Below are 144,179 nucleotides of genomic sequence, written 5' to 3' on the forward strand. Positions count from 1 at the left end.
TGATAGAACTACTAATAATTGCGTGTCAAGTAATGTGCAAGCATTATGAATGGTTATTTCATCAGTTATCATGAATTAGACTCGTCCTCGCGTTTCGGCGGGAATCACGTTATCATTGGGGATTAGTAGACCAGTGTGTGTTTGAATTGTGATACTTTCAAATTTCCAAATATATTTTAAATCAACTTATAGATATAAGAATTCGGTCGCTTTAAGGTAGTCTTATACTACCGTGGAAAACTTCATATCATTTTTGGGGCGCTTTAGAAAAGTTTTAGTTCATAAATTTCGTGACGGAAATGAAGCATGTGGTTACATCACTGCACTCAGGCTATGTTAGTTAAATCAATGATAAAGTAGTCCAGTCCATGGTAACATCGCTTTCTGCATATTCAGGCTGGCTATTTAATCTGTGTAAGTGCTATTTCTTGATTCATGTGAGGTCGACCAGCGGTCAGATTACATCCGAGATATATTTGTTTCCCATTTATTTATACACTAGGTCAGGTTTCTCTTTGGTAATGTTTTCATATATTTGACATCTGGGACAGGTTTCAAGAATCCTACTTCGGACACAATTAAAACTTAGGCGTTAGGTGTTTCACGAAGATTATTTGAAGTAGATTCATTTTTAAGTGTTTTGCTATTCCTAGAATCTGAGCCAAAGAAAACTTAGGTAGATCTTTCATAAAATTGAATTATAGACACATTTTTCAAATGACACAAGCTGCATTTTATGAACTTTATGTGTGTTAAAAGTTCATACTTAGGAGAGAACTTAAGATGAAAGTTATGAACTTTTATACGTATTATATAAATAGAATTAATTTATGGATATTTCATTGTGATGCTATTTGCTTATTTGTTGTTGTTTTTGTTGTTGTTGTTGTTGTTGTTGTTTTTCAATTTCTTTATCGTAAATGTTCAGTATGTTTCATTATTTTCTTGAGATGAAATGTGATGTCTGAAGTAATTTATTAAACTATAGTTTGTACATTGAAGCCTCTACTCTAAAACTGTCCACATGCAATTAGGGATGCATATTATCCCCAATATCATTTAAATTATTCATTAATGATCTTGATGTATGTCTAAAATCATTAAATATAGGTATTCAGTTAGACGAGGATAAAGTTTGTATTTTACTCTATGCAGATGATATTGTTCTTTTTGCTGATAGTGTAGAGAATTTACAAAATTTAATATTGTTATATAACCTGAATGACTGGTGTGAAAGATTCGAACGATATGTTTATAAATATTAGAAAACACAATATTGTTAATTTCTGTTCGGAGGTTGTTCCTAGATCTGATTCTGATTTATTTGTAGAGATAATGTTACAGTTATAAGTATATTGGGTTAATACGCGATGAACATTTTGACTTCAATGTTACATTTAAGATGTTGATTCAGAGTGCTAGTCGTGCATTAGGCTTTCTCATTGCTAAAATCAAACTACCTGGCGGAGTTCCGTATAATATGTTAACCAAGCTGTATGATTCATTTCGCTGGCCTGTCATTGGCTACCGGGTAGTGGTATGGGGACATAATTGTTGCAGTCCATAACAGAGCTATGAGGTTCTTTCTTGGAGTGGGTCAATAAACCCCTAGATGATATGGGATGGGTTCCGGAAAACTATATGCTAATGGAAGAGGGTGACTAACTACAGAGCCCGGTTTTCCACTGCTAACTCGTCACGAATGAATAAGCGTATAGCACTCTGGGCCAACACTGGTTATACTTTATTAGAAAACATCTAAATCATTATGGGTTCGCACAGTATTCTGATTTACTGCACCAATGTCCAAATATAACATTTTCAAGCATACTGTGGAAGCTATGTCTATAAGTTATGTAACAATGGAGTGGGATGTTAATTTTAATGCTGTCCAATGAACTCCGGTAGAGGAAGAAATAAACTTCGAACATACTGTACAATTAAAAAAGAGTTTCGTGTCGAGAAGTAATGTACTATGATATTACCAAATTCTCACAGATCAGCACTGTGTAAATTAAGATGCGAAATTGCCCCGCTCCGAATTGAGTTAGGGAGATATTAAAATTTATCTATAGAAAGAACGATCTGTCCGTTTTGTTATGTCAACAACAACATCAATGTAATTGGAAATGAGAGACATATTTTACTTGAACGTAGTATGTACAATGATATCAAAGATACCCTTTTAGTAAGGCCATAGCTTCTGACCAAATTTTATTGACAAGAGTAATGCTGACAAAAAGAAAAAAAAACCTTTTGACTTCTGATATTTTAACTAGTAAGAGTATAAGCCAAAACCTGCTTTACAATATCATAAAGAAGACTGTTTTATCTGTGTAAATAAGTATATCTGTTACCTTTTACTGTTACTGAAAAACAATTGCTATTTGAATCAGCCTCGACAACCTCAGCCCTTGTGGGGTTAATACATGATTTTCTAATTACGATCATTCATTTTTCAGTTGAGTATTCTAGTCACTTTCTAAAGTTATATCTGGTTAGACTTATTAACAGTTGTTGCTCAGTATTATATGTGAATATGTACATAGCAGTGTGATATATGTGCGAAGTATATCATTGTGAAAGTAATCCGTATGTCAGTTTGCATCACATAATTTAAGTGATACTGTGTACTGTAGTGGTGTTGTGATGTTGTTAGAATATAGACATAAAGTAAGGTGACATTTTCAGATTAATAAAGTTTTCCTTACGTTTATATGGGTATGTTGATAAGATGATTTAATACTTGATAAAGACAAGACAATCACTTTAATATAGATTACACTGGGTGGTCTATGATTAACATTTGTTGGAATTCTTACCAAAGACACGATTTACTAGTAGATTTTGCCTTCGCTGTAAATTACAGTTATTTGTCATCCAGTCTTTCATGTAGGTGCATACATATTCTTCTTTGTATTATGTTTAATTATTTAAATTGTTAATGCGATGTAACTGACTGAATAAAATATCGTAGTCACTCGTTCACTCAAATAAAGTATTTATTCACATATCACGTATACTGTGAGGCAACACTCCCTCACCAGATCCACTCATTCAGACATCACAACCCCCTCCACCCCCCACCCCCACCCACACACCCTATTCACACATCTACCTGCACTTCACCCACTTTTCAATAACCTACTAATTTTTTGTCAACTGTTTTTGTTGTATGTCTTGTTATTTTTACCTTAATATTTTTAAATTGAATGGCCATTTACTTGTGCTTTTAATCCTTTACTGTATATCTGTATATATTTTTTAAGTGGTAGAGACTGAAAAAAGGTCAGGCTAGTAAAATGATGAAACTTTTGCTTTTGTGTAGTAACAGTTAGAACCAATCGAACTATTAAGAATGTCAGTAAAACAATGTGAAATAGGCACTGCCTAAATCCGGGATTGATCTGCGTTCAACTAACCTCAATTAAATTTGAAAAAGCATGTTTATGGACAATGTAACTTTAAGTGATTTTCTTCTAGAAAATGTATCATATTTATGCAAGATGCTAATTACACACAATGCCAATTCGTAATTCACCCTCCTGATTGGCCCGAAACCATTTCCGCGGAAATAAGAAAAAAACACTGAGTACTTGAGATACTGATTTTCTGATACACTGTATTAAACCGGCGCACCATGAGAAATATTTTGAATGGAGGGCATCAAGTGCGTTTGTATTTGAAATTTGCATATTTATTATCTTTAAGGTAATGTCAAGAAGTTATATCCTGTAGTATTTCTGCAGAGTTTGATCTGTCATAGATTTGATGTCAGAATTAGTCCTCATCGTTGTCAGATCGTCTGTCTATAATAAATGTAACTACATGGCCCCTTAAATAGCAATATGTTCGCTATATACTATGTCTATGACACTCTAAAAAAGAATAACTGGTGTTTGTCACTCTACTCACTTGTTTTCATTCAAAAGATGCGATTCACCTTCCAACAACATCCAGCTAGCTGTCACAGACGTAAAAGGTATATAAAATAAAATTCTTTCCATTTGATATGGCAAAACCTAAACCCACAGGTCATTGCTTTGTTTACTATGTACGAAAAGTTGCGGTTCGTTAAATTGTGTAGACGCTTACTGACAGAAGGAAATAGCATCTTAAAATATATGATTATTCCAAACAATCATGAGCTAAACGTTCACTGCTCGTACATGAAGGATACAATTATTTACTTGATAGTATAGTTTTATTTGGCATCTTGCATATTACCCTGGATGGATAGATAAAAATATCAGGTATTATTCCGAATGTGTATCCCTTTTAAACATGCAGTCTCAGACATATATCAAAATAAATACCATAGCCGCCCTTGTAACCCACTTCAGACTTTTACTTCTCATCCTAAATATTTCGGAATTCTCACTAGCAGTAAGAGCGGACGTACTGTTCCAGTGGTAACACTTTCTGATTACGAAACCATGGGTCATGAGTGTAATGGCCCGCTCCTCAAACTAAAAAATGCTGACACTGGGATAGGCGTCCCAGGTATGGCAGCTTTAAACCTGGCACACTGAAGAACCAGGGAAGTTTCTATAATAAGAGCATCTTCTATATACTGCACTATTTTCCGGCTAACATTACTAATAGTCTTCACGAGGAGTCGCCCATATGAGTTACCAGCAACGACGATAAATAAGCTTACAAACAAACAAAAAGCCTATAGCAGGAGAGCGTCAACCTCGAATTCAGGAGGTCATAGAATCGCTCCCAAAAAGACAAAGCCAGTAGCTCCCCTGCTTGGTGCTGAAATTTAAAGGGAGACTTAAGTATCTTCTGTTATACACCTTAATGGGGATAGACACTATCAAGAAGAACGTATCGAGAATGATTGAAGTCATAGAACATTTTTCACAATTGGACCACAATGTATTAGAATAAAGCCAACTGCGCACACATTTTTTGCAGACAAAAATCTTTGTATTCAGCTGCTTTCAGTTGTATGTTTACAGGGTGTTGTATTTTGTCAAAGCATAAAGAATAATTGGAATTATAACAAGCAAATACAGTGAATTTATATCCCTCACCGAATATGTTGTTTTTATGAATGGAGGGCGGGGGCGAGGGGTGCTATATTTTGAAAGCTACTTACTTTCCAGATATACACACGTTATGTATAATAGGACTGTGCCATTGTTTGTTGGTGCCTTGTTTACCAAACAAAGGGGAAAACAGTTACTCTGCCCTACAGAGACCTATATTTGTATTACGTTTCATGAAGAGTCACCAATGGGTAATTTTGTTTTTAGGGAATTTATTAGTTTTGAAACGATTCAAAGGCAATAAGTATGCGTTAATTGAAAGCGCTCCTGATGAAAGATGTGTATGCGACACTGCCCTATAGTGATCTATAGTTGTGCTAAATTTCATGAAGACCCACCAATGGACTACTTTGTTATGTGGGAGTTTATTGATTGTAAAACAATTAAAGGACAATAACTCTGTTTATTGAAGTGTTCCTTGCAATATATGCACGCGTTTTACCGCCTTATAGCGATTTAAAGTTTTGTTAAGTTTCATGAAGATCCGTATAAAGGTTTCTTGGATACATTCAAAAATCCTTATGTTTTACAAAAGCAAGGGAAAAACTCTGCTTTAACTAGGTCAAGGGGGGATAATATTAAAGTGAGCAAAGGTCATGTTCTATTTAAAAATTGTGCCAGGTTTGGTGATTCTAGCTAAATTTTTTAATTATAAGCATTTTCAGGTTTCTGCTTTCTCTGGGTCCAGCGGAATAATACTAAATGTGAGCAAAGACCGTGTGCTAATTAATGTCAGGTTTTTACTCATAAAAGGGTCTACAACATTAATATATGAATATAGTGTATTTGTGTGCATGCGCGCCTGTGTTAGTACCAGGCCTATAACGATACAGAATGACTATTTGTGTGATGAAACTAAACAAAAAAATACAGATTGGTTTTATCATTCTTTATTGACTGCATTTTTATGTAACAACAGTATCGCATTTTTTAAAAGTAATAGACATAAAAATGATACGCACTTGTAAATCTAACGTAAATTCATAAATATAGCTATGTCGAAAATGAAGGTGATTCTTGATGTGTAATAATCATGAATATTCCTAAAACGTTTCTGTTACCGTAACTACCTAACATACGAATTATGTCTGGAAATAAAAGACAAATGAAATAAAAGCCATGATATGTAGATATTACTCAAACTATTAAATTTCAGTTAAAACAGGAAGAAAAATATCGCGCATGCGCTGTTAGGTACTAGTATTAGCAATCACCGCGTATTTTACTTTGCGATAAACGGCACTATTTTGATCTTCGTTGCGGGAAAAGCTAATGTTTGCACCGAGGATTTTTTGTAAAACTTGGTCGCCAAGTTTAAGCGTGTATTCTGTTCAGGGTTCTCAATGAATTTGTAAGAAAGTCCTAATGGGTTATTAGATGTGCAACACCCCTCACACGGACATTATTAAGCCGAATTCTAGTATAAAGTAAACTTAAATCGACTCCATGATCCCAAAGTATGCCGGCTAGATCGCATTCGTAAAATCTTCTACAAAAGTTAAGCAAGACCCAATATTCGCACCTCACGTAAAATAACTGCATTGTCAGAAATGAGAGCTGCTCTCATGAACTTCAAATGATACATTTGAGCCGCGACATGAAAAAACCAACATAGTGCATTTGCGACCAGCATGGATCCAGACCTGCCTGCGCATCCTCATGGTGCGGCTCATATCAAACTTAACAATTTGTTTGCTTTTAACCAGACAGTCAAAAAATAACAAGACGCTCTGAAATTTCAACTGACCTGTTTTAAATGAAGGACCCTCTACCGAATACTAGACTGGTTGTTTGTTCATACTAGACTGGTTGTTTGTTCATACTAGACTGGTTGTTTGTTCAGACTAGACGACTTGCATATATCTTGTATCAAATGTGCCACGTATTTGATAAATTAAAACTGTAAGAAACCATTTGAAAAGATTAAAAATTTAAAAGAACGACAACTCTTTTTACATACTGCTGTTTACTTCTGAATACAAAAATATTAAAACTAGCCATTACCTGATTACTCGACGGATAGTTTTTAGAATAATTTTTGTACTGTATGCTTATCTTGTACCTGTGAAAACAAACGAAAGCTAATAGATACTATTCTTATTATTTTTGTGTGTTACAAACATCAGGTAATTCAATTTTCCAACTAATCAAATAACGCTAGTTGTCACTGGTATAGTCTGGCGATATCGCGAGAAGCAGCAGCTCAGGTGCTAGATATATGAGATGAGTCTATTTGTAATATAACGCTTTGTGACAGCTTGTTAAGATCTGACACTTCCGAAAAGTAATGCGTTTTGATGATCCTTGTTTTCTGTTTTAAATAACTTTGGACTCGGATCTCCAAGGACATCCCACAATCATTTTAGATATGAGATCGAGATAAGTGCATGATAGCTTAAATAACCAAAGGAATCAGTTTCAACCATACACGTGTCTACATGCTATGAGAACAATATAGTTTAAACTATTTACTCATTTAGGAGTCAACATTAATTTTAACACTTTTAAGATTTTCTTTTATATAAACAAAGAAGGATTTTACCGTGTACTGTCTTGTCGATTAAAATACGTTTCGCAAAATGACTTACTTTTGGCTATTCCGCCTAAAAAAGGATTCCAGATTAATATCCCTTCCTGGTGTAATTCGAACGTGTTAGAATGGAAATAGATTTTAGTTTTGCGTGTTTTGTTGGTAAATAAAACAAGTTTGTTTTTCGTTCGGATGGATGCGTCGTAATTAATCAATAAGGCCTTCGGCCTTTGTGATTAGATTACAACGCATCTGAACTCAAAACCGTGTTTTATTTGCCAACAAAGCAAGCAAAACTAAAATCTATTTCCCAAATGAGATTATTCTACATCAACTTCACAGGTCAAACATTGATGGATGTATCACGGACAAACAATACTTTGACATTATACAGCTTTTTACACACTCAGAACAAATCTGTCATTAAAAGCGCCAGCGCTTTTTATAAATAAATACATAATTACAAATCATTTTATTAATATCAAGCGGGTGCACCTTCAACATTGACATGAAATAGCATTTTTTGTCTCGTAAAAGGAATTCAAAGTAGTAACCTTTCTTGCCTAGTAACTTAAAGCTTGCTTGTGACGTGTGCTTGATTATGCAAAATATCAAAGAAACATAACCATTTTCGGTATATATCACGATCTTGATTGAAAATAGTTCCTATTTGATTATTTTTTATTTTCTTATTTTTTCATTTATTTCATTTTTACCGATTTATAGCATGTACTGAATCACGCAACTAATCATTATATATTAATCAGTGCCTAAGCATTCCATTAAAAAAAGTCAAATATTGTGTATATTCAATTGCTTCAATGTAATTCTAAGTACAACATGTACAATTGATCATAAAGACGAAACAGATATGATGAGCCAAATTAACGTATTTCATTTAAAAAGTTATTTTAGTTAAATGTAAAAATCCAGATCTAGTTCATTAGCAGTTAAATGCAATATGTACATATTGGCAACACACACTGCTCAAAATGATTAAAGTTTGAAAATTTAGACAAATGCATTTTTGAAACATTTGTAAATGTAAACATACTGTTCTTCACACCAGACTTGGATTTATAACAAGAAACACCACAATCCTCTGAAAAAAGAGTATATTATCAATGGTGTTACACATTTACTTTGAGCGAGGTAGTGTTGTGTACTTTTGTATGACTCCTGATATAAATCGCAAGCTATAGTCAAAACATGGCGACAAATAATATGAAAATGCATTATAGATGTCATGTTATAAGATACTTATTGAATAGCTGGCTGATCAGTAGTTAACCCTTACCCTGCTAAATTTCTAAAATAGACTGGCCCATCATTCAATTTTAGAAGCATCACTTATCATTTAAAGGCGTATTCACTGAAAATTTACTGACTGAATAGCGAACAGTTCACTGAAAATTTACTGACTGAATAGCGAACAGTGCAGACCATCTTGGTCTGCACTGGTCGCAAAGGCAAAATCATTTGCCGCCAGCAGGCTAAAGGTTAAAGCTAATTGCTTTTCGTCCCTCGGCAAGCCATTCAAGAAGCGCATAACACTGTCCTGTTTGTGAAGTTTTTTTCAGTAGTCTAATTACTTTTGGCAAATAAATTTACTACTGTATTTGAAGAAACGGTAAGGATATCAATGTGTGAGCTAATAATAAAACACTATTATAATTATGTGTGAGCTAATAATAAAACACTATTATGATTTGATGTACTTTTTTCTGTTACTGTATTTATGGATGATACTCTAATTGTTATTCACGTACTGAATGGCTTGTCGGTTAATAGTGGAAATTATTGCCCGAGATCTAAGAATTTCGTTTCCTGACACCAGAAAAAAACTTTAGTAAAATTTAAAGTTGAACTATATAGGCATTAAGCTAACAATAACCCCCCTCCCCAATCTATGGATATTTCTACGCTATGATTTTCTTAAAGTACATAATTTGAGCTATCATTCCAGAAATTCTGCCGTCTGATAGTAGGGTTCTTTTTACGTTACAGCCTACTTTATACGTTACCAGTAACATTTTTTTAGAAAATATTGACTGGCACTACAGTTAGCCATAAATAGTTTACTAGCTACACAATATGTCAATATATGAAGACAGAATATACATATTTATATTTTGTAGGTAAAAGTGTAACTTATAGGAGGTATGTGCTTTAAGTTATCATATGTACGTTGCCAAACATCGTAACTAAAATAGAAAATAAAACTAAATGTGAATTTATATTTCTTTTGAGGTGTCCATGTTATAAATAGAAGTTGTGGTTATAACAGATAAGAGTTTGACATACATCAGGAGTAAAATGTTTCTACTTATTACGAGAGAGTAAGCTGTAATGTATAGTCAAGAAGATAAAAATAATATATTTTTGACTATTAGAGTTTCAAATTCATGATATTTTAAAAAAAAGTCAATAATTGGGATATGATAAAATATTTAGATCAAACAGATATGTAACATGTACAAATTTCATGAATATGTATCATATATATTATATATGATAAAATAAATAAATATATAACAAAATATAAATCTATTTAACGAAATTTACTAATTAAATCAAATATATAATAATAATTTTCTTCAAACTGAATTTACAATCAAGATTAACAAATAAATCCTTTTCATGTAAAATGAAACAAATTTCATTGAGAGGAAAATAAAAAGAAATAAAATGAAATAAATAAATAAATAAATAAATAAATAAATAACAAAGATATGAAAGATTTTCAGAGAGTGTGCACCTTTGAATGATAATGATACAGTCCAGCATATCTTTCAAATGTCTGTGGATGCCAGTAATGAAGGTGGCAATAAATATACTACAGTCACTGTGACATGTGACTTGGCTGTAGCTAAGAAGGCATATTCATTGGTTTGGCAGTCTAACGATGAACTTACAGTAACGTATAGTAATGTAGGTTACAATGTCAGTTCTGTTCTACATGCATTTTTATATCAAACGTGTTCGAACTTGATGAGATACTGGCATTATCTAAGTCTAAACATCATTATAAGGATTACATAAACAATCTATTGACTGAGAAATGAAAAGATTATATCGTGAATTTTAGTAACGTATATAATAATGGTACCACACTTGTTCTTAAAACTGTTGAACGTTAAGTTCTTAAATACATGTATCTGAAAATACTATATTTTAGACATGACTGATATTTTCTGACAATTAAACCTATTGAAATAACTGATACGAGTATTTTTATAAAACAAATGACAGGTAACGTAGAGTACATGCTGTAATTCATTATAGAACCCACTTGCCAGATGGTAGAATTAAGAAATATGCTCTACAGACAAGGGCCTTAAAAATAATGGGGTCTACAAAAATCCCTAGAGGGGTGGGGGAGGGTTTTACCTTCCAGCTCGAGGCCTGATGGAACTGTGTTATGAAATTCATTAGCCTTTAGTGGATATATTGCCGTATAATATTTTATGGAAAATACTGATGCAAAGTCTGAAAAGTATATAAAGCGCATTAAAAATAAGTTTTCTAAAAAATAAATTTAAATGGAATGGTGTGCACTGCATGAACTTTGCAAACTGAATTGGGTTGGAGTATCTAATCATAATGAAGGAACTTGATGGTACACAGTTCTTTTAAGCCGTGAAAAATACTCCTGTCTGGTTACAATCAACCATTTTTTCCATTAAGTAATCTCTGCATTCGATTTCAGCATTCGTCGGTTATACATGATAACTATGTGCTCGTTTGAGCAACTGTAACAACCGAAGGATGCCGAAACAGCATTGTGAAAATACATAACATCACGGACATGAGTGATTATCATAATCGGTCCTTACCTTTAAGAGCAAGTTTCTTATTAATGATTACTTTTACTCCGACGTACATGCGAAGTTTTGGAATGTAGTCGAATATCAAACATAGCAATATATGCGAATTTAAGGTAGTGGGCTCGTAGAAATTCGGCAAAGTTCGTTTGATTACGTATTCTCCGAATGCTATTTCGGCATATTCCGGCTGGTACGGAAAGTAATGTGTTTGTCTGAGCTACATTAATAGCCGAAGAATACCGAAGTAGGGTGCAGAAACTACGTCATCGCACGGAAATTGCCGAACGTCATTACAGATCCATTACCTCTAACCAAGAACCGAATAAGCTGAAACTTTACGCGAAGTAGGTTTTAATTAATGCATCTGTTTTGTGAAGGTATTTTGCTTTTTGGATACGAAAATGAGCAGTTTATATGTTTCCGCCAGCAGATAATTAGTAACATAATCAGTTACACTACGAATCAAACAAAATACAACGTTTCAAAATAATTCTCAAGATGGACTCTCTTCACATTTCTTCAGATAAAGCACATTGTCGTCTATATGTGTCTGGTATTGACCAGATATCTGCCTGCAATCAATCACCCCTCTATTCATGCTAAATTTTATCTATGAGTAAAGTTCAGATTGTGTTAGTTTTGCAGAAGCTAAAGTTGAGCCATTTTATTTATCGAATAAGCTGTTAAACATAATTTCTATAAGAGGCCCTGGAAACAGTCAAATTTTCCAATTTGTGCAATTCTTTAATCCGAGTTCAATGGCGCAACTACTTTATCAAACACTATTTTATGCATTTTGACAAATTTCACCACTTTCGATTACTTAAGACAGTATACACAATTCTCTGTTCAGTTCACTTCGATTACCCTATACACTTCTCTGTATAAAAATCCCATTCCAACACAAGTTAAATGCAAACGCACCGCATTCCCACCATTTATTTTTTATAGAACTTCAGTGGAAAAAAATATACCTTATAACATACTTTTGCATCTTTTGACAAAATGCCCAGTACCTATTGAAAATAGGTTGTTTAGCCATAATTTTTCATTCAATTTGATTTGATACTGCACCAGATTGTAATGTATATCCAATACACTAGCAAAACATTGACGTTCTTATATGCGTGTGTAATTTCAATCACTTCTTCGAAGTACAGGCCTGGTTATACTTCCTTTAGAATAATTAAAAGTATATTCAATGCTTTTACCAAGCCTTCCTCAACATCTTCCATGCATAAGCGCTCCTATTTCTCCTGAACGATTAACAGTATGTATTGCTTTCGAATAAATCTGTCACAGTAGAATGGGAATATGTTTGTATGCTATGTATGATCATGCAAAAACCCGCTTTACATTTCAGCAATATTCCAAAACATTCAAAGCTTATGAGCTCAACTTCTCTTCCAACACAATCATCTTCTTTTGTCATTAATTAGGCCTCACAATTGCTGTGCCCAGTTCGGTTCTAAATTCCGTCATTACGCATGCGTGCGGACTTCTCACGTGTCTAAATAAGATGTGTTGGATACAGCATCAGCATCTTTGGGAAGTGTTTTCTCAACTCGCGTAATTCGTTGTTTCAGTTTCTGTTGAGTTGAATTAAAATCAGCCAAAAGCCTTGCAAATCTTGTCTGCAATGTATCTAAACTGTTTTCAATCCGTTCGAGCTTTTGCTCCGTCGTTTCCTCTTGCTGTTCCATTTTTTCCATGAGATCCTCGTCAAGCAGGTTATCTTTTCTAAGAATTTTCTTACCCTTGTCTATTAGAATTTTCTTTGCCTCAGGGTATTGATTCAAAACCTCCCAAAGATCGTCTTTCGAAAGACAGAATAGGTCTGAGTAACCAACACTTCTAATATTTGCTGTGCGCCTGTTGCCGTTCTTATTGCCCGCAATATTCAAAATACTTATTTCACCAAACACACTCCCTTCACTCAGAGTAGCAAACGTAGTTTTTCCATCGTCAGAAACAACACCAAGTTGTCCGCGTTTCACAATATACATTTCCTTGCCAATATCACCCTTACGGCATATGTAATCCATTGGACTAAACACCTGCAACTTTAATTTCAGCACCAATTCTACTAGTAAGCCCGGCTCACAGTCTTGAAATAAGGCCACTCTTTTCAACGTTTCTAAATGAACATGTATTGCTATCTCCGCTTTGAGTTTATCCGGTAAAGCGGACAATACCTCCTCTTCATTCAACGATTGTTTATTAATCCACAAATAATCAAACCACTTTATAACTCTCTGTTCTAGTTCCTTGGAAACTTTTCTGAAGTCCATATATTGTTTTACACCATCCATTTTCTGCTGGAACTCGGCCCTAGTAGCGTTCATATTGGTTATCATTGAACCAACATTACCGACAATGGTAGCAAATATGAGCACTCCAATGAGAAAATCTACAACAACAAAGAGGTATTCAATGTCTCTTTCTGGTTTCGGTGTTTCACCAATGGTTGTCAAGGTCAACGTTGACCAGTAGAAGCTGTATATATACTTCCTGGTCAAAGGTCTATTTTCTGGCAGCGAAGAATTTGGATAAACCCATTTGTCGGTTCCGAAACCTATTGCGTGTGATATTGCAAAGTAAACACATGCGTTCCAGTGAATAATAATTAATATATACAGCACAAGGTTCATTATTCTAAACAAATTTGTAAAGCTTGTTCGTGTTGCCGTCCGGTCAAAAAATTCGAATAATCTTCCAAATTTGAAAATTCGATTAAATCGAAGTTCTGGTATATTAAATCCAGTAACGATATATAAGATGTCTGTTGGAAGTATACTGATAATATCCATTTTAAAATTTGTGCTCTTAATGTAGTTCTTTCTCAATTTCTGTGGATTTGTCACAAGCAGGCCCTCTTCTAAATAGCCTGAAATAGATAAAAGATAATTTTCTCTTCAAATTACATAATCATACTGTCTCTATTTTATTTCATACATATATTTTGTCCGATGTTTCTCATTACAGATCTGATGCAGCCATTCTGCGCATGCCCGGAAATGATTATCAATTGGAGCGCACGGTAAAAATACGGAAATTTTTGCATGTCCGCACGCATTTAATGTATAATATGTATAATATACTGACTAAAGGTTAGGATTAGTATCACCATGGTTACAAAATATATACATTTAAGGTACTTTTCATTCAAATTGCTTGAATCCGGTATATACCGGAGTCTGTAATATATCACAGGTGCACCAGATCTGTTTTTAGTCACAGCCTATTTTGTCAGGCCAGTCTGTAATCACGTCTTCCAAGTCGTTCCAGGCAGACGGGAAATACCATACGTATTTCTCGAGTGATTACTCAAACTGAGTTTCAATATGAAATGTTTAATGTTTTATATGTATCTGTCAACATGAGAGATTTTTAATGTTTGAGGTAACTGCATCCTATGCTGGTTGATATAACTGAGCTTTTGTGCTACAAGTACACTAAAGCGCAACTTTTATTTTGTATCTATTTTTTAACAATAGTCAGTGGTATATGGAATTGTAGTTTTCCGAGGCAGGCTATCAACGCTAAGTAATCTGTTTTTCTAGACAATAAAGCGACAAAAACACACATGACGCCAATATAAGCCATTAGCGCTTCTGCTGTTTCTGTAAACACATCAATTTAGGCGGCGGCAGTGCAGCCAGCATCAATCTTTGGCTAGGAAGAGGAAACAGGTCTTCCTTAATTTGGACTGGAAGTCAATAAATTCTATCAATCAACTCGACATGTTTCACAACAGAATATCTTTTTACGTCCTTCTACTCATCTGTATGTGCGCGAGCATCTGTACGTGCGCACGCAATTGTCTTAGATCGTACTATTGAGTATGACGTATCTTTAAATACGAAACATTACGACATTAAAATATATGTTATACTTACATTGAAATATTTTCAAAGGGTAACAAAAAGGCGTAACAGAAGCTAACTGTCACATTTGAACAAGTATTAAATCAATATCGTTATGTATCAGAACTGTAACATTCTTATTTTTAAAAAAACAGTTAAATGAAATGAATATGTGCGCTGGTATATCATTATATTGAAATCTATAAATCAAATCGACTGGTAATACTGTTTGCTGTTTCAAGTATTAAAACTTAATTGTTTACTAACCCGTTTTATGTATCAATTTTCTTTCATGTACAAATTATTTTTCGCATAATATTATCATACCCTTTGACTAGCAGGGCATATTTTAAATGACTCCACGCGAAACGCGTCATTGTATGCGTATATATTAAAAAAAATTAGAAATAAAAGGCACTTGCTTTTGGGGTTTACATGGCAGTTTTAGACGGAATTCCGCCTCGGACAGCATGGAAATTGAAGTAAGTATTGAAAGGAATGACAAAGACAATTTTAGTTAAGCCGGCTAAGCGACCAGTATGAATCCTGATAAGCTTGCGCATTCGGGCACTCTGATCTGGAACCATACTATTCGCTTATCAGCTGCATAGAAGTGCTGAAATTGATGTACCAACAGTATGGATGTGGGGATTAACGAACCGTATGGATGTGGTGATAAACGAACAGTATGGATGTGGGGATAAACAAACAGTCTGGATGTGGGGATAAACGAACAGTCTGGATGTGGGGATAAAAAAACAGTCTGGATGTGGGGATAAACGAACCTTATGGATGTGGGGATAAACGAACAGTCTGGATGTGGGGATAAACGAACCATATGGATGTGGGGATAAACGAACAGTCTGAATGTGGCGATAAATGAACCGTATGGATTCGGGGATAAACAAACAGTCTGGATGTGGGGATAAACGAACCGTATGGATGTGGGGATAAAAAGAACAGTCTGAATGTGGCGATAAACGAACAGTCTGGATGTGGGGATAAACGAACCGTATGGATGTGGTGATAAACAAACAGTATGGATGTGGCGATAAACGAACCGTATGGATGTGGGGATAAACGAACAGTCTGGATGTGGGGATAAACAAACCGTATGGATGTGGGGATAAACAAACAGTCTGAATGTGGCGATACACGAACCGTATGAATGTGGCGATAAACGAACCGTATGGATGTGGGGATAAACGAACAGTCTGAATGTGGCGATAAACGAACCGTATGGATGTGGGGATAAAAAGAACAGTCTGGATGTGGGGATAAACGAACCGTATGGATGTAGGGATAAACGAACAGTCTGGATGTGGCGATAAAGGAACCGTATGGATGTGGCGATAAACGAACCGTATGGATGTGGCGATAAACGAACAGTCTGGATGTGGCGATAAACGAACCGTATGGATGTGGGGATAAAAAGAACCGTATGGATGTAGGGATAAACGAACAGTCTGGATGTGGCGATAAACGAACAGTCTGGATGTGGCGATAAACGAACAGTCTGGATGTGGCGATAAACGAACCGTATGGATGTGGGGATAAACAAACTGTATGGATGTGGCAATAAAAAGAACAGTCTGGATGTGGGGATAAACGAACCGTATGGATGTGGGGATAAAAAGAACAGTCTGGATGTAGGGATAAACGAACAGTCTGGATGTGGGGATAAACGAACCGTATGGATATGGGGATAAACAAACAGTCTGAATGTGGCGATAAACGAACCGCATGGATATAGGGATAAACAAACAGTCTGAACAGTCTGGATGTGGGGATAAACGAACAGTCTGAATGTGGCGATAAACGAACCGTATGGATGTGGGGATAAACGAACCGTATGGATGTGGGGATAAACGAACAGTCTGAATGTGGCGATAAATTAACCATATGGATGTGGGGATAAAAAGAACAGTCTGGATGTGGGGATAAACGAACCGTATGGATGTGGGGATAAACGAACAGTCTGGATGTGGCGATAAACGAACCATATGGATGTGGCGATAAACGAACCGTATGGATGTGGGGATAAACGAACAGTCTGGATGTGGCGATAAACGAACCGTATGGATGTGGGGATAAACGAACAGTCTGGATGTGGGGATAAACGAACCGTATGGATGTGGCGATAAACGAACCGTATGGATGTGGCGATAAACGAACAGTCTGGATGTGGCGATAAACGAACTGTATGGATGTGGGGCTAAACAAACAGTATGGATGTGGGGATAAACGAACTGTATGGATGTGGGGATAAACGAACAGTATGGATGTGGGGATAAAAAGAACAGTCTGGATGTGGGGATAAACGAACAGTCTGGATGTGGGGATAAACGAACCGTATGGATATGGTGATAAACAAACAGTCTGAATGTGGCGATAAACGAACCGTATGGATGTGGGGATAAACGAACAGTCTGGATGTGGGGATAAACGAACCGTATGGATGTGGGGATAAAAAGAACAGTCTGGATATGGGGATAAACAAACCGTATGGAAGTGGGGATAAAAAGAACAGTCTGGATGTGGGGATAAACAAACAGTCTGTATGTGGGGATAAACGAACCGTATGGATATGGGGATAAAAAAACAGTCTGGATGTGGCGATAAACGAACCGTATGGATATGGGGATAAACAAACAGTATGGATGTGGGGATAAACGAACAGTCTGGATGTCGGGATAAACGAACAGTCTGGATGTGGGGATAAAAGAACAACATGAACGCACTAATCTGGATCATTGCTGATCACAAAACCTTAACGTCGGTTTTCGAACTTCGGTAACATTTTGTTCCAAGTAAATTTAATTGAAACTTCCAATTGTAACCAGCGGTACACCATAATGTTCTGGAAATTTAACTTTATTCGCAAACTGACTTACTTTTATAACTCAGGTCACATTATACAAATTTCTATATACCCCAGAGTTTAAACAATCCTTCAGTCAAAGAGAATATCTATAGCTTCTTAGAATGTTTTGTATTACTGCGTCGAAGTAATTAAACACAAATTTTAAATTTGCCTAAAATCTTTTTAGTGTTATGTAACAGAGACTCTGCGAAATGTTTTCTAAAAATAAATAATGACTTCGGAAAGCATCATGAAATGTATTTATATCTCCACAATCACATTACTTGTTTTAATAAAAGTCTCGGAGCATGTCTAATTCATTGTCCACTTAGATTTCTGGAAAGCACTATTTCTATGCTGCTCTTCTTTTTCTCTTAGAAAATCTTATTTAGGCAAACAATTCAAAACTTTAAATTCCCAGATACAAGTAGTATTATTTTCATATACTTTTATCAGATAATGGTTTTGTGCCGATGAGTAGTATAGGCATTGGTTTGGGGGTAAACAAACGGGCGCCATCTTGGATGACCTAGTTACTATAATTAGTAACTCATTTGCATATAAGAATTCATAATAAGTGCGCGTGTGTGGCGGCCATTTTGAATTCTAATGACGTATTTATGAAAATGCTTAGGAATGTCTTGTATACTTATCTAGGGCGTGTTCGCGCACATTGAGGGTCGGCCCTACACGGGGAGATAACACGAAAACGAAAGCTATACCCGTGCGTAAAAAAAAAAAAAGAATCCTCGTATAAAAAAAAACATTCGAAAGAAAATGTATAATAATGTCTACAACTTGACCAATCATTAAAATCTATATGAGAATAACTATTTATAAAATGAAATTATAAGACAAAATATTACCTACTCAACGGATGTAAACTCGTCGATATCCCACGCTAAAATGAACCAACACTTTTAGAATACGGATTAATACCTTCGTTTCTAAACATAAAATAGCCAGTCAGAAGGCAGGAAAAACGAACCAATAAAACATCTCCAATAAAGTCGTTTTGGCCGATGAAAACCTCGAAATTTTAACCAATCGACGCTCAATATTATTGACGAATGACTTTTCGAATTCAGAACGCGCTCGAGTCAGATAAATCATTCTTACTTTAGAATTCATACCACAATGAAATCACTCCCTTTTTACATAAGCCTTGCTTTGGAAACGAGGCCCTTCGAAACGTGTATATTAGAACACGCTTTAGTTAGTCAAAGCTTACAGTATGGAAAACTCTCGCCAGTCAAATGTCATCATCAAACGACAAAAAGCAATCATCATATGCACGAATATACTTATCGTTATATTCTCCTTGCCTTTCGCTTTAGCCTTTGCGACAACGAATTCAGCTACATACGTAGATTATGAAATTAAAGTGAATTAAAACCAGACTGCCTGCCACTATATGAAACAGTTCGAGATACAACAAAACGTTTAAATTACTGTCTGCAACAGAGATAGTGAAATCCTGGCGCATATTGAGACGTTTCATAGATCACACTTCAAGTATCATCGGAATACAACTTTACCTTAAGCAGCGGAAATCGATCATACAACGTCTTCCTAAAATCGACGCAGTCATAATTGAAGCACAAAACATTCAGAATATTGACATAAACACTAGAAATACTATAAAAATAACAACAATCACTGCACTTCCTCCACCATCACTTCCTCCACCTCCACCACCACCACCACCACCACATCCACCACCACCACCACCACCACCACACCACCACCACCACTACCACCATCTCCATCACCACCACCACCTCCACCTCCACCACCACCATCACCACCCACCTCCACCTCCACCTCCACCTCCACCACCACCACCACCACCACCACCACCAGTACCACACAACATTCTCCTCCACCAGCACTACCACTTCGACCACCACCACCACTTCCATCACTTCTACCACCACCACACCACCACCGCCTCCACCTCCACCACCACCACCACTACCACCACCACCTCCTCCACCACCACAACCATCACCACCACCACACCACCACTACCACTTCCTCCACCACCACCACCACCACCACACAACCACCATCAGTACCACACCAACACCACTACCACTTACACCACCACTACCACTTCCACCACTTCTACCACCTCCACCACCACCACCACACCACCTAAACCACCACCACCTCCACCACCACCACACAACCACCACCACCTTCACCACCACCACACCACCACCACCATTCCACCACCACCACACCTCAACCACCACCACCACCACCTTCACCACCACAACTAGTACCACACCAGTACCATTACTGACAATAATTCTGACAGCAAAATATGTCTTAAAAGCGTAAGAATGACATTTAAAATTTGTAAGAACACAAAGCAGTGTCTTGTTGTATGAAAAATATTTTTACATCTGCTTCACAAATGAATAAGTGTCCTCTATGTCACCAGTCATTCTCTAGGCGCGACGCCATGCTGAGACATCAACGTAATAAGCATTGGAGTGATGACCACACTGGGAATTATTCACCATCATTACAAATACTGAGCACTTCAAGAGAGATGACATTTCAACATCCATTTTCTATGGTGGTTTCAGGACCTAGTGGTAGCGGAAAAACTGAATGGACAAGAAAACTGTTATCATCAAGTCTTGTAAGACCTCAGCCTCAGCGTATCATATGGTGTTTTGGACAATGGCAACCATTGTATGATGAACTTCGGCGCGAAGTTCCCGGGATCGAATTTGTACACGGTATTCCAGACTACCTAAACGATTCCCAATATATAAATATCAATCAAAGGAACCTGCTGGTCTTTGACGACTTGATGACTGAAGCTAAATGCGATCAAAGAATTGCTGATCTCTTTACCAAGGGCAGTCACCACAGGAACATATCTGTCGTATATCTCACCCAAAATTTGTTCCCTCAAGGTAAAGCTTGTAGAGATATCGCTTTGAATACGCAGTATCTGGTGCTGTTTAATAATCCTATCGACAGACAACAAATTGCTACATTGGCGAGAAGAATTTACCCTTCGTCTAGTAACATCTTTATGAAACGGTTTGAACGAGCGACATCAAGACCGCACGGTTATTTGGTAATAGACTTAAAATCGAGCACCCCAGAACAACACCGTTTACGCGATAACATTTTCGAGGCGAACAATCCAGAAAAGAGAAAACGAACGGATGATGAATATAAACAAGAAGACTATTTCAATGGAGAAGGATACTTATCGGACAAAAATGATGACAAGGATGAAGATGAGGAGGAGGGTTATGATGACCATGATGATGATAGTGATGATGAAACAGAAAATAGAAATAATGTCACAAGCTTTGTAAAGAAACGAGCTTTGATCAAGGGACCTCCCGGTAAACGTAGAAAAGTTGAGATTATAGAAGAGCGATCACGCCGTGAGATATGGCATAAGCGTTTTCAGGATCCTCTCAGACAATCTATTAAAGAACAATTCAGAGCTAAAGTTAACAACTATACGGAACAAGGGCTCTCTTTTGAAGAAGCTTACCGTCACACCGCTAATGACGTGCTGCCAGAACTAAGAAAGAGACTGAGACAAAATTATGCCCGATTTCTAATCGACTTTTATGAGCTACAAAACGACCCTACTCAGCAGCAGATTCTACAGTCGGCTAAGAAACTAAGAAGTCAGCACGACATGACTGTCAAAGAATCTATTCGACAAGCCATTGCCCTTAGAAAAGACCTTTTTGTTGAGTTGTGGCCCGATCATGAAAGCAAAGAAGAATATTCAACGGAGGATAATAAAGAAGCTGATGACGATCAAGAATCGGATGATGATGAATGAACGTTGTAAGAAGGATTGGCGTGCTTTAACTTTCACCGTGTCAAAATGGGTTCCATAGAAGTGTACGATTATAAACAAGAAAAATGGGTCCCGGATAAACCGGACCCTGAAAAATGGATACAACATTTCAAAGACCTGAGGGACGGATACGTACGGCCTGATCATATGGGCCGTTACTTTGTAGGAAGCGGTGCATATCGAAGACAAATGGCCGAATTAAAAGAGGAACGAGAAAGAGAAGCACAAGAACAAAAAGCGGACGATCTCCCCGTAGTAAAACTTGTGACACCCGTAGCCCAAGCGGTTGATATTGCTAGGTCGGAAATAAGACAGTCACGAAAGCATAGTGATCTGAAGCGACATAGGGATAAAATGGACACACATTTGAGTCGTGATTTAGACAGCCCAAGACGTAAGAAATATCGCGAAAGCATGACCCAAGATACTATAGATTGGAACACCTATACGTTTTAAAATGAATAACTACGAACTCGAGGAAATGTTAAAAGAGTACCCTGTGACAATATGCGCCGCGGACCAACTTCAAATACGTAGAGGACAATACGTCATTTCGAATACAGACACGAGCCAAGGATCAGGAAAACATTGGGTGGTCTTTTATTTTCCAAAAAGAGGGCCCGACGAATTTTTCGATTCACTAGGTAATAGACCGGAGCACTACAAAGTTCATTTTGAGCAAGCGTTACAGAAGCGTTATTGGATGAATTTTAGTCAAATACAGGATACGGATTCAAACATATGCGGGCTGTATTGCGTATATTACATTATGAACCGATGTTCCGGACGAAAAATGAAGGACATATTAAAACCGTTTGATGCGTATCGCAAGAAGTCGAATGATGAATTTGTTGTGTCTTATTTTAGTTGATACATGTAGTCTGTATATGTGTTACAAGCTTTTGCAATAAAAGATTGAAAGAACAATATGTTTTTGTTATTCATAACCTATACATTCGAATTTGAGTTGACGGAAAAGATTAAGCGTCAGTAGGTGTACACAAATAAAACGACATATTCGTTTATTGTATTTTATTTCGTTTCACAAATCGATATTATGCTTTTTAATAAGCGCCTCTCGCAATTCTAAATGAAGAACTGCATCAATGATATCTACAGTAAAATAAAATCATGTTTATTATTCTTTTCTCGGACTGGAAACCAATCGTATTGAAATTCTTAGCCACCCCATCGTATCACATCGTTAACATAAAGCGCTATTTCCTCGTTCTCAGGAATATAAGTCATCCAGTCACTGACCGCCCCAATATTGAAATTCATCTGATGAAAACGTCGATCAAAGTGTCTTTTAAAGATATGCTATTTTGCTTTAACCACTGTTTAATGCATAGGTTTGGAAAAGTTTGGTTCGTTATTTTACTAAGAGCCATTCTATACGGCTCATAGTCCAACATGTAACATAACGGTATATACGGTCTTTCTACACAGCCAGAAAATAGTTTTCTACAGAGATCCGATGGTAACACATCCATCATTTACACTATTTAAAACTGCCTCTTTAGCTTGTCTTTCATACAAATTTCGTGTAATTGATCAATACAATTCAGCAACAAGTTCAACGCTTTAAAATGCTCTTTTCTACCAATTTCTGTTTGCATGATGATCACAGAGCATAGTTAGTACATCTATGTAGATATTTCCGGGTCCTTCGGGTTCCGTACTGATGTTACAGGGGCAATAGGAATTTGGTTGCAAGCTATGTTCGCACCACTTGAGTTCTATTTTCGGATGATATTTGCTCATGTATTGTCGGAGCATATATACCCATGTAGAGTAATTCATATCGAACTCTATTCTCGTTTTTGTTATGTCCTTGTACTGAACATACAGATATCCCTTCGCTTCCAGAAAGTCGCGTAAAGCAAACTCTATGTCTACCAAATAATGTCCGTCAGGCAAATTAATCTCCATGTCCGTATACGGATCACCAGTGTGGATGATGGAGAAGTCTACATTCAAATTCGTCCTGTTTCTTATATAGCTTGTCAATAATTCTACCCAAATGTCTTCCGAAAACCCAAAATGTACTTTACTGTAATGCGCTTCGTAAAGCCATACTTTGTGATGTACTGGACACACTTCCTTTAGGTCCGCAGCGAAGGAATTCATCATGTTCTCGAATACTCCCGAGCTATTTTCCATGATTTGACTTCTGAATAATTTTGTCTGATGAAAGCGCTATTATATACTCGCCACAAAGCCTCGATTTCAAAAGGAGGCTTGTATTTTTAGTAAGAACGTCATTTATCTCAGTTCTGACCGGTCAGTTAAAATAGTAATACTGGATTAAACCGGTAAAAACCAGACAAGAGGCACTTATTTTCAATGATTCTCATTTAAAGGATAAATATTAAACTTTCCCTCAGTATTGTAAAACAAAGTCGATCCGCGCTATCGCTTGTCAAAATTCTGCTTCCTGATTGGTTGTAGGTAGCGAAGTGTTATATACTGGGGTTCTACAGGTAAATATCATTCGATTCGAGGATCTCAGGTAGAGCGCACATCACGGTTTATGCTGTATGAACGATTAAATTAGGTATTTCTATTTCATTTTTCGTATCGGGTTTATTAAAGTCATTTTGCTATAATCAATTCTATACTTATGTATAAAGCGTTAACGCGTTGTTTAAAATCAATAAATATGTAGCGCGGAGTAGACGCAAAGCGATACGTGTCTCAACCTGTCAGGTGTATTGGGAAAACGTTACCGCTTGTCAAAATACTGCATTCCGATTGCCTGATGGTAGTGATGTGTTATATACTGGAGTTCTACAGGTAAATATCATTCGATTAGAGGATCTAGTAAAGCGCACATCACGGTTTATGCTGTATGAACGATTAAATTAGGTATTTCTATTTCATTTTTCGTATCGGGTTTATTAAAGACATTTTGCTATAATCATTTCTATAATTATGTATGAAGCGTTAACGGCGCTGTTTAAAATCGATATATGTGTAGCGCGGAGTAGACGCAAAGCGATACGGGTCTTAACCTGTCAGGTGTATTGGAAAAACGCTACCGCTTGTCAAAATACTGCATTCCGATTGGCTGTTGGTAGTGAAACGATATTTCTATTCAACCATCTAAAGATTTGATTCATTAGGCGAATTTATCCGGACAGGTAAGTTGTATGAACGATTAAATTAGGTATTTCTGTTTCATTTTTCGTATCGGGTTTATTAAAGACATTTTGCTATAATCATTTCTATAATTATGTATAAAGCGTTAACAGCGCTGTTTAAAATCGATATATGTGTAGCGTGGAGTAGACGTAAAGCGATACGTGTCTCAACCTGTATTGGAACAAGAGGGCCAAGATGGCCCTAGGTCGCTCACCTAAGAAACACTCCATAACAGTGTAAAACATGTTTGACCTAGTGATTTCAAGGAAACAAATATTCTGACCAATTTTCATTAAGATTGGACCAAAAAATTGGTCTCTTGCGATAAAACAAGCATTTTCTTAGATATGACCTAGTTTTTGACCCTAGATGACCCATGTTCAAACTCAACCTAGATTTTATCAAGGCAATCATTCTGACCAAAATTCATGAAGATCAACTGAAAAATACAGCCTCTATCACATACAGAAGTTTTTTCTTTGATTTGACCAAGTGACCTAGTTTTTGACCTCAGATGACCCATATTCAAATTCGACCTAGATTTCATTAAGGCAATCAACCTGACCAAATTTCATAAAAATCTATTGAAAAAAAAACAGTCTCTATCGCATACACAAGATTTTTCTTTAATTTGACCTAGTGACCTAGTTTTTGACTCAGATAACCCATATTCAAAATCGACCTAGATTTCATCAAGACAATCATTCTGACCAAATTTCATACAGATCAATTGAAAAATACATCCTCTATTGCATACACAATGTTTTTCTTCGATTTGACCTAGTGACCTAGTTTTTGACCCGAGATGACCCATTTTCGAACACGGCCTAGATTTTATCAAGGTAATCATTCTGGCTAAATTTCATGAAGATCAGTTGAAAAATACAGCCTCTACTGCATACACAAGGTTTTTCTTTGATTTGACCTAGTGACCTAGTTTTTGACCCCAGATGACCTATTTTCGAAATTGGTCTAAATTTCATCAAGGTAATCATTCTGACCAAAATTCATGAAGATCAATTGAAAAATACAGCCTCTATCGCATACACAAGGTTTTTACGTGATATGACCTAGTGACCTAGTTTTTGACCCAGATGACCCATTTTCGAACTCGGCCTAGATTTCATCAAGGTAATCATTCAGACCAAAATTCATGAAGATCAACTGAAAAATACCGCCTCTATCGCATACACAAGGTTTTTCTTTTATTTGACCTAGTGACCTAGTTTTTGACCCGAGATGACCCATTTTCGAACTCGGCCTAGATTTCATCAAGGCAATCATTCTGACCAAAATTCATGAAGATCAATTGAAAAATACAGCCTCTATCTTATACACAAGGTTTTTCTTTGATTTGACCTAGTGACCTAGTTTTTGATTCGAGATGACCCATTTTCGAACTCGGCCTAGATTTCATCAAGGTTATCATTCTGACCAATATTCATGAAGAAGAATTGAAAAATACAGCCTCTATCGCATACACAAGGTTTTTCTTTGATTTGACCTAGTGACCTAGTTTTTGACCCGAGATGATCCATTTTCGAACTCGGCCTAGATTTCATCAAGGTTATCATTCTGACCAATATTCATGAAGATTAATTGAAAAATACCGCCTCTATCGCATACACAAGGTTTTTCTTTGATTTGACATAGTGACCTAGTTTTTGACCCGAGATGACCCATTTTTAAACTCGGCCTAGATTTCATCAAGGTTATCATTCTGACCAATATTCATGAAGATTAAATGAAAAATACAGCCTCTATCGCATACACAAGGTTTTTCTTTGATTTGACCTAGTGACCTAGTTTTTGACCCGAGATGACCCATTTTCGAACTCGGCCTAGATTTCATCAAGGTTATCATTCTGACCAATATTCATGAAGATTAATTGAAAAATACAGCCTCTATCGCATACACAAGCTAAATGTTGACAGACGACGGACGACAGACGACAGACGACGGACGACGGACGCCGGACACCGAGCGATCAGAAAAACTCACCTGAGCATTGCTCAGGTGAGCTAAAAACGTTACCGCTTGTCAAAATAATGCATTCCGATCGGCTATTGGTAGTGAAACGATATTTCTATTCAACCATTGATTCATTAGGCGAATTTATCCGGACTGGTAAGTTGTGAATAATTTAGTTAATTATTTCTATTGTATTTCGTATCGGGTTTATTAAAGAAATTGTAATCGTTATATTAATGCGCTCATAAATCGCGCTATGTAAAATCATCGTATTTGTACGTTATAGTACGGATTTAAGCCTGTCAAAATAGTTTATTCTCTGATCAGTATTCAGACTTACCGTTGTCATTTGCAGAAGAGAACGCCTGTATCCCCGCAAAATTCGTCTGCGCCGGTGAAAGTGTTAACGGTAAAGTTTTCCATGTCACCCGTATGAATTCCAATGGATGACGGCTGTGCACTCTCTTATATACGATTCGCTTTCTGAATTCGCGATGTCATTCGTTAATAATATTGAGCGTCGATTGGTTAAAATTTCGACGTTTTCATTGGTCAAAACGACTTAATTGGAGATGTTTTATTGGTTCGTTTCCCTGCCTTCTGATTGGCTATTTTATGTTTAGAAACGACGGTATTAATCTGTATTCTAAAAGTGTTGGTTCATTTTAGCGTGGGATATCGACGGGTTTACATCCGTTGAGTGCGTAATAGTTTGTCTTTTAATTTCATTTTATAAATAGGTATTCTCGTATAGTTTTAATGACTGGTCAGCAGTACGTAATTATATTATACATTTTCTTTCGAATGATTTTTATACTAGAGGTTCTTTATAACGCATGCGTATAGCTTTGTTTTCGTGTTATCTCCGGGCCTAACTAAACTAAAAGGAACCAGCGTGTGAGCCATCTGGTCTAGTCGCGTAATGGCTGTCAAGTATTTGAATACTAATTTTTCGCTTAACAGAGGTCTAAATTGAGGCTAATTTTTGTTTAGATTTCACTGTGGATGTATTGTTGACATTTTGGTAGGAAACATGGGAGAGCAGGTTGTATTCGGTGAAGTCAAGCTCAATTTTAGTATGAGTAGTACTTCCGGGTCGCAGAAGTGTGATTTTGATGTCAGTTTACAGTAATGTGACCAGAGAAATCTCTCTTAGAAGATACATGACCCCTACTTTTCTCTTCATTTTATATCAGTTTTATCATAACTCTTTAAAATGAGGAAAGGATTTGTTCTCTGAAATGGGTCTAGCTATGTTTGCTAGCTCTTTGAAAAAAAGTCAGTTTTATACAGAATATATAGGGAAAACTATTTAGGCTATTGTGACCTGTAGGGCTGACCCTCGATGTGCGCGAACACGCCCTAGATAAGTATACAAGACATTCCTAAGCATTTTCATAAATACGTCATTAGAATTCAAAATGGCCGCCGCACACGCGCACTTATTATGAATTCTTATATGCAAATGAGTTACTAATTATAGTAACTAGGTCATCCAAGATGGCGCCCGTTTGTTTACCCCCAAACCAATGCCTATACTACTCCAATGTTTTGTAAAAAAAAATTCCCATGGCTTTTATGTTAGCAGAATAAAATAGCAAACGTGGAACAACAATAAATTTCAGTATAAAATCTCCAAATCCCCAATAAAAAAATTAACATGGCTTTTACGTTAGCAGAATAAAATAGTAAAAGTGAAACAACAATAAATTTCAGTATAAAACCCCAAACTTTGCATTTCTCTTTTAGAAATTTTGAGACCATCTCTTATCTAATGTCGTAACTTTTCCCCTCAGACTGTGCTTTTCAAACGTTTCGTTGGATTCACAATTTAGGAAACACCCTTAAGATTTGTCACAAATGAAATCGTCATAGGAGACTAGATTTACGCCATGTGTCAAAATGTCTTCCATAAAAACTGTCTCAAAATACATTCTGAATATTGTCAGGGTAGAAAGAATAATTCTTTTTGATTATTGTCGGAAAGCACGACAAAATGATGATGATCACAATAAAAAATAGATAATAATAGAACATCGATATGTCGGTTCTACATGTGCTTGGCACACTTAACTAATTTTACAGTGTCCGCCTAACATTTTGGGGCCATATCCTTTAATTATTATACAAAAAGGAAAATTAATTCGTACAAATAAAGAAAACTTAATTTAACTTCTAGGTAAGAGTACTTCACAAATGAACATGAAAATTAATTTACACTAGTGTAATTTATTTTTTTAGATTAATTTTGTGATATGATGATCACTCTTGAAAGTCACAATGAACTTTTGTTGAGATACAGTTTCCGATGCAGTTTTTTCCCCTATCATTAGCGCTTATAAATTGAAAGAGTCTACCAATCATACATAAAAAACGAACATTGTCCATAAAATATAACTGATTTAAATAAACATTAAATTTTAAGTTAAATTTTAAGTTAAGCTGTAAAACGAAGCGGTAAAGGAGTTTGCAGTACACAGAATAGAACAGAACAGAAATTTGATTTTAGACTTGAGCATTATGCTCCTCGTCCATAAAACATTATACAATCAAATACAAGGTCAACAATAAATGTTCCATATTAAATAATATTTAAGCATATGAAATAGGGTAAAGAAGGTATAAGTAAGATATATATATGTATATATTTACTGACTACGTACATGTAACAACTTTTTGATACATCGTATGGAACTATTATTTATCTCTGTAAAATTTACGATCAATATAAAAATCTTCTAAAAAAGAAGCAAAATGTTATCATTATTTATGTATTTCAGGAAACATAAGTATTTTATCAAAACTCTTTTCTTCTATTGTTATGATTATTAAAAAGAGATTGTACAAACCTGTTCTTGAAGACACAAACATGTCCATGATATACATTATATCACTAAGGTAATCCAAGGTAAGCCACAACGGGAGGTAACTATCTTGAAGTTCACCAAATACACTGCGCGAGATAATAAACAACACATTGTACATGACTGCGCATGACACAAAAAATAACCATCGGTAATAGAATGTGTCTGACGGGTCAACGACAAAACCCTTCCAGTATCTGAAAAAGAAAAATACAGAAATTAATTTAACCCTTACCCTGCTAAATTTCTGAAATTGATCTGGTCAGTCATTCCATTTGGGCAATACCATTTAATATTCGAAAGGGTGTTAAGCAAAAGTTACTAAAATAATGGGTAACCAAATGATTTATTGACTAGGAAAACAGACATGCACGGGTTTCACTTTCATTCTGGACAAAAAGAAATCGATTCAGTTCTATAAAAAGACACCGTCTTTGCATTGCGATTTTTAGAGAACTAATCATGCGTCGGACAATCATGCGTTTGCATACTATGATTTAGTTTTAGCTAGATTGTGATTTGACCACTAGACTAGTAATAAGAAGTTTTATAAAGCATTTTTCAAATAATTTGCTCACACTTACACATTATATGACCTACGGCAGTGGAAGACGCACGTGCTTTAAACACTGTCAAGGTGCTACTTATTTCTTGCTAATGTTTTTTACGTTAGTTAGAACATGACATTGTGTTGGGTATTTATACGCTTTATCTTGACTGTACCCTTACCCTGCTATATTTATAAAATGGACTGGTCTGTAATTCAATTTTGGACAGAACCACTTATTATTCAAAGGAGTGTTTACTGAAAATGTACTGACTGAACAGCGAACAGTGCAGACCATGATCTTGGTCTGCACTGGTCGGAAAGGCAAAATCACTCGCCGCCAGCAGACTAAGGGTTAAAAAGCGGTCTGTTTACATATTTTGATATTTTAAAAAAAAAAACAAATGACCGCGAAGCACTAGAATTCTAATAAAAGTGCGTTCGCGTTCGATTTGCATGTATTTCTCCTTGACGTGTCTTATCATTGTCAAATATTCTGAAGAAACATTACATTTCCATATAGATGGTGTGTTTATTAGATCCGTCGAAACATTAACGAAAACAATTTACTGTTAACTATGCTTATTTCCATTACTTTCCAAATAAACTGTTCCACAGAATATTTTGTCGTAAATTGTGCGCTGTGTTCATTTATTTTGACAAGTCTTAAGGGAGTAATTGTGGCATCAGATATTACTCTTCGCTTTTACATTTCTGTTTGTAAGAAGGAAAACGTTAACAAATATCTTTCATTTTGCAACGCATTGAACAAATATAGGAGTCATTGACTTTTATTAGATTGTGCTGTAATTTTGTTGCTAAAGTACACGCAACAATATGATCTAATTCACACTTTTATTTTTTGTCTGAAATACATTAAGCTTTAAGACAAGAAACAGGCTAGAATAAATTAAATAACGTCTATTAAATATTGTGTCATAGATCCACTAGAACTGTGTCGATGATAATTGATACTACAAATGCTGTTCCAATTAATTTAAGGCTAAGTAAAGGGGCGGGGCTTAATCTGCAATGCAAATTAGTGCACTGACTAACATAATTAGCCGCTCTCATTATTGGTAACTTGATACAGCGACTCTTTATAAAAAGGAGGCGGAATGTGTTTTAGAAACTTGTATTCAAGACAAGCAGCGTTTTCAGAAATTGTACATTTACTCTCATATAATGCAAAAAGGTGAATTTCCAGTTAACCCGAATATACAATTCACACAAAAAAAGTTCTTTAAGTTTATATATCTCTTAGTGTGCGGACTCCTATGGAAGCCCTGGAGGGACAATTGATTTCCGTACTTCCCACTTCTAACTTTTGCACTTCCAACTTCTTGACTTCCTACTTCTAACTTCTGCACTTCTGACTTCTAACTTCCACACTTCTGACTTCCAACTTCCTGACTTTCGACTTCTGATTTCCAACTTCCACACTTCTTACTTCCGAATTCTTGACTTCTTACTTTTTTCTTCTTACTTCTGCACTTCTGACTTCTAACTTCCGCACTTCTGACTTCCAACTTCCTGACTTCTTACTTCCGACTTCCCACTTCCACACTTCTTACTTCCTACTTCCAAAGGGGGAAAGTTGGAAGTCAGAAGTGCGAAAGTTGGAAGTCGGAAGTCAGGAAGTTAGAAGTCAGAAGTGTGGAAGTTAGAAGAGGGAAGTAAGAAGTCAAGAAGTCGGAAGTAAGAAGTGTGGAAGTTGGAAATCAGAAGTCGAAAGTCCGGAAGTTGGAAGTCAGAAGTGCAGAAGTTAGAAGAGGGAAGTAAGAAGTCAAAAAGTTGGAAGTAAGAAGTGTGGAAGTTGGAAATCAGAAGTCGAAAGTCACGCAGTTGGAAGTTAGAAGTGCGGAAGTTAGAAGTAAGAAGTCAAGAAGTCGGAAGTAAGAAGTGTGGAAGTTGGAAATCAGAAGTCGAAAGTCAGGATGTTAGAAGTCAGAAGTGCGGGTGTTAGAAGGGGGAAGTAAGAAGTGTGGAAGTTGGAAATCGGAAGTCGAAAGTCAGGAAGTTGGAAGTTAGAAGTTCGGAAGTTAGAAGTCAGAAGTGCGGAAGTTAGAAGAAGGAAGTAAGAAGTCAAGAAGTCGGAAGAAAGAAGTGTGGAAGTTGGAAATCAGAAGTCGAAAGTCAGGAAGTTGGAAGTCAGAAGTGTGGAAGTTAGAAGTCAGAAGTGCGGAAGTTAGAAGTAGGAAGTAGGAAGCCAAGAAGTTGGTAGTGAGAAGTGCAAAAGTTAGAAGTCAGAAGTGGGAAGTGGGAAGTACGGAAATCAATTGTCCCTCCAGGGCTTCCATAGACTCCCCCACCCCAGCAAATTTGAGTTGTAAGATACAAAAGAGAGAGGAAAAATGACAGTTCTCTGTATCTCCATTGAATAAATCAGTAGTTCTTCTCTTAACGTTGTCTGTATTAGATACTTATAATAGCACGATTCATCATTTATATACAATTTGAGTCTGAAATTCCTAGAAATACATTGAACAAGAATGTGGGATATCGACTTATATAAGATAAAAAAAAGTCCCTGTGCTTTATTTAAGCTAAGACAACATATATTCGCAGCATGGTTGCTTAGATCTTCCGATAATTTGTATTGACATCTTATTTGAATAGAAAAGATATTAGATTGCGTAATATCTTGCCAGACTGTATTAATGAGATTTTTTCTATTTCTTATTTAAATTGTGCCAAGTTGGCAGAGACGCCATAAATCAAGTATTGACTATGCAATCTGGATTATACCGACTAGGCTAAAATAATTGAAATTATGTATAATCTATAAATAAGAAAGTCATAAGTGCCGTCCGTTTAACTTAATGATTTGTATAGATACCATTTTATAAGTATTCTTACTTAATGTCTGATATTTTTCTCGTTCGTCTTTCAGGGGTATGTGATCTGGATTCATTAGCTCCACCCATAGCGACCCGCTCCAGGAACGAATCTGGGCGTTGCGGAAGGGGACGGGTTCCCCGAAGGCGACCGGAAGCCCATGCTTTGATAACCTGAAAAAAAAAGCAATCTTGTTGTTAAATTATTTTTGTATGAAGTAAATTAATGAATGTATGGAGTAAACTAATTACAGTATTGAGTATACTATGTACTGGATTCTAAACTAAGTATTGCATGGAGTAGAAACGGATGAGAGATGTTTGTCTGTAACACACTAGCACTTTGCATTTTTGACTTATTCTGCGGACAAACACCAGTTACACATTTAAGTGTTCCCTGGATTATGTATTGCAGAATACTATGTAGCAAAGTGTATTTTGTATTTAACAGAAACTTGAATTATAAAATTCAAAAATAAAATAATATGAATGTTGTCCTTTCATTTGTGTACCTTTGTGTTCAGCCAAAAAAAGGACAGTTTGTCTGATGATAAAGAAGTATTATTTGAGAGGGATTGTTTACATTTTTCTGCCAAAATTTTGATGAAATATATCACGGCTTTCAGTCAGAGAAATAACACTCAAACGTATGCGCCATGGTCCATTTATCAATATTGTTCTTTGTCTGTGAAAGAGTACATTAAGACAGGGACTCTGCTGTAGTCTATTTGGCGTGTAGACAGTGAACACAGTGCTAACAGAACATATCAAAGAGGGTGATATATACGCAATATTTCACAGCACAGGTTTGTTTCGCTAGCTGCTATAAAGCAACAGGACTGTCTTTAGATATGTAGACATCTGATGAACTGCAAGTAACGCAAGTCTTGGATAAGATAAATATCTGCTATATTGTCAACACAATTATATATAAACATCATCTTCAATATTTTTTCTGCTTAATATAGACAAACTAGTTTCGCACTTGAAGAGGTAGAAGGTACTGTTCTGTAAATTTCTTGAAAGAATTTGTCACCCTCAAAATGAAACTGGGAGATGTACTGCAATTTTCATTTACTTGAGTGAAAAGAATCTAAATCAAGTATGAATGCGCAAAAGTGTAAAATGTGACATGTAAGATATTTTGATTACTGTCTGTTTGCTATTCTGAAGTCCAAGAGTTTTGTATGACACAGTTCTGTATTATGTATTATCTGTAAAACAATCTCTTAATTTTCACATTTCCAGTTAAAATGAATGAATAAATCTCTCATTTAAATTACCTTAATCGTTACCAGTTATGGCCTGAAACATAAAGTTTGAAGTATAAACAGTTGGTAGGGACAAAAATCTTAGAATACTGCCTTGCCACAAATAGGCCAGAATCTGCTTTTTGAGGAAGTGGACCCGTAGTAATAATCGGCCAAATTCGTATTCTCCGTAAGTGATTTCGGCATTCTCCGGAAATTACAGGAAAGTCACGAGCGCGTTCAGCTACACTTCCGAATTTTATATCATAAGAAAATTGCCATTACTTGTCCATTAAATTTAGCTCTTAAAACTCGCAACATATTCCTACGCAGCTGTAGGGAACAACAATAAAGATGCTATGATATGAAATAATGATTCTGTTTGTACTCGAAAAGATTGCAATGTTTATATGAAAATAATATATAGGCGTAGGTCGTTCCCCTATATCATGTTAGAACGTATGCAAGACTTACAGGAAAATCAAACCACATCTACAACAGTGGATTTCAAAACCCAAAAAATAAGAAAAAACAAAACGTCATTATATGTAATTCCAAATATAGTTCCCTTCAAATTTACGTAATTAAGGCAGTAAACAGCAAAACAAAGACGACAGGTTTATTTCCGTGATTCCAAAGAAAATTTATTTATGATTTATATTTAGTTCACATAGTTTCTTAGAATGACGTAAAAGTAGTATTGAGTTTCTCGAAGAGCTTTATCGGATATATTTTTAAAGACAAGTTTCCTTTTTAGGCTCAAATACCAAAGACAATTTGATCGTTTCTGTCTGAATACACTTGAGTAGTAAAAAAAGGTTAAAAAGTGCATTTTCTTGATAGACTTATAATACAATAATAGCACTGTGATTACGTACTGTAATCAATAGGGTTTTGTTTTAGGTTTTACGGCGCACCGACGTAATATGGGTTATATGGCGCCAAACAAGACTGAAAATCTTACATCGATGAAAAAATATGAGGTATGAAATCAAAACTTTTATGCCTGCGTCAAGCGCAGAGAAACAGCAAAGCCAAGTGGTCAAACTCTGTAAGTCTTCTTTTACGATCATGAATCAAGGGTAAGACATATATCATATAATTATGTTATATGTAGAATATTGTATAAGGTAATCGTATAGAGGATATTTGTTTGCTTCAGTGTAAAACTAGAATATTTTTCACAAAGTGAACACCAGATGCAATATTTTCATGAGTAGCGTAGCCACGAGTGAAAATTAAGTTATGGTGCTCATGTGCGAAAGATACTTTGATCTTACATGTTAAAAAGCAATACTTTTCTGTCATATGTTGACTAAATAAAGGTCAATTTTACAGTATCTGTTCAGTGAGAAATATCAGAAATACTAGCTATACGATAATATTCTAATCGCAATAAAGTGTTTACATGGTTTAGAATGCCTGTCTTGAGAAGATTTTTATTTATAATACCTTGTTTAAACACATATCTAATTTCTCACAAAACATTATTACAAAAGAATCACCCGCGGTCACATTTCCAGTACCATGCACACATGAATCAGACAAGAATTAACTTTGCTAAAATATAAAAGACGTCGAAGTCAGACAACTCATAAAATGACTCTAAAGAATCGTTCCGCGGTATATAATGTGACAACATGTCTCAATAATTCTCCCTTTTAGGCTTTATAACTGATACATTCTAGCACTGTAGACAGTGGTAAACTTAAGTCACAAACACATTAACTTGATGTAAGTCTTAAGGCACTAAGATACGTAGACGTTTGTCATATATCTTGACAACGGTTTGTAATCAACATCTGGCGTGTCTAAACGACAAGGTCAATTGCTAAACAAAAGTATTATTGTTCACTTTTACTGAAATTCTTAATAGAAATTAAAGCAGTTTAGCATTGATAAAATTAATACGGTTGCTTTTTAAGACACAAATTACATGTTTTTACCCTTACTTCTATATACTGACTGACAGAACTTTCATAACTTAATAAACCACGTCGAATTATTGAACCCTTTATACATGTAGCCCTATACCCATAAGAAAGGGAGGAATTTTAAATAAAAATTTTCGGCGCCGCCGTTTGTTTTCACTGAATACTTGTATGCAAATTAAGGTAGTTCTGCACGTTTGATATACCGGAAGTGATGGCGTAACGTCATTTATCCCGAAAACGTAGAATAATGCCTGGATTCGACGTACGGAAACGAAAATCAGTTTATGAATTAAGGACAACCAGTGAATAAATGTATTAAAATGGCACTGTTTCTATCTTTCTAAAGTTAAAATAAGATATTAAAACATCTTACACGTTAAATAATTCAAAATAATGTCTTAAAATAGACGGTTCACTTTAATGATAGACAAATATCTCAAAAATTAACTCATGGACCTATACATTTTATTTAACGATATTATAGGCCATGCGTTTATTTACGACTGTGAGAAGTTTCATTAAAATCTACATTGTAGAAAAAATTCTATTCGCGAAAAGTTATGAAAGTTGCGTTTTTCCCATAGACTCCCATTATGAAAAATTGCGTGAGGTCGAATTTTTTCAAATCAGTCTAGCAAAAAATCATGCACACGACCCTATCTTTTTTATTTGCTGAATTTTCTTAGTACATTCCGCAGTTTTGAAAAATCAGAGTTTAATCAAATTCTACATTGTAGAAAAATTTTTGATCCTAACGTGCAGAACTACCTTAAGCATGTCTCCTTGGACCAATGAAAACTCGCCTTATCGTCTATAATGGAAAGAACGTGCGGGAAAGCCAGTAAAAATCACAGGTCATGTTATGTCTGTGCCGATTAGTCGAAACGTGGGATTCCCCGGGATTACAGGTTCATATTTTCACATGTAAAATATTGTTTGGTTCAGATGCAAGCTATTTCTTCTTTTTCTAAGTTCTGAATTAACACAGTTACAACTGATACAGGAGATTAAAGGTGGGTGTTGCTCATTTACTGTTAGAATTCTGCCTTAACTGATCCGCGAAAATAATGTTTGAATTGTATCTAAATACATATATTGACGAATCGATAAAACGAGGCAGAGAAGCAAAAACACAAAATTACTTGGCCTAGGTCAAAACACGGAAACCTCGTGACCTTTCATAAAATGACACAACAATAAATCTTTATTAAAGTCGTTAACAATTTGAGGCCCGTCTGCTACAATAACATTAAAGCGCACCAGAGTATTGTGTTGTGATTATTCAACTGCATAGAAAATCAAGGTTTATTGTAAAGACAAAACTGAAAAAGTGGGCCTCAAATAACCCGGGTTAATTCCTAATCAATCTGACTAAAGTACATCTCCTATTACGCTACGCTTAGGATCTGAACACGAGCTATTGATAGCCTCGTTCTGACGACCCTTCCGCTGGCCAATCAAAAGCTAACTTACAACATTCTGCAAGCTTAAAAAAGCCTTGGTTTTTGATATCTACAATTCTTATGTCGTAAGATGTCAGATAGCCGGTTAGCTCAGGCGGTAGACACTTGCTGTGTAATCGAGGGGTCCCGGGTTCGAGCCCTGGACTGACTGCAGATTTTTCTTACTCTTTGACATTCGAACAAGTCGTCTGATTGGTTCAAATAAAAATAGCAATATTGGAAATCCAAAATATACAGAAGACGAATGTGTATGGGTCATTCTCAGATCTTCGTTTAGCAGATCAAGTACTTTAGTCAGATTGAATTCCTAACAGTAAATATCACAGTTTTAAGCACACCTGCACAGGGCGGGAAAGAAACGCATGTATACCACTGTGTTTCTTTTTTAATATACCAAAACTAATGTCTTTAATGTAAATGCGCCGTTTATCTCTTTGAAAATTACCACATTTATTAACATGATGTATACATTCAGTGTTCCGCTTCCTCGTCGAAAAACTAAATCAAATCTTTAATCAATTATAAATTCGTTAATTGGCAGTCAGAAATAATTAAAAAAAATACTTCCAAAACTAAACTATGATGCTATGATTGAACCAATGTGAAAATCCCTCTATTTGTACATAATGAAGCTTGAATAATTTATTCCCATTGAATGCAAGTATCTTTTGATGTAACGCATAAATATCTCTGTTCGCGGGTCATTGCCTTCTGATGATACAGAAAATGATAAGTGATAATTTAATATATATTACAACAGACGAGACCACTGTAGGGTATTCTTTGAAAATTTGTTAATGTTAATAAGACGTTTTTTACAAAAGCGCAAATTGAATTGAGTACAGCATAGCCGCTGTTTTGAGAGACCATAGCATTTATGGCATCGTCAGCTTTTACTTAGTAATTGATTGGCCTTTTAATGAAATTAAAATTTGCAGTAATGGAGCGTAGCGAAGTAAAAGCAATACCATTATTCTTTAGAAGGTAAATAAGTGATTTGAAACCTATTTATAGTTTGAATATTTTTTTAAAAAGTAAAACTGTAATACGCTATGAGAAACCCCTCTATTTATCAACTAAATTATCTGCTTATTGATTCGCAAAAAGGCACCTTCTGGCATAAACACAGTGAAGTGAGAGAAAAAAAATGCTGACTGAATGTGTAGACTAGTTAAACTTAAAATTATATGTCATTATACGACAGATGTTTATTGGTAAAAGTACATAATGATTTGTATCCACAAATACACCTTGAACTCAATTCAGAATCTGATTTATAGTCTATACAAAGATATTTTTCAGTAACCTTAAAATTCAACGTTACACCGTTTCTATCATAATTTTGAAAATACATACAGTGCTATGAAATGTATATGTACATATTTCTCATATAAGTATAAAATCAAGGTTTGCTTATGCCAAAAAAAAAATTGGCGAAAAAACTGGAAGTCTCTAAATGAATTAAATAAGTATTAATTTATCAAAAAGAATTGTTCTCGCATACCGGAAGTTAATCATGGCTCTTTAGTCGAGCTCGTCCCCGGATTTTGACGAAGCTCTGATGGATGGGAATGGCAATATTTTACAACTTATTCATTGCCGAGTAAATCAAAATACGTTTTTATATTAAGGGTATGGGAAACCTTCAGCTTTTGACCATTTTTTTTAAACGAATATAAACACAGCTGTCGACCAGCAAAAAGACATGACAATACATTCTGTGAAAGAAGCATGACCTGTTGTAAAAATATTTTTATTGTCCCAGGCTGTGCTCTCCACTAAAATCATCAATGTATGATCGAAATATAGTAAAATGTCAATTTTCTCCAAAAAAAAAAAGGTGATTTCAGCAATATTCAGTGACATTGTTGGAACAAAATAATAAATCTTTTTTTAAAAAGCTAAATTTATTATAAAGATAAGCTTTCTGGAAGCAAACAACATATTTTTTTTTTCAATTATCACCAATTTGAATTTTTCTCAAATTGTTTAGGCCATATAAGGTTTAAGTGAACCATATCCTATACTCACGCACTAACGCGAACGTATAAAACCTTTTTTTTCTATGAAATATTGTAAAAGATATCTCTAAATCAAATTCATCTTGTTTATATATACCCAAACACTCTGAATTTGAACATTGCATCAAGTAAATCTGGAAGCGGTCTGACTTTAATAGCGCACTGTGAGACTAAATGACTATAATTCGCAAAATTTAAGGGATTATCGTCTGCAGGATTTTCTAAAGAGAATTGTTTTTGTCAGAGAAACATATTTTAATGACATTGGACTTTGCTTTGTTTTTTTTTTTTGTTGTTATGACAACAGACAATCTGATCTGGTACGAGGGTAGAATCACAATCCTCGCTATTCAATTATGACTAAATTCATACAGCGGTTTGGCTTGACGCAAAACAGCCGTCTTCCTCTTGCCTGTATTTAGAATTTGCACACGAAGCTAGAGTTGTTCTAGTTTTTTCACATAATTTTGGTTTGAAGACATGCTGTTTCACTTTTTTCTGTGTTTGGAATAACAACACACTATTTAATACTGCCATTTTTATCGACATGAATTGATATCTTATCACCATGTTATACACTAAACAGTCTAAAAATAAAGTGAGTCTAGCTTGTTATTTAGTTTATACTAATTTATTTTAACTCGACTGTGACGAAAACTTCAAGCTTATTTGAACCACTCTCGAGTCCGCTTCCTTGAAAAAAAAACAGTACTGGTGTCATATGAGAAGGCGTGGTCGTGACCACAGTGGGACTTAAACCAAAGACTCCCGGGTTGCGTGGCAGATACCGTAACCACTAGACGTTCTTCTAAAGCAAAACGAAGAGGAAAACCTACGTGCAGAGATAGTATCCTCTCTAAATCAACCCAAACAACTATATATGTATGGATGAATAGGCCACGTACAGTCACTTGAAACACATGGAAAAAATGTAACAGAAATAGACAAGACCAAAACAATCATACATCAATGGAATACGGCAGAACGCCGCCTTGAAACACATTAACTAGAGAATTTATACACTGTCAGGTTAACTGTACGCAATCCTATCATCCTTAATTCCAAACATGTCTAAGAATTAGGGGAAATTTTCAATAACATTTATAACCGCCACTCACACAATGATATCGAAATATATGATCTGCTTTTTATGAAAAATTTTCAATTTAAAAACGCAACATGCATACACTCAATGACTTTTTAAAATACAGATCAACAAGGAAACACAGTTAAGAGCCAGACGACAAAACTGACCAGAAGACACATATCAAAGCACCTCAACTTCATTTTATATTCTGGAAATGTCAAACTTGTGGTATTACACAGCTTTCCAGAGCGCAATTCAGTAACATGTTGAACTCATTATCAAACAATATTCTGGGTGCTTTGTGAATAAACTTATGGTGTATATGATGAAATTAAGTTTAAAGAGTGCTCTTCCTGGCGGCGTTAAGTGTATATTTATGGCTCGCCTGTCATTGTATGATCGAATGTAGCTTTGGTGCGAAAAAGATAAATGGCAATTTCGCAAGATTCTCACTAGAAATGCGGACAACTCAAAGTCTATCTTCAGAACAATTTAGTGTTAAAGCAGAACAAAAGTAATTGCAACAAAATGTGTACAACGCACAGATCTTTAATCGAAACATTTATACTTCGTGAATGAAACAAGAACTTATCCATTTCCTTTTTATTTCGCAGTCTAATATCTTATTGAAATATACATGGCTTTTTGTGTAAAATGACACTTTCATATTTGTGACATTAATATACAGGCCTAAGTGTTATCATTTGAAATTAGAAAGATTGATTGTCTGTGAAACTGCACATAGTGATTAGCAGAAACATTTAGGTGTAATTTGTAAAATTGGTAAATTCTGTAAATAAAATTAAATAAAATAACATTTTAATCAATCTTTCTTTCTTTAAGCATCATCAGAATGCTAAATGCTAAAATATTAATCGGAACTATTACTGTTTATATTCGATAGAACACCGTAAAAATCTTCATTTAAATTGAATATATGACATACATGTATTTTATGTATTTTAAAAATGAAACAAGTTATATTCTATGAAATAAAAGTGTTTTAAATAAAGTACATAATAAAGAGAAAACTTCGGATGAAATTTGTGAACTTTTGTGAAATAGGTCCCAGATTTCAAATCAGTGACAACAACAAAATTTGGCTTTGCTCGACTTTTGTGTCAAACAATGGGCTTGGGTTTTTTTTGGTTTTTTGTTTGTTTGTTTTTTTGTTCTTTTTTTTTGTATATTTAAATTGTAATTTTATCATGTTACTTTGACTTAGATATCACTTGCTTTTGTGATATTTCAAAGTAAACAAAAATATAATTAACCTACATGTACATATAGAAATGACATGCGTTATGATTTCGTAACTATCAGTTAATTCACCAATGAATGTGAACTAATAGACCATAATTAGAATATACTATCTAAGTCGATAATGGTTGCAAAACGAAGATAGAATGTTACAGTACTATATGACAATTTTCGATTAAAATACACTTATCAATAAGTAAAATAAAAATGTAAACTAACAGTACACGTTCAGGATAACAAAAGAAAAGAGTAAAGGTAAACTATTATTTCTAATGTGAATGCATTGGGCAGTTTTGACACATATAAATAAATGTAAAGGGACAGGCCTCCCAATTTATTCCAAGCTAGTCAGAGTTTTCATCTTAAGTACATTCATTTCTAAGTAACAGTATTTCAACAATAATTGAAGCAGTGAGTTTTGAATTGTTTTCTATTTATAAGAAATTTCTTGTGATCTGTAAAACACGCATAGAATATTTTTACGAAGTAATTCGAGACATAATGTAAAATAGCTTTAAACTGGCCTCCGTTATGCATGTACATGGACGGAAGTAACCGGCCCACAAAGGAAGAATAAATAATGTCATTGACTTTGTGTCACATGCGCCCCCCCCCCCCCCCCCCCCTTCTGTCAAGGTATCTTTCTATGTCTAAAACATGTTTTGCAGGACCCCTGTGTTCTTCCGCCACTATTTAATCCTGGAAAGCAGTCATATATCGTCATAGACCTGACTAGTTTCCTAATCAGACAACAACATAACTACTGCTGGTTTACAATGCTTGATATCTAATAGAATTTGGTTGACGTGTGGTGTGACTTTAAAGCGTCTTGCAGAAGAAGTGGTATGCAATATATCAAATGATTTAGTGATGGAATCACAAAGTCTGGGTTACTGTCCTCCCGGATCAGGAGCCTAAATTAATGGATTGAATGCATTTGGAAAGTTTTAAGTTAATTTGAAATTTCGGAAGTTGTGTCTGCCTGCCAACAACAAACGCGTCTCTTTAGCACTGATGCAGAAATGATCATGAAATATTACCGCGACAGAGCTATATTCATGTAACATGTAGTCACAATAATAAATTGAAAATCCATAGTAACTTTGTTGTCATTTCTTTAGATTTCGCGTTTGTTTAGTTATAGGTTTTCGCGAAATGTTACCACTTTCTATCCAGCAACGTCATCTGCAGTATTGTAACATTGAAACAATAACCAATGAGTAATGCATATATGATTTTTGCATTTAAACAAATTACAAGAATGTTTGCGAATCCAATGTCTTATTGTATTAAAGGGAATTCCTACAGTTTTTTATGCGCATCTTTCTGCGCAGCCGACACTTTCTATGGAAAACTGAACTGAAGTCAACATTTGTTGAAACATGTTACAGACAATCTTAAATATGAGGAATTTTGAATGAAATAACATTTTTGATAAGTTATATCAGTAATCAGATGTTGATACTGGTTTATGTTGTATTGACAAGTATCATGCCTGACAGGTATCTTGCTATTTTTGTGGTTGTGTTTTCACATCGCATTTTAGTACAAAGAGAGTGTTGTTCATATAATGTAAGATATTTGACTTAGTACTGATAAGACAATATCACCTTTCAGATTATTTAGTATTCAATTATAGAAAGAATTAAGAATTTTTTAAACTTTTTTTTAACTTTTAGCAGACATACATGTAATCAGTTTGGCCAGGTTCGCGCCATTTTCGTCCAAACAGGTGTTGTATTCTAGCGGTCTTAACATAAAATTTAGCCTGGTGACCCATACATTTTTAGCCATTTTTATGCTCACAATACAATTATCTATATACAAGAAGAAAAGTTAAAAATTCTATGAAAGAGTTTTTTCAAAATTTAAAAAAAATATTCTTCACTATGGGTATTTTTCATTGAAAAAAGTTCAAAAAGTAAATATGAAACAATATTTTTTTTCATTTGTACCCATTATTGTAAGGATAGAGTATTGTAAATATGACTATGATATCAAATAAGTATATAATAAAATCTGTAACAAGAAAAAACCGTATTGTGCTGCCTGGATGTATATTTTGGTTGGTATTTATAAAAAAACAGAAAATTATGAAAATGTTGAAAAATCGCTGGCAGTTTAAGCAACAGTGGGTGTGTTCAAAACATTTTTTCACCAAAACAAGCCTGTTTTTATTTGTTCATTGTTTTCAGCACAAATTTTCCTATCATATATGTGAATTTAAAAAAAATTCTATGAAAGGAAAGAAACTATAGGAATTCTCTTTAACTGATGTAAATGAAATATTGTTGATATTATTACGCCATGAAGTAAGTTTACTAGTACCGTAGAAGTACATAATTATTGTAACATTTCTTTAGAAATCAGCATGTGTTCAAATTTCGCGAGTGAATTTTGGTAAAATCAATTATATGATCCTAAATTAAGTGGAAAATGGGAAAGGTTATCTAACGTAAATTGTGAAATAAAATCAAAGATTTGAAGTAGTTCGCAAGGACAAACTGCTATACAATTAAGCAGAAAGTATTACGTCAAGACACACTCAAACAATCAGTTGGAGATAAATAAAAGCTTTAATGTCTATGCTTAACATCTTCGCTAATGTAGCTCGCAAGTTATAGGCCGACCTAAACCTTAATTTAAAAGGTTGGTAAGTGATCAGTAGGGAATCACGTCCATTTAGGTCATATTCAGTTATGCGGCATCAATGTAAAAGGAATGAACTCCCGTGGTTATTTCCCCCTCAATTTCTGTGTTATACAAAAATGTCACGATGTAATAAAACAGTTGATGAGTATAATACAGGATTGAAAATAATTAGACAATAAGTTTTACAAAGTCCTTTATTAATGGAATGCCTTCTTTGATATATATAGAGATGCTCTAATAAATTAAATTACTTCTTTTCAAGGATTCATTTGTAGTTGCAAAATTAAGATTTAAATAATTTTGTTCTTTATTTTTTTCCACAGTTTCTTCGTATAAAGAAATCTATTTCAGCAAACAACGATCGGAAAATGCTTTGAAAAGAATTATGCTTTCCAGATTTTAAGGTTTCAAAACTTTAATAACATTTATGCACAACTTCGGAATATATATTTTAGTTGTAATATCTAAAAATTGTCAAATCTGAATATCAAAATTAATATAAATGTATGTTCCTGACGATTGGCTTTAAACGTATGAAGTCATGCTTCAAAGGGATGATCCCCTGGAAAGAATTCTATAGAATTTGATACATAAATTATTATGCTTACTTTAACAAAATCTTTCGTCTTAAGACATCTTAAGAAAGTAAACACATTAATATATTGTAAATAGATCAATGGCAAACATGTACGGTCATAAAACCAAATGGTGCATTTGCATGCGTACAATCGCCTTTTGTATGGTAACGAAGCGGCAAAAGTTAAGTCGCCATTACCATAAAATTGCCACAAGACATTCATGTCTTATGATGTAAGGAGACATTAATAGCTATTAACCATTATACGGTTTCTTTTAGAGGCGTTAATGTTTCTTGAGTACAGTAACACTACCTGAAATGGCTTCAATAGATTCGGGCTAAAACGTTACATGTCGCCTACATAGAATATCTGCGCAGCTTTTAAGTTATCATGCTAAATATACATATAGCTAACTCAACTACTCCTCTGTTTACAAAACTGAAACTATTTGTTGTACAGAGGTCATTGCTCCGTGGAAGTTTTACCTAAGGAGTTTATCTATTGGGAAGGAAACTATTTACCTTTATGGCCGCTAGTATTCACTCTTCAAAAGTGTCTTATACGTTGGTTAGAATGTATTTGTAAAACATTTAGAAACGTTAATCTACCTTTTTATCTACTGAGCACATGCATGTGTAGGAAGTAAAACAAAAAAGAAACACCAACCTGTACTGTTTTAACAATCCGTCCTACTGCAGTATTATCATTATCATCTTTAGCTTCTTGTTCAATACGAATTATTTCTGAGCAAGCATCATCGTCTGTCTTTACAGAGAGCGGCGGACTTATTCCTCCATTTTCGACTACATCGTCGTCAGCGGCTTTACTCTGTACTGCCGTTATACCGTCTTCCCTGGCGCGACTTGTTGAAGCAGCCATTACACAGTTCTCAGGAAATCATCTGGGAAAAGATAGATAGAAAATGATATGAAACAGTTCCTCTCATTACAACATTTTGTTCTCAATGCACACGCATTCATTAACACTAACCCATCTGTGTGGTCACTCTACAAAGTATTTGTTAATAAAATGTGTCATGCCACACATAGCAACAGCCATTTCACAATCGTTTCAGAATCACCATGAACACTTTTTACTTCATGTGAAATAAACACTTTTCTATTCTATATTGCCATAAGTATTTAGAATCGACCGACATTAACATTAGTATATCCTTTTTTCTCAGTATATGATCTTCTATTTTAATCCCTGTGTAATTCTTCAAAGAATGGTTAAGAGAACAAGCAGTTAACTCCTGTGAAAGGGTAACGTAAATAAAGAGCTTTCCAATATATAATTTCCACACTATTTAATACACTATGAACAATATGTTCCTATGCTTGTTGCGACATTTTGTAGTTTAGCACATTTGTTTTCGATATAAAATACTCCATTGTCTGATATCAGTGTTTTATCATAATTCCACATATTTTTACGTCTCTTTCTAAAATGACGCATACTTAGATAGTTTCACAACTTGTCGAGGTATTGTTCAGAGTCGCACAAAGTGTCGGAAATCTATATTGGCTGTTGCACAACATTGTTGTTTTTGCAACGTGGGTCAATACTCTCTGTTGTGTTATATTAAAGGAAAAATCTGGACAAAAAGGAAAATGACGTTTAATATCTACCTTAAACGGAAAACTGACAAGTATTTCAGGTAGAACGATTTGTTATAAATAGTTGAGTATTCACTGTCAACTAATTATTTTTAATGAAATATGTTGTGATGAATAGACATCAAAACATATGATGTAGTTCTGATAGAAAAGTAAATTTTTGCTCGGACGTGTTACGTTTGTCTGAACAGAGGACAAACTTTAAGATAAAATGATTATGTTATAAAAAAAAGTCAGTTTTTGCCCGGACGTTATATTTGTCTGAATAGTGGACAAACTTTAAGATAAAATGATTACGTTACATGTACCCGTACTTTGTTCTTATATTATAACCAGTAAAGCTCGTAAGTTTTATAGTCTGCCTTTTTAAAGTGTAAAAAAAATATCTTTCAACAAAATTATAAAGAAGTAACACTCCTAGTATATATAGTTTCTTAAAAAGCACTGATCCTCAACTTTAAAGAGAAATATCTTTTAGTAAACTGAAACTGATTTGTAGGTCATTATCATCGTACATGTATACTGGTATCCCTATTACATAGAAATATATCTCTCTATAAAAAGAACACAACCAACTCTCAGACCTGTCCCTGAATGAATCTGCAAAACGGCTTGCCATAGTGCTGTACATACATATTGGGTTGATAAATGTGTGAAAAAAGTGTAAATACACGTACACATCAGCTTGTTGGTATGGCTTGTCATGACGGTATACATTATTATTATTATTATACCAGATTTATATAGAGCCCTTTTCATGATCAATTTCACGTTCAAAGGCGGTTTACATAGTTCAAATGCAGCCACACAGGGCGCACAATTCATCCTCTACCAGTACAGACACAGAGCGATCTGACCAGAGGGAAAGAGTGAGACAAAGCCCCCATGACAGAGAGATTAGAAATCAGGTACAGGCTTGTCCGACTTACTTAGCCTAGCTCGTTGCGAATAGACAGCCTGGTTCTTTAACGTGCCCAGTGTATAGCACTGATACACGCAAGGGTTGCCTGTGTTCCTGACCAGTACACCTCTAGTTGGGTGGGAAACACTGAAAAGCGTTACTAAAAATTCCCGAGTAGCTGCCGGGGATCGAACCCCCGACCTCAGGATTGGAAGGCCAGTGTGCAAACCACTGAGCTATCCGTCCACCCGTACATACATGCTATGCTATTAAATGTGTGATTTCTGAAATATATATAATATTTTTAAAGCGAAAAAAATGTATTTAGTTTTGTCAAGTACAGTGACGGTCTAGACTTTGAATGGTAAGTTTAATTGAAAGTAATAGATCTTGGTGAAGAATAATGGATAAAAATGTAAAAATAAAATCTATTTTATGTATCAGTATAAATAGAAAGTATCAGTATAAATAGAAAGTAACCGAAACTGCTCGCCCGGTTAACTCAAAGGGGAGAGCGCAGATCTAAGGATCGCAGAGTCGCAAGTTCGATTCCCGAGGCGAGGGACATTGTGTCTGAAATCATTCGTTGTTTAAAACTGATTCATATTTCATTACTTAAGAAGAATAGGAATGTACTGGTTTAAATTCTAGGAACACTGGTTCATTTAACTGTCCACCGTTACATAAATGAAATACTGCTGAAAAAAGCGCTTATAAGAAATTACAATTAAGAACATACTATTAGATTAATTTATCTGAATCAAACAGCTCAGTCAGTTATATAACTTTATAGACTTTTGTTTTGAAGTTGTTTATTTTTCTTTACAAATTGAAAGAAGCGTTATTTGTTGAGGTCAAAAATGATTTTTTATCCCTAAATTTTAATTCCATTAAAACGATATAGTAAGTTATTGTAATAAGTGGTTAGTTTCAATATCACTTATAAAAATAACTTACTCATTACTCATTTGTAATCCATTTGTTCCTATGCTAATGAGTATCATATACTATCTCAAAAATGACGTACATTCAACAAAATGTTTTACGTTTGCTTATCTGCCATTTTTTTTGTAACGAAATGCTTGCCAGATATTCAAGCACAAATCATATCAAATTTCATAATCTCTGAAAGTTCAATTTAACTCATGTGTGTGGTATAATCTCTTTCAGTATATTTAACATTCGTGTGATCAAAGAAGTTCCTAATATTTTGGTCATTAATTTTCAATTTAATACTCGTGAACATACTTGTAGATTAATTTTAAATCAAACCACGCCTGTACTAAAACATGGAAAGACTTTCATAAACTTATTTCATAATTCACTAAGAGTCTTAATTTGTCCATTACAAGTGCGAACACAAAATTTGTGAATAGTGGGCATCCGCGGCAAAGTGGTCAAGGCAAATAACTTCGAATCATTTGCCCCTAACCTTTTTGTGTTCGAACTCGGGTCGTTAATTGAAAGAGTCATCCAGTTGGCTTGCTGAAGGTCTGTGGTTTTACCACGATTTCAGGCCGTTTAATGAATAATGTCAGGAGGGGCGCCTGAGGTCTTCCTCCATCGGTGAAACTAGAAAATTGGCATGTCGCCTAAACAAGTGTCGGCTGACTTTACGCCCAATAAAATGAATGAATCTAAATAAATTTATTTACCACATCCATACACAAGTTGTTGAATGGTTTTGTTTTGATGAAGTGTGCATTTTTTTGAACGTGGCAAACCCTTTTGGATTATTGCCTCTGTTTTTATTTTTATGATTATTTTGAATTAGATAATACCAGGAAAAATAGCATTCAATCCTTGAGATCTTTTATGGCATTATATTTCCTATAGCGTCAGAGCTGTCAATGATCTTTCAAAGCGAGCAATATTGCCTTTTATAAAGATGTCATTTCTTTAACGGTCTTGCGGATATCTTCTCCGTAGAATATTGACGTCATCATTCCATACAATGTTTAATCTTTTGATTAATCTAATCATATCAAATGTTTCTCGGATGTTGTGTGTCGTTCTAAAGAATCTTAAATCTGTTTTAGCATCGTAACACGAAAATAAGAAGTAATATTTGCACCTTTTAACACTTACCCTGCTAACTTTATATAATGAACTTGTCCATCTTCCAATTTGGACAGTACCATTATCTGTTAAAAGGGGTGCTTACCAAAAAAGATACTGACTGAATGGCGAACAATGCAGACCATGATCAGACTGCACGAATGTCTACTCTGGTCGCAAAGGCAGAATCACTTGCCGCCAGCAGGCTAAAGGTTAATGTTATTTTTTACTAATGAAGCCTTTGTTCTGTAGAAGGTTAAATTGGAATACTGATTCTCGTAACAATGCTTTAGACGGGCATGGGATCTCTCTTTACCAGATTATGATTAATTTAAAAGTTTTTATCATACACGTCCCCACCATCACCCCAACGCACCCCCTACCATTTCTAGTAAGAATGATGGAATGTCGTCCATATCTTTCTACGCTATTGCTGCTTACTCAATCAAAAGGTTAATTGACACGTTAGATCTGTTTCATTCTACATATGGCGTATCTATTTCCTTCTTAAAATATCATTCATCATATGTCTTCAGAATATTAACCCCTGAAATCAAAGCTTGGAGACGCCACAGAGAAGATTTCCAGTAAAATATTAATTTCATTAGGGCTGACATTTAGTGCTTTTCTTTCATGTACTGTATTTTCAATTGAATTATTATGGTACATTAAATGTAAATTGCCTTTAAATTCTGTCTTTTGATATTTTCTTGCTTTTTTTCTAATTGTGTTACAAATTCATTTTACAAAGAGGTGGTCGGTTTCAAAGGCAACATTCGTGACATTTTCTTATTCGTTTTAAGGACTTTTAATAATAAAAGAATAACATAAAACAGTGATATGGCCACTCATTTCTAGTTAATATTATTTTTCTGTGGATAATGATATATACTGCTCACTTGACAAAATGGTTATGTAATATAAGAACAATCGTTTAGTTCCTACTCATTTAAGTGAAAGAATAGGTTATCAAAGCAATGTATTATTAAAATTTAGGCTGAAAAAAAAACCCATATACCTTTAAATGGCATACAAATAAAAGAACAGAAATCAATTAATCTGGCATAATACAGTAACAAAAATTAGGCCACCTTCAATACGTCAACATCACTTTCACATGCTGATACTATATATGTTTCATTCTTGTTTAAATATATATAAAACATTACGGAAATGTTAAAAGCCTAGACAAATATAAAATAATTCATGAAAAAAATGCAAACACATAAACAAAAGAGACAATCACCTTGCGGGCTATTTAATATGAGGGGATGAGCCCACACAGACGCTCGATTAAACCATGTCATGATTTATCATTGACAACTATGGAGACTCATTTATAAGTATTTTCACAGCAAACATTGTCTGGGGCAAAATCGATGCATATTCACTCGATGGAAAAATAATGTCAATAAGTGCCATAGCAAAATTCCCTGTAGAGAATTAAAGCAACTGTTTTACATATAAAGTGAACATTTTCAGAATCCTCTCATACTGACAATTTTAAACGACATGTATGTAGAACATAGATGAAATAATTACACCAAAGAGGTATAGTTTAAGCCAATTACTGACAATACTTATGTAACTGACAATATTGTCAGTCATACAACACTATTGACAACGAGAGCTATATTTAGTCTTAACCTTCAATTCGATTCGATTTGATTTGATTTAGGTTTTACGGCGCACCAACACAGTATAGGTTTAATGGCGCCAAACAGGAATACAAATTATTATTTCACAGCTCATTTACATCGAAATAAAAATATGCGGTATGGAATCAAAACTTTAATACCTTCTTAAATCACTGAGATACAACAAAACAAATTAACCAGACCTTATTAGACACTACTTACGATCATGCAAGCCTTATATGGTAAGACAGCGGTTCCAATTGTTTTCATACACGGATCGTCCCAGAACAACATGGGGCTAATCTTTTATTCGAAAGTACTTGTATATCAATAAGTATATTGGCATTGCTTTGTTCTGATAGCAACGCATGGATCAATGTGGCATTTTGCCTTTAAAATTCTTGCTATAAAATACATAGCAGTCTTTCACATAACTTTGCACGTGAAGGAGATACGTGCGTGAATATATCTAGAGATTTAATACATTTCATAGAAGTTAAGTCATATTCCAAAAATAGCGATGACAATACATATTTTGTTTTAAGAAAATAAAAACAAGCTGATTTAAAATGGGCTGTTAAGAGGCTAGCCATATTAACCCTTAGCATGATGGACCTTTGCGTCCAGTGAAGATCATAATCTGCACCGTCCGCTATTTAGTCAGTATTCATTTGGTAAGCACCCCTTTTCACAGTTAATGGTACTGTCCAAGTTTAAAAGAAATGGACAAGTTTATTAAAGAAATTTAGCAGGGTAAGAGTTAAGAATAGTACTAAATAGTATTACTGACAGCATAAAGTTACCTTTGTGTTATTTTCAGGGAATTCCCTTGAGGCTAAGCTTTATTCTCTCATGAAATAAAATTTATAAAAAGATCCTTTTGAAGCATAGAATGCAACCAAGAAGAATAATAGCAGACTCGGTTTGAATGAGTCTGTTCATGAGAGGTAATGAAATGTGCAACACCTCTCACGCCCCCGAGCACCGTCTTAAGCGAAACACTATTACACACGCATTGAATGGACTCCATGATCAAAATGGACCAGACAATATAACAACACTGAATCCAAGTACGGAGATACTTTTACAGCCGCCACATGGCACTTAAAGATTACTGATGTGATAGTGTATAAACCTTTGGAAGAACAGAGTGCAACCACGAAGAATAATAGCAGACTCAGTTTGAATGAGTCTGTTCATGAGAGGTAATGAAATGTGCAACAGCTGTCACGCCCACTTGTACCGGCCTAAGAGGAACTCTATTAAACACCCATTGAATGGACTCCATGATCCAAAAGGACCAGACAATATAACAACACTGAATCCAACTACATGTGCGGTCTTCAATTCCGTATTTACTATAACACAATAATAAATATAGGCAGCTTAATTTAATTTATTTTTCTGTATGACCTTACACCAATAAAACCTGGGATAGTTTTAAATAGGGTTAAAGCTTACAGACATTCTCTCCACTTTATTGAATTTATTTACTTTTTAGGACTTTTGATACAGGATATAAATAGAAAAATCCCCAAAAGACGTCCAATTTTCTTCGTCATTTCTTAGATATCAAATATTAAGAACTGGGTACACTGACCAGTCATCTGACAAAGAGTCAACTTTAAATCATTTTAGTTGCTTTACCTAAGGACACCGTAGTGAAAACGTATAAATACAGATGTCGCTACCTTTCAATGCGGATAATATTGTTACTATTGAAACCACTGGGTTTATGGATTGTTGATCATAGATATAGAAGTTTCCTTATTCGTTGGCTGTAAGACTTAACTATGAGATAAAGAGCTCGAGGACAACACGGAGTAAATCATACGGGAATAGCCATGTTCAAAGAACGCTACCTGCTTATAACGAAACACTATATCAGTACGTGTATAAATGTTCAATTAAGTACCATTTACACAAAAGAATACATATACAAAACAAAACAAACGAATAAAAGAGTACAGCAGAACCATGCCTTGGAACTTGTCAGTGGTGAAACACCACTGAGGAGTTTGAACGATGGAGTATTCTATATATAATTCTAAAACGCATTTAGATGAAAAACATAAATACCACAATGCTTGTTCGAACGAACTCGCATATAACGGCTTTTTTCTGTCTATTAGTAACTAAATGAGTTTATTTAACAAGAGGACCATGATGGTCCTGAATCGCTCACCTGTCCCCACATGACCCAGTTTTGAACTGAGTATGACGTCGTTCTTTCTATTATTTGACATAATGACCTAGTTTTTGAGCTCATGTGACCCAGTTTTGAATTTGACCTAGATATCATCAAGATAAAAATTCTGACCAATTTTCATGAAAATCCATTGAAAAATATGGCCTCTAGAGAGGTCACAAGGTTTTTCTATTATTTAACCAAATGACCTAGTTCTTGAAGGCACGTGACCCAGTTCTGAACTTGACCTAGATATCATTAAGATGAACATTCTCACCAATTTTCATGAAGATCCATTGAAAAATATGGCCTCTAGAGAAGTCACAAGGTTTTTCTATTTTTATACCTACTGACCTAGTTTTTGACCGCACGTGACCCACTTTCTAACTTTGTCTAGATACCATCAAGATGAACATTCAGACCAATTTTCATGAAGATCCATTGAAAAATATGGCCTCTAGAGAGGTCAAAATGTTTTTCTATTTTTAGACCTACTGACCTAGTTTTTGACCGCAGTTGACCCAGTTTCAAACTTGACTTAGATATCATCAAGATAAACATTCAGACCAACTTTCACAGATCCCATGAAAAATATGGCCTCTAGAGAGGTCACAAGGTTCTTTTATTACCTGACCTACTGACCTAGTTTTTGACGGCACGTAACCTAGTTTCAAACTTTACCTAGATATCATCAAGATGAACATTCTGACCAATTTTCATGAAGATCCATTGAAAAGTATGGCCTCTAGAGAGGTCACAAGGTTTTTCTATTTTTAGACCTAGTGTCCTAGTTTTTGACCGCAGTTGACCCAGTTTCAAACTTGACCTAGATATCATCAAGATAAACATTCTGACCAATTTTCATATAGATCCCAGAAAAATATGGCCTCTAGAGAGGTCACAAGGTTTTTTTTATTATTTAACCTACTGACCTAGTTTTTAAGGCACGTAACCCAGTTTCAAACTTGACCTAGATATCATCAAGATGAACATTCTGACCAATTTTCATGAAGATCTATTGAAAAGTATGGCCTCTAGAGAGGTCACAAAGTTTTTCTATTTTTAGACCTACTGTCCTAGTTTTTGACCGCAGTTGACCCAGTTTCAAACTTGACCTAGATATCATCAAGATAAACATTCTGACCAATTTTCATATAGATCCCAGAAAAATATGGCCTCTAGAGAGGTCACAAGGTTTTTTTTTATTATTTAACCTACTGACCTAGTTTTTAAGGCACGTAACCCAGTTTCTAACTTGACCTAGATATCATCAAGATGAACATTCTGACCAATTTTCATGAAGATCCATTGAAAAGTATGGCCTCTAGAGAGGTCACAATGTTTTTCTTTTTTTAGACCTACTGACCTAGTTTTTGACCGCAGTTGACCCAGTTTTGAACTTGACCTAGGAATCATCAAGATAAACATTATGACCAACTTTCATGAAGATCCCATAAAATGTGACCTCTAGAGTGGTCACAAGCAAAGGTTTACGGACGCATGGACGGACGGACGCTGCGCGATCACAAAAGCTCACATTGTCACTTTGTGACAGGTGAGCTAAAAATATCGCTCCTTTACAAGTTCAGTGTACGTGTAACATATTATTTCAGTAAGAAAAGTTATTTAGAACCATTCTTTTTGAGCGTATGTTTGGCAACAGCATTTCCACATTTTAGTTCATACCAAATTCGATCGTGTCCTATAAATTGCTTAGAGTGGATCAGCATTGGTCACATATTTATCAGAAATTACATTAAGTTTAGAGAAAATTACTCGATTTTGTAGATATTATGACGGACATAACCAACTTTTATCCACAAAACTGTTAATTACGTATACATTTACTATCAATTCAACAATATTTTGCTATATTGTCTGCATAAGTATTGTGACGGATCGTTAATCTTATCATTGTTAACTATGGTGATATGACATAAGGCACTGCCTCAGTCGGGAATCGATCAGACTTCAGCTCATCCCATACGATTGAAAAGAACTGTCTATTGACAGCACTGAAGGACACATTTTTTAAATAGGTAGTAAATATTTCATTCGGTAAAACACATGTTACCGTAGAGGGATCCGATTCACTAACAATTTAAAGAAAAACAACACTGCCCATATTTGTACTGATGTGCAAGACGTTGCGGTTCGGACAAGTTTTATTAGGCACAAGGAAAACGCGTATTCTTCCAAAAAATTCGAAGTCAGACGTTCTGTGCACGTGCCGGAAGGACTCATATTTTTAATTCGATAGTATATATCTCATTCGGAATATCGCATATTACCGTAAAGGGATCGATCCCGATGTTCATCGCGAAGCAGCGACGAAAATCGGTAGGATCGATTCCCTATAAATATAATGAATTTTACTAAATTCGTAAAAGTGGTTAGTGTCTATTTCGATTCCGAAGTGTATAAAGTGTACCATTAATCGTCAAGTTTAACAATACTGCAAAGGCTCTAAAATAAATTCTGATGATAGGCACGTACACATATTATGCTGAAGCTGTGTTATGACATTCATTTCCTTTTCTATCTCTGATAAAATCTTGAATTGTCAGACTTGTCAAAGATTAAGAGGATTCGCTTAAACTAATCAATGATTCTTGTACACAGATTTCTCTGACACTTAAGTGTATTACTTAAAATCGTGACAAATGGGAGAACACTTGTGCTTCCTGGATTTTCTTCACTTTTAGCGCTCTGATATCAATTCTCCTATCTTATCTGTCCAGTCAGCTCTTTAGATAAAATAGCTCCGTCCAGAACTTAGAATGTCATCATAGAAAAATGATTTTCTGAACGCAGTACCAAAAACAAGCTAACTGGAATGGATGTACAAAGAGAAAAGATCTTGACAACATAAAGAAAATGAAAACGTATACAAATGTTTTGCTTTAAGGAATCTATTTCCGTACAAATGCATCTAGATTCGGATGAACAATTGCCCGACACTATCAGAATAATAACAATTGCTAGATATACAAGGCCACTCATTCGTCAGTTTTGTGACAGTTTTATCGCAAGGTGGACAATGTTTGCACTGAAAAACTTCTTTCTCCTTTGTTTGTCCTTGACTTGTGTCATAAAGGCATTCTTTATATAAAAAAAGAAATTCAATTTCATGGAATTACTCTGATTTGAGTATCAGATCCCGCATGCATGCATTCATTTTATATTACAGTATAAGTTGTATTTTAAAAACCGACCTGCGGGAAGGGGAAAAAGTGACCATTTAACACGATTTTTGACAACTTCATTTGAAGAATTTCGAAGGGGTGTATGTTTTCATTTACTATAAACCGTATAAACGTTAACCGTTTATGCAAATAGCTTAGTTCTAAGCATGGTGCTTGCTCATCAAAACAGTCGCTTGAATCATACTAGGAAACTTCCTGTACAAATAAAATCATCAGTGTCAATAAATAATCAAACGAACAGGAATACTCTTAAAATATCACAATGACGGTAGCTCTACTCTAACAGTGCGTGAACATTGCCTTTTTGTATCATCATTACACAATGTTCCAAATTCATTTTAAGACACAATTGTAATTTAGAAAAAAAATGTTTCTCAGATGCTAATGTACGTGAACTTTTAGAGAACGAGTAATTGTAATACAATCATAGCATGAAATCCCAAATGGGGCTTATCTAATCAAAATAATGTGACATCAGGAGTCGCTGCCAGTCTTGCATCGTTTAAGAAATCTAATGTTATTAAAAATGATTTCTCAATGCTGTTGATCCTTCTGGGAATTCTGTAATCAGTTGCGGTACCCCATCATGCACTAACATGAGAAATGTTAACATAAGAACAGCAGTCAAGTAAAAAAAAACAACATCAAGGACAGGTCAGAAAAATATTTCGTTCATAGTGATATGTGGAAGACAAACTACTTCAGTAACGTGTAATATTAAAAGAGTCTCACTAGATCTCTAATAAAACATAAGTATCCCAGACTTCAAATCTAGTCTGCTATAATTCTACCTGGAAGCGTTCTATTCCACTCAGTAAGGAGCGTTCTATTCGTCTTAGAAGCGTTTTATTCTTTCTTAAGATTTTGTTAGGATTGGATTAACCTTCTCGACAAATGACGTCCGCTATAGATGAACTATTATAATTTAGTTTTATCGCGTCACGATAAATGAGCCGCGCCATGAGATAACCAACATAGTGCATTTGCGACCAGCATGGATCCAGACCAGCCTGCGCATTCACGCAGTTTGGTCAGGATCCATGCTGTTCGCTTCCAAAGCCTATTGCAATTTGAGTAACCGTTAACGAACAGCATGAATCATGACCAGACTGCGTGGATGCACAGGCGCTGGTCGCAAAAGCACTACTAGTATTTTGGTTTTCTCATGGTGCGGATAACACAGTGACTGTACGTTTATACGTCAAATAAATGTACCATTTTTGTAAGTATTGTATACAAAGGTATTCAATTTACATCATTTTCGTCTGCATGACCATTTTCATTATTATGACACTGACGTTTATCTATTGTCATCAAACCATTTATAGAGTTTTCGCTATATTGGTCATATGGAGTCATAGAGTCCATATCATATTTTCATATAACAGAGTATTTCTAAAACAGTCGTTAAGGGGTAATCGGTGTTGCACTTTTCATCACCTCTCTTAAATAGACACGAACTAGGCATGTTCTGTGCTTCAAAAGTATTTTCTTTAATTTCATGGATTTAAATCCACGCTCTTATATCCTTGTTAATCGTCATATCTAACGAATGAAGAAAAAAAACATATTACATTTTCGAATTGTACAAAACCTAGAAAAAAAAAACATTTTGACCAAGGCATTGAATATATATTTTATAATTTTGAGCGATGAATGGCCAGGCGCAAAAGATGTTCAGTCAAACCAGGACTCGAGCCCGGGAGCTCGGCATTCCCGTCCGATTCTATAATAGGCTTTAACGAATGACAATATTTTTTAGTTTCCTTGTACTTCATAGGGCAACTTCATTTCTTTTCAGTGGTATTATTTATTACCCTGTACTAGTTTACTAACCACAAAAGCTACAAAAGCGAGTCCCCTAGAAAAAAAGCACTATTGGAAATTCCGAGAGCTGCTGTTATGTAAGACGTGGCGTGTTATTTACTGTATGTTTGTTTTTTCTTTATTGGCTTTGTTCTGTCTCTTAGGCCAAAAATACAGTCTGTATTTTGATATATTGTAGCGAAAGACATTAGTTGTTATTGGCTAGACATAGATAACTCAGACACTTACTGTTTAGTCCCCCAGGGGTTTGTAAATGATTCAAGCTCTCCAAAACAGTGACACTGGAATTATTGTATTGTGAAACAATCTCTAGAAAAAGTAGACAATGTATATATTACATCAGAAGTAGTATGTTCACGCAAGCATGCCATTAGATGAATCGAAATTACTCATTACATTTTATTTCTTCTATCACCGTCATGTGAAAGATGAACACATTTTGTTTAAACTAAATCCGTGAAACCGGTTTTTTACAGTCCCTCAACTGGACATTCTGGCTTTGTTAAGTTCAAAGCGATGCTTACATTTCCGCTTATATAATTTTCTTTCCTTTATACGTATTTAAAACAAATTTAAATACTTAGATTACTAACACATAAACTTTTAACGTGCAATTCCATTCTTGAATTCCCACTTTGCGCTCTTATTCTTGTCACCTTTTGTACTCCCAAATGATATTTTCGCAATTGAACATTCCAAGATGGTATACCACAGTATTTCTTTATGTGTAAGCTTGCTGTGCTTTTTACTGCTGTATGGTTTAGGAATGCGGGAACTACGTGCTTTGAATGCGCTATTACTTATAGTTTTCTCTTAAGACGGGCAAGTAAATGAAATGTTAATGCTCCGAAAGATTTAGAGATTGTCAGAAGGACACAAAAGGGACCAAAACAGAAAATGAAAGCACATTGTAATAACATATGGGAATATGAAATCAGTATATAATCAAGGAAACGTGTAAGGTCAAAATAGAACTAGAGATGCTTTTGAGAAAAGCGCATGTCTCCCACATCTGCCTAATCATCTCAATAGTAAGTCAGTCTTTATATACTGTTTACTTAATCCGCATGTGCATGCGCTTTCTTGACACCAAAAGGACGCCTATACTACTACTTTTAAAAGTAGTATAGGCGCCGGTTTGGAGGCAAAACTGCGCAAGAAATCTGAGTGTTTTTTGGTAATTCAAGGGCCATAATTCCGAAGTGCCTAGGCCGATTTGGCTAATTATCGAACTTGGCTGAGCACTTATTAGCAGACACATTTTGTTGAAGTTTGGTGAAGATCGGATGAGAAATGTTCGACTCAGAGTGCGGACAAGCTTTGTGACAGACAGACAGACACACAGACAGACACACAGACACACACACACACAGACTGGAGTAAATCAATATGTCTCCCACACCACTGTGTGGTGGGAGACATAATTCTTAATGTAATGCATTTAAATGTCTTTTCCATACTACCAATAATTTCTATTGAACTGCAAACAATCGTAATCGTAATGTATACGCCTACAAATACAATGGAGATTTACATCATTTTTATGTTGTCTAATGGATTCTGTTTCGAATTTCAAATTTACTAGATTCGCTTCTGGTTTCGTCAAAGACACAAAATGCAATTCCAGTGAGACAGTAATTCATTTTTCTGACATTTACGATGGAATGTACTCTCGTTTTAATACAACACTGTTGCAGTTAAATCTGCCCTCGCCTACACAATTGTATCTTGTGTTTCGCATCAGAACTAAAACTAATATAAAACTCTCTCAAAATGCAAATGCCTTGAAACAGGTTTTAAAAACAGTTACTGTATATTAACATAAAACGTTATACAGTAACTGTTTTTAAAACCTGTAAAACAATGGTAAGATGTTCAAGATTAAAATTAACACAAATAGCTTGGTAGCACGATATCTATTCTGTGGTACAAGCAGCTATCGCCTGACGGCGTTTTGGCCGGGTTTTCTGAATTAGGTTATAATGAGTTAATGTTCTAATAAAGGCATACAACAAATAAGCCCCAAATTAATAAGTACAATGAAGGAAAAAGGAAAAAAAAGAAATAAACAGGTAGAAAATGAAATTAAAGAAATAAACTGGTGTAAAAAAATAAAGGTAAGAAAAACACCATACTCAATGTTTATATCCCTGTGACATTGACCTCGAAATCAACAGGAGTCATGTACACATCAAGACCAACATACCTATGAAGTTTCAATGTCCTAGGTGAAATACTTGTCAGATATTGAGCGGAAACCATTTTCAATGTTCAGGTCTCTGTGACCTTGACCTTTGACCCAGTGACCCAAAATCTATAAGGGTCATGTACACATCAAGACCAACATACCTATGAAGTTTCAAGGTCCTAGGTGAAATCCTTGTCTAGATATTGAGCAGTTCCATTCACCCGCCCATCCATCCATTCGCCCGGACAGACCTAATATACAAGCCGGATTTTTCTTCGAAAACCCGGCCAATAACACAATTTTTAGGTAAAAGTGAAATTCAATTTTATGAAAAATAACAAATCAAGTAAATTTTTATGTAAGGGAGCCAAAATTGTCAAATAAAGAAGTTACTAACAGATGTTAAGTTACATATTTCCATTCGCCAGAAGGGTCTTGCCGTTAAGGTATCTCTTTTTCGGTTTATGTCACATATTGAGCAATCTGATCAAGCGTTGGCTACTGATTTTTGTAAACAAATCAAATTCATAAAATATAAGGATTATCTTTCAGCAGAACCTGGAAGTCATATTTGTTTTTGTTATTTGGATTTAGCAACATTTTCCAGCAGTATTTCAGTTATGTAAAGGCAGGCAGTTAGCATGACAAGTGTTCCTTAATTCTGTAGGTACAGACCTGTTCTCCGCAAGTACCTGCCAACCTCCTCACATGAATTCAAGGTGGAGGAAAAACTATTTTAGACACTATGTCATTCATCAATCTTTATAATGAACATACGCCTAGCCTCGGGCAAGAACTCGCGTCCCCTCGACCCTTAGGTCTGTGTTCTCTCTGTTAAGCTTAGTGGGCAGCCTACTAACGTCATATGTCTATAAAAGCTATCATCGTTTGAAAATTCGAATGTAATAAAATGATTTCTGATGTTGCTTAGTGCTTTGAAGAACCAGTTATCAATTATGATATCATAACATAAACCCCAGGAGCAGGATTAATCGAGGAACGATCCAGTCAAAATACGTGAGTGAATGAATGATTATGATATATGATGTAAAGACCAGACAACAAAACTGTAGCATCTTAGTGATTGTTTCATAGCAACGTTCTGAATGACAAATGGTAATGCTGCACTTTTAGATTTGTCATCCAACTCAGTTTATTAATCAAAATCCAAAGGAATAAAACTGGAAGAATATATTATACGCTTTAGCTTATACTTAACTTTGCAGCGAACCAATTACATGACATAATGAAACGTTTTGGCAATTTCATATTCAGTTTAAAAAAAAAAACTTAAGCGAAAAGACTCAATGTTTACTAAATATAATTATTTTAACAATACTACTACTAATTATAATAATGATGATGATCATAATGATAACATTAATTAACAAGTTATCGTTACTACGTCAATATAAAATTAAACTCTTGTTGTAATAAAAATAGCATAAAGGCAATATAGTGCTTAATTTAATAATAATAGTAATAATAAAAACATTACAAAGACTTCAATATGTGGATATTTTGGGTATCTTGTACTATAAAGGGCAAATCCATTTCATTCTTCCATCATTTGTTATTCTTAAGTGTTAGCAGATTAACTCATGCCCTGCTAAATTTATATAATGAACTTGTCTATCTTTCAATTTGGACAGTTACCATAAAAAGGGTGCTTACCAAAAAGAGACTGACTGAATAGCAAACAGTGCAGACCATGATCAGAATCACGTGAGGGTTAACACAAAAACCTAGAATACCGCGTCTCCTTGGAAATAAACGTAGTCACACTTCAAAGGCCTTTTCGTTGATATGTTAAAACAAAATATTCTAATTATGTTGTATTGGATTGTTTCACCTCCGTTAGCCATTTTACGGTCTTTAATAAGTGCCAGTGGACGACAGTGAGTTTTGCCTATTTAAAGGCCGTCGAGTAGCTTGTTATTTTTTCACTGTTTTGTTTTATTTGTTAATTGCATGTCGTTTTTAAATCTTAATATCTATGTTTAAACGTGGTTAATTTTCTGTTTATTTTACAACTAACTAAATAGAAACAAATTAATCTAATTAAAGGGACTAACCTACACATTTAAGGCGATAAATAATTTCTCTCAAAAATCCCTAAGAAGTGAGTACTCTGAAAATAACCAGTGGAACAAACTTATTGACATGGAATTTTTGCAATAACCAATGACATGGGATTTTTGCAATAACCAAGAATATTGCACAGATGGTAGCAATGCTTTTGAAATAATGCAGAAAATTTACTTGAGTAGCTTGCATTATACATGTATATTTGTTTTATTACTTTAAATGGCAAGCAATCTTTGTCCTTCAGAGCTTAACTCAGTATTAACATTAGAACGACGTCAATGTTGGACATAATTTCTTATAATATGCTTTCGTAACTAGAATTCTTTTCCTGAATTAACTAGATGAATCTCGAGGATTTACACATTGAATAGAATTTATTCAAGAAAGCAGATAAAAATCAGTATATGAAATGGAAACTTCATCAGAGGAAAACAAAAAAGTGTATTTCAAAGTATCATCAGGAAATATAGTTTTATTTACTTTTTTGTATTTTGTATTTTTGTTTAGTTAAAGTCAAACCGACGTAATGTAGATATGCCAATTTTTCACAATTTTTACTGGACTTGGAAACCCCCAAGTTTCATCCAGGCTGAAATTTAGACAGGGGCTCAATAGGTAAGAGCCAGATGGTTCTAAGTCAGCGACCTTAACCAGTTGTGCAAAGAGGCCTCTGTTTTCGTTCATGTCAAAATAATGATAAATGTTATGCGTTTTTCATGAATAAGCTTGTCATGATATGAGCCATGCCATGAGAAAACCAACATATTTGGTTTGCGACCAGCATGGATCCAGACCAGCCTGCGCATCGCGCCGTCTGGTCAGGATCCATGCTGTTCGCTTTTAAAGCCTATTGGAATTAGAGAAACTGTTAGCGAACAGCATGGATCCTGACCAGACTGCGCGGATGCGCAGGCTGGTCTGGATCCATGCTGGTCGCACACCCACTATGTTGGTTTTCTCATGGCGTGGCTCATATGATAGAAAGCAAACAAAAGACATTGGCCACTTCTATAAAAGCTGTTTACCTCTACTACATACTTATGTCCTTGACTAATGCTGAAATTAGAGCTTCAGCTAAAAACACTGGTCTGAATATACATGGCGGCTTAAAAAGTACGAAGTTCTTTTTCCATGATATTGTTCCAGACTGTTTTGAAATAATGCTGTTATAAAATGCAATGTTTAAACTTTTGGATGGAATGTCAATGCATATTAATCATAATATTAGTTATAATAGTAATAATGATAAAGATAATATTATTCAATAAGAAAAACATATTTAGCTGTAAGTCAGTCAAGCGTATGTTCTACGAAACACAAGGATTATTATTATTTGTTTATAAAAAAATATTGTTATTGAATCAAGATAAAATTAAATGCATGCAGTAACAAAACAGAGCCTAAAAGAACAGAGACAAATGTGAACATCACAAAGACTATAATCTGTACGTCACTTCAATTTTAACACACGTAAATGGGAATAGATACATCGATAAAAACACACATTGGTTGGAACGATTGGTATTACACTGCATTTATAATCAATAATGTTTTTGGGGGACTTTTGGTCATATTATATAGGGTAAATCCATTTTATTTTTTGCAACATTTGTTATTCCTAAGTGATAGCAAATTAACCTTAAATACAGAACCTCCTAGCAGAAGTTAATCACATTTCCGAGAGTTGTTTTACCGATATGTTAAAAGCAAAATATTCTACTCATTATGTTTTATTGGATTGTTTTGCCTCAGTATGTTATCTTACGGTCTTTGATAATTGCCAAAGAAAGACAGTGAGTTGTATTGTTTAGACACAGGATCGGAGTATTGCATTTACTTCCCAAAGTCATGCAATGTTTTGAAGACGTTGTAACCTTTGTGTATAGAATATTGATGTGTTTTGTTAAATGCGTCAGGGGAAGGAAATCCATGTACGTTGTATTAATATATGTAGATGAATACAAATGCCAGTTTTAACTGATAAGAAAAATACCAATTAATTAAGAAAAATGTATTGATAACATCAAGCTGCTTGTTGTTTTTTCCTGTATATTCAACACATTTGTAATTAACAAATATATAGTTTTTCAAGAAATCATTTAAATGTCTCCGCTGAAATGTGATTAGTTCCTGTTTAATGTACTGTCAGCAGTTGAAAATATTTTCAAAAAGCGAAACACAAATAATCTGGTTGAGAAGCGCCAATATTGAACTACTGTGATGGGCAATATTCATCTGTCCTTGCCAAGGATTAAGAGGGTTTGTTCAGCCTAATCGATGATCTCAGTGATATCTGTATACAAACAGACACGATAAAATTTCCCTGAAGTTGCACACGTTGTCATTCCATTGTTGTTAACTAATGGTAAGAGTATTATCCGAGCATTTCCGCACGGTAACTACTTGTCTTGCATTAAGAGATTTGATATCGTGTTACTAATAAAATATAAATAACAATCAATCTTTGTCATTCAGTCCTATTAACTCAGTATTGACATAAGAACGACGTCAATAGCGGACATAATTCTTTAAAATGTGCTTTTGTAAGTAGAATTCGTTTGTTATGGTTACACACCGAATAGAAGTTATTCAAGAAACGGGAATTGAACACGCGCGTTTAGAATAAAATGAATTGACATATTCAGTATAGGAAATGGAATTTTCTACAGAGGAAAACAAAAGGTGCATTTCAAAGTTATTATTAATCAGGAAATATAATCTTATTTGTTTATTTTTTTTGTTGTTGTTTTTTAAGGCACAATGACGAACTGTAGGTATCTCACATTTCCGCCAATTTCACTGCACTAGGAGACCCCCAATTTTCATCCATGCACCCCAGATATGTACAATGGCTGAGGGGATAGAGACCGCTGTTTTATTTATTGAAGAATACGTTCATGTCAGAATAATCTAGATAAAAATAAATGCGTGTTTCATCAATAATCTATTCATGATATGGTTGAAAACAAACCAAAAGACATTTGGCCAATTTTATTAAAGTTGTTTACCTATACAACATAATTTTGTTCTTGACTAAAGCCAGACTTACAGATAGACCTAAAACACTGCTCTGAATATACATTGCGGCTTAAAAAGTACAAATGTCTTTTGCCAAGATTTGTTCCCAAATGTTTTGAAATATTGTCGTTACAAAATGCATGATTAATCTTTTGCATGGAGCGTTAAATTATAATAACTAGGCGAGGAAAACGTATTTAGCTGTAAGTCAGTCTAACGCATGTTCAAATAAACCTTGTGTTGTTTATGCAAAATTATTGTTATTACGTGAACATGAAATTCAATCCATGCAGTAACAAAAATAGCAAAAGGAAAACATCACCAAATTGAATAAAAATAAGAACATGACACAGACTATAATCATGACGTCACTTCAATTTTAATCCACGTAAATGGTAATAAATGTATAGATAAATGAACGAAAAACACACACACAAGGTTGAACGACTAGTATTACACAGCATTGTTTCTCTGAGTAATTTATAATTATTAATGCTTTTTGGGGATACAGAGTGTTATGCATCATTTGTTGCAGATTAACTAAAATGAATTATAATAGAGAGTCCCCCTAGAAAATAGTAATCACATTTCCGAGCGCCGTTTCATCAATATGTTAAAGCAAAATATTCTATTCTTTATGTTTTATTGGATTGTTTGGCCTCCATTAGCCAACTTGCAGTGTTTGATGACTGCCACTGAAAGACGGTGAGTTCTCGTGTACACATTGGATGAATGTCTAGCAGTTCATTCCCGAAGACGTGCAGTGTTTCAAGACGTTTATACATTTGTGTACAGAAAATTAATGTTTTGTGCCACTTGTATTCAGGAACTGAAATCCTTGTACATTGTAATAATAAGTGAATACAAATGCAAGCTTTATCTTATAAGAAAAATACCATATTAAGGTTAATATATGACTACCAACAATCATTGTTCAATTTTGTAATTAACAGTGTTTTGGTTTTTTTTATTTCAAAAAATTGTTTTTTTTACAGCTTAATCCTGATATTACTTTCCAACACCAAAGCACAAAACAAATTAATCTGCTCGAGACGGGCAAATATTGAACTGAAATGATGGGCAATGATCTTCTATCCTGTCTGATTGTCAGAGACTTGTCAAGGATTAGAAGGTTTCGTTCAGCCTAATCAATGATCTCAGTGATATCTGTATACAAACAGACCCGACAAAATTTCCCTGAAGTTGCACACGTTGTCATTCCATTGTTGTTAACTAATGGTAAGAGTATTATCTGAGCATTTCCACACGGATAACACTTGTTCTTCCTTGAGTGGCATGCATTAAGATATTTGATATGGTTTCACTAATTTAACTGGCCATCAGTCTTTGTTCTTCAGTCCTATTAACTCAGCATTGACATAAGAACGAGGACATAATTCCTTGTAATGTGCTTCTGGATGCGGAATTCTTATCGAGAATGGTTATTAGACGGATCTAGCGGTATAGATTAGATAGAAATTATTCGGGAAGTGGGGACTGAGCAACTACGGTTAAAATCAAAAGAATTAATACCACTTTTATATGAAGTGGAATTTCCAAAAAAGGAAAACAAAAGGTGTTTTCCAAATTAATCGAGAAATATAGCCATGTTATAATTTTTATATTTGTTTGTATTTTTTATTTTTCTTTAGTATCTGTGGTAAATTTTCAAAACTTACTGGATTAAGAAACCCACAAGTTCCAATCCTGGCATTAAATGAGACACGAGTTGGCCGCTGTATTTGTTTGTTTGTTTTTTTTTTTTTTTGTTTTTTTTTTTGAAGTATACGGTCATATGAAAATATTCAACATAACAGATGGCAGTGAAAGCAGAGAACAAGTAAAAACATCCACCACTTCAATAAAAGTTGTTTTCAGTTAATCCATATTTTGCTTGTGACTAAAGCGAGAACGAACTGGCCTAAATGTTTATGGCAACTTAAAAATACAGAGTTTTTAGCTCGACTATTCATAGAATAGTAGAGCTATTGGACTCACCCATGCGTCGGCGTCCGCGTCCGCGTCGGCGTCCGCGTCCCGATTTGGTTAAGTTTTTGTATGTAAGCTGGTATCTCAGCAACCACTTGTGGGAATGGATTGAAACTTCACACACTTATTCACTGTGATAAACTGACCTACATTGCACAGGTTCCATAACTCTGTTTTGCTTTTTTACAAAATTATGCCCCTTTTTTGACTTAGAAATTTTTGGTTAAGGTTTTGTATGTAAGCTGGTATCTCAGTAACCACTTGTGGGAATGGATTGAAACTTCACACACTTATTTACTGTGATAAACTGACTTACATGGCACAGGTTTCATAACTCTATTTTGCTTTTTTACAAAATTATGCCCCTTTTTCGACTTAGAATTTTTTGGTTAAGGTTTTGTATGTAAGCTGGTATCTCAGTACTCACTAATGGGAATGGATTGAAACTTCACACACTTGTTCACTGTCATGATCTAACATGCACAAAGCAGGTCCCATAACTTTATTTTGCTTTTTTACAAAATTATGCCCCTTTTTCAACATAGAAATTTTTGGTTAAGTTTTTGTATGTAATCTGGTATCTCAGTACTCACTAATGGGAATGGATTGAAACTTCACACACTTGTTCACTGTCATGATCTAACATGCACAAAGCAGGTCCCATAACTTTATTTTGCTTTTTTACAAAATTATGCCCCTTTTTCAACATAGAAATTTTTGGTTAAGTTTTTGTATGTAATCTGGTATCTCAGTACTCACTAATGGGAAAGGATTGAAACTTCACACACTAGTTCACTGTCATGATATGACATGCAGTGCAAAGGGTCAATAACTCAACTTCGCATTTTACAAAATTATGCCCCTTTTCAACTTAGGAGTTTTGGGTTAAATTCTTATATGTAAGCTGGTATCTCAGTACCCACTAATGGGAATGGATTGAAACTTCATACACTTGTCCACTGTCATGAGCTGATAAGCACTATGCAGGTTCCATAACCCAATTTTACTTTTTTACTAAATTATGCCCCTTTTTCGACTTCCGTCTTCATTCAAGCGACAAGGCTGTTGAATAGTCGAGCGTTGCTGTCCTCCGACAGCTCTTGTTTTGTCATGATATTGTTCCAGACAAATTTGTAATAATATTCTGATAAAATGTGTAGTTAAACCTTTGCATGGAGCGAACATTTAAGATGCAAGACAAACATACATAAAAATGATAAGAATGTACAGCTCTTGTGAGAAACATTCTGAGAAACTCAGAACGCTCTCATGACAAATGGGATCAAATGCTAATCCAGTTTGCCTAACAACATTATTTCCGTATTTGTTTTCCGTTATTGGCCTGATACTTGTCGAATATCTTTAGCTTGTACCACAAACGTCAAATGTAAGTCATTAGCAAATCGATGAAATAGAAAACAAGTGGAAAACCACAGCTTGCCAAACACGACATAGATAAAAATGGTTCAAGCTCGGTTTGGTTGAGCCTGCTCATGGGCGGTAGTGGAAATACAAGCTATCGTTCACTCTCTCTAGTCTCGGGTTTGGCATAAATCAACATTTACACATGTTACAAGTACCAAAATAATCAAGAAACACTCACATATGTGTTCATGCGGCGGTGCACACGGAAGCTTCGATGATGCATATATATTAGTGTAATTCCAAGAAAAGCTATTGTCTCCAGTTGAAATAATGGAAAACGAGAAAACAATTGGCAGAACAAAAACAAACTGCTGGAATTTATAAAGTTGATCTGAGGTTATGGAGCCATTATATTTCAGAAAAATCCAACAGATAAACTTAAAAAGCAGGCACGATATCCAATGGGTGGTTAAACAATACATAAAGGCTGGAATACTTGAACCAACCATGCCACAATGTTCAAGCTGAAAAATTAAACGGTACGCTAACATAACATAAATGCCGTACTGATCGAAATATTACAGTTCTGACTAAAGGTACAGGGAGACATTTTACGGCTAGCCGTGTTCAAGGTAATAGACGAGACCGGCTGAGTTGATATATAATTTCTATGAATTATTTTTGCATTCATTTGTTGTTGTTTTTTAATTAGTCCCAAAGCCCAAATAATATTTTGCGTGAAATATTGTCAGTATATTCATTATGAAATATACTAAGCGTATTACGTATTTATGTAACGTTATCTTTCAGTATTTAATTCATTAGAAAATCGTGAGTGACGATAATAGTGACAATTTTATAGCTTATTATTATAATAGTACAAATATTAACATATTAACAATAAAGACAACGACGACGACAATGATACTGATGTTGATGATGGTTTTGGTGAAATTTATTGTAACTGAATTCAGTCATTATAGAAACAGCTTAACTTCCCCGAACTTATTCTCCTTTATTCAATTACATGACTATGATTGTCTTATTGTTCATGTATTGATGTAGGGTTTCTTTATGTGGTGACTGTTTACGTTAAATTTGGAAATTTCTCTTTGATCTTGTTTTGTTTTAAGCCAATAATTATTGCATGTCTTTAGAAATCTGCGACGTATTTTGTGATGGAAGAAGACGGAGATCCTCTTTAAGTGCTGCAAGATAGTTAAAAGCAGTAAAGTTTCATTTACTGTGTCCTTTGTGACACTTTTTATGTGATCTATTTTCTCTTTTTTTTCTCTGAAGTAGTGCTCAAAACATTCTCTCAGACAATTTGCATACGAATGACGTAACTTGGAAAAAATGGAGCTATTCTAAAAGACAAAGAAATAAAACAGTCGATTCATACGGCAAATATAGCCGTTTTCAAGTTTCTTGTCAGGGCCATTGCGTGATGTTTAAATAGTTCAAAGCACTTTGCTCTCATTAAGCAATTATATTTCCCTACTGGAACCAAATATTTATGTGATTTACCGAGAACATTTTTGCTGATGTTCGGATTAAGCAAAACAGCCAGTTTAAACTGACAAAGAAATCGATCAGAAACTTCCATTAAAACAAGTTAATGCCAGTGAAGTCGTAGTTTCAGTCACAAAACGATCATAGAGGAATTGCACTGAACTAACAAGTATCATAAAGTAGCACTAAATACTTTATTTAATTGTCAGTAAGAAATATACTTCCAAGATCAGAAATGTCATAAAAATGTAACCATAAACGTAAACAATTTTTCCTAGTAGAAAAGTCACACATTAGTGCAAAAATTTGAGAACTTTTATATTCGTGTACAGCAAAGATAAAATTTCTGTGGCTGTGTTTGTGGTGCTCTGTGCTTCCGAGAAATTTACCCTTACCTTTTATCTTTCATTGCGAATAAAACAAATGTGATCATGTATCATCGATTTTATTCCTACAAGACTTAATTGCAGACTTTATTTTTTGAACAATTCGTTTCACTGAGAACTTTAGTTTGACAAAATGGTATAGTCACTTGATTCGAGTTGATAATAAAGTGCCAACTGATTTGCACACGCCCGTGTATCAGTATGTACAGATAGAGGTTAATCAAGCGCTTGTTCTATTTTGTCCCTCCTGTATAGTTTTAAATGCTGTACAAAGTTACATTAATTGATCTACATATTTTGGTTAAAATTTGTATTATTTTATATTGATATAGCAGACAGGGGTACAAGTTATACTGAGAATAAAAACACTGAATGAAATCCTACTTGCTTGAATAAAATACAAATGTTTGAAATGAAACCAGTTGATGTAAGGGATAAGCCACATTACGAATATTCATGAGGAAATCGAACCGCTAAGATTACTGAATTTGCAAATATTTGCAACTCAAGTTGCTCTCTTTTAGCTCCATGAATTGTATTTATGTTCACAAATCTGGTATTAGATGTGACGGATTTGTAGAAAAAAACTATTGGTAGCTATAAATTTTGAAATGAATGTTTGAGACTTTCAAGGAACCAGCTTCCAAATCGTCAGTAATTTCAAAACATAAATGGTAGCTGCAGTGTTTGTAATAGTTTATGACCGGTATTTTTTAGAAATTATATTTTATTGATACGTCCTGGGTAACGCATCGAGAACCTATCCCCCCCCCCCCCCCCCCCTCCCCGTATTTTGTATTGTTTGTAAAATAGATAAGAATTATGGACTAATTAAATCTTTCCAAAAATTTATGCGACAGTATTGCATGGTGCAGCATGTCCCTAATTTTTGATTCATTGTACAATTTTGGACCATGGAAAATGTTTTAATCAAAATTAACATTTGATGAATTCTACTGAATAAGTTGATAAAATTGTTACCTGCATGCGCATGTTTTAGTGTTTTATTGCAACCAAAAACAAAATGAATCCAAAGTCATCAAAATGTGTTAAGGAAGTACTAAACAACAAATTTGCTCTACATAGAAACAAAGTACTTACAACTATCAAAAATGTTCAGACAAGTTGTTTTGCGGCATTACATAAAAAACTGATGAATTCTTCGATTTTCATTTTACCTTCAAGTGAAAACTATTTGTCCTAACAACAATATTAAGAAATTTGAATATATAGACAAGAGATACAAATATTCCAAGCTAATCTGGAATACTATGCATATTTTACCTTGATGGGTTTTTTATTTCGAGATGATTACGTTGGCAAACATCCTTTGGTGTATTGAAAAAGGACACGGCATTCATCTGAGCAGAATCAGGATTTTATTGCCTGAACAAAATTGTCACGATAATTTTGCTAAATTTATTAGTTTTTGTACCTCGTAAACAGTCATGTTGTCAACACTTTGTCAAAAATGAAGAGCTTTATGAGAACAAATCAATAAACACTCTGCGCAAATAGCCAGATATAATTCCTCCTTTAACCAGAGATCTAGCCAGCTTTCAAACACACTGGATTCTATATTGACATTACAACTGCAAGACAAGCAAATACAATAGTTCCATTTATTTATTTATTTATTTCGTTGGGTTTAACGTCGCACAGACACAATTATATATTATATGGTGACTTTCCAGCTTTGATGGTGAAGGAAATCCCCAGGTGCACCCCCCCCCCCCCCCCCCCCCCACACCGTGCATTATTTCATCACGAGCGGGCACCTTGGTAGAACCAGCGACCTTCCGTAAGCCAGCTGAATGGTTTCCTCACATGAAGAATTCAACGCACCGAGTGAGGCTCGAACCCACATCAATCAGGGGCAAGTGATTTGAAGTCAGCGACCTTAACCACTAGGCCACGGATGCCCTCATAGCTCCGTTTATATGAATGTACCTTAACCCATAACAAATCATTTAAAAATATAATGAACATTTATAACGTGTTAGAAAAAAACTCAAGTGTAACTTTTATTATGTCTCTTCTGCTAAAACAAGTGAATAAATAATATTGTTAGAAGTTTTGATACACAAAGCAATTCATCATGTTCTATGAATGTTTTATGTAAATTGACGGATATTATGCTTCCTTTGATTTTGTTTGACGAAAGCCAGAAAGGCAATTTAAATGATAGAATGTTCATTTTTCTGGCATTTTCGGATATAAATTACTCTTCTTACACAATGGCTTGTCTCTTCTGGTAAGTTTTAGTTGAATGTATTGAACGTGAGCGATTTTGTATTTCAGATTATTTTTTTTTTGTCTTTGGTTTAACATTTTAGCTTATTTCATTCATACATAATGGTTTCAAATATTGTGTTACAAAGGAATTCTTTATGGAATATATTCAAAGAATGTTTCAAAGTTTTGTCGTTCGGGCGTGGCTAGATTTTAAAATGCGTTAAGTAATGCAACTGCAGAAGCAACTTGAAACAAAAAACAATCAAATTGATCACAGAAATGGTGTTTTTTTTTGTATAATTATCATAATCGTAACGTTCATAGTAATGACAACAACAATAATAAATTATTAATCATAATAAAAATATAATAATGCAAGATTACAATTATAGTAACGATACACTGTACCAATAAATAATAATAAATTAAAAATGATAATGATAATAGTAATAAATTAATATAAACAAATAATGATAATAGTTAAAACATTAAATGCAGTGTATTTGCGTTCGAAAAAAAAACACCCAGTTATTGAAAAATGAAAAGTTATATCTTCGATATTTATTTTACAAATTTATTAACATTTAACAACAATCCTATGTCACGCGTGTTTGTAATTTGTTTTCCCTTTTATTTCTTTTAAAGAGAACGTTTATTTTAGTCTTCGAAAATATGCACGAACGACTGACGTATTTGAAGAAAACGTCACTTTTCCTAGACAGATACAAACACACAAGAAGACTTGGTAAATATGCTATAGTGTATCATCGCGGCAAGTGTTGGTATAGACTTCGTGTTAAAGTATTTAAGACTCATTGTGTAAAATTAGAAAACAAAAACGAAAAAAAAATACTATTACACTGAATCAATGGAAACACAAACACACATGTCTGAACTTATAAACAGTTAAGTTAGGTTAGATTACTAATAGGTTAAGAATAATACACTGACACTTTGCTACTGCTACCTTTAACCAATATCTGTTACTTTAATGAGGCATTTAATTGTGAATACAGCTTCAAATATACATATATTTTTCACATTTAGCCAACTTAATTACATTTGATGAGGATTGTCTACATTTAATATGTGAAAGATGTGCACAGTAAAACTTTTGTGATATTGGTTTTTAATAAATCAATTTTAAATGACCTTTTCAAGCAATAAAGTTTATCCAGGTATCTTATTAAGACTACTATTAAGTTGAGAAAGCAGGCAAAGAAATTGCAAAACCTCTAATGGATTTCAGTCAGTTTTTGGTTAACTTGAAATCAAAGGAGAAAATGCTATTTAACTGCTCCAGAAAACGCATTACGTGTAATTAAAAGATGGATGAAAACTCATAGTTTCTGCTAAGGTCTTTATCTTTTGCGGGTTAATGACTATTAAGGTTGAATTAAATCTTTCGACATATTTAAATGGTTTTATGCACGTAGTAATACATCTTGTCAACGACAAAATAACTTAGACAGACATCTATAATTTTGAATATACATGAAGCAATATTAATCCAACTAAATTTTTTTGTGTTGAGTTACAATGTATATCTTAATCCCAACTAAGAAGGAATATATTATACTGTATACAAGGACTGAATGGCCTGCCGATCATTAACAATAAAAAAAAATGTCCGAAGGTTTTTTTTACATGACATCAGAAATACTTTTTCATCTTCTTCATGTTTTGACTTTAAACCCGCAAAGTTTTTTAATTAAAGACCGGCAAACAGCACTATGGACCGGAGATTTATATAAGTTTTTATTTTATTTTTTTTTTTTTGTTATTTTGATTATAAAACTAGAAAATGCTTTTGTAAAAAAGCGCATGTCTCCCCCAAAGCAAAGTCCTATAGGCAAGAAGTCAATAGGGGTCAGGAGCGAAAGTCAAAGAGACACTGAATGTTGGCTGCAATAGGGATCATCTACTTGGCATGTCCAGTCATCCCCCTAAATTTCAACACTAATGGCCTAGTGGTTCTCAAGTCACTGTTCAGGCTCCTGTGACCCTGACCTTTGATCAAGTGACCTCAAAATCAATAGGGGTCATTTACTCTGCATGTCCAATCATCCTGTTAAGTTTCAACATTGTAGGTCAAGTGGTTCTCAAGTTATTTCCAAAAAATGATTTTACATGAGCAAGCCACTGTGACCTTGACCTTTAATAGCCTGACCCCAAAATCAATAGGGGTCATCTACTCTGCATGTTCAATCATCCTATGAAGTTTCAACATTCTGGGTCAAGTGGTTCTCAAGTTATTGATCGGAACTGGTTATCAATGTTCAGGCCCCTGTGACCTTGACCTTTAACGGAGTGACCCCAAAAACAATAAGGGTCATTTACTCTGCATGAACAATCATCCTATGAAGTTTCAACATTCTGGGTCGAGAGGTTCTCAAGTTATTGATTGGAAATGGTTTTCCATGTTCAGGCCCCTGTGGCCTTGACCTTTCACAGAGTGACCCTAAAATCGTTAGGGTTCATCTACTCTGCATGACCAATCAGCCTACGAAGTTTCATCATTCTGGGTCAAATGGTTCTCAAGTTACTGACCGGAAATGGTTTTCAATGTGCGGGCCCCTGTGACCTTGACCTTTCACAGAGTGACCCCAAAATCGTTAGGGGTCATCTACCCTTTATGACCAATCATCCTATTAAGTTTCATCATTCTGGGTCAAGTGGTTCTCAAGTTACTGACCGGAAATGGTTTTCAATGTTCGGGCCTCTGTGACCTTGACCTTTAATGGAGTGACCCCAAAATCGATAGGGTTCATCTACTTTGCATGTACAATCATCCTATGAAGTTTCAACATTCTGGGTCAAGTGGTTCTCTAGTTATTGATCAGAAATGGTTTTCAATGTTCAGGCCCCTGTGACCTTGACCTTTGACGGAGTGATCCCATAATCAATAAAGATCATCTACTCTTTATGACCAATTATCCTATCAAGTTTCAACATTCTGGGTCAGGTGGTTCTCTAGTTATTGATTAGAAATGGTTTTCAATGTTTAGGCCCCTGTGACCTTGACCTTTGACGAAGTGACCCCAAAATCAATAGGGGTCATCTACTCTTCATGACCAATCATCCTATGAAGTTTCAACATTCTGGGTCAAGTGGTTCTCTAGTTATTGATCGGAAATGGTTTTCAATGTTCAGGCCCATGTGACCTTGACCTTTGACAGAGTGACCCCAAAATCAATAGGGGTCATCTACTCTTCATGACCAATCATCCTATGAAGTTTCATCATTCTGGGTCAAATGGTTCTCAAGTTACTGACCGGAAATGGTTTTCAATGTGCGGGCCCCTGTGACCTTGACCTTTCACAGAGTGACCCCAAAATCGTTAGTGGTCATCTACCCTTTATGACCAATCATCCTATTAAGTTTCAACATTCTGGGTCAAGTGGTTCTCAAGTTACTGACCGGAAATGGTTTTCAATGTTCGGGCCTCTGTGACCTTGACCTTTAATGGAGTGACCCCAAAATCGATAGGGGTCATCTACTTTGCATGTACAATCATCCTATGAAGTTTCAACATTCTGGGTCAAGTGGTTCTCTAGTTATTGATCAGAAATGGTTTTCAATGTTCAGGCCCCTGTGACCTTGACCTTTGACGGAGTGATCCTATAATCAATAAAGATCATCTACTCTTTATGACCAATTATCCTATCAAGTTTCAACATTCTGGGTCAGGTGGTTCTCTAGTTATTGATTAGAAATGGTTTTCAATGTTTAGGCCCCTGTGACCTTGACCTTTGACGAAGTGACCCCAAAATCAATAGGGGTCATCTACTCTTCATGACCAATCATCCTATGAAGTTTCAACATTCTGGGTCAAGTGGTTCTCTAGTTATTGATCGGAAATGGTTTTCAATGTTCAGGCCCATGTGACCTTGACCTTTGACAGAGTGACCCCAAAATCAATAGGGGTCATCTACTCTTCATGACCAATCATCCTATGAAGTTTCAACGTTCTGGGTCAAGTGGTTCTCTAGTTATTGATCGGAAATGGTTTTCAATGTTCAGGCCCCTGTGACCTTGACCTTTGATGGAGTGACCCCAAAAACAATAGAGGTCGTCTACTCTAGCAGCCCTACAACCCTATGAAGTTTGAAGGTTCTAGGTCAAATGGTTCTCCAGTTATTGCTCGGAAATGAAGTGTGACGTACGTACGTACGGACGGACGGACGGACGGACAGGGCAAAAACAATATGTCTCCTGGGGGAGACATAATAATATTTGAATGTGTAAGGCCAATCTGCATTTAAAAATTCCATTGGCATTACAAATTGGTGTCCTGTGAATTTTATCTGAATTTGAAATTTACGCTTAAAATATCAAGATTAGGAACAAATTTATTTTAAAATACTAGACGATAAAACAGGCCGATGATACTTGTATACAAACTCAGTTTCATTCCACGAAAGACGCGCGTTTCTCAAAAATCCGTAATTCTATTTTAATCATATCTATATGAAATCTGATTCTCAATTGTATTTGGTAGCTCTCTTAAAGAAATCTGATACTGTTTTTTTCTAGTCTGAACAAGCCATCTGCACATCACTTGAGATCCATTAGCTTAATATCGCTATGACAACGACACGAGCAGCAAATAAATTTTCAAGATATACAGTTACATCACTGACCATATCATCACCACTGACATGTTGCTAGGTAACCAAAATAGAAAACACTAAAAAAAGATGAAACTGAAAAGTTTACATACTGAGTAGGCGGGGTTGGACAGAGATCAAAGGAAATTCATATAACCTACTTTACATTAAAGTTGGAAACAAAATTCACTTATAGACAAGAATTATTCATAAAGCCAAACTCATGCAACAGTGTCGTAGATTATGTAGAGAAATAACAGTATTAACACATAAAATGTTTCCGTAAAAATATTACCATTGAAACTTCAAATACATGAAACTGAATCAAGTTACATAACAAAATGTCACTGCATGTTCTTCTGGTAAATTTTTCAAGAAAATTTCTATATAACTATTTTCTGTAATCAGATTTGTCTGGCTTATTCGGTATAACAAAATCGGTAATATCATGTGATCTATATTTTATTTAAATATAGGGCAAGTAATCTAAAAAAATCGTTTCTTCTGAGTTACTTTTAGTTTCTGCATTTCAATACGCTTGCTGCATTAAACTAATAAATAGTTTCCTCATTTTACGTTAAAACTTTAATGGTTTCTGTTAACCATAACTCAAACGTACCTTTTAGTTCGAATTCTTACGTTCTATAACATTTATCAGCAATATTTTAATATTTCTTTGGCATGATTTGGATTATTTTATAAATATACTTTACGCCTTCATCTTGCTGGATAATGGTGACGATGATGATGATGATAATAATGGTAATAATTGTGCCATATTACATAGCTCCACACTTCCATCAACGTTTCTTTAAAACATGTAGTTACATCAACTGTTACGAAAGTTAGTAAATCAATTTCTCTTGAAATGTCTGCACGACAGTTTGCAACAATTAAGCTATCGAGTGAAGTGTCCTACATAACAGCAAAATTTTAGAGGGGTTTGTTATTTTTCTCTTTCAAGCAGCACAGTTTGAGATGAATTTGCATGTGCGTTACGTCATTGGAGGAAACAGTAATATTCCAAAAGATAAAATCACAGATGGACAGATAAGGCTTTCAATTTCAAAAGTATTACCACACCTAAACTAATGAGTATATCCGAATAGAGACCCCTGGCTTTAAAGACCATATATTTTTTTTATTTCCGATATATACATTTCCTTTGGTCTTTTTTATTTATTTAACGCTCAATTAACTCTTTTTTTTCGAAATACAACTCTGTAAAAGATTGTGAATTCCGATACAGCAATAAGTTCTTTTTTGTTTTGTTGGGTGAAACGTTGCACCAACACAATCATAGGTCATTTCTAGCTTTTACGGTGAAGGAAGACCCCGGGTGCCCCTTCCTGCATTATTTCATCACGAGCGGGCACCTGGGTAGAGCCACCGACCTTCCGTAAGCCAGCTGGATATCTTCCTCACAATGAAGAATTCAACACCCCGAAGACCTTAACCACTCAACCACGGAGGCGCCGAACATACATTATCAGTGTATGATTAACATATTCCACACGACAATATCCAGAAATATCTGTATTTTTCATTTGAGTAAATCACGTAAATGTTTACGATACATGTACTTATATTTCCTGCATTCACCAATTTCGCGCGTTCCCGAACCCCAAAAATGCGCAAATATTAGAATTCCGCAAATGAATATGCTCCTACAGTAAACTGAATATTATTGAAATTTGGGCGAAATTTACCATGTCACAGCATGTAACATAAATAATAGGAAATAAATATAATGTAAACACGAATCTGAGTATGATGTGACTACGGTATTATTAATTTAATAACACACGGATTTTCAAAACAAACAAATTTTCGCAAAAAATATATAATTACGCGCTATGAAGTTTAAAAGGTTTTCTTGAGGTAAATTACAATTCAGGTTTTATTAAAAAAAAACAAAGATTTTAGATATTTACTAATCTTGGCACTGATAGTTACCAAACAGCCTCGTAAACAGCTGAATCCGATATTGTATTGATCTTGCAAATTCGTTGAAAATGAACGCATTCTACAGAATAACATACTGCTATACTGACTTTGTTTTAGATAGACAGAGCATTACTCAGAAGAAGCGTGTTCCATAAATATACTGAGCAAAACTGCTTTATCCTCCAGTTACTAACATTCGGGAAATGTATGGGGCACGTTAAAGAGCCAGGGAAGTTTCCGAAACTTGGGCGTTCTCTGTACCTTGCACTATTCTCCCAATAAAATTACTAACATCGTCTATACAGGTTACCGATGGTGACTATAAATAAGCTAATGATAAAAATGCATCGAATATAGTTTGGAAATACTTTGTATTGCATTTACTCAACGTTCCTATTCGACGTCAGGTTAGAGTAGAATCAAAGTGATTTATGTTGCAAGAAACGTTTTATTTGAATATAAACATAATTAAAAAAACATTTTCCTTTCTTTATTTGGCTGTTGTCCGGAATTATGTAACACAAGTTAGAAACAATAAATATGATTAAATTAATTAATTATATGATTCATATCCTGTCAGTTTTATAGTTAATCTTTACATAATAATGTAGTACTTAGATAACTGAGTTAAGCTTACAATATGGTCGTGTAAACTGTGCCGAAAAATAAGCGTGGACGTAATACTGCAACTGTTTTATGACATTACTCTTCTTCTGTATCAATTTGGTCAAAGACTTGCCAAACACAACAGGCATGTGCTAAACAGATGACCTCTTGACGCAAAGAGAACAATTTCTCTGAATCCATAGCACGGAGCTCACAATTCTTAACGGGATTTTGTCGAATTTTGACACTAGGTTGATACAAAAGCTGATATTTTTATCTAGTTTGAACAAGCAATCAGGACAGCTCTCGAATTCCATTAGGTTATTATTGCTATGACAACGGCATGAGTAGCAAACAAAATAAATCACTGATCAATTCCATCTTAAAAGGCACAGTGCTAAGTTACTGAAATAAGAAAAAGAAAGGCAAGATAAATCGAAAAGGATCGAAGAACGGATGAAAGATGTGAGACGGACAAAATCTCGTAAATCCTAATAAAATTCCTATTTTGCTTAGATATCTAAGGAAACAAAATACATAATTTAACAAATAAAGATCAGATCGTTACTGAACATCAAGAGAAGGCAACAACAGAAAGAACATAAAAATCTTTAAGAAAGAAGTAATCAAAATGGATCTCAAAACCAAACTCCGCAGTAATTTGATAAAGTTTGTTATATGTTAGTCACACTTCTGATGGGGCCTCCGTGGCCGAGTGCTTAAGGTCTCTGATTTCAAATCACTTGCCCCTCATCAATATGGGTTCAAGCCTCACTCGGGGCGTTGAATTCTTCATGTGAGGAAGCAACCCAGCTGGCATATGGAAGGTCGGTGGTTCTACCCAGGTGTCCGCATGAAATACTAGTAATGCATGGAGGGGCACCTGGGGTCTTCCACCACCATCAAAGCTGGAAAGTCGCCATATGACTTATAATTGAGTCGATGCGAAATATAAACAAACAAAAAATAAAGTTACACTCCTGATATTGTATAACCTTCACCCAAAATAAAGAATGAACTGTTTCTTATCTCAACAAAGGATATTACTGCATTTGTCTGCCCTGTGGCTATAGTGTCATTATTGGCCTTTAAATACCAAAGAACTGAATCCATTGCCAGTACATCCCACTACACTCAAGGAAGCGCAAACATTCATTTGTTTTTGTTTTATTTGTTTGTTGTCAAAGCAGAGAATTTAAGGTCATAACGACTTTGTTATAGGTCATGTGGCGACTTTCCAGCTTCCGATGGTAGGTGAATACATGTGCCCCCTTCGGGAATTATTTCAGGCGACAACGGGCAACTGGCTAGAACAACTGAGCTTCCGTCAGCCAGCTTGACGACCTCCTCATATTAAAACATTGTTATCAAAATCTATCAAATATTGATGCCTGGTAAGCTCATATAATTTTGGTACTATTTGAAAGTATATTGTCTACTGAAAAAGAAAATATAAATTACATGACAAAAATATGTTATAAAGTTTTTATTATTTACTTTATAGTCTTCAATGATACTTCAACAGAAATTCCGTTATTACAGTGTAAGATTGATTATTTCTCAGTCAAAAACATGACTGTTATGATTCTTGCATATTATTTATGGTCATCTTATTTACTAATTCTTGTTTAGCAGATACAACTCTTTCAAATGATACTAAAACAAGAAATTTCTTAAAAAAATGAATTGTAGTAAGACAAGAAGTTTATGAGGTTTTCATATCATTTGTGTTATTCTGTCATCTATCTAACATTTTGCAAGTAGTAAAACTAAAAACCACACTTTAACAAGTTAAATGGTTCTCTTTTATTTTTTTCACAAAGGTTTCGTATGTGTGCACTTTTGTGTTCGTTTATTCTACGCAGTGGTCTGGAATACACTTCTCTACCTAGAAGACTTTAATCGATCGTTAATCACACCCTTATTCATGTGATACGCAGACAGTATTCAGCTCTTTCCGTAAACTGATATATGTTGGTATTTGAACAGATTTCTATTATATTTATTAAACTAACGTATCATTTTCAGATCAATATTTTTGCTAAATACTGAGTGAAGCGTAGCTTTAAAACTGTAAACAGCGTCATTAAGGATAAACGCTTTGTCTGACATTTCACTCAGCGTTGCACAATCAGAAGAGTGAAAGAAATAAACACCCTCTTCCAATCAGGCAGAGTGTTGCATAAATCTTTCATTTTGACAAATTATCTATAATGCGCTATCAAGTAGTCTGCTTTGCAAACTTAAGTCATGTTGCATGGGTCGGGCCAGGTCACGAACTCGTTCTTAGTACGGCATTCGCCGAAAAACATGGAGATCACCAGGCATCGAAATCCCTATCGAAGTTTTCAATCCTACAGCAGCAATCTGTACGTTTCTTTACCATTGAGGCACAGCTTTACATAACTTTTAACATTTATAAACAGCCTCGGAAATAGCAAACTTATACATTTGTATCTGTTTTGTTTGTATAACAAGATCATTGATTTGGTTGTTGCGAAGAATTCTCTTCATCTGACAGGTCAGACAATATCACGATAAAGCAGCAAACGTCATACTATAGTTTATATAACAGCATGCCCAAGCCAACTATCACTACGTAAGTTTTTTTTTGTTTTTTTTTCATATTCACGTAACTTACTTACAAATACTACGATGAATTATTAGCGTTGTACCGAGAAATATGCACGAGCTCTGAAGCAAAAATACTGCCCGACTGTAGGTGCACAATATTATTTTTGATGTAAAAGTAATAAGCTTTTTATACGTACGCATCTACTCTTATTTGTGTTAAGTAAAAGATATCAGTAAAATTGAAAATACCGTCGTAACGTACCAGAAATCGTAAAAGGTCCTATTGTATTGGAGATACTTATGTAATAATATACGAAACGGTTCTGAAGACTTGTCCTGGCAATTTTACTCTGGCTAAACAATTGAAGTTTTTACGAAACATTAAAACTTAGCACTACTTTTTAACAAATGATTCTATTACGTCATACGCTACTCTCGTGCTCATATGAGATGCGCGCCAACCGTGACCGTGATTATTCAGTGCGCTTTGAGATTTCGTCGAGAGCAGACGAATCTCCGTCTACAGGTGCTGTAGATTAATACTGTGACCGTGCAGTAAACTTTTATCAAGGTGTCTTGATAAACTTTATAGTCTCTAAACAAAGTGTACTGGTTTAATTTCTTTGATAAATACAACGAGGTTGTATTTTTTTGAAATAAAAAATTTATAAGCAACGTGGTTGCTTAAATCCTACTGAATAATTGTATTTCAGTTATTTATAAACTTCCGTTTATGGAAATTTTCCAACCTAATTGTTTGGGTTGGAGATTATTCTTCCTGTAATCAGCTGTTCAACATGGCGGAAAGTATGCTGCAAAATAAAAATTCGGCCAAAAATTCACCCCAAATAATGCAAGCTAAAGAAACAGGTGCTTCGCAGAAGCCAGATGCCGATGCAATTCAGCCAGAAGGTTCCTCGGGGAGGAAAGAAACTGGAAAAAAGTCAGAAAAACAGCCTGTAAAGTCATCAGCAAAGTCAAAGGCTCCTATCACGTGCGAGAAGGACTTGAATAAAGAAGTTCTGAAAATATTACAGGAAATGAACTCTAACATAAATAAGCAAGGTCAGGACTTGAAAATATTGTCTGAAAGAGTTGATACGTTGTATCAGGGCAATGACAGTAACCAGGACTCCTTTGACAGTAACCAGGGATGCTATGATGATTCATATGATTATGATGATGAGGGCGACGAGAATTACCCCCCTAATTATTCTGATAATGATCATTCAGTCGGAAATGAAGATGTCCAGATTGATCCACACCCGGTTGAACCCCCATTCAAGAAACCGAAGACATTATTTCAGGGTCTTTCTGACAAGTTTCTGCTTGCAGACAAAGTGGACACGAATGTAAACGAAGATCTTGCAGACTTTGTCAATAGATCTTTTAGAAACGGTGTTCCAGAGGAAACAATTCAAGAAATCCTCAAAGAAGTACACAGACCACAGAACTGTGAAGCTTTGACAAAAACCAGAGTTAATCCGGGTATGTGGAGATTGCTAAAGGCACATACCCAAACTGAGGATGCAAAAATGCAGTTGATTCAAAATTGTGTTGTCAAAGCATCAATTAACATTGTAAAGTTGTTGCACAAACAGGGAGACACCGATTCACAAGCATTTGAGTTGGGAAGTAATGCCTTGGCGCTGCTGGGCCATTCTAACAAACTTATTAATAACAGACGGAAAGAATCCCACAAGAATGATTTTGACCCTAAATACTTTCCACTGACGTCACCCAGCTTACCCTATACAGAGTTCCTCTATGGGAATGAAACGGATATAAACAAGAATGTTAAGGACATTCAAGATATGAGTAGAATCGGTAAAGTTGGGCGTACTCCACGTGGTAGAGGATACAGAAGTTTTCCGTATCGAAGGGGAGGTCGTGGAGGATTCAGACGTGGATATAGGGGTCGTGGTTACAGGCCTGCTGAAACGGCTGCTATACCCAGTTCCAACTACACAAAAAACTCCAAGGAGGGGCAGAAGAAGTAAAACAGGTTAGTCAGCAATTTGAGGCTGGTGGACTCAGATTTCATGAGGAAAATTGGAGAGAAATTACTCGGGATAAAAATATTTTAGACATTGTTAGACACTGTCGTATTGAATTTTTGGATTCTGTAAATCCTATACAAACAAGATGTTTTGTCACAAAATTCAGTGAAAAAGAGTCACTGATTGTAGATACAGAGATTAAAAAGTTACTGAACATGAAAGTTATCAAAAAAGTATCTCATCATCCTAACGAGTTTATTTCTCCAATTTTCCTTGTACCAAAAGCAAATCCTGGTGAATACAGAATGATATTGAATTTGAAAAAACTGAACCAATACATACCGTATCATCATTTTAAAATGGATACGTTTGAATCTATTTTACGTTTAGTTTCTCCAGATTGCTTCATGGCATCTGTAGATCTTCAAGATGCATATTATTCTGTATTCATTGCGGAAGAAGATCAAGTGAAGTTGAGATTTGAGCATCGTGGTATTTTATATCAATACCAAGCTTTACCAAATGGTATTTCTTTTGCCCCTAGATTATTTACAAAGCTTATGAAACCAATATATGCGTCACTTCGTGTACGTGGATACAAAAATTCAGGGTATATAGATGATTCTTTTTTGTCTGGTAACACATTTTTAGAATGTGAGCAAAATGTCAAAGACACGGTGAGCTTGATGTCAGATGTTGGTTTCATGATAAACAAAAAGAAATCAGTTTTGATTCCTACAAGAAAAATCACCTTTCTTGGTAACGACATAGACTCCGAAAAAATGGTCGTTACTCTTCCACAGAAAAAAGTTTTCACACTTTTAGAAGAATGCAAACAATTACATCGGAAATCAAAAGTGTCTATTCAAAATGTAGCAAGAGTTCTTGGCCTTATGGTTTCAAGCTTTTCTGCTGTTGAATTTGGCCACCTGTTCTACCGAAAAATAGAAAAAGAAAAAATTCAAGCATTGAAAAACTCGAAAGGTGATTTTTCTTCGAAAATGTATGTCACAGATGAAATGAGAACTGAATTGAAATGGTGGATAGACAATCTGTCTTCCCAGGAAAGAGTTATAGATCATGGTAATGCAGATTTAGTGATTGTGACTGATGCATCGTCCTTTGGATGGGCAGGAATATGTGAGAATCAGGAAATAGGTGGTAGATGGACTACTGCAGAAGCAGGGCATCATATCAATTATTTAGAACTATTGGCAGCCAGTTTGTCAGTCAAAGCATTCTGCATGCATAAGAAAAATATACATGTGCAAGTACAGTTAGATAACACATGTGCAGTGTCCTACATTAGGAACATGGGTGGTTGTAGGTCTTTAGAATGCAATGATTTAGTGCACAAACTGTGGGTTTGGTGTATGGGGAGATCAGTATGGTTATCTTCTACACATATTCCTGGAAAAGACAATATTTCTGATCATGGATCAAGAAATTTCAATGATAATGTCGAATGGAAGCTCAATGAGCAAATCTTTGACAATGTTACAAGTATCTGGGGCAAACCAGAAGTAGATATGTTTGCATCAAGGTTAAATTGTCAGTTGCCAAAGTATGTTTCATGGAAACCTGATGCTGAAGCATTTTTTGTGGATGCTTTCTCCTTAGACTGGTCTAAAATGTTTATGTACATTTTCTGTCCTTTCAGTTTGGTGGCACGAGCTCTACAGAAGCTGAGACAAGACCAAGGAGACTGTATTATGATAGTGCCACTTTGGCCCACACAGAATTGGTGGAACGACCTCCTAGAACTGTTGATAGACATTCCGTACATAATACCAGTGACATCCAAGGTACTTCAGATTCCATACACAGACAAAGTACATCCACTGGTAGGCAAACTAAATCTAGTTGCTTCTCGGTTATCAGGCAATCTTTCCAAGATAGAAACATTTCAGAGAGAGCTGCAGACATTATCATGTCCTCGTGGAAACCTTCAACACAAAAGCAGTACTCAGTTTACATTAAGAGATGGTTTCAGTTCTGTAGTGAAAAACAAGTTAATTCAGTTCAAGTTACTGTGAATAATGTTATAGACTTCTTAACAAGATTGTTTGATTCAGGACTGTCTTATGAAAGTATTAATATTGCAAGGAGTGCATTATCAGCTCTAGGAATCGTTCTTGATGGCTTCATTGTTGGCAAACATCCAGTTGTCACTAGATTTTGTAAGGGAACATATAACATTCGTCCACCTAAAGCAAGATACAAGGAGACGTGGCATGTAAGCAAGACAATTACTTATTTAAAAACTCTGATGCCACTTGAAAAATTGTCTTTGAAATTATTAACTTTAAAATTAGCGATGTTAATTGCTCTTACTCAAGCTTCTAGAGCTCAGTCATTACAGCTGTTGACGTTAGAAAACCTAAGGAAAGGTTCTGAGTTTTATGTGTTACAGTTTAAAGGTTCTTTAAAACAGTCAAAGCCAGGAAGGCGTGTACCATATGTTATGTTAAAAAGTTATCCGGATGCAAGTTTATGTGTTGTAAATACATTAAGTGAGTACATTAAACGGACTGAACCATTAAGGAATAATGAACAGTTACTGTTTATAAGTTATTTGAAACCACATGCAGCTGTTACCTCAAATACCATAAGCAGATGGTTAAAAACTATTATGAGTTTATCTGGCATAGACATATCTTTATTCAAAGCTCATAGTGTCAGGTCAGCTTCAACATCGAAAGCCAAGAACTGCCATATTCCTATACATGATATATTAAGTGTGGCAGGATGGACAAATTCACAGACTTTTGCACAGTTCTACCATAAAGACATTCAGCAGGAAGAGGCAACATTTGCAGATGCTGTGTTGTCCTGTTAATTCCAATTTCAGCAGGTATGTGCTGTGTTCAATTTTCTATTAATCATTTGAGACCAAAAATTTTGTCCTTTTGCTTTGAAGTCTCATATGAGCACGAGAGTAGCGTATGACGTAATAGAATCCCCCCAATCAAACGAGACTTACCTGAAGTTGATGTTTGGTTGGGATTCTATGTAGTCATACAGCTACTCGAAGGGATCATATGCCCACCCTGAAAGCATATGTATCCCTCCCTAAGTTTACGCTCTAAGCTTTTATGAGTACAGCCATGTATAAAAGGTTTGAAACTTTGCTGTTTAGACCAAAATTTTTGATCTAAAGCTTTTAATACTGAATAATCACGGTCACGGTTGGCGCGCATCTCATATGATCCCTTCGAGTAGCTGTATGACTACATAGAATCCCAACCAAACATCAACTTCAGGTAAGTCTCGTTTGATTGGGGGGATTTATGTTTGAAGTTCGAATCTGTGTTTTGTTTACGAATGTGTTTTATTTTGAAACCTTTTGTTTTAAAGGTAAATACGAGATGTTATGTGTATACTATATATTTCTGATTTTTTTTTACCGACTGTTAAGCAAACTGCTATTTAATTTCGATTCAAAATATAAGTTATGGCGGAAAACATTAAATTGATGCTAAATTTATCTGTCAAAACATTTTAGTGTTCAATATCCTTTACTCTTACATTTGTCTTACCTAGATAATATAACCGTACTAAAAGTTTATTGACCTTTGCTTAATAACCTGTTAAAATATTTAGCAGTTCCTAGAATAATGTCAATTACTAAACATAAATACATGTAAGATTCTCTCTTTCCAAACATCTGTCAGATACTTGGTATTTGGTATAAATATATTGTCCAAATTACTTCCGAAAATAGATAATTTAGTGCAATAAATTTAAGACTTCCAAATTCTATTGAATGATAAATTTAAGCTATGCGTCTGCTTCATATAAAATATCGTGAAGTACCTGTCATGGGAAATGTTGAAATTCCATAACATTTTAGATTATCAAAAGAAACTTCAAAGCCCAAGTGCTTTGTAATATAATAAGCAAGTCTGGCAGAACTTATGGAGAACTACATGAAATAGTTACTTTGATTATAGGTTATATGTACAAAGACTATCGCCACAACGAATAGTGTCACCGTATGAGCAGGGGCATACTATTGCTTAATGAAATATGAGCCGCACCATAAGAAAACCAACATAGTGAGTGCATTTGCGACCAACATGGATCCAGACCTGCAGTCTAGTCAGGATCCATGCGGTTCGCTAATGGTTTCTCTAATTGCAATAGGCTTTGAAAGCGAACAGTATGGATCCTGACCAGACTGCGCGGATGCAAACGCACTATGTTGGTTTTCTCATGGCGCGGCTCAAATATGTAGACCGATCAGTGATAATTCAGATATACTAGCGCAAAATTTTCATATTCAATTTGATAAAACTCAATTTGTAGTAAATTATTCATATTGCAAACCGCTTTGTAGCTGTATAACAAATATGCATAAAATGTAATGATGAAAGTAAATGCTTTTAGGAGGAAATTGAAAACCAAGCATTTAAAAAGATATGTTAAACATCACGAAACTTAATATTTATTAAGAAGTAGATTTCTGTGGCGGCATGACATACATGTATATTTACACACCACAATGAAAATACTGTATATATATATATATATTTACTATTCTCTTTCGAAATGTTAAAAATTGCATGATTAAAAAATATGCATAATTGCATTGTATTAGAATGTTTTAACCCTTACTCTACTAAATGTATATAATGGACGTGTCCATCTTTCAATTTGGATAGTGCCATTAACTGTTAAAAGGGGTGCTTACCAAAAGATACTGAATGAATGGTGAACAGTGAAGCTCATGATCAGACTGCACGGATGTGCAGGCAGGCTGATCATGAGCTACACTGATCGCAAAGGCAGAATCAGTCGTGTCAAGTATGATATGGCTTAAGTATATATACGACTAAAGTTAACCTTTCGTAATTATATTCCATATCATGTTATCTTTAATCAGGTATATGACGACGTGTATTAAAACGAAAAATGTTTGATCAATTTATTTCCTCCGATGATATATAAAATTTAGAGCGACATTAATCAGACTGATGTTTTCTCTTTCATTTATAAATAATATAATATATTGGCAATATTGTGGTAAATGAAACGTGTAAAACGAAATACCAGTGAAAGGTATCATGCCGTGATATTCCCATTAACTATATATGATCAAACATAAATTTGTTTTCTTTGATTGTTCTGAAATCAATTTCCACAACTGTTGATGGAATGGCATCAAGCATGAAGCTCTTAGGGCTTGTAACTAAACAAAAACACCATTTTACTGTGATTTGCTGAAACTATCTTCAAATGTAAGAAAACGGATAAGTTAGATAGGAAATGATGTTTATTCCAGAACATCTAGATACACAGTAGATATGATATCTGTCTACCTTTTGTTTAAGAAATAATAAATCTGTTCCTATATTTTATCAGTTAATAAAATATGGGCAGGAGTTTGGATGCGTAATAATTAGAATAATGCGTATTTAAGGAATATAATTTTTATTATTGGTCTATAGATCTACATACACTCTCTATACATACATGTACATAGTTTTTCAGTTCACTGATGGGTCTAATTATACTTTAATTTAAACTTTGAGATTAATTATATACCTACGAATTTTCTGTCTGAAATACAGCCTATATTTCACTAATGAATATTCAACCCTGTATTCAACTCCCATCGGATATGCAAAAAATTCAGTGATGTGACTAATAGCATTAGTTTTGACGTCGAATATGATGTCATAAATGACATAATGATGGTATTTCGACGTTCAGTGCGTCAAGAGGTTTATCGTATCAAATGAGATTTCACCCTTATTTGTCTAAAAGTTCAGTCTACTGTGTATATGATAAAGGGTCGCTAAAGCAGTACCTTGATCTAGAAGAATGAGTCCGGCTCCCGTGCATTATTCCAGACCGGATCACACCCGAGCAAGCGCCTAACGGGATCCAGGCCAGGCAAACTCCATGACAGCCGGATAACACATTGCAGATCTAGGTACTCTCATAAAAGTCCTTTGGTAATGACTTTGTAAAAATTATATTGCAAATGGTTACGACAGGGCTGCAACGCTTAACATTTATCATGACAGCCGGATAACACATTGCAGATCTAGGTACTCTCATAAAAATCCTTTGGTAATGACTTTGTAAAAATTATATTGCAAATGGTTACGACAGGGCTGCAACGCTTAACATTTATCATGACAGCCGGATAACACATTGCAGATCTAGGTACTCTCATAAAAATCCTTTGGTAATGACTTTGTAAAAATTATATTGCAAATGGTTACGACAGGGCTGCAACGCTTAACATTTATCATGACAGCCGGATAACACATTGCAGATCTAGGTACTCTCATAAAAATCCTTTGGTAATGACTTTGTAAAAATTATATTGCAAATGGTTACGACAGGGCTGCAACGCTTAACATTTATCATGACAGCCGGATAACACATTGCAGATCTAGGTACTCTCATAAAAATCCTTTGGTAATGACTTTGTAAAAATTATATTGCAAATGGTTACGACAGGGCTGCAACGCTTAACATTTATCATGACAGCCGGATAACACATTGCAGATCTAGGTACCCTCATAAAAATCCTTTGGTAATGACTTTGTAAAAATTATATTGCAAATGGTTACGACAGGGCTGCAACGCTTAACATTTATCAACGGCAAATCTCTAGTAGAAAATTTTTTTGCAGACCTACAGAGGCAAGTAATAGTTATGGCGACTTCTTAATCAGATTTCTGTTTAGAGAGGAGGCCAGAGGATGGTCATCTGTTATTGGATTTCTGTCCTCTGTCCCGGACAAGTAACTATGAGTGATTGTACCGTCACTATCGCAAAATAACTTCATTATAAGAAATTCCCATGTCAAGTTGGAAGAGTCTTGTTAGCTATACGGCAACCTAAAATCACAACAGTTGCTTTGATCATTATAAACGACTAGTTCCCTTTATGTTACATACTAGTGTATGAAAAATTACAGTTTTTTCACATTTATTTTTTTACTTTCTGTCAGCCTAACACTGAATTTATTATATTCTTGAGCTGTTATGGAACTCCTTCAATTAAAAATTTGTCTATTATGTTTTTGTTGCAGTTGACTCGATTGTTAGTTCAGACAGCAAAACCTATACCTTAAAGCGGACTACATTAAGGAAGTACAGGTGTTAGATATAGTACTGGACACACAAACAATTATCCCACCTTGCTCTTATCTATACAGAACAGAACAGAACAGAACATATTCTTTATTTCCAGTAACTTAAACAATATAATGTTTCTCGTTACATATCATCAGTATAGAGTATATTTATGTGTGACTAAGGACGGTGAACAAAATCAGACAGTGAAATAAATACATGTGCTTATAGAGGGTGAACTAAAATAGCAACCGTAACATGTGGTATTTACTTGAAGTATACAATATATGAATGCAAAGCAAGTGAAACATTGTTTGAATTTCAAATGAAATAGTACATCTGAATTTATTTTATTAGACTTAAAACATTTTCTTACAAGACAATGTAAATAAAACGCTCCCCGCCAGAATCATTTCCACATCTAAATAGTAACCAAAGAAGCACACTTTAAAACACAAAATATATCAATCAAAAACCCATGGAATAGTTAACGTGCGTTCTCTGTGGCGGTTCTAAGAAAGAAACAATTACAGGCATGACGAAGCAGGACAAGGAACAATTATCAAACCAACACTAATTTCATATTTTCCACTTGTGTATACCTATTAAAATGTCATTATCTATGTAATCAAAAACAAAGTTAAACGTTAGCCAAAGCTCATTTTCTCAACATCGATATTTTAACACTATAATTACTGTAACATTAATTGTATTCATTCCATTTCTTTTGAAAACAATACAATGTATTGCCAATACAGTAGTAAATGAAACGTGTAGAATGAAATACAAATGAAAGGCAACACGCGCTGATATTGCTATTAACTACAGGTGATCAATACAATAAATGTCTTTTCTTTGATTGTTTTCTTATCAGTTTTACAAATGCTACCAGAATTGTACAAAGCATGAAGCTCTGTAGGGCTGTAACGAAACAAAAATATAGTGATGTTCTGACTTGCTGAAATTACCTAAAAAATACAAAGGAATAGATGAGTTAGATAGGAAATGATTGGTATTCCAGACATCGCGAACAGCGCAATTCTGAATCAATTATCATTTTGTTATAAACACTGTGTCATGATATTGTAGTCTATGCATATTTTTAAGACAAAGCTGCAACATTTAATTGTGACTAGAGCTGAGACTTATTTCTGAAAGTTTTCGACTGGTACTTCAGATTTTTTTGTGTCAGCCCTTCAGTGTCAAGTTGAGGTACAGGGAATTTACATATCAGTTTTTCAAACTGCGGAGATTAAAGAATGCTCAAAGACTTCTGTCTTCTAGGACAAGAAATAATTAAAGGTACTCTCACTACGACAAGAAACTATCACGTCCTGAGTTTAACACAATAATAAATTTGAAACAGCTATTCATTACTACATATTCAAAGCCGCAGGTTTTTAATTAACTCGATTTCCTAAATTAATACTTGATTTGATTTAGTCAACAAATCTGTTTATAGTAGCTTTTTTTCTGAACAACTACAGTAAAGCAACCAACTCTAGCGTTTGAAACTAAAAGAAAAGACTGAGAGAAAATTTAGAAAATAATATCGAGTAAAATCCGACTGATTTTATCAAGACAACACAATATCTATTAATTTAAAGAAATGTTCGAAGAAGTGCTATTTGCATTAATAAATCAATTTTGTTCACAGCTTGTGTTTTTGTTTATTTGTCAATATTTCCAAAACAGCTGTTTTCCGATTGTTGTAGCATAATGACTTAATTATCCTCTTTCCCTTTCCAAAGAGCTTGTCAATGATAAGTCTGGATTTTGTCAATTTGATACGGAACAAGTTTAGACCTAAAAACCCTTATCATGCTGGACACGATTTATTCTGCCTTTGCAACCAGTGTAAATCTTGATCAGTCTGCTCATCCTTTTAACGGTAAATGGTACTGTCCAAATTGAAAGATGGACAAGTTCATTATAGAAATTTAGCAGGGCAAGGGTTAAAATCAGTGACAATAATATGTCAAGGAGTTTCTAAAGGTGCTGCAAACAGCATCATGTTACTATATATGAGCCACGCCATGAGAAAACCAACATAGTGGGTTTGCGACCAGCATGGATCCAGACCAGCCTGCACATCCGCGCAGTCTGGTCAGGATCCATGCTGTTCGCTAACAGGTTCTCTAATTGAAATAGGCTTTGAAAGCGAACAGCATGGATCCTGACCAGACTGTGCGGATGCGCAGGCTGGTCTGGATCCATGCTGGTCGCAAACCCACTATGTTGGTTTTTTCATGGCACGGCTCATATATAGGTGAGATCGATGTCAGTAAAAGGCTTGTCTAGTTATTTGAGTGGATGAGATAAAAATTGTACATTTCAAACTTTCTGGTAAATATAAACATAATAGAGCAAGTTAACTAACAATTATCAAAGTCATTTCTTCAGTCTTAAATTCAACAACAGTATTAGCAATCTATTAATATTTCCATAAATAAAGTAGCAAAACGAAACCGGAACGTCCATCTATGCCAAGTATTAAGTCTGTAGACAAAGTATAACGTTATGACACAGTGTTCGCTTAATGATAAAAGAATTATAAAGCGTATCCACTATGATTACTAACTAAAACGCTTTCCTTTTTTTGCGCATAAAGCAGTTTTGATGTTAATTGCCTTTTTGTTTGTATTTAGACCGACACCGCACTACTGTAATGTTACCCTGTATATTTACTTAAGTTAAATCATACTTGTAGGAAACACCCAATCATTATTTCAAACGTGAAATCCCTTTAAGCCCAACTTTGTAAATTTATCTAGACCATTTTTTCTTCATGAACTGTTACTGAGCTTCTTCCTGCGACGCATTAATAATATGTCTATTACATCGTTTTAATGTCGATCAATTGCTAATGGAACTGAAGGGCTGGCTAGGAACAAAACAGATATAAGATCGCTTAAAGCAGATTGCTCAGGGAAATTCAAGTGTTATTCAAGTGTCACTATGTTATTCAAGTGTCACAGCTTAAAGTAACACCCTTACATATAACAGTTATTAACAGTCGCGGAATTACAACGTTTTCATCTTCAGTAATCTAATATCTGGTTTGTTTGTCTAACAAGATCAATGATCAATATTTGAGAAAAAGTCCTCATGATATTTGATTGTTTAGACATCATACACAATTAAGCTCTTTGTGTTTGTAAATTAAGTTATGACTTGCTGAACCATACAAGAGCATAGACAACTTTGCTGGCGGCAAGTGATTTTGCCCTTGCAACCAGTGCAGACCAAGATCCGTGCAGGCTGATCATGGTCTGCACTGTTCGCTATTTAGTCATTAATTTTAGGTGAACACCCCTTTGAATAATAAGTGGTACTTCCAAGATTGAATGATGACCAGTCCATTTCAGAAATTTAGCATAGACAACTTAAGAACAGTTTAAGACGAAGGATAAAAATAAAACAAATATAACCTGTAGTAGATAAGCAGAAAGTTTTTACTGACGTAGACTGCACGTTGTGAAATGTGTCCTGAAAATATTCTTTCATTTTGACATGTCTTCCTTTTGACGTTCATCACCGTCAAAATAATAAAAAAAAACTTCAAGACTTGATATCTTTGAGAAATGAGAAAGCATATATGTGTGCTGTTAATAGACTGGTTTCCATCAATCAATTTATTCCGTCACGCGAGCAGACATTTAGACTTCTAATCATCTCTTTGCAGACAACTGTGAATAATACATGGCAAAGGATTTGTAATTTTACAAAGCCATTTCAATTTTAAAATAAAATGTGTATGTTGTATATTTGGCGCCAGTTTCCCTATGAATTTTACGTTTATAGAAAGTTCTCCCTTAAAATGGCGAGTGTTCTGCATAATATTTTACGATAGTTGTTAACAAATACCATTCTGTGTTCACACTTCGTCATAAGATGGCTTATCTAATCTTCTCATAGCTTCTGAAACAGGCACAGCTATGAGCCGCACCATGAGAAAACCAACACAGTGCATTTGCGACCAGTATGGATCCAGACCAGCCTGCGCATCCGCGCAGTCTGGTCAGCATGTTGTTCACTAACGGTTTCTCTAATTGCAATAGGCTTTGAAAGCGAACAACATGGATCCTGACCAGACTGCGCGGATGCGCAGGCTGGTCTGGACCCATGCTTGTCGCAAAAGCAGTATCTTGGTTTTCTCATGGTGCGGCTCAATTTTCAATTATGTATAGATGCAAGTGATTTAGACAGAGCTGCAACACTTATTGTGTCTGAAATCAGATGTTTTATTTCTGAAATCTTCAGACTGGTGCTTCTTATAGACATTAATTCGCAAAACCACAGCGGCTTCTTTATCAGATTTCTGTTTCAGAGGAGGCAAACGAATGGTCACTTGTTACCAGATATCTGTCTAGGAAAGATAATAACGAACAATCTTCGAGTGTCCAGTACAGGGATAACTTCATTAAAAGAAAAGTCTTGTGTCTTGATAGCTATGTTATGGAAACATACAAAACTGTATAACAATTTTGAAAAAAAAAAAATAAAATAAAAACGCTGTTAATCTTTTCCGTACTAAATGTGAAAATAGTCATATGGTCTAATGAATCGAGGTATATTTTCCATGAATATCACAAAAGTACAGGTTCGTGTTTAAAATGAACAAGAGCGCTGCAGCAGCATCTTTAAAGCTAGACAAGATCAACAATTTGCATAAATTTGTTGGAATATTTTGCATATATATATATCCCAAAGTAAATTTAAAACTTTTGCATTTACCATATTTCTTTTCTTTTTTTTTTTTTTTTTGAATATGATGAAGATTTAAATACATATATACAATACCAGTATCTTTATGTTCAACAGACTGCGTTTTAATCGAGTCTGTAAAACAAAAGCATTGACTGGTGGTTTGGGGAAAGTTCACTTCGTCTGTGGCATGCCAGACAATACCATAGAAACTATATTGGAGCATGTGCATGTTCATCATCACAAATCCCTTTACAGATTCAAAGCCGTTTGATTTGCTGTTAAAATTGTAAATCAAAAATGGATTTAAGTATAATGCAGGTTACTTTTTCAAATAGTTGGACATTATCTTTACATGTTTAGTTATTTAATATTTAGGATAAAGTGTTTTTAAAACAAAATGTCATACCGTAATTATTTTTTTCTATGTGGACAAGTTTGCATTAAAGACTATAACAATTATATGTTGTTGTTTTTTTCTTTTTGAAATAACAAAACGCACTTGCAGTAGTGTGGCAAATGAAACGTTTAGAATGAAATACCACTCAAAGATGCCATGCTGTGATATTCCCATTAACTACAAGTAATCGATCATAAATTTGTTTCCTTAATTGTCAATTTTACAAATGTTGCTAGAACTGCATACAGTATGTAGCTGTTTGGGTATGGTAGAGAACTCACCTAGATTTGCTAATATAAGAGCAATACATAATAAGCTAGATATAACATTATTTCGACTGATGAGGGCAATGATACGAAACAGGTCGATCCCTTAACCCTTACCCTGCTATATTTCTATAATGAACTTGTCTATCTTTCAATTTGTACAGTACCATTAACTGTTAAAAGGGGTGTTTAACAAAAACAAACTGACTGAATGGCGAACAGTGCAGACCATGATCAGACTGTACGGATATGCGGGCTGATATTGGTCTGCACTGGTCGCAAAGGCAGAATAACTTGCCGCCCGCCAGCAGGCTAAAGTTTAAGATCAATAACAAGAATTCCTGTTTCGAATGTCTGAAGTACCGTATGTTCCAAATACAGCATTTGAAAATTCCTCTTTTAAAGAAAAGAAAAAAATAATCAGTTGTACTGAAATGATAATTTGAAAGTATAATTGAGCCGTGCCATGGGAAAACCAACATAGTGGGTGTGCGACCAGCATGGATCCAGACCAGCCTGCGCATCCGCGCAGTCTGGTCAGGATCCATGCTGTTCGCTAACAGTTTCTCCAATTCCAATAGGCTTTAAAAGCGAACAGCATGGAGCCTGACCAGACTGCGCGGATGCGCAGGCTGGTCTGGATCCATGCTGGTCGCACACCCACTATGTTGGTTTTCCCATGGCACAGCTCAATTGTCTTATCTATGAGACAGTACACACGTTTGGCGAAACAAATAAACAGCGATGTACTTGATTAATAATCACGTGATCAACGATATTGTTTCTCTTGATAAAATAATAAGCTCATGGTACATTTGCATGCTAGTTTACAATAATCATAAGGAATTCTTCAGGCAACACTTATGGTTGAAAACATATCGTGATTAAGCTAACTGTTATCATCTCTTTGTCTAAAATAGCCATAACAACGCACTCAAACGCAACTCTTGGCAAGTATTCTAAGCTATGACGCACATTTCGTTTCGTATTTGCGTGACTTTAAATGGTGAATTAGGCAGATTCAGAAAAAACGTATCCCTGTCTGTTGGTTAGATCATTGCGTGTGTATGGCTCTTTCTATGTCTTTTTGACGCAATTCATTTTACAGATATATATTTATATGCAAGTCTGTAATGTACAATTTCATGTTTTTTGTTGCAACAGTATTTTAAAAAATTCAAAATATACAAGATCAACATTTTGCCTGTATGATTTTAGATTTCTTTAAAGATAAAATATTGTGTCCGAAGAAAGAACATGAAGTCATTAAACTCTTCATATTCATATGTGAGTGGTTAAATTAAAATTTTTCTTTGATATATAGACACGAAAAGCTATAACAAAGATTAAAAGTTCAAACAATTAAAAGAAAAAGAAACATTTTAAAAAACGAACACGACTAATCATAATTGGCTATTTTATAACATGAGTGATATTTTCAAGGACACAAAATGTCACATTTACAATAACTATTCCGTTATACATCGCCTCAGACAATTATAGTCAGAACTTATCCCAAGACTAATTAGCATCTGATTTACTTGTTGTCGTAATATCAAATTTACACAATTTGGAGAAAGATCAATGGAGGCATACAGACACTAAAAAGAAAAATGGCGCGAAAAAAATGGTAGTCGCATAATGGCGGATACAAATAGTCCTCAGTTGTTTTGCTATGTAGAGCTATCTTCCTTATTTTCTTTGCAATTGTTTGCTAAAATCACATGACAGATCTATGCTTGACATGTAGGTAGCATTTTTATAATGAAATAACAACATTACAAAATTGTGCATGGAAACTTAGATCATACACCACCAGTATAATTTGGGGTCTCATTTTTAGCTGATTTTGCAGTTTGTGTGTTTGACTGAAATTATTTTTCTTGCATCAAAATGACCCCCACTTTTCTTTTGATTTTTAGTTAGTACTGACAATATTCTTCAAGAAAATGTAGGTTACAGACATTTAAAATGGGTCCTGGTGTGTGCTGCGGTCATTGGAATTAGGTCAATTTTATATAGAATAAAGAACAACAACTATTTAGTGTGTTATTACCTGGAAAGATATAAGGTATCATTCTAAAAGAATTCTTGCATAGCCATCTGGCTAGCAAATGTGGTAGAAGTTAGAGTTGTTATGGCGACGACCTAATTATCAAATTACTGTCCGAGAGTAGACCAGAGTTTAGTAATCCATGGTCCGGGAGTAGGCGGGGTCATCGGATTGTTACACATATCACATTTCAGGATTAAGTATTTTATCTATTTTTTTCAGTTTTTCTTTTTTTTAATTGCTGACTATTGGACTTTATACTTACCGAACAAAAAAAGGAGCTAGCAGAAATTAATCTAAGTCTAATCCTAGAAAAAAAGTCTTAGAAGGTTGGCAAGTACAGTGTATCAAATGAGAATCAGAAGTTCAAATCATTAATTTACTGAACTTACACAAATCATTATGGTACAACAAGTGTAAATCGGCTGTACATCTACTAAGAAAGATGATCGGTAGAGAAATAGATGTTTGAGTGCATTTATCAGAAATGTATGACGAAACCAGCTGTAAATACATGAAGAAAGATAAATTAGAGATACCATTCCTCAAAGGATATGCTCTTAAATCATTGTTATACGCTCGGTGCAGTTATGACTTTCATAGCATAAATTCCTTTCAAAGTTGAGTTTTAAAGTGGTCTGATCTTTTGTTACAATATCAGTTTATATTATGACTGATTTTCTTTACAAAAATATTACTTTTTTTGCTTTGCAACATTTAGCCATCTAAATATATAACTCATAGACGAAAATACACGATAGTAAATTAAATGTCGTCTAATTTAGTACTAAACCTGCGTCGGCGAAAATGAAGAAGAAATCTAAAAATACTATGTCACTGCTTCATTATTCTGACAAGTGCTTAATATACTAGAATAACCTTGTAATTCTATGTGGTTATTGTAGCCATGGTGAAATTTAATTAAGCTGCATGATCGTCAGGCAAGAAAGAAAAAGAAAGATCAAATGTACTATATAATTTATATAATATGTTCATACCAATAAAAAGTGTTAAAAGCTATACAGCATCATGAAATAGTATTTACCTAGCATCAGTTAAAGAGGCTTATTGAATGGCCATCTGTACCATGGAAAATAGTGGAAAAAGTAAATCTTAAACTATCTTAGAATAACCAATGAGTAAGAGAGAAAAATGAAAATGAACATGCATTTTGCACGAGTTGCGACGAGAATTATTAACGTTAATTGGTTTATAGTGCGTAAATAACCGCCAAATTATAATAATGAGGCGTGTCACTTGAATCAGAATTCTTTGGCATAAGTGACTTCTCTTGAACCGCGGCCGGTTGGGAGATTAATAAAAACAACATATTGTGCAAATATATGGACTATGAAAACAGCGCGCTATTGCTGTTAGTAGCCAGTTGTCAAAGATGAGGTCGAATGTAATCTTGACTCATGATACATTTTCCTAGACTGCTGACGTTAACAAAACAATCGTCAAATGGTGGAGTTGCATGCTAGTTAACAATCATCATAGTCTTTATTTCAAGCTTAGATTCCAGGTCAACACTTGTGTTTCAATATTTAGCGTGATGTAAGCGATCTGTTAACGTTTCCATGTCTCAAGCAGCCATCAAAACGCAATAAGAGATGGATCTATTAAGTTATGACGCAGTTCTTGTTTTGTATTAACTTGACTTTAATTGGGAAGTTATGTAGTCGTCGCAGATAATATAAAACGTCAATTGCCAGAATCACTTAATGAGATAAATCATTAAGCATATCGTCTGTTGATAGTACTGTTTCATCTGGTATAATTGTATTCTTAATTATATTGTTTTGCAGTGAAGATCTAGAGTTAGTTAATGTTTCAAAATTTCTAAACAACGTTGTTACATTTTCAAATAGTGGAGATGATCAACATTACGTGTGTGTAGTTCCGTAAGCTGTGATTGTGAATGAGTTTTCCTATCCTGTGTTATCAGTGTTATATCTCTTTAATTTAGTACTACTGTACAATGCGCGTTATGCCCAGCTGGGAATACATGAGGTCTTTCATGTTTCCTTTCTTTATGTGAACGATTCGTTCTATATCTTGTAAAGTTGATAACTTGATATATTCCCGAATGGAAACGAAATAAAAATCAAACATTGAAAGTTATAAAAAATTAATGACAAAGTACAAAAAATAAGCAAAAATACAAGCTGTTCGATTTGGCTTTCATAAGATTTTGTAACCTACGAAATCCAATGTATTCTAAACGCCGAATTGAAAAACGTCAATATATTTCAATACTGTTTCACATTAATTGTAATTCATTCGTTGTGTCGTAAACAAACGATCCCATGAGACAATCGAAGATGCTTTCCATATGAACTTTGCTCATACAGTTAGGTTAACTAAAATGCAAAAAATATCTTAGAATCGACTTCCTTATATAGAAGAATTTGATTTGAGAAGATGACCTTAGAATGGGCTTCCTTATATTAAAGGATATGAGTTGTCATGTGATTCCGTATATGAAAACTTTCACGTTGTCACGAAACTGGACATATTATTCAAAGTCTGACACTATAGCCACCACTGAATGAGAGAGATTACAAAATCTAACGCAAGTTGAAGCTCTTCTCGACAAAAACTGTAATGGCAATTTTCTATCAACTTTCGCTGATACGGTTTATGATTATACTCTCGGAGATTGTAACGTCATGAAATGATTCTAGAAAATGCTGGCATTCTATTCTATTGAAATAAATGACAAATCGTTAATTTATCGGGTTTTATGCTATTACTCTCGTTAATGTTTGATTTTAGTTAAGTAAACAGCAACTACATATTTGCAAGTTGTGGAAAGACTTTTTTATATCTAGAGTGGCAAAAGGGGTCCTGCACTGTATCATAAACGTTAATGAATTAAAATCGATTACGTGGGAACTCCGATAGAAATATATATATATCTAACGAGGTTTTCAGGAACATCCTTTAGAAGGTACATGACCCATACTTACTTTCTTGGTATTTTAAGCGGTTTATAGGTCATTTAAGAACATAAGGTTTGAAATTCTTCTTTAAAGGGCATTTAGAAGATAGAACATATAGCAAATTTATTTACTACTGAAGTACCTTCATTAAACTATGAAACTATGTAACAAAAAGAATGTATAAACCGACATGTTCTCTTCTACTAATCCATTACGTTTATAACGATTGCGAAAGCAATGTTACGAACGTTTTATCTCAACAAACGTTTCAATATGACTGGAGGGTTTAATGGAAGATGATTTGATTTCAGTGAGTACCAGACCTTTCCGCGTTGCAACTGATTAAGCCAGCAGTAATCCTGAACCGTAACTCAATGATTAAGATTTATTTATTTTCCAATTCTTTAAGACAAGTGTTTCTGATAGAAAATAATTGGTATATCTAAGCGCCGAGCGTGGGCATGGGAATCTCGTTATTACGTTTCTGTCCGAGAGAATGCCCTGGAATAGGCATTTGTTATCGGATATCTGTCCTGGACAAATAATTTTGACCGATTGCACCACCACAAACACGGAAATAACTTTGAAATGTTGCAATAAAAATTGTAGACATTTTTTGTTGAGTTTAGCGTCGCACCAATACAATTATATGTCATATGGCGACTTCCCAGCTTTGATGGAGGAAGACACCAGGTGCCTCTCTGTGCATTATTTCACCACGGGCGAGCACCTGGGTAGAGCCAAATACCTTCCGTAAGCCAAATGGATTGCTTCCTAACATGAAGAATTCAACGCCCGCGAGTGAAGCTCGAACCCACATCGATGAGGGGCAAATGATTTAAAGTCAGCGACCTTAACCACTCGGCAAAGCGGGCACCTAAACTTGTAGTAGTTGCTAAGCGAGTTTATGCTGTATATCAGACGCCACAGTAATAGTATTCCAAATATCGTTTGTTAACAAGAACTGTAACTCGAATACCAAGGATTTCTACAGGTGGTTAATATGAGATTTTTTGAAGTTTTCAAATATCTCAGGTAGCTTTCAAGTTATTCTCAAAATACTGCTTTGATATGGTAATCCACTAAAACTTTTTGCCAATTTGTATATAAATTTAGTAAAACTTAAAAATTTATAACAATTTTGCCGCAGGACCAAACAAAACTTTCGCTAATGTGTTGGTTAACATATAATTATCTAACTTATACAAACTGAATAATTTCATAGGTCAGAAAGTCACAAAGATATTGATAGGTAGGGATAGTTTAAACAGATTTTCCTTTTGTCATATTTCACATATGGAAATACAATAGTAAAATGCAAACAATATCTTAAAGGCTCATAATGCCTTCGTTTAAAAAGTAGCTGACACATTTTCCATTATGGACATAAAATATATAAAATTCTTGTTAAATCCTTTTTCTGATAATTGTTTTCTCTGAAATTTTGTCTACGGTTTGATATTAAAATTTAAAGCCTTGTGGGCCTTTAAACTGAACGAAATATGTACATTTTAAACGATTTACTTTTCGTCCAAACAAGCAACTCTTTTGTTAACATTTACAACTAATTCAAAACACAGTATTAATTACGACGGATAACTTTAATACCATTATCCACAGGGTCACATCTAAACCAATTAATTTCGTTCTGTCAAGGCTCTGAAATCTCCTCTCAGCTCAGACAATAACGGTCAGGAATAATAATATTGATATTATTCATGACTTGTAAGCATGTGATTTCCGTGTTATCGTAATATAAAATAACCCTCAGCTGTGGCAAGATCAATAGAATGATAGGCGGCTTCATTACAAAATCAAACAAAACCCTCATTTGACCGCTAGGCTTGTCATCGGTGATCTTTAGGAACAGATATACAAGAGTACACTGAGGAAATACCAGGTGAAATTGCATGATTATTTAAAGACTCGTTCGCCCACCCAGATAAGTAGTGAGAGCGTAGATCTAAGGATTGCGGGGTCATGAGTTCGATCCCCCATGCGAGGCGTATGTTGTGCCAGACGATTGAAAAAATATATTGTGTCTGAAATCATTTGTCGTTCACCTCTGATCCATGTGTGGAAGTTGACATTTACTTGCGGAGTACAGGTTAGTACTGGTACAGAACCCATGAACACTAGTTAGGTTAACTGCTCGCCTTTAAGTATATGAAATACTGTTGTCAAATATACGGCGCTAAAACTGAAAAAAAAAGTAATGAAATAATACAGATTAAGGTTATAAGGACCATAAGGAAACTTCTGTTAAATTAAAGCTTGTATATTGCCATACACTTGTTTATTCCTTCAAAGAATGATTAAAGCAAATGTAGGTAACTTGTTTGTACAAAGTACTGTAATCTGATTTAATTCGACATTTGCGAGATTTTAACGTGCAGCTCGATTTAAAATAAATTATCACAGATTCATAGTTACATGTCGCTCCTTTTTTTAATCAGTCCCATTACAGGAGAAAGGAATTAAACATTTTTGCATTTGCCATAACAAAAGACCCATTCTAGTTATTGACTGAGCACACGCTCGTGCGCGCGCGCGTACGTGTCTTTTTAAGACAACGTCTGACCAATGGTTTCAAGGTTGTAAATATATAAAAAAAAATATTATGTGATGTACGAACATGATTTTGAAACGGGGATCGTAACTGACAGGTAATGCTTCATGAGAAGTTAGAAAGGCGTCCTTGCATGTCTCATTAGGACTGATGGGGACTAGAATTTCACTTTGTCTCGATATAAAATGTTACGTTATACTTTAATGACAATTCTCCGGCACATTTGTGTGAGACTATATGTGATAATATTCCGCTGATCATGGTTTAGTGCGATCAATTCGTAACAGAAAATGCCAAAATACTTCAAAAATGGAAAAGCACCAAAATTGGCACAGCTATTTATTAAAGTATTAAAAACATTTTTTTCATGGGACCCATTTGATATCTGTCAGATGGCCGATAATGGCGGCCATTTTCCAAAATGGCCGCCAAAACTCAATATTTACCTTAGAAGATTATAATGAAGGTCATTATATTTACATTCATCCCCAAAATGCACTAAATATAAATGTATATAATAAAATAAATCCTAAATTTGCATCAAATGCAAAAATAACAATTCAAATAATGTTAGTTTCTTTCTGTTTCCATGGCAACAGCAAAAATCTAACCTTTAAAACTTAGTTTAATATTATCATTGTGTAGTTTTCATATTTTAATGAATATTTTGTGTTACTATATGTAATTTATATTATTTCACTTGTATTCCCTCCACAGCAGCATATTGAAATATTGTTGTTATTCCCTTACCAGTATTTAGCCAGATGGGGCTTATGGGTTGCCCCTGTATGCATGTCAATACGTCAATCATGCAGAGTGGGATACTGTAATAACTTTGAAACTACAGCAGAATTTTTCATGATACGTGGTAGATCGATATATGGCAATGCAGAGAATGCCAATGTCATTTAAATTTGTTCCTATGGCAACAAATGTTGTTGCTATGGCAACAAATAGTGCACAAATATGACACAAAGTGTCATCCCGCATTTCTTTTAAACAAGGAGAGATTGTTTCTTGAGAAATTCTACATAGACAGAGGGACAAATTGGAAACATGCTTGTTATCTTATTTTCTCCTTTTGTATATCATTTTGTCCGTCTGTTTGTCGGTCCATCATTTGCAAATGGCGGATTCTTCAATAACTTCAAAATTACAAATTCTAAAGACTTCTTTATGAAACCTTGTTTATAGATGGTAAGTAATATGGAGAATGTGAAGGTCATTAACTTAGTTTCTATATAAAGTGCAGTTTCTATGACACCAAGTACGACAACTACCCCTTTCAGTTTGGGACTTCGAAATGCAAGAATAGATTTTTAGCGACGGGCTAGTAGGATCAAATGAAACAATGTTCCTTATTATGCACCCGCAGTCACAATGTCTGCGTAATAAATTGCGAACTGTGTAACAAAGAAGAATAAGGCTGAAAATATAAAAGTTGCTTTTATGGACAACACTTAGTAACTATTCTGTGAAATATATTACTCTGAACAGTGAGCTGAAATCTGAAATAAGGTACATGTCAGATACTCTTGTCAGTACACACAAGCACGAGATTGTCGACAACTTAAGATAAATTGCATAAGGCAGTGCAGAGCATTTCAGCACGTTTGACAAATTACGTCTTCCTCGACAGCCTTTATCGAGGTTGCAAATGCACTTGAGGAGCTATTGGTACTAGACTTGGGTACTTGAGGCAAAGACTATTGGAAAGGTTCCAATATATCAAGGTCTCTTGGTCAGCCTTATTTATCTTGACTTGGAATTTTCGGAAAGTGATGAAACCCTGACCCCCATATGTGCCCCACCTAATGGGCAACCTTTTTTAGTATGTTCAAATGTGTAGCTGACGATGCAGGAATGCACATTATAGCTCTAATCTATATGTGAACAGATGGTTGATCAGCTATTTGACATGTTTGCTGTAGAGAAGAGTATCGAAAGCCTCCATTTAACCCCAGAAATATAATAAGAACAGTTTTGTTTGTATGAAGATGTTAGAAAATGCATTTCAAAGCTTGATTCACCGTAAGCGCGAGCTGTACTGGTTAGTTTTGTTTGACAAGACAGTGTTATCTTACATTGGTCTGCTTAACTGGAAGTACAAATGGTAAATAGATAATATTTGTTGTCTTAAAACTAGTAATTTAAATTGGTATTAAAATTGTGTTTTGAATGTACCTGTGCTCATTAGAAAAATCCTCAAGTACTCATATTTAATTTAATTTTAATTTCAGTAAAATGTCCAGAAATGATATTAGAGCACATTTTTTTTGTAGAAATGATAGATTCTGCCTCTTATTTATACCCCAGTTTACACTCAGCCACGTTCCCACTACGTCGTAAAAACTAGCAGCACGCAGTAAGAACTTGTACAATGTAGAAGAAATACAGTATACTCCGATAAGAACATGATAATTATGGTCTCCTTGAGTGTAGATAACGCGGTCGAATTTTGGACATGTTCAAAACAAATGTAGTGAGGACGCGGTCTAATCAGGAAGCAGGAAGAACTTAATAAGGATGTAGTAATGATGTAACTAAAACCTAGTAGGACATAGTACAAGCGTGGTGCGGACGGGAAAGACTGCATGGCGTGCTCACTGCGCTGTCACTGGGTTATCATTGCGTTTTTGCTACGTCAATGGAGTTCTCACTACAACTTATCTACGCTTGTGTGCTATGACAATGCTACGTGCATGCCACGTTGTAGTATACCGCATAAGGTTACTAATACCGAGGGTTCAACGCAATAAGGGCGTATCTACATATGATTATTATATGTAGATACGCCCTTATTGCGTTGAACCCTCGATACGTTCTTTCGGTTCTTAACACATCTATGTCGCGTTTGCAGCAGGTTTTCACCATGATTGGTTCAGATTCTGAAAATTGAGTATGAATACTGGATCCAATTCCCAATCACTTCGTTTTTTAATCAGCAATGGGTATCGAACATCATCAGGAATTGCCACATAATCATGGACTCAGCAGCACTGGCAGCTTGTAGTGGACGTTTGGATCTCCGTATATCCTTCACACTGTTTTTGTTTATTCCACCGCAGTCTCTCTATAAGACTGCTCTTTTTTCTTCGTTGGGGTGGGGTGGGGGATCTTCGTTTATTGTCATTTATGGTTGTTGAGTGTAGATGCGGACACAATATAACTAGCAGAAGGAATGAAAAAAAGAGGCGCCATGGCGTAGTAATTTATAAGTAGCCGACGAATGCAGTGAAAGGTGAATAAGCATATGGTTAAAGCATGGTAACGAGAGGTGCAATCTGACTGATCATACTAAGAATGTAGTAAGAGCACACTGGACGTGAAGAAGCACGTGGTAAGAAAATTAGTGTGGACGTGTTAGACGCCGTGAGAACCTGGCAAGGATGTTAAAAGCGCGCAGTATGAACTTAGAACTGCACATTTTTCGAGTTTGATCCCCGTCCCCACCGCGTCAAAATTTTCAGGAAGAAGTATGAGCTTCATGGTCTTGTCTGAGACTGATCAGGGCATTAGTGACTGTACATTATATGCTTATGACATTAAACTATAAAACCATTGTTATGGCACAATGTGCTACAATTTGACAAAAACAGAATATTACAGGAACATGCAAATGTAAATTTGATTACGCTGATCAACCGGCAATGACTTTTTCCCACAGAAATCATGATGATCTGACAGGCCAGGGATGTTCACATGGTCTATCACACTAACATGGTTATGAATTATATAGTCTTATTAAGGTCATTATTCTCTTAGTGTAATAAATTGAAATGAATTACAGCAACACTTACAAATTCTGAGTCACGAAAACTAATGAACAAGTGAAACACATGTCTTTTATTCACTAATACTACATTACAGACTAAACTTCGTTTGCTCAAACTCTGATAATTCGAACACATTCTTCATTAATCTATCGTCAGGTCCCAGACAAATTCCTTTATAATATATTTTTTCGATCACTCAAACTACCGATAATTCGAATAAATTTAGTCGGTCCTGATGGGTTCCAGTTACCGAAGTTTGAATGTATTTATAATTAATTAATTTGCAACTGTTGTAAATTTCTGCACAGGACTGTTGCCATTTTTAAACATTCTTGATATGCAGTTTACCATTTATACTTATTTTTGATTCATATAATGCATTATGATTTTTCTGCTTAATAGCACATTTTTATCAAGGGAGACAACTTTTTCATTTTTGTTGGAAGAGCGGTTTTTTTTTTGTTATATAATTTTTGAATTTATTCAGGCGGGTGGTTTTAGCTTATTATACTGATGACTGTAAGTGTCATAGAATTTTATATATAATATTATGTATTTTGAAATATATACATATATGGCGGCATCTTGGATTTTTCGGCCATATTGGATTTTTCGGAGTGGGTCTCATGTCATTTTTTTTTTTGCCCTAAGTAGTTATGTACCAGTTTCATGCTTTTCCCATTTTCTGAAGTATTTTTACACCATTTTACTGTACTAGTTATTTTTTCTCCAGAAAAAAATGTTGGTTTTCTATTGCAAAAAGGTGTGTGCGTGAATGCCAAATGCACCAATAATGAGAGCTGTTGCTTTTTAACAGAAAATGGCAAATATTATTATAGAAAATAAGAAGAATCTTATTCCGCATGGAAAAAAATTTAAACCCTGATAAAACAACGCGCTCAATGAATCTTCGGGTCAAAATTTTTAAAAAGTACAAATTTTCTATCATAATTTTAATACCGTATAAAATCAAATAAACAGGTTTACAGTGTCTTATAAAAGTGCGAGTTTGTCTTTTTCAAAGATTTCTATTTTTGCTATCTAGATTTGCATGTCGTAACATGCTAACTTTAAACAAACAAATGAGCCGTGCCATGGGAAAACCAACATAGTGGGTATGCGACCAGCATGGATCCAGACCAGCCTGCGCATCCGCGCAGTCTGGTCAGGATCCATGCTGTTCGCTAATAGTTTCTCCAATTCCAATAGGCTTTAAAAGCGAACAGCATGGAGCCTGACCAGACTGCGCGGATGCGCAGGCTGGTCTGGATCCATGCTGGTCGCATACCCATTATGTTGGTTTTCCCATGGCACGGCTCAAATTAGTCACCTTACAAAAGTTCCTTCAATTTTTAATCCCAGTTTTGTATTGTTAAGAATTCCGTTCGTGACAGAGGCATTGTTACAAATTGACTATTTATATATTTAGAAGCGTTGATCTGAGATTTTGTTTCACTTTCACAACTCAAAACAAAAGAGAAAATGATAATAAATGATGACACTACTCCTTCAAGATTAATAAGAACAAAATAAACTTGTTTGTTTGTAAGGCTATTCAGAGCGGCCACCGGAAATCCATATTGTCGGCTCCCCAAGAAGACTGTATATTTAGTTAGCTGATCTTGCAAGATTTAGACGACGCTCCGTTGATGGATGTCAGAAATCTGGATCGGACAGGAAAAAAACCCTATTGACATCTGACCTCCAATTGTGACCTTGACCTTTGAGCTAGGGTCCGGGTTTTACGCCTGACATGTTATCTCATCATGGGGAACATTTGTGCCAAGTTATATTAAAATACCTTCATGGACAGGAAACAGACCCTGTTCATGCCATGTCAACAGTTGACTGCCAAATGTGACCTTGACCTTTCAGCTAGGGGTCTGAAAGTTGTGCACGACACATTGCCTTAATATTATGAAGTACATTTGTGCCAAGTAATATTAAAATCCTTTCATGGATGGCAAAGTTATGGACCGGACAGGAAAAAGCCCTGTTGACCTTTGACCTCAAATTGTGACCTTGGCCTTTAAGCTAGGGGTCCGGGTTTTGCGCATGACACGTCATCTTATCATGGGGAACATTTGTGCCAAGTAATATTAAAATCCCTTTATAGATGACAGAGTTATTGACCGGACACGAAACAGTCCCTGTTCATGCCATGTTAACATTTGACTGCCAAGTGCGACCTTGACCTTTGAGCTAGGGGTTCGAAAGTTGTGCATGACACATTGTCTTATTATGAGGTAAATTTAAGCCAAGTAATATTAAAATCCTTTCATGGATGGCAGAGTTATGGACCGGGCAGGAAAAATGCCCCGTTGACCTTTGACCTCAAATTGTGACCTTGACCTTTAAGCTAAGGATCCAGATTTTGCGCATGACACGTCGTCTTATCATGGGGAACATTTGTGCCAAGTAATATTAAAATCCCTTCATGGATGACAGAGTTATGGACCGGACACGAAATTGCGGACGGACGGAAGGACGGACGGAATGACGGAGTGACGGACGGAAAAGCGCATTCCTATAGTCCCCGAAACTGGTTTTCAACCAGTTGGGGACTAAAAAGTCCATATGCATTACTCATAAAAAAATCAGAACCCGCACAAAAAATGCCATTTACATGGATGTAGACAAAATGTAACGCAATTACCTACATTGAGAATTAAAAAAAAACAAGAAGAAGAAGATAAACTGCGGGTTTATTGGTTTACAGTGTACTTTTGAATGATAAAGTTAAGAACTCTTGTTTAAAGGTTCTTAGACTATTCTAAATGTTATTAAGTCTGCAAGTTAAATAATTTGACTGTTTTAAACATGCATAAAATGCATTAATGGCAAGTACTGCTCATCTACTTTCATAAAGTACAAATAAAAAGAATCTAATGTTTTGCGTTCTCTTACAGATTGTTTACTTTGTATGGTTGTATGATACCTTTACCATTCTAATGGATAAATGTCAGCTCTTTAGTATAAACTCATTATAGTAACGATTCTTTATGAAAAAGCACTCCTGAAGCGCCAAATGTCTATACATGAGATGCTACCCGAAGATTTAAACATTATCACAATTCTCTCTCTCAAAAAAAAAAAAGAAAAAAAGAAAAAAAAAAGAAACACTTATTGAACTGCTTCCTGGTCAATACTCAAAACTTTGGCCCTCGGGCAATATGTTTTACTATTAACTGGCAAGTCATTCAATATATGCATATGATATCCATATCTTTACTTGAATGTGCATTTGTTTTTCATCTTTCTTTGGTAAGCGTTCAGCCTTTATTTTCGGCATTCTACTGCGTTTTGTTCATTACTCGTGCGTTCCCTATTCTGTACTTGTCCGGTTTGCATCCGTTCTTGTCGGTGGACCTGATTTACGGCCGGACTACTACCGGACTGTTTTGTCAGTTTCTCATGCGTTGCGCTTACGTTTTACGCGGTACAAGTCCGTTACTAGTACGGTCATATCCGTTAACTGAACGGTATTCGTCCTGTATATGTGCGTTAATATTTCGGTCGTTGTGCGTTTTATGCGCCCATTGCACCTATCGCGAGAGCACCGAGCAGCAGCGGGGGATGACTTTCGTCACCGGATAACTTTCTGCCGCATTTTTTTCTATACGTTTGGTGTCCGTTATCGCTATACGGTGTAGTGTGACTGTCACATTAAAGAGGTGACGTTACTCGTAGGCGAACTTGCTTTAGAAAATTGTCTGTATGCTCAACAGAAATGAATATAAATCATGAAATCTAAAGACACAAATCTCCAATTAATAACAATATCGTGGATTTACATTGGAAGTAACTACTGAAGCGGCATATGAAGGTCACCAAGAAATTGACCAAGCTGTTAGTTGGTGAATTTACAGAATGAAGGTATCTAAAAGGCGATTCACGTCAAAAAATGCAAAATGGTGGATTAAATTAGTTCTCACAATTTTATCTTTTTATCTGATCCACACCTTTTCTTTTGATTCATATTACATCACGACAACTATTTTTTTTTTAATTCTTCGAAGACGACATTTAATATTGTCTAAATATGAATTGCAGCGTAGTAAGCTTTGTTCATTTTATGTAACTACAAAACAGAGAATGTAGTTAGTCTGTACATACCTAGAATTGTCATAGAAACATCAACCAATCCAAACTTTAAGCGTGTCCGAAATACTGACAATTTTGAACGTAGTTCTTTCGGCAGCCGAGGCCAGTTTTAATGAAGAATTTGATAACTACATTGCATTAAAAATGAAATGTCTGATTTAGGTAATGTTATATTTAGTTATTACTAGTCTAACTTGGTGAGCTTCGCCATTAAAAATATTTTTAATTTCTGTACAAATTGGATAAAGCCATTACCAGATGACAACGCGCTGATTAATAGGTTTTAGTAAAAAAGGTATCTTGATCAATTAGGAAGATCAGCGTTCTTATGGATCAATACTCCCCACCTGTAATTAGCACAGAAATCGTCGCTCTGCGCATTGGAATATTGTTGTCGTCTAAATCCGTTACTATGACAACGGTCGATAATAGATGTGTTACCTGGCGGTGATATGAAAGCGGCTATTATCTTTGTTGCTGTCATCACTGTTTACGAGATACAATTAGCAAAACTTGGTGAAAAATCTATACTTCTAACCAAATGTGAACTTTCATTTACAATATGGACATTTAGTGGCATGACTGACAAAAAAAGGTCGCAGTAACTTAAATCTCTATAAATGCGATTCTGGTTACTGTAATCTACATCTACTAATCTTAATAGGAGTTTTAGTGAAAGACCTAAGTTCTAAAAGAGAAATTAAAGGGCTATGAATGTTTGACAAGTTAATTTAATGTGAAAGCCGTCCTCAAGCCTTTCATAACGCTGAAAGAATTTCTAAAATCGGACCACTATTGCAAAATATTTAGCAGTTTGAAGCTTAAGAAAATGGCTGATCATGAAGGCAGCCATTTTAGTGCGTTTATGACATCATTTACACATTGGTGAATTCATTAATTTCATATGTTTCTTGAGTGTAAGATGTGAAACATGAACTTTTTTTTTCATTATAGCTGGAAAAAGAAAGAGAAATTATTTTAAAGAAATAAGTAAATACAGTTCAAAGATATTTCTAGAAATTTAATAAATCCGCCGTTTTGGTTTTGTTGGCACGGAAACAAAATGGCCGCCATTTAGGTCTCATAACTTTCTCATTTTTAAGCCGATTTTGAAAATTCTTTCACTTCTGTAAATGATTTAAGAAATCCTAGCAGACATAATTAACATTAGACTAGCATAGCCTTTCTCTTTAAGTTTATCACGATACTGATATATCGTTCATTTGTTCTCAAGGCCCTATAAAGCCGATATAAAAGCTGAAAAATAATTTAATCTTCAACGCGGTTGCGTGACTAGACTGTATGCATTTATGTTTATAGTTTATGCCTGCGCGTTTAGAGGTATCATGTATAAAGCAATTGAAGCATAATCTCTATAAATTCTATGAAGTATCATTCTCTATAACGTTTATGAAGTATCAATCTCTATAACGTTTATGAAGTGTTAATCTCTATAAAATTCATGCAGTATCAATCTCTATAATGTCTATGAAGTGTTAATCTCTATAAAATTCATGCAGTATCATTCTCTATAATTTATGTAACATGATTACGAAGTTCCTATTAGCACTCATGGAGTCCTTTATAATATAAATTCTATTGCACCAAAGCCAAATTTTCTAAACGACATTAACAAAAATTTTCTTATGGATTTATAAAACAGACAATACAAGAAAATACAGACGCTTAATCTAATCGAAAAACATCGACTCAAAACAATTTCTGTTTCTCTACACTGAAAAAGTTTACATACGACAACAGTATCAACAAAAACAAAGCAACAAGAAAAACACAAGAATTATTTAACTTGAACGCCGCCATTTTGTCGTATTATAACATGAACATTACGTAAGGTAATGGACCCGTAATGGACAGTCGGCGATTTACGTATTCGTAGTATACAGTTCGGCACTCTGCGCTTTTTACGGAGAACAATCTACTTACGTCATAAGCCATCACTCGGTTTTCGTTTTTATTTGTTACTTTATAAAATGTCAAAAGGTGGTTAAATGTGAAACTGTGTTCACACTTTTATATGTATTCTACGTGTATGTCTTCTCTAAATCGGAATAGTTGCATTTCGGTCACTCTTCGTCCTGTTCATTTAAGAGTATAATTGACCCTTTAGATATCACAGTTCCTCAAAAAATGGAGGAATAATGCCTAAACAAAAATTGAATTTATATGAAAATCATCAACCGGTAAGACATAACGTTAAAAGAGTTTGTTAAATCAGTATTGAAAAAATATGGCAGTTTGAAATTTCGGAAAGTGTTTAATCATGGAGGCAGACATTCTACGGTTTATGACGTCATTTTCACTGTTTAGAAAACAATTTTTCAAATTATCTATTTTCGATATTTTATTATATAAACATAATTCATGTAAAATTCTGTCATTCTTGTTGGAAAATAATTGTTCGGAATAAGAAAATACCGTCAGAATGAATGTAAGAAATAAACTTTCGTCATTTTATTTTTCGTTGCCCGGGAAACAAAATCGCTGTCATTTTAATAAAATATTGAAATAGTCACAATTCTCATGCATTTTTAAGCGGATTTTGAAAATTCTTGAACCGTCTTAAATAGCTTGCATACGTTGGAACAAGGAGAAAACATTTGAAAATACTTCCCTTCCTCTTTGTTTTATTCTCTGATTTTTTTTTCCGAAAAGAGATCAATATGATCAAAGTGTATGTACCCTGATTACAGTTTAAAGGTTAATCATCCCTTTTTTCAGTCATTTGTTCGTTAATCTACTTTTAAAAATCAAATCAAGCTACAATGTTTTTGTACTCAAAACCTAGTAATTGAAACAATAAAAAAGATCGTTTCATATCACTTTCAAAGACATTAAAACATGTTATTAGATAAATGGATAAATGAATGAATGAATAAATAAGTAAATAAATTAATAAATAAATAAATAAGTTAGTAAATTAATTAATTAACAATTTTATATTTGAATTATTTCAAAAGGATTATCATTGATAATGATAATGATAATGATAATTATAATTATAATGATAAAAATAAAAATAATGATAATAAAATTAATAATAGTATTTACTGCCATTTATATTTTTAACAATAATATTATATCAAATTTGGATTATTTCAACAGGATTATCATTGATAATAATGATGATGATAATAATAATAATAACAACAATAATGTTAGCAAAATATCTACTATTATCATTTTTGTTGTTGTTTTATTGAAATTACTATTATCGCATTATCAACAACGAATGAGCAGAATGGAATGCACATTTAATAATAATAGCATCTTTCGTGAACAAATGAAATGCTTATTTTAATTTCATTCACCTAATCATACGGGTTTTCAGTGACATATACAGTTAGATTCTTAACTTTTTCATCTCCGTCAAACACAATTATCATATTCTTTAACCTATGCCTATATCACTGTCTTAAATGTGGCATTAGGATAATAATTTTATATCATAAAATATAATCTCTAATGATGAGCTCAAATAATACTGTATTTAACCATGATAATAAATCAAGACAAATTAAAACTTACCGCTTTTAACAGGCAGTTCTCTTTATATCCGATTTTTACTATGTTTAATAAGAAGAGAAAATCTTGTGAAATCCTTCTGTAATTCCGACACTATTTTTATGGGAAAAACACTTTAAATCAACTTCCTTATCATCCGAATACCATCCTTAAAACTTTAATTCCTGGAACATGAGCAGCTTAAAACGAATATCTTCCTTTGAGAATATCCATCTGTTGCTGAATACAGATCCTCCGCGTTAGGAAATGCCGTAGAAACGATGTAGAGTCGCGAGTTAGCTTTCCATATATTGATCCGTGGATGGCAGGCGCTTGTTGCCGCAAAAGCTTTCAATAATCATTCTTTGTATACGTGAGAAACATCTTTAATATTTACTGATTGAGTGATACGATGTTTTCTATACAAGAGGTCATCTCTGTTTTGTCACATCAAAAACTGCGGATATGGCCGCAGAGAAAAAATCAATAAATTAATACCGCTGACTTGACGCTCTTTTATGAAAAGCGAATCGTGTATCACAAGCTTTTCTTAATATAATTGTGAATGTATAGTGAAACACTTAGGTCTGACGGATCAAAGATGTGAGTCCATATCTTAACGAAGAAGCATTTTGGATACATACTCGGAAAATATTTTCAAAGTAAAATTAAAGTTTTAAATACAAACGACAACTGAAATCATTAACGTTAACGGCAAAATTAGGTAGTGGTAGCGTATGGATACAAAAAAGTAATTACTAAAGATATTTCTGTTGAAAATCACCCATGCAATTTATAAAACTAATGCAATGTTATCATACAAAGATTTAAACCGCTATTGACATGAAAGTGAATATTCTTCATTGACTAGGTCAGACTATTTAATATTTAAATTAGATCACGTGAGTATTTGAATAATCAATGGCGGATAACACTACTGTAAGATTGCGACAGACGAAGGACAGTGTGGGGTATCACATGATCAAAATAATCTCTAAACCAAAGTTATTTTTTGAAGAACATGAATAAATGTCCTAACATAATAAGATATGGTATTTAGACATGGCCTATCATATGACAAATGAAAAGTGTTAAATAGTTATGTAGTTAACAATGATGGTATATTTCTAGAAATTACAAACACTAAGGAAAATAAGAAGTCTCAGTCTCTTGAAGTGTTCCAGATAACCAGACGGTAATTGTAATTGAAATTTATGTAGTTTTAGGATACATCTATGCTGCCATATGATAGGCTATATTTAGGATTTACAGCAAAACTTGCTTCAAATTAATCCCATATTATTCATAAATTTATTTTGGTTTAGAGATTATTTTGATCATGTGATTCCCCACAGTGGAAGGATATTAGTCAGATGACTATCGGTACACGGAAAAGCTGAAGAATTCGGTATCATTTAGTAATAGAAATTTTGAGTCGTCTCACATTGTTTATTTATATCATGCACACAAGTGTCAAATTACATGTTGTTTAGTGTCGTTTTTAAGGTTAACAAGAAGGTCACGTCCTATTAACAGACTAATTTTATATATGCGTGTTCCATGGCGAGGTATAATGACCATATGACGCATAATTAAAACAACGAAGACTTATATTCACAGCGTATAACTGATTCGTATTGTTGAGGTATGTTACAACAAGGTTCTGCTATATATTATTTTGTTCTAATATGACAGTGTATTTAATATAAGCAAGAAGATGCAACAGGGAAACATATTTTCATGGTGCATGGCGTCAAATAGTAGGTTACGTCAACACGTAAACGTGTTTTAACGGGAAGTAACCCCTCCTGCGGAATAACGTGTTTAGTGCATGATAATCGGTACTTTATGTTCGAATTAAATTGTAACACCGTTCTGTTATATTAATTCGACGCTAAAACGTCATTTGTATAAAACGGTAGATCAAATGCGGTAGCACTCTTTCTCAGCGTCTGTATGGCGCCAAATAGTATGTTTAATGGAAATATGCATGGAGTTTTTACATAAAAATCAGCTTTTTACACGTTTTATGTAAGAAAAGCGTTAAGAATTGCAATAAAGAACGAGATTTTGGTAAACGTATATTTGTCTGCAGAATCCATAGGGATATGTTGGTGCTCTCCCTCGTGATCCTGCAGATATAATAACATGAACAAACATTCTATCCCTAATCTTAAACATATTTTTGTCATGGCAAATTACTTTCCAAGATATTTTCGAAAAGGCAATACTAAAGAAATTGACGTCATCTTAAAATTACTTTTGTTATGTATGGAAAACATGAAAAACACACTCTAGAGTAAGTTTTAAGATTATTTCATTTTACAGAACAGAAATGAACAAGCACTTTATTAAACTAACACCCGACATAAAGGTATATGAGTATACAAAGTAATTCCAACTTTACAAATCAGATCACTTGACAACATATCGTGCACATGAAACAAAAAGAAAACAGCAGAAAACACAAAGAGAAAAAAAGAACACCCCCCCCCCCCCCCCTCAAAAAAAAAAAAAATAAATAAATAAATAAAAACCCACACAAAAAGGAAACCAGCATTTACATATTGATTTTACATTTATTGAAAGAGACTATAAGTGCATGTGTATCGAAAGTTGACCTTAAAACAATGCTAAAGTCTGATTGGTCTGATTACTCCTTACAAGTTTTGAAAAAGCTGTCCTAAAATAATGTTTAAAATGGAAATTGACAGCTTAGGGACTCGGAAAGCGCGCTGTATTTGATCCAGTAGGATCCGAGTGACGCAAGGTTATAATTACAAAATGATAACTTAAATTTATTTTATGCTAACTGATGAAATACTGTGTTTTATCAGTGAGATATAATCCATATCACTTACTGCATATCACTCACTGTTAATGCCGATCTACTTGTACATTGTGTATGAATTTTAAATTATTTGCTTAAAACATGATGAAAATTGTAGTCGCACTTTGTTCTTTATAGTATATTTCTCGATTCAAATTATTTTACTTAATGAGAATTTCATAAAGTTATGCAGCAAAAAAATAATAAAACAAAATGGAACTTTATGTTGTGCGCATCTTTCTAACGTCACAACACGTCTGACGTCATGTCTGTTTACGCGCGTCTGTTTCCCGCGCTAAGATTACAATTTGTTGCAAAATGCAGATATCAACTTAATTCAGCATAAAATAAAAAGAAAATTTGTTTGTTTTTCGTGAATATGGAATATATCTCACTTCGAAGTGAGATATATTCCATATTCACTCAAAACAAACAAATTTTCTCTATGTATTCTACAGCTTAAACACCGTAAATGCGGTTATGTTGCAATTTCATTCTGCCAAACAAAACAGTTCGAATCCCACATCCACCAGGTATTTATGCAGCCATTGACAAAAAGCTTATGTAGCGTTAGAAATGTCGTGTTTTTGTTTATTTATAGATCTAGGTATTAAAAGTAGTCAAAACTACCAAAAAAACATGATGAAAATTGTAGTCGCACTTTGTTCTTTATTATAGTATATTTCTCGATTCAAATTATTTTACTTAATGAGAATTTCATAAAATTATGCAGCAAAAAAAAATAATAAAACAAAATGGAACTTTATGTTGTGCGCGTCGTTTTAACGTCACAGCACGTCTGACGTCATGTCTGTTTACGCGCGTCTGTTTCCCGCGCTAAGATTAAAATTTGTTGCAAAATGCAGATTTCAACGTAAGCATAAAATAAAAAGAAAATTTGTTTGTTTTTCGTGAATATGGCATACATCTCACTTCGAAGTGAGATATATTCCATATTCACTCAAAACAAACAAATTTTCTCTATGTATCCTACAGCTAAAATACACGGTAAATGCGGCTATGTTGCAGTTTCATACTGCCTAACAAAACAACTTGGCTGATGGGTTCGAATCCCACATCCGCCAGGTATTTATGCAGCCATTGACAAAAAGCTTATGTAGCGTTAGAAATGTCGTGTTTTTGTTTATTTATAGATCTAGGTATTAAAAGTAGTCAAAATTACCAAAAAAATTTGTACAAGTCACTTTATTTTTTCACCAATGTTTCGGCTACATTAGCCTTCTTCAGGGTTCAAAATAAACATTATAGTGTTTTTGTTTCAAAGACGATTTTTTTAGATATGGCTAAAATGCGTGATCAAAAACAAGAGATAAAGTTCAACAAATAAAACAGGATTAAGCTTATCGTTATGTACTGGAAACATTCTACAAAACCATCAGGGAATCCTTTAAATATGGGGTTTTCTCTCTCTCCAAATTACTCATGTAAAAACAATATACTGAATTACATTTAAATATGAAGATTAATTGATATAAAGTGTACTATATCTACGTTATTTTTATTTTTTTTTGTGGCGTGGGGGAGGGGGGGGGGGGGGGCGGTGGTTAACGTCGCACCGACACAATTATAGGTCATATGGCGACTTTCCAGCTTTGATGGTGGTGGAAGACCCCAGGTGTCTCTCCGTGCATTATTTCACCACGGTCAAACACCTGGGTAGAACCACCGACCTTCCGTAAGCCAGCTCGCTACCTACCCCACATGAAGAACTCAACGCCCCGAGTGAGGCTCGAACCCATATCGATGAGGGGCAAGTGATTTGAAGGCAGAGACATTAACCACTCAGCCACGGCGGCCCCCATATCTACGTTAATGGTAATAGAGGAGGATATATGACATGTTCATTTAATATAAAAGTTTCGTACAAGTTACAAACACTTCTTTTTTATCTGTCGAGTTAAACATACTAAAGCTAAGGTCTGAACTTTGATTATTAAATTAGAATTTCTGCAACCCGGGAAAAAATACAGGTTTTAATGCTGTTTAATTGTATTCCTTTTTTAAAATTTAATTTTCGAATGTTAAGATACCAGCTTTGTGAACATATCATCTTGTATCAATAATAATGAGCTTTGTACAGCCATATCATTACAAGGCACATTTGAAAAACAAGGTACATGTATGGCAAATTTTCTAGAATATCAAGATACATGTATGGCAATTTTCTAGGTATCTAGCTCTTAACATTGATTAACAGTTGTATAAGCAGGAACAATAGCTGCTACGCTGGTCATGCAGTAAAAATGTTGTAAAATAGAATGAATTTATCTGTGAGCAGTATTAGTTCCTCAGTTCCTCTTTGTACTTCAAAGAATCATTTTACGAAATAACATAACGTTATATTGCAGATCACAGTGATCAAAAATGCTGGGATTGTCACGGTCATGTTTACTTACACAATTTCCCGCGCTTTAATAATCGTGCTACAATAAGAAAAAAGTGTTGTAGGAAAGTCATTGGTCCTATTTCACCTAGTTTTTGTTGAATACTGGTTGTATGTGCAGATGGAAATATCTGGCTCTAAGGTTAACTTATTTCGCGGTACTTCGGCGGAGTCCCATTCTTTTAATCTGTTAATGCGATATATATTTGGATGCATACTCTTTTAAAGGACTGGTTTACGCTGTACTTGGAAAGGTATGCTTTGAAGTTATTATGACCTATATATATTTAAGAATAAAAACAGTGCATTAAAATAAAAATAAAAATAATTACTTATTTAGCAAAAATCCTTTTAAATCATTGCACATGAATATACTTTCTAGCATTTAGATGTAAGACATTCGAGCTCATTTCTTCTAGCTGGTGAAAATATAAAGAATTTTATTAACAATATTAAAATTAATTACATATTTGTTTCTATTTTCCGTTAAGTTATAATGAAACCGGATACGTCCAATTTAGCCCAAAATTTATAATATTTACCTAATATTTAAATGTTTAGATACGTATGTAATTAAAAGGTTATCATCTTTGTGCAGCGGGAAATATGCACTCGTTCTTTTGCGGAATAGGCCTACATGTAATATTCCGCTTCTTAAGTCGCGTATTATTTTCGCTGCAGAAGTGATACAAAGCTAATAACCTATAAGTATGTACAAAATTAAGTGCGAAAGAGCGATAATAATATAATCGCGTCTTCGCATAGTGTTTTCACGTTTTTGCGTCGCATAAGAGCGCCGTTGCACCATTGTATTTTCGCGCTATCGACCTTACCAATCTACAGGGCGAAGGGATGAAGCAACGATGGCATTAGGAACACAAATGATTGTGCTGCTTTCATAGGGAAAACAGTGAATCTGCAACACAAATGTGAACATTTTTGGCTTCGTTGATTAACACTGAACACCACGTCCTGTATCCAGATATAATAATAATAATGATAAAATAAAGAAATAATAATATTAGAATTGACTAAAAAGTGGAAAATAATTGAATATTTTGTTTTTGAAATGTTTTAAAGAATATTTTTGTAACATAAATTATAAGCATATAAGTGCCATCCCTTTTTATCCTGCCTTTTTATTCATTATACATGTCATGAATGATATTGCCGAGTAAAATGAACAGCAAGTTAGATCTCTTAAAAAACAGGCTAAAGGACATTTTAATCACATAATTCTGTAACTTAGTCTATGCAATCAATTATGGAACAACGATGAAAAACATTCATCGAAGGCGTCTTTTTTTTTTTAAATTTTATTTGACAAATTGTTAAACAGGGTCTACTCTGTGACAGAGCGAAAGAATATATGGCGTTCAATATTTATCATTCGAAATATGCCTATGTATAGTTTCTTCCAATGGTAAGTTTGACATATATATCTCATTTAAATTGAAGGAGAGATGATATCTATTGTCAGTTATGTTTGATTTACAGGGTCTATTTACGTTTTTCTTCCTAATCAAACTCAAATATCAGGGTTTCAGTATTAGTAAAACACCGCCCTGAAACACTTATAAAACGAGAAGAAAGAAGAAATAAATAGATTAAATAGTTTTTGAATTTAAGATATCTTCAGGCATTGTAATGGTACATTTTGCGTAGGATAAGTTCTGTCGAGAGTTTGATGGGTTAAATTCTATGTATAGGATAATTTACAATATATATCGTTCTCTGATAGATTGCTTTTTAAGTACTCAGATATAGAATAAATACTGACAAGCCATTTTCTACTACCACCCTCTTGATTTATTATAGATCTATTAATGAAAATGCCAATGACACTTTCTTGAATTGATACACCTCTGGTAGGATAAATATAACATACGATAGTTGTGTGAATCGATTTTAACAATTTATATACGATCATAATTCTGCAACCAACAAATGCCTAACGCACCAAGCCTATCATGTATTCAATGTCCGTTTCTTTGGCTTAGAAATGAATTAAAATATTCTTTAAAACCAAATGTAGACTGCAGAAATAAAGGTGAATAATTGTTAAATCATGCAATGACAAGTCGAACCACCAAAACAGCTGACACCTTACCACCAATAACGGCTGACATTTAACCGCCTAGAATGGCCAATGTTTACCAGAACAGCTGACAATAAACCGCTTAGCGCGGCTGAAGTTGAACTGCTTTGCAACTTCAGCTTGTGTACAGTTCACCACCAAAAAGGTCAAGGATTTCAGATTTCCGAAAGAAATTTTGGAATCTCTGAATATTTAAATTTGTTGCATATATTTTTTGTTTTCAGCAAGTACGCCATTTGCCTATGTACACTCAGTACATTTAAAAGCGCACATCTTTACTCGTAGTTTTCAGATTTTTCAAAAACTAGATAAAATTTTCATTTCAAATTTCAACCTTAATGATAATTAACATTTCTTTCAAAATACTGAAATTGTCTAGAATTTTTTATTTGAAAAAATTAATATCGAACACAGGTTTGACATTTCATTTTAAACTTTGTGTAAACCACATTTAAACAATCTAAATGAAAAACATAAAGCTTCGAACTACAGTAAAAACCACAAAATTAATTCCAATTAAACTATTTCGTTGAAGAATTGAGAAAAAAGAGGATCTATGGGTTGCGGTTTCAAATGTACTGAGTATATCTTTTTCTGTCTTAAAAACGCCATCACTAAACAAAAATGCAGGTCCGTATATATGCTAGTACTGAGAGTCTCCACTCTTATTCTGCATTCAATTTTGTATTCAGAAAATCGTAATAACCATGAACAACTGTGCCAGTTCAGGCAATTGTTTTTAATCAAATCTACAACACCGTACTAAAATCTGTTTGGGGTGTTTTTATATAGAACTGATTCAGCTCTCCTTCTAAGGCACTAGAAGTATGAAAATGCGTTTATCCGGAAGATTAGATCACATGCTTGCATCATTTGAAATGGGCATTTATTTGATTTCATGAATGATTGATTATGGATAGGAGGTAATGTGACAGTTTTCAGCATGGGCAATTTCTAATACTGATAGGGAAATAATCATGCAAGAATTGAACACACAAATGTAACGTGCGTACTACTTTAATTTTCTGATTAATGTAAATAACATTTGAAAAAATATAATTTAAACCCTGATTGGCAAATATCTGGCAGTATTATTTTTAATTCATGAAAATTTGTTTACAGCATACCTTTTTATGACTATACACAGCACAGGGTAAATACTATGTCGATAAAGAAAATGGATCAAATTGTTGAGATTAAAAACTGCGAAGAAAGATGAAAAACATGATTGTCTAAGCCATAACAAAGGAGGTTGCCATTATTTTATCTGGGGACCATACGCCGCTTTTCATGGAATTGCATTCTTTGCATCATTGAAGGTTCCATGTGCACCGCCGTATGAATCTGCGGATGTCTCTAAATTGTATTCTGGTACTTATAACATGTGTAAATGTTGAGTTTTTCTCAACCCGGGGCTAGGGGACGTGGATGGTAGCTTGCATTTCCACTGCCGTCCATGGACAGGCTCAATCAAACCGAGCCTGCAACATTTTCTTTATGTCGTGTTGAGCGACCTGCGGTTTTCCACTATTTTATTTTATTTTCAGTATTTCTGAGAAAATTTCTAAAGTTCTAAATCGTATATAATCTCAGGATTTCAAGTCGCTTTTCCAGTTGGATAATACTTAGCTGTTGCATGATATAGTTTCGAGCCAGTGTGAATTGATCAATAAAACGTGCACATAAGAACAATATTTCTGCAGATAAACATTTGAGCCACACCATGAGAAAACCAACATAATGCGGATGCGCAGGCTGGTCTGGATCCATGCTGGTCGCAAACGCACTATGTTGGTTTTCTCATGGCACGGATCATTTGTTAATTGTTACAACAACGTATTCACAACATTGCAAAATCACTCTTTTTTTCATAGAAACGGAGCGGCTTTTCAAAGCGATTATGTTTAGTTACAAAGTCATTTATATAATGAGCATTAGAGTCACGCGGGAAATAAGTGATAAATAAAGTGCCTTTAAGGTTGATAGATAATGAGTCTAGATTAATGGACGCAGTCTGATTTGTTCTCTATTACTTTCATGTTCGGATATTACCGTTCATTTAAACAATAGAAATATTCTGATGCGAATTATAGCCAGAGATAACGCAAACAGGAAGATGGGTCATTATGAATATTGCTTAACTTTGCAAAACCAACGATATGATTTTGAAATGATCTAAACAGTTTGAAAACCGGCCATCCTCTCTGTTGACCGTTTGCTCACATACATACGTATAAATTATAGGTCTGTCTAGCTTTCGTTTCACAGGTTTTGGCTTGACTGATAAGTTTTTATTGGCTTTAATCATATGTAAGATCCGCAGGATTCAGTAAGTCTTAATGTCAAACATCCAGATATGTTCGTCCTATCAATGCGTGGTTGTTTAACCCAAGATAAAACTAACCATTGTATATAAAACGTGATTCGGTTCAAAATAATGAGCCGTGCCATGACAAAACCAACATAGTGGGTTTGCGACCAGCATGGATCCAGACCAGCCTGCGCATCCGCGCAGTCTGGTCAGGATCCATGCTGTTCGCTAACAGTTTCTCCAATTCCAATAGGCTTTAAAAGCGAACAGCATGGAGCCTGACCAGACTGCGCGGATGCGCAGGCTGGTCTGGATCCATGCTGGTCGCAAAGCCACTATGTTGGTTTTCCCATGGCACGGTTCAAAATATGATTTATAGGAACATATCAAAATACCTGTATAAAGTCAATCACTTACACTTCACTTTAACGTGCTTTGAAGAAACACAGATGAAATAATCAACATAGTGAGAAATCCTCAATATTCGTTGGAGACTATTTTTGCGGATTTCGCGGTCGCGTCAATCAACGAAAATAAATCCTAACAAACAAGGATATTCCAAATCATTTTATCCACGAATTTATATCCTCATGATGTAGCCATTTTGTGCAAAATTATATGCCCGCGAAATCAGATGATTTCGCAGTATATTTTTAAAATATCTATAAATATAAATAAAAAGCAACCTGTATCAAAACGCATGAACAGTCACCGATTTGATATTAATAGTTTTACTGACCCTACTTTTTCCTCAATGATTGCATCACATTTCAATTTACGAGATCATAACTTAAAGGACTTTTCTTTTATGCCTACTGTTGTTGTAAGAAATAACATTGATCGTTTCTGCAAAGAAACATTGTGGAAACATAAACTGAAAACGCTCTATCCAGATGGTTTAAATTCTTTAGTTTTATTTGATATTAATTGACCAGTTAACTATTTGTATTGATCTATATATATATATAGATATGTAGTTGTTTTTTCCTATTTCTGTTTTTATATAAATAAGTATAGGAAATTATGTAAAAACACAATCCGACAATTTACATTGTTTTTATTGTTATTCATCCCTGATGAAGGCTTAACGCCGAAACGGTGGAAGTTAATAATTATCTATGAACAAACGCTACACGTGTTGTTGTTGATTTTTCCTGTTTATTGCAGTATATATTTTTGAAATATTGCTAACATTAATGGATTACATCATCACTGACTTCGCATAAAATGTTTCTCGCCTTCGTTGTTTTACAGAAATCTTTCAGAGTTACAAACTACATTATTGTTTAATTGGGCATTGTGCTCACTGCTACAAGTAGACACCGTCGTTTATATGACTGAAAAATTGTTGAAAAAGACGTTAAACCCGAACACACACACATTATTGTTTAAGAGATGTCACATCTACATAATTTAACAGATCGAAAAGAAAATGAAATATGGATTTTATATGTATACAAGATAAAAGTGTTCATGGAATATGCAATGCCCTTTTATGCCCGACATTGTGTCTGTTTGCGCTCAAACATTTTTTTTCAGTTGCAGACAATATGAACTTTATACACATTCCTGTTTATTTACAAATAATAATTGCTTCGAAATAGCATTTATTACAAGAAATAAGAAACAAATTGTTCCAGTTACATAAGCTTCTGAAGTTTTCTAGATAAAGGATGATAAATCTGACTGCTAATTACTGTATTTGGAACTCAGTGTAGGTAGAAATTTTAAACAACTTCCTAAAGCAATAACTAGAGCAATTAACGTTTAGAACCCTCTGATAGATTATTTTCAGTTACTCTGTACGTTGTAGAAAAGTTCAGCACAAAAAAACATAGATTTATCCTACTTGTTGAAAAAACTGACCAGTGTGTAACCATATTCTTCTGCTCATATAAAATAGTCAGATTCAAAAGAAGAACTCCTGTCTACGTTGTTTACATGAAGTCCTTCGGAACTGTCTACTATATGACCTCATCCATGTCATCTACAATATATTTCGGAACAGAAGCAAAGTGGATCACAGTATTACGCATTCCGTAAGCAAATCAGAGGAATCATTTCGTAGTGTTTGCATTTGTTATTTGCTTCAGACTGAGTTCTTATTTATTCTTTCATTTATTGCTTTTGGTCTGCAAGATTCAAGATGCCCCAGCTACAGGCAATATTTATTGGAACATAAAAGACGTTTTGTCCTATTATGGGCATCAAATCATAGTTTATTGATCCGATTTATATATCTTGAAATAACAGACACGAAACAAAACGATCACATAAACAACTCTCTCCTTACAGAACGAGGGGGCAAACCATTAGAAGCAAGAAATCTTAACAAACTGAACTGGGAGATCCTATCTGTTTTTAAGGAAATAAATTGTTTTATCTAATTCAATTAAATTTGATCATGTCGTTTCTTTAACATGTAAGGAAAATTTCGTTAAAAGTTAATGGCAATGAAGGATCATCATTTCAAATAAATTTGCGGTTATTAAAGTCTCCTTAGCTCATATAAGACTGCAATGTCCCGCCGTAATGTTATGGTAATGAGGTCCTAAATCATCCTTATATTTACAAAGCTATTATACGCAGGCAAACGCACCATTTGGTTTTATTGCCCATATTTGCCAATATTTTCTATACAATTTGCTATAAATACGTTTACATTCTTTTAATTTCTTAAGACGAACGTGTGAGTTTATTAAGCCTAACAATCCATGAGTGAAATTCAATGTTTTAAATTTGAAAGGTTTCTTTGCCATTAAATTCAATTTGCATTGTTCATGTATTTGTGTTGACTTGTCTGAACTACAAATATTTACATAACTTTTTATATTGGCGTTTTGCTACGGCTTCCGCTAAGTACCAAAAGATGTAAACGTTATATTTAATTTACGGAACTATTATGCATTTTTTGTGGTGGTTTTACCCAGATACCAGCCCATGCCTGAAATAATGCCCAAAGAGGCACCTAAGACTCACTCCATAATTAAGCTAAAAATTCAATATATAACTTACTGTTAAGTAATCAAGTTATGCGCAAGGCTAAGACACCACCCATACTAACATAACATAACACATTCTCTATTGATTACTTACGATTTGTTAGGTAACGTTTCAGATCAGAATTATCATTGTAACTTGCAAGCAGCAAACCTCATTAAAAGAAATGATAAAGTGGGCCATTAGCTCCACTTGGTTGATTTATGTTCTTTGCAACGCGCTATTCAGCAATTTGCAACGCGCTATTCAGCAATTTGCAACGCGCTATTCAGCAACCGAATTTTTTCTATTGCCGTAGGTAAACCGCTGATGATCAACAAGTATTGATGCGCAATTATGAATCTGTTTGATTTGATCAAATACCTGTACATATTGCGGACATTTTTTTCCTTCAAGGTATTAAACCAGAGATGAAAATAAAGGAATAGAACATTGAATGTCATTACATCGCATAATTTGATATGTTTATTTCTTTTTTATGCTTTGTTCAGCTAAATTTCAAACAAAATCCACTGAAAGTTTTGGTACGCTTTTAAAATTAATCTGCACGAGTCGGAAAAGTACTTGACATCATCCCTTTGATCTCGTGTGTAATCACTTTACAGTCACTTAGAGTGTGAAATACATAGTGAAATTATACTCGGCAAATACACGGCACTTGGTGTTTCCTAAGAATGGAACCAGTCCTTTACTACCTACTTTTTCTCATTTCTGCAATGTTGTTGTGCAATGGAGAACTGGTATTTGAACACCCTCTTACCACATGTGCATCAAAAATGTTGCTCGATTGCATCCCGATTAAATTTTGTTTGACAATATAAATGGCATCGCCCTGCTTATTGATAAACAAATTCATCGCGTTGGACGACAGAGTTTACAGCTATTGTCAGTCCTTCTATTTTACGTTTATAAAAAGCATTGCTTTTCCTTGAGAACGAGAAAATTACCCTTCCTTTAATTTACTTTCCGTTTCCATTCTTCAAAGTGATTCAGAAATATATCTTTTAGGTATGTCAGCCACGGGTCATCAACGTATGTGAATGGTTTCCACTTTTCAATGCGCTTGAAGCAACCTCATGTTCATCATGTCGAAGAACTTGTCCATATGCCTATTAAATGTACCGTATCTGTTGTTCTGTCACCGTAAACCAATTCCAGTGCGTTAACAAGAGAAGAACTACGTGCCTGTGCTGCCAAATTGATCTTCATGTAATAGAAAGCAGTCGTATCAATGTTGCATTTGGAAAGCTTTGGACACAGTCTATTCAGTTCATTGCACTTCTCTTTGTAAAAGTGAACAACATGTAGCCAGGAAATGTCTTTGCCGATTTTTCAATAGGTTTTATCGTGTTTGAGTGTAAATAATTAGTAGATTGCTTCGTGCTGACTTAATACGTTGAAAGGATCTGATGTAAAATAAATAAATGTCAAATACATTGTAAATCCTTTTTAAACTGACTCTGTGTCTTTGCCTCGTAAACGAATGAATCATCTATTAGGTGATGTACCATCACCAGTTCTGAAAAGCATTGAAAGTTCTGTATCTATTTCTACAATATCAACTGCATCCCAAAGGACAGAAACTAATTGAGCTGGAATAACTTCATTAGTAGCATAGTGAGCGATCTGTGGACATTCCACGAACCATTATAATCAAAACATCTCTTGCATTCGTCTTTATCTTATTTTGAATGCCTCTTGAATATTCATGAAGTTATTACATGCTCTGTCTAAATCTATAAACCCAATCAATCCCCCTTTGTGCTTGCTTGAGACTAGATATCTCTTAACTTATATTTCCTCTTGCAGATTCATATTTATACAGCTTTGGTTATCACATTTCTCAAAAACAAGATAAATTTTTCATTTCAAATTTCAACCGTACCTAACCTTTCTTTCAAAGTACTGAAATTATTTATATTTTCGTTTGAAAAGAGTCATATCGAACGCAGGTTTGAAATTTTATTTTTAGCATGCATAAACAACACCTGAACATTTGAATATTAAAATACGTTCCAAATAACAGTAAAAATCACAAAGTAAATTTCAGATTAACTATTTCTTTGAAGATTTGAATGTTTTGTATGTTTTTTTCCAGAAAATTATCTTTAAGATTTTGGAAAAAAAAAATACCTAAAACACAAATTATACATGTAGAAGTTATTCAAAGAGTTTGTAAACGTATAATTACAATAGTAAACAATTTTATTCCTTGACAACAGATAGGATGTGCCAGTTCAGTGTGATTCTTGGTTCTGATGGTTTGCACCCTCGTTCTGTTAGGAGAGTTGTATATGTGACGTTATGTTGTAGGGTTAACGCACGTTTTTTTGTGTAACAACATCTGCAGAATCCCAAGGGATTGGTTGGTGCACGAGCCCGTAGGGCGAGTGCACCAACATAGCCCGAGGGATTCTGCAGATGTTGTTTCACGAAACAAACGTGTGTTATCGCTATTCTTGCATAAAACACAACTAAAGTGCTGGAAATATCGAAAAAGCAAGACTATTCAGCTGACATTAGCCGATCGAAGTCGGCCGTTTCAGGTTGTTATGGACACATGTTTTATTTATGCATTTCCAGGGCATACAGAAACAGTGCATATTTTATACATGTCGAACGGACATTCTTGTTGTGGTAATTTCTTTAATATTAAATATATGTAAAATAAGCATGACTTCCACTTTTTCCGATATATCGGTAGGAACTTTAGCTTTAGAGGCTCGGAATTATGAGAAAAGGGCATACTGTACACGGCATCCTATCTTTAGACAATTTGCAGGTGAGGTGCCGACAGAACACAATTCTGCTTGGTTTAAATTAATAGTCTGTCCCTTACGCTTTTTAAATGTAAATATTATCTTTAATAGAAACTGGTATCGATACCTATATTCTTCATGTCGTTAAAAATGAAATCTCTAGGCCTATAACTAGAAAATTTTGCTTTGCACCCCACCCCATCGCGATCAAAGTTTGATAAACACAAAAATTTGAATTTTTCCAACATCGATATAATCAACTTAGATTGGATTTATAAACTCAAACATGGTTGGTGAGATCTACAAATAATTTGAAAAATATATAATAAATACCTTCTGTTCATCAAATGTTCATTAACTATGGAAAAATTCTTCAAACTTTACGCTTCGTCATGTTTATGCTTTACATTACACACCATCACTACATCAGTAGACTGCATAGATGTGTAAAGTAGACACAAACATTTTTTAAAAGTTTTAGTGTAAGATTTAAAGTTAGCATGTCAACTTTCTCGACTCAAATTAATTTGGAAAACGAAATTGTATTTTTGTAAATATTGTTTGCCTATCATTTTCAGGGATTAAATCGCGGCGTGTAAACTTGCTTTAGATAGATAGATAGATAGATAGATTTATTTCAACATAAAATGTACAATTTACATGGCGACTTATAATTAAAACATACAATCAAACAATAAACAAACATGTATGAATTAATATAGCCATGTCAATCAACATTATATGTTAAGGATTACACAAAAAAAGAGTTAAAATAAACTCTTATTTCCATTGTGGTCCTTAAGATATAGTATTGTATGACATAGGAAGAATAATTTATCACAGTAAAAAAATAATCACAGAAAAATGCCGAAGATAAGTTTGTATAAAAATCCTATGCTTAAAAATGATTGACTAGTATAAAAAATGATTGACTAGTAAAAAAAAAACACAATGCAAAAATCTATTTATAATGCAATCTAACTAAAAGTCATATTAAGCTTAAAAAATGTTCCTTAACCTTACGTTTAAATGAATACATGGTTGTGGCATCCCTAACATTTTGTGGCAGACTGTTCCATAAACAACAACCATTATAAGCAAATGTTTTTTTCCCAAAACCTTTTACCACTGGGAGAGCATATCTCTTACTATCTGACATTGAAAAACCTGTACCATCAAGGGAGGCATTTGCCTTTGCTCTGAACCTTGTGGGATAATCATGAACAGTATTGATAGGGGTAAAGTGTTCACTTAAATATGAAGGAGCAATATTAGAATTTATTTTATAAACATGACAGAGAGTTATTTGATTAACTCTACTTGAAACTGGTAACCAGTTAAGACGTGAAAAATGCTCAATTCCAATGTATGACATGGGATTTAAATTCAACACAAAACGTATAAGTTTATTTTGTGTGACCTGTAACTTGTGTTTTAATTCCTGTGTTAAACTATTAAACCAAGTAGAAGAGGCATAGTCGAAATGACATTGTACAAGTGATGTAACTAAGAGCTTTTTTGTGTGCAAAGTGAGGAATTCACTTTTACGAGCATTTTAACCGAGCATTGGATTTCTTAATAACAGACCTAGCCACTGACTCAAATGACAAACTTTGATCAATGGTTGCACCAAGATATTTAACTGAAGATTTGGATTCAATAGTTTGACCATTGCAATTTATATCAAGATTACCATGTTTTTTAACCTTTGTACTGACCCAAATAAAATAGATTCTGTCTTACCAAGGTGAAGAGATAGTTTATTACATACAAGCCATTGACTGACAATATTCAGATCCTGACTTAAGAGATTTTCAATATCACACTTGTTTTTGGCAGACACAAGAATTGCTGAGTCATCAGCATAGAGAAGCAGCTTGTTTTTTACAACAGCTGACATGTCATTCACATAAATAAGAAAAAGCAGAGGTCCTAATATAGATCCCTGGGGCACACCACATGTTATATTGGCAGAAGAAGACAAAGTACATGATATTTCAACCAATTGGCGTCTATCAGACAAATACGAAGAAAACCATCTGATAGAGGACTCTGTGAGACCCAATGCTCTTAGTTTCATTAAAAGAATTGAGTGGTTTACGGTATCAAACGCCTTTTGTAGATCTAAAAGAACCATACCCACAAGATGACCTTTATCCATCTGAAAACGAATATAATCTGTGAGGTGAATAAGGCATGTATCAGTTGAAAACCCATGTCTAAAACCTGACTGATATTCATACAAAAGACTATTTTGCACAAGGTACTGTTCTAACTGATCATAAATGACTCGCTCAAAGATCTTAGATACAATACTAAGGATAGAAACTGGACGATAATTCCCAACATCCGTCTTATCATTCTTTTTGTACAAAGGCACTACACGAGCAGACTTAAGTTCATCAGGGACAGTACCTTGTATAATTGACAAGTTTATAACATGTGAAAGTGGACCAGCAATAATAGAGGCCGAGTCTTTAACAAAACGTGAGGGAATCCCGTCTAAACCTGTCGCCTTATTTGGACAAAGATTGTTTAGGTATTTCAAAACCTTATTTTCAGAAACAACTGAAAATGAAAAACTATCAGGCTTTACACCTTTCGAAGAAAAAAAATTAAAAACAAAATTCATACCAAAATTATTAACACAGTTTGGTAATTTGCTCACAAGTTTATCTGCAACAGAGGTGTAAAATGAGTTAAATTTTTCTGCCACCTTAAGTTATCAAAACAAATGTTACCATCAATGGTCAGACCAATATTACTTGAGCACTGATTATTCTTACTTGGTAAACCTAGATCTTTTAGGCTTTTCCATAAAGACTTAGAGTCATTTTTATTGTTTTCAAGAGAAGATTTAAAGAAGTTCTTTTTTGTATTCATAATAACAGTATTAGCCTTGTTTCTCGAGGACTTGAAAAGATTAAAGTTTTCTTCAGATTTGACATTTTTGAAATTATAAAAAGCCTTATCCCTAGCCTTAATACATTCTAGAACTTCAGAGTCAACCCATTCTTCAGTTCTTTGTTTTATGCGAACAGATTTTAGAGGAGCAATGGTATCTAAAGTAGAGACAAAAATTGATTTAAAATTATCCCAAGCACTGTTTACATTATCACAATATAAAACTGATGACCAGTCAGAACCCAAAAGAGACTGTTGAAAACTTTCTTTATTATAATGCTTTAGAGAACGAACAGTAGCAGTATTATGTTTTCCAATAAATTCACGTGAAACTTTCCTGGTACAAAATGTCATCATATGGTCACTAACACAACAGTCAATTACACCACTCTGTGAAATATTTTTAGGATTGATACCAAGACCAAATCAATAGTTGTAGAAGATGAAAGTGAAATTCTTGTAAAATTATTGATTATTTGTTTAAGACTAAACATATCACACAAAGATTTCAAACTCTGACTAGAGGACACTTGTTTTTAGCTGACACGTCTGTATTAAAATCCCCTAAAATGACTGTTTCTGATTTAATCAGAGATACACTGGATAAAATACTGATTCTAAAATCTCATAAAAGTTAGACTGCTTCGGAGGTCTGTATAAAACACCACATAAAATCGGTTTCGTTTTTGGAAGTAAAATATCAATAAAAGTTCCTTCAAGCTCCTGATTATTCAAATTGTCTCTGTTGTTGAAAGCAATGTCTTTACGAATAAAAATACAAACTCCTCCACCGTGTCGATTTCGATCTTTACGTTGGATGACATAACCATTAATGGCAACTTCCGAGTCGAAGACTGATTGATCTAGCCAAGTTTCCGTTAGTAACAGACATGTCGCATTGGTATTTCGTGCAATAATGCGGACTTCATCAATTTTTGGCAGCAGGCTGCGAACATTTAGGTGGACGAAATGAAGACCTCTTTTTTTGAAATTACTGTAATTTACTGGACCTGGGCATGGATGAATGTCACCACATAATAACAAACACACTCTGAGCCACTTGGATCTATGGACACTAATATCAAGTTCAAGATGTTGTAAATTACGTCTGGACTTCTTTTCGGCTAACTTGTATGATGTTACAAAATGTTCATAAAAAGAAAGTTCACCAAATGTAATGTTGTCAAACAGGAAACTGTTTATATGAACGTTGGAAAAAATCTGTCCGAAATGTTGATTGTCCGAAACGTTATGATGTTCAAAACAGTGAAAATTATTATTGGACTTCTCGCCGACAATGTAGTGTGAAGTGACAATATCTTCATAAAAACAGAGTTCTCCAATTACAATGAAGTCAAGCAGGAAACTGTTAATCTTTACCGCTGGAAAAGTTTGTCCGAACTTTTGATTGTCCGAATACATGTACTGTTTATGATGATCAACATTAAAATGTGTGCACAAACGTAAAACCAAAGGTAAAATCGTCAATAAAATCCTTGAAATGTCCATTTTCAGTGTACGATGATTAAAAGCTTGTAATTTTTTATAACTGGTTGCTGAATTGACGAAAAAATGAAAAGTTCAGGTTTGTTTACATTTCAAAACTTCCTAGGTCACACACCACTAAAAAGTTTGAATCTAATACGCGTAATAATACAATAATAAGGAACGTCAATTCAGTCGCGTATCAAGAGAGGTAGCGCTTGTTACAAGTTAAAGTAAAGTTAGGTTGAAAAATGATATTTTTAATAAAAATGCAGATGAAAAGATTTCATAAATCTCGGACCTTTCGACTTCGGCCAAAATTGATTCGGGATCCATAATTTGCTTACGTTGGACCCGCAACAGCATATTCAAAACGTTCACCAACAGCGCGTGCTCACGAGAATCTCCTTGTTTGTACACGTTTTTTCTCTGTTTGTGCATGCCCGAAATCGGCAAAAAACAAAGGTTTTATGCAAGAATTCGTGTCTGTCATTTCAAGATATATATAATTCAGATCGATACATTAAGATTTGATGCCCGTTACAAGACAAAACTTCTTTTATGTTCCAATATATATTGACTGTGGTTGGGGCATCTTGCAGACAAAAAAGCAATAAATCATAGAATAAATAAGAACTAAGTCTGTAACAAATAGCTAATCCAAACACAACGAATGGATTCTTCTGATATGCTAACGGAATACGTAATACTGAGTTTGTTTCTATTCCGAAACATTTTGTAGATGAGGTCATACATTAAACAGTTCCGAAGGACTTTATGCAAACAACAATGAGCAAAAGAATATGTTTAAATATTGGTGAGTTTCTCATCAAGTAGAATGAATCTATGTTTTTGTGCTGAATTTTTCTCCAAAGTACAGAGAAAATGAAAATCTTGAAGTTTTTAAAGTCAATTCCTCAAGTTTATTAGTCAGGAAATAACTAAATATTTAAAAATAACTTAATGTTTAAGAAATAATTCAAAACTTTTACCTACAAAATACTTATATAACCATCAAATTCATCATTCGTTGTCTAGAAAATCCAGGAGCTTGTGAAATTGAAACAATCTTTTTCTTATTTGTTATTTTGATATATTTCGATTGTATCGCACTTTTATATACAATGTTAGTTTGGTCTTGGGTTGAACAAAGAGAATATTTGTATTATTTAATGAACGGTAATATCTGAACGCAAAAGTAATAGAGAACAAATCAGACTCTGTTCATAAATCCAGACTCATTATCTAGCAACCTTAAAGGCTTTTAATTTATTACTTATTTCCACAAGTGACTCTCGTGCTCATTATATAAATGACTTTGTACTAAATGTAATCGTTTTGATAAGGTCCAGTCTATTGATATTGCGAATATAATTTTCCAATATTGTAAATACGGTGTTTTAAGTAACGCACAGTAATAAATTTATTTTAGGAACACGAAATGAACAACAAATAGCATTTTGGTTGAATACAAATATTAACGAACTTATACCAATAGTTGGCTTATCGGCGTAGGGGATGGCATGAACTGTTCTCATTTTGTAGATAAGAATCTTGCAGTCGTAATTTCTTTTGTATATTTACAACATTATCTGTATATAGAAAGAGAAGCAGATAGATTAGTTTCGCTCTAAGCTCTCGATATGCAAATGGCTTACTTTCTGAAACAATCAATTCATTCAGCAAATTTAAGTATATTTCTTTTCGTAAATCAAATACTGTGTGCCTTTATGGAGGTGAACATTTTACAAGTTTATGGTCAAACCATTTCAACGTCAAGTGGTTCTTTGTCAGCTATTCTCGGTGGTTCACAGAGAACCGTTATCGCTGATGCACAGAAAAAATAACACGAAACAATAATATCTGTGAAGAGCATCACAGATTGTAAACCGTCCCGGATGATTAGGCCAATTCCGGCCTACATGTGTGACGCACTTCATGGATAAAAAACAAACTTTGTCTGGTTTTAAAGGATTCCCTATTCATTTTGAATTCAATGAAGTGGACAGGATTGGTGCAGCGGACGTTTAACTCGTGTAGATGTAAGACATAATTTTATTGATGTTGCCGACTCATTCTATATCGACTCTAATATTATATTTACTTTTAAAGTACCAGAGGTTATTCGTTGATTTAATTTTTATCAAGTCCAAAAAGTGTCATTGGCATTTTCTTCGATGTAATAAATTAAGGGGGAGGTAGCAGAAAATAGCTTAGAAGTATTGATGTTAATATCTCAGTAATAATAAAGCAAACTGTCAGAGAAAGATGTCGTAAATTATTCTATAGATAGAATTTAACCTGTCAAACTCTTGACAGAACTTATCCTACGCAAAATGTGCCATTGCAACGCCTTAAGGTATCAAAAATTAAAAACTGGTTTATCTATTCTTTTATACGTTTATAGATATTAGATAGATAGGGAGATATCTTTCGAATTCTGGAAGGCTGATATATGAATTTTGTATAATTAGAAAGAAATTCAAAAAATATTTCAAGGACGCAAAAAATACAAAAAAATACCGCCAATAGATATAAATTTTTCTTTAATTTTGAGAAGATATTTGTCAGCCTTACTTCAGGAAGAATCTATTCATAGAGATATTTCTAGTGATAAATATTCAATCTCTAAGAGCGCATATTCTTTCGCTCAGTCGTAGAGTAACACATAAAACATTCTTTCTTCGTTGTTTTATAATTATCTACATACTCGTGGTTATACAGTACTATGAGATTGAAATGCCCGTTAGCTTTACCTATGTTTTTCTTGATAAGGTCCAACCTGCTGGTTGTAATTCTTCATGATATATGTCATGAACATGGTTTCAAGACTGGACACTTATATGTTTAAAATTTACAGTACTAGAGTATTCTGACATATATTTTGCTTCATTGAAAATAGGGGTAACAAGAGTAAGATTAACTGTACCCGAGCTAATAATTCAATTTGAAATATTTCAAAATCAAAATAATCAATTAGTTTCCCTTTTTAATGCAATTTAATATCTACAGTTTAGTAGTGTATACCGTTATTTGGTAGAAGATATTGTGCTCATTGTTAATGAAGGAAGACAACATGTTCACTTTCGTTTCTCATTATCACATTGTAGTTTTACTGTTTTCCAATTAAATCAGTGTTGTTTCACCCCATCGCCCTGTAGACTGGTAATTAAGGCAGTGTGACAATACGATGTGAAGACCTGAAGATACGCTTCGATGACGCTCTAACGCAATGCGAAAACGCAAAACAAAACCCTTTGCAGGGACACGTCATCAATATCACACTTTAATTGGCTTCTATGTCAGTACTGCCATTTACCATAAAGAAAAATATTTGTTATTGTTTTCCATTTCAGAAGAACCTTTCTCACCGCAAGAACATACTGGATCAGAAGTTGACTACCAAAAATCTTAGGGATATTGTCAATTCCTAGGACCTCTCGATCTGATGTATTGTTGTAAACGTTAGAAATAACTTGGAGAACTAAAGATTGGTAGTACAGCTATCGCCTTTTGTGTATAGTTCAAATATACAGGTTAAGCCTGGATTGTCTTTAATATCAGTGACATTTTATACTGTTTACAAGGAAATCCTTATTTGCTATATCATCATGGATATATAGTTTGAATAGTATTTGCCTTAGAAACAAACTGTAGTCTAAACTATGCAAGGAATAATTTATGACAGAAACAAACGGTGCCCCCAAACAGCTTACCCATTGGAAACATCTGTTAAAAGGCTTTTCTCGGAGGAGCAAATGCGTTTCAGCCAACGTGGAAATAAAGAGCACGAGATAGTACACTATGGTTATTAAATTGTGCTTCTAAGTAAAAATAAAAGAGCAAAAGATAAAATAAGATAAATTTTATTATAAATCGGCAATACATATAACAATACAGCATAAGTATAAAAACAAATGATTCAATGCACAAGTCCGGCTTCATAAATCTACCGAGTGATCGAACCATTTACGACTATCCTCACGTCTTGACTGGCTTCCATAGTGATGTACTGGCTAAGTTTCGAATTAAAATGAAGGTAATGAAATAAGTAGGATATTGTAAGACAAAGTATGGATTTGGAGAGATCATGTATATGACAAGCACACAGGGGAATTAATAAGACTTTACGGTTTATGCAGTGCATGTAATGACTTCATGAATATTCAAGAGGCATTCAAAATGAGATAAATACTAACGAAAGAGATGTTTTAGTTATAATTATTCGTGGAATGTCCACCGATCGCTCAATATGTTACCATCAAAGTCAGATCAATTGTTTTCCCCTCTTTGGAATGCTGTTGAAATAGTAGACATAGATACATTTTAGATCTAGTGATGGTGCATCACCTAATAGAAGATTCATTCGTTCATGAAGCCAAGACACAGACGCCGTTGCATACCGGGCTGAACACGCATTTAATACGGAACAACGTTTTTTTTTATTTTACATTTAAATCCTTTCAGCAGATTAAATCAACACGAAGCAAATGTACTGTATACACGATAAAGCCTCTGGTAAAACGGTAAAGACATTTCCTTGCTGCATGTAGTTGACCTTTACAAAAAGAGATGTAATGGACTGTATAGACTGTGTCCTACACTTTCCAATTACATGAAGATCAATTTGGCAGCACAGGCACGTACTTCGTCTCTTGCTAAAGCTTTGAAATTGGTTTATCGTGACAGATAAACAGAGACGGTAGCTTTTATTTGGCATATGGACAAGTCCTTCGACATGATGATACGCGTAATTGTATTGAAAGTAGCCTCAGACCCGTGAAAGGTTGAAACCATTCACTAATGTTGATACCTCCATACTGATATACCTTAAAGATGTATTTCTGAATTACTTTGAAGAATGGCAGCGCGAAGTAGATGAAATAAGTGTAATACACGCTTCTTTGTTTTTATCTACGAGACAATAAAAGACCTTAAAATTACGTTGACGAATGTCCCAATTTCTTAAGTGATTCAAATAGTTTGCAAACGTAAAATAATATTTTAGGAATAGTTTCATGTGGAACTATGTAAAAAAGTACAATATAGTAAACCTTTCTACAAACACAGATATTTCTATAAGATTAATAGACATTTTCGACACGAATCTATTGAAATAAAATAATTATTTGCTTCGAAGAGTTTTAAGTTTATTTGTATAAGTAAGGCACTTAACAATCAAAACAATATTTGAAGAGCTACATGGTAAACTTTTTTTCCGGAGAAAAATGTCTCTTTACTTGACTCATAAAATGTCTAACAGTTCGTTAAATTAAATACATGTTTTTATAATGTTTATATATTTTGGTACTTCAACGAAATTTGAACAAAAAGCCATTATGTGTGAATACTTATAGTTTATACAAGTCGACACAGGTATATTGCCATTCAAACTGAATTGTAATGGCAAATACACATTTCAAAGTTTAATTATTGAATTTGATATATGGATTCTGAAGTTGACATTAACTTACACGTTCGTCTTAAGAAATTTAAAGAACAAATTGTATAGAAAGTAACGTCAAATGAAACCGAGTGGTGCGTTTGTGTGCGTAAAATAGCAATGAAAATGTAAGCAATAAAACATGATATAGGACCTCATTACCATAAAGTTACGGCGAAACATTGCCAGCTAAGGAGACATTAATAACCGCAAAAGTAATGCGACTTCCCTAAGAGGCATCAATATTTAAAATCCTTTCCGACTATAGTAAGAAATTTGAAAAGGCTTCATTAAGTTTCGCTCGAAATATTCTCCCCTTTCATAAAATATAACTTTCCAGTTATTTATTATTATTGAACTTTATTGCCATTAGCTTTTAACAAAGTTTAACAAAGTTTCCTTGTATCAATTATGTGAATGTAAAAACTTTGCAGTGAAAATGAGGACACTAAGCTTATAATTTACAATATTAAACATATTTTGCTTATACACTCTGCTAGAAATACTGGAAAACGTTTCAGCAAATAGATGTTTTCCTAGAAAATCCATTTGCAGTAAATACATTTGTACTTGTAAGCATATGTATTCATTGCAGGAAAGCATGCTTTTCAGAAGTCTTTCTCTATATCACTCACAGTACCGAACTTCTTTTTTCTTTCAGGTAAAATTATCTCCCTTTAAATAAAATAATTCACGGATTTATAGATATATTATTAATTAATTGTAAAGAAATTACAAAGCTCTTTCAGAACTGTTAAACAATATAATGCAGACATGTTCGAAGTAGCTTAAAGGTAAGATGTGCTTTTCATACTTAAGTCTGGTTACTGTTTCTGAGAGCATTTTACATAAGAATAAAATCCAGCAAAACAACGAAACTTATGGAGAACGGTGCTATAGAAATAAAAACACAAACATTCTGAGCTGAATGGAAAAGCCACACTATACTTGGGAGTGCCACAAGTGATTTCCCATGAACCAAGTTAATCGTACCGAATCTGCTAATACTTTGCATGGTTCCGTTCTGCAAAAGATTATCATATACAAGGACTTATATAAATTAATACAGATTATTGTTATATTTTGAACAATATTCAGCTTTAAATGTAGGTATTGTAACTAAAAATACAAACTTGAAGTAGGAGATATCTATATTAGATATTTATGTAGTTAACTGCATCAAAATACAAGGACTGAAAAAATTATTAAAATATCATGTCCTGAAAAAGAGTTATTTGAGCTGAAAAAAATGATCCCGGGTAAAATATTTAGAAAAAATGGAGACAACTCCGCAAATACTTTATGATAGGCTTAGGTGGCTATTGACCTAGAACCTCATGCAACTATGCACTTTTTACCTCTAACAATGGAAAAGGCATGCATACTTGCCACATGGATTAGCAATCTGAATACAAAACTATGTAAAGATCAAATAATTGATTGCCCTGGGGAAAGTGGGACATTTTCTGTGGTGAATTTTGTCAACAAACAGACGATTTTTTTTAAAAGTCAAAACCCACAGAATTTCACAAGGTGAAATATGTTAAAAAGGCTACTGCTGGAAAGAGAACAATCTCAACTACCCATACATATGCGTCAAAGTATGGGAAAAATATCAAGAAATATGAGAAAATCGAAGAAATCAATTTCAAGACTGTTAAATGCATAACTGTGTTATCATGCATTGCATTTAACATGGATAAGTTACTTTTCCTTTGCACTGATATAACTGGGCATGATTAGGATTAACAAACGGTGATCACTAAACAATTTGGCTATATAAACAGATTGTTTCCCTTGTGTAAAGAAGGCTTAGGGTAAGTCTCTATTAAATGTATTTCTTAATGACTAAAATATGGATTTGGGTTATCAATTTTGTTACACGCTAATGAAATGCATACACATTATTTTAAGACGCAGTTCTAGCCTGTACGCTTTGATGCGGATAATCCA

At 34.5% G+C, this 144,179-nt stretch overlaps 3 protein-coding genes across 4 annotated transcripts; 2 read left to right on the forward strand and 1 right to left on the reverse strand.

Moving 5' to 3' along the window:
• Positions 1 to 5,964: 5,964 nt before the first annotated feature.
• LOC123557771 (cyclic nucleotide-gated cation channel alpha-3-like) lies at positions 5,965 to 117,244 on the reverse strand. 2 transcript variants are annotated; one of them, XM_045349454.2, is made up of 5 exons: positions 117,017 to 117,244; positions 46,269 to 46,503; positions 33,380 to 33,531; positions 29,959 to 30,170; positions 5,965 to 14,301 (listed from the first exon to the last, which is right to left on the reverse strand). In XM_045349454.2, exons 2-5 carry the CDS (start codon positions 46,479 to 46,481, stop codon positions 12,917 to 12,919), a joined length of 1,962 nt encoding a protein of 653 aa, XP_045205389.1. In that variant the 5' UTR covers positions 46,482 to 46,503; positions 117,017 to 117,244; the 3' UTR covers positions 5,965 to 12,916. The 2 variants fall into 2 exon arrangements, with proteins under 2 accessions (XP_045205389.1, XP_045205390.1); XM_045349455.2 differs by lacking the exon at positions 117,017 to 117,244 and having other exon boundaries at positions 46,269 to 47,080.
• On the forward strand, positions 84,063 to 87,352 carry LOC123540160 (uncharacterized). Its single transcript, XM_045324968.2, has 2 exons — positions 84,063 to 85,561; positions 87,217 to 87,352. The coding sequence occupies exon 1, from the start codon at positions 84,354 to 84,356 to the stop codon at positions 85,554 to 85,556; it is 1,203 nt and encodes a 400-aa protein (XP_045180903.2). The 5' UTR covers positions 84,063 to 84,353; the 3' UTR covers positions 85,557 to 85,561; positions 87,217 to 87,352.
• On the forward strand, positions 85,916 to 87,592 carry LOC128557387 (uncharacterized). The gene has a single exon (XM_053544722.1). The coding sequence runs from the start codon at positions 85,916 to 85,918 to the stop codon at positions 87,590 to 87,592; it is 1,677 nt and encodes a 558-aa protein (XP_053400697.1).
• Positions 117,245 to 144,179: the final 26,935 nt, after the last annotated feature.

This window comes from Mercenaria mercenaria, chromosome 5 (assembly GCF_021730395.1).
Source record: "Mercenaria mercenaria strain notata chromosome 5, MADL_Memer_1, whole genome shotgun sequence".
Classification (NCBI taxonomy): Eukaryota; Metazoa; Mollusca; class Bivalvia; order Venerida; family Veneridae; genus Mercenaria; species Mercenaria mercenaria.

Bases quoted from the DNA above. Each gene is read 5' to 3' on its own strand.
- LOC123557771 (XM_045349454.2), bottom strand. From the start codon at position 46,481: ATGGCTGCTTCAACAAGTCGCGCCAGGGAAGACGGTATAACGGCAGTA. The intron at 33,532-46,268 runs GTTGGTGTTTCT...TTTTTTTTTCAG, and splicing joins GGATTGTTAAAACAGTACAG to GTTATCAAAGCATGGGCTTC. The intron at 30,171-33,379 runs GTAAGAATACTT...TTTCTTTTTCAG, and splicing joins AGAAAAATATCAGACATTAA to ATACTGGAAGGGTTTTGTCG.
- LOC123540160 (XM_045324968.2), top strand. From the start codon at position 84,354: ATGGCGGAAAGTATGCTGCAAAATAAAAATTCGGCCAAAAATTCACCC.
- LOC128557387 (XM_053544722.1), top strand. From the start codon at position 85,916: ATGGATACGTTTGAATCTATTTTACGTTTAGTTTCTCCAGATTGCTTC.